This window comes from Eschrichtius robustus, chromosome 9 (genome assembly GCF_028021215.1).
Source record: "Eschrichtius robustus isolate mEscRob2 chromosome 9, mEscRob2.pri, whole genome shotgun sequence".
Classification (NCBI taxonomy): Eukaryota; Metazoa; Chordata; class Mammalia; order Artiodactyla; family Eschrichtiidae; genus Eschrichtius; species Eschrichtius robustus.
The window spans coordinates 119,014,796-119,151,719 of record NC_090832.1 but is presented as its reverse complement, the minus strand read 5'-3'; the positions used below and the strand labels follow the sequence as shown (position 1 = coordinate 119,151,719).

Sequence of the window (136,924 nt, the reverse complement as noted above, 5' to 3'; positions counted from 1 at the left end):
AGCTGAAAATTTTTCGCATTTTCTTGCCCAGTTTTCAGTGACATTCTTGGAAATGAAAGCCTGAATTTATAAAAAGAAAGCCAATTCTCTTTGATATATTGACATGCAAATTTGGGAAAGGCCTTCAATGGCTACCAGATAACTGGAAAAGGCAACTGTAATTTTTTTTTTTTTTTGTGGCCCCCTTGCTGTGTTGGGAGTGCAGAGTCTCAATCACTGGACCAACAGGGAAGTCCCTCAGTTTTGTTTTGTTACCAAGAATGTAGCCAATTAATTAGCAAATGTGCCTGATTATAATAAATTAATAATTAGAAAATATATATAAGAAGAACTTTTTTTTTAAAAAAGGGAACAAACTGTTTTTTAAAAAAATTCATTTATTTATTATTTATTTATTTAGGCCGCGCGGGTCTTAGTTGCAGCATGCATGCAGAATCTACAGAATCTCGTTCCCCGACCAGGGATCGAACCTGGGCCCCCTGCATTGGGAGCGCAGAGTCTTACCCACCGGACCACCAGGGAAGTCCCAAGAAGAACTTTTTATTTGGAGAGTTTTGGCACTATCTTGTACAGGAATACAAATTTTAACCTTTGCAAGTGCAGTAAGAATTCACACACAAAGTTGCAGTTGACAGAGGCAGAACTAACCAGGTGTATCTGACAACCAACCTGCCATGGAAGCTTTAAGGAAGGCCTATGAGGTGGAATTTAATGGAAAATAAAATATTTTTAAAGGAAAACACAACTCTGCAAAAGACATTTTTCTCATTTTATAAATACATTATTAAGTGCTATTTGCTTTCGTGGAGCACTGTTCTACCAAATCCGCCTCTTTTTTTTAAACTAGGTTACCAGGACTGTATGCGAACATCTGCGTGAGGGGTGAGGGAGGGGAGAGGATTAGGCTAAATTCTCTCTTTTGCGGCTATAAGATTCTATGACCTCCTGACCGAGAGACCATGGCTGTAACAGCTAATATTTGCCTAGCACCTACTCTGTGCCAGGCACTGTCCTTAGAGCTTCATAAAGTAATCTGTGAAGCTTCAGGGTAATACTAGGTGAAAAAACAGATAGCTCCCAATCAGAAGAAAATTTTGACAATTAAATTGTAGAGTTCATGTTTTAACTAGAAAATGCATTATCTTGAAGACCCCAGTATTCTGAGGGATAAAGGGAATCTCATCTTTGATCCAGGGACTACTGGTTATCCTACACTACCCGTCCTTTCCATTACTAGCAGCTGGCTCACGACTTCTTGGAATAAAGACTACATTTCCCGTCATCCCTTCCCGCTAGGCATGGCCATGTGACTAAGTTCTGGCCAATGGAATAGATACGGAAGTATTGTGGGGTAACACGCAGTAACCTGCTTTATGAGACTATGTATATGCTTTACTTAGATCATCAGATTGTACTGTTTTTGTTGCCTCTTTGGGAAGGGACTTTCGTACCATGAAGTAACACACCATGCTAAATGATTCCTGGATGTCCCACAGTGATGCAGTATGACAGTCAACCAGATTTTCTGTGCGCTTAACTTCTTTTTAAAGGTGAAAACAATAGGAAGAAGAAAGTTGAAGTCAAGCTATTAAATCAACGAATTGAAGTAAACAGGACACGAAGTAGTAAAATAGTAGATATGAGAAATGGAAGGATCAGTAAAGCCTGTGTTGATCCTTGAGTCACTGAGGAATTGACAGATCATGATGCTAAAGCCAAGGATTCTTGTTCTTACTATGTAACAGTCCTGTTTATTTATGAACTTTGTTTTCTGGGTTCTCAAGATCATCTACCACTTCCTTGGAAAGAACAAGTCACATTTTAGTATGTCTCACTGACATGCTCTGCGTGTCTCCACCAATGCACTTGTTACTCAGTGTCATGGTTTGCTCCCCTCTTTTCTCCATTGGATTATAAACTCCTTAAAGTCATGGACCAGGTCTTTCATCTCTGTATTCCTAGATCCCAGCAAAGTGCATGACTTATGGCAAATATGCAATAAATTCTTTTTTTAAACATATTTTTCTCAGATCTGAGATTCAAAAAATCTCAAACACCACACCACCATTATGATATAGAGCATTTCCTTCACCCCCCAAAAGATCCATTTGCTCCTTTGCAGTCAATCCCCCACCCCTACCCCCAGCCCCTGGAAATCACTGTTCTGATTTCTGTCTCTATAGTTTGCTAGCTATACTGTCATATAAATGAAATCATATGTAGTTTGTATCCCTTTGTGTCTGACTTTTTTTCACTGGGTCTAATCTAATGAGTTTGAGATCCACCCATGTTACCAGTTTCAGTAGTTTATTCGTTTTTGTATCTAAGTAATATCCCTTGTATGCATGGTCTAAATGTGTTTATCCACTAGATGATATTATCGTTGTTTTCCGTTTTTTACTGTTATGGGTAAGGCTGCTGTAAACATTCACACATAGGTCTTTATGTGGACATATATTTTCATTTCTCTTGGCTAAATACATAGGATAGGGATTTCTGGGTCATACAGTAAGTGTGTGTTTATAATAATAAAAGGCTAACTTTCCCCAAGGCAACTGTACCAATTTACATTTCTACTGGCAGTGTATGCAGTTTTCAGTTCACTAGGGCTTTGAAAATAAATATCATAACCATACCTGTACTAGATTTTCGGTTTTATAGTTGTAAGATATTACTAAGTTATGGGGGGAAAAAAAAAAAAAAAACAATGTGTCAAAATAGATGGATAGATGTGCTGAGGTCTAGCTTTTTTGGTTGCCAGAGTAGAAAGATATTGAATCAGACCGATTCCTCCCCAAATAATTCCTCCACTGTTTTAGTGAGCAATACTTGAAATTCCTTCTTTGCAGTGTCATGTTTCCTGCCAAATTCGTTCGAATTCAGAGTCCCCAGGAAGCTGATCTGACAGGATCACTCCATCAGGGTTTATCAGGATCATTTTCCAAAGGCCTAGCTAAGAGTTGGGTGGTGAGAGCCATTCCGAGAATGGAGAGTCTGAGTCCACGGACGAGGCAAAGACGGGAAGTGGGATGCCACCATGAGGGAGAGACAGGACAGACCACCAACAACCAGAGCAACAACCAGGCAGGAAGGAGGCTGGGGCAGGAACGGGCAGTAGAACTGGGTTTGAGAATGAGCGGTGCCACTTCCTAGTCATGTGGCTTTAAGCAAATCATGCAGCCTGTAGCCTCCTATTTAAACATCACATTTCTTTGTTTTCATCTGGGGTGCTGAGGAAATAACATTAGCTCCATCTGCACTGAATGACTGTTGTTGTGGACATTGCATGGAGATGCACGGGAAGCCTAACCCTAAGTGCACTTTCTGCTTCATGAGTGTCTTTTATTTGGTCAGATTTTTAAACAGCTTTCCCTCCGTTAATTCTCTTCTGTTGAACCTTCTTTTGACTTTTACCCCCTACCTACCATATCAATGGTGTCTCCTCGCAGCAGATTAATCTCTTTTCCTGCCCCTTTGAAACATCCTACACACTTTATAGTAGGCAGTTGGTGGCACTTTCATAAATTTCTTTCCACTCCAGCCCATCTCAGACCCAGAAAACAAAACCGTGAGGTCTGAGATACGACTGGGCCATGCCCTTCAGTTTCGGGTTCTGTGATCCGTCAGAGAACACTCAAATTACACTTCAATCAACCTGCAGTGGGATGCAGACTGATCTGAGATGCTAGAAGGAGCCTTCTTAATTTCTGAGGGATACAGGCGTCCTTCTGTGCCTTTTCTCTTGTCTCTAAGACAAACACAGCACCTTTTTACAGGAGAAGCTAAGTCATAGTCATTTATAAAATGCCTACATTTTCCTGGAAAATTTCCTATATTCCCTTTCTATTTATAACTGCATTTTGTTTTGCCTTTTTTCGTGTTCCAGAATAATGTTTGTAAAAACGATGTCATGTAATCCTTTCAATGCCCTCTATGAGAGGAAGGATGAAATGAAGTTTTAATGGAGTAAATGATTCGCTGGGGAAAACACATGTCTGTGCAGTGATGTCACCAATGATGATTCCATGGCCTCATTGTTCTCTGGGGACCTGCTGTTTCCACAGACTGTCTAGCTCACAGGATAGTTTTGCTTTCAAGTAAAGCCAATCTCCAAATTATACTAAGTGTGCGGGCCAGGACTTAGCAGGAGTTAAGGAATTTCTGAAGACAATAGTGCAAAGGGGATTCCTCTGTACTTTGCAGCTAGTTCTCCAGACTGAGTAGCATGAGTCCAAAATTTGAATATGGTCTTGTTAAATCTGATATCAGTAACCAGGACTTTATGACGCCTTGGCTAGGGCTTGGCCTAGCTTACTTATTAGCTACCAAGTGCCCACTTTCTATGGACATCAAAATGTCCACAGAAAGTGGACATTTACCACTGGATTGCTATCTATCAGTGGCCACCCCCCGTTCTCTCCTCTCCTTCTTCCATAATAATAGAACCTTAGAGTTTTAGATGGGCACCTGGACGGCCAGAATAGACTACATTGTCAAGCTCCTTTGCAGCTAGATGTGACCACGTGACTAAGTTCTGGCCAATGAGATATAATCGCAGTCGTCAAAGAGCAGCTTGTGGGAAGCTTCCTCAGAAGACCACACAGATCACCATGTGACCACCCCACACCTTATTTTGCCCTTTGCTTTTTCCTTCTTGCTAAAATTGTACGTCATGTCTTGTATGTGTATACCTTGAAACAGAGAACTCATCCGTGGAGTCACAAGATGGAAGGAGCCCGGGTATCTGAAGAGTTCCTGGAGCAAATCCACTGTATCAGCTGTGGACTGCCTCCCTCTTGCTTTCATGAGTGCTTTAGTCTCTGCTTTTTCCGTTTTCTGCTGCCAGCCGTGGAACCCTTCTGATGCAATAGAATGCCAGTTGTAAAGAGACTCACAGACATAGAAAACAAACTTATGGTTACCAAAGGGGAAAGGGGTGTGGAGGGAGGGATAAATGAGGAGGTTGGGATTAACATATACAGACGATTATACATAAAATACAGACTACTATACATAAAATAGATAAGCAACAAGGACCTACTGTAGAGCATGGGGAACTATACTCAATATTTTGTAATAATCTATAAGGGAAGAGAGTCTGAAGAATAATATATATATACACATATATATAAAAAGAATCGCTGTGCTGTACACCTGAAACTAACATGATATTGTAAATCAACCATACATCATTAAAAACTTTTTTTTAAAAAGTGGGTGCAGCAAAGTTCTCACGGGTTCCCAGAGGAGAATCTTTCTCGGGAAGAAAGCAGACATTGTCTGTCACAGGACACGAGTCACTGCGCTGGTCTGTATCTTCACCTGCCCTCAGAACACACGCAGGCTGCTCGGGTGCTGCTTTAGTGTCTGCATCAAGGAGGGAGCTACCGCCCCTTCTTGCTCTGGGAGCAGAACTCATGGCCCCAGGCGTCTGGTCTCCTTCTTAGCAGCTCTGTCCGCTGTACTGCTAAGCGTTGAGTGGGCCAGGCGCATCTCGTTCGTTGCATATGTCACTGCCTATTTGTGGCAAGTTTTGTTTTGCTTTAACTTTAAAGGATTGCAGATGCAGATATGTCGTGATAGGTGGCAGGGAGCCTTCCACTGCTCTAGTCCAGCCCATCCTTGAGACAGTGAGGCGATGAGTCCCAACATGTTTTGCAAAATCAATGACATGCCCAGGAATAGGGTACCCAGAAGAGTGGAAAGAAGACCAACCAGGCATTTGGCACCTGGATTCTAGTCCTGGCACCACTGAGAAGCTGATACAAACATGACCTTGAGCCGGCTACTCAGCTGCTCTTGTTCCCAGGTTTTGCAAATGTGAAATGAGGGAGCGGGTTGCATGATTTCTAAGATCCCTTTGCTCCCATCACTCTGTGATAATCCCGTCATCATTAGCTGAGGCCCACCCACCACACTGTTTCATGTCTTTCTCTAAAATTACTCAACTAATCTGTTGAGTACAAATATTTACTTTTTTTAAACTGAAATACAGTTGATTTACAATGTTGTATTAATTTCTGCTGTACAGCAGAGTGACTCAATTATACATCTATATACATTCTTTTTCATATTCTCTTCCATTGTGGTTTATCACAGGACATTGAATATAGTTCCCTGTGCTGTACAGTAGGACTGCGTTGTTTATCCATTCTAGATATACCGGTTTGCTTCTGCTAACCCTAACCTCCCAATCCCTCCCTCTCCCACACCCCTCCCTCTTGGCAACCACAAGTCTATTCTCTATGTCCCTGATTCTGTTTCTGTTTGATAGATAGGTTTATTTTGTGCCATAGTTTAGATTGTTGAGTACAGATGCAGTAAAAAAACATTACCAGTATTTTCATCAGAAGAAACAAAACAGAAATTTCTCACCTTGGGACATCTACTTTAACATCAGCATCAGTAAGAGCAAGAGACAAATAGCATCTTGAATCTCGGCTGTCCTTCGGCAAATGACACTGGACCTTGTTTTTGTCTGATTTAGACTTCTGAGCCACTGACAGCAATGAGCCAGGGTCCCTGCAGGTGTGACGTGGAGGCGGGCATTGTGGAGACTTGGGAAGCTGGCGGGGCTGGGTCTGATTCGCTGGCCCACTTGCCAGCTCTGGCCAATACACTTTCCCTCAGTTTGCTGGTTTTCTCATAATACTTTCCCTAACTGCTGCTGCCAACACTGAACCCAAACTTAAACACCCCCTTGGACCACGGATTTGGGGACCAGCCCTGCGGGTGGTTGGTCCTCCTTACCTGCCGGTTCTAGGTGAGGACCCTCCATCTTCCACTGGCAGCTGGGTTCCCAGCATTTCCTTAACACAAAGGGGGCTTGGCTTAGACGGGCACGTGTCAACCCTCACTGGCCGTCAGAATTATCCAGGCAGCTTCAAAGGCATACAGATGCCCGCGCCAGCCTGGATCAGGTTTAACGGGTGCAAGGGCGGTGCTCAGGCATCAGGACAGAAATCGACAGAAATTGGTCAGTCTCGCCAAGTGACTTTTTGTGCAGGCAGGCTTGGGACCTATTGGCTTAGACCCTCCAGGGCCACCTCAAGCCACATGGTGACCTTGCAGTAGGACAGCAGTGGGAGGAATATGGCTGAGCCAGGCCCACACCGTGACCACACTGTGAAAGCCCATTATTGACTTGCTGAGACCCTCACCTCAGCTCCAGTGTAAAAATCGGAAACAGTATCAGGCACTGCTGGAAAATGCAATACCAGACGTTGCAACTTCATTTTCATAGGTCATAATCAAAATAGTAAGGGCCTAGGACTTCGTGGTAATAAAAAGATAAACGTGATCCGCAACCCTTGGTTTTCTAATTACGTCCCTGTTACGAACACAGCCTTCAGTGTTCCTAACACCGGAGATCATAATCTTTTATTTTGGAAGCAGTTTGTGGTTTTGTTCCAAAGCTGTTGCTACCAGAAAAAAAAACCCAAAATTGCAAGAAAAGAAGCCATTCAATAAACAAAACCATCCTTTTTTTTTTAAAAAGGAAAAACTAGGCCATATGCGAGAGTTTGAGGTGATTATTTTCTCAACTTAAGCAATGAATGAGAACTTTGTGTACTTCATCTAGACGAGTCCAACACTCGGGCAGCAGATAGACAGGGGGAGGATGGAGAAATTGTTCAAGCATTTTCCAGATGCTTTTGTATTACATGCAGTGTTATGTATTTAGCCACCCATGAATAAGCTTGCAGGACGCCAAGGCCAAACAACGCCATCGTTTTCCCTTTGAATAACTGCCTGTCTCAGAGAGTGCAAATGTGACTCTAGTACTTTTTCACGGTTTGCAAAATCCTGAAAAAAAGAGACACGAATACACCTCTGTCTTAAAAAAATAAATCCATGTTTGAATCTGAGGTCATTTGTAGAGATGTAGATGGACCTGGAGACTGTCATACAGAGTGAAGTAAGTCAGGAAGAGAAAAACAAATATCGTATATTAACGCATATATGTGGAATCTGAAAAAATTGGTATAGACAATCTTATTTACAAAGCAGAAATAGAGACACAGATGTAGAGAACAAACGTATGGATACCAAAGGGGAAGGGGGGGGTGGGATGAATTGGGAGATTGGGATTGACATATATACACTATTGATACTATTTATAAAATAGACAACTAATGAGAACCTACTGTATAGCACAGGGAACTCTACTCAATGCTCTGTGGTGACCTAAATGGGAAGGAAATCCAAAAAAGGGGATATACGTACACGTAGAGCTGATTCACTTTGCTGTACAGCAGAACCTAACACAACATTGTAAAGCAATTATACTCCAATAAATATTAAAAAAAAGAATCTGAGATACTATTTTTAATATATTAAAAATTATAATAATTTATTAATATAATAGAAATTATATAATAGTTATTAATATAATAGAAAGCTACCAATAAACTTTATTAGGAAAAAACCCACAAGGATTTTGATCATATAGAAGGCACATCTAAAGCTGTGTGTCGGGCTTCCCTGGTGGTGCAGTGGTTGAGAATCTGCCTGCTAATGCGGGGGACACGGGTTCGAGCCCTGGTCTGGGAAGATCCCACATGCCGCGGAGCAGCTGGGCCCGTGAGCCACAACTACTGAGCCTGCGCGTCTGGAACCTGTGCTCCGCAACAAGAGAGGCCGCGGTAATGAGAGGCCCGCGCACCGCCATGAAGAGTGGCCCCCGCTTGCCGCAACTAGAGAAAGCCCTAGCACAGAAACAAAGACCCAACATAGCAGTCAATCAATCAATAAAAAAATAAAAAAATAAAAAAAATAAAGCTGTGTGTCCTGTCCTCCTAAAGCTAGCTTGCCTGCCTCGCTTCCCTAATTTTCTCCATGGTATCATCATTCTTGCAGTCGTCTGACTTTGCTTGGTCATCTTAAGATATCTTCCCATCCTTACTTCCTACAGCCAGTCATCTTCCTCTTTGCCGGCCACCGCTGTGACCACCTTGATACGGACCCTCTGCATCTTCTGCCTGGACTTCGGCGTGCCCCCTCCCCCAGTCTCCTGGCTTGAGGCTGTCTTCCCAGCAGGTTACTATGAGCTCCGTTGCCAGATTAGGCTTTTCTACAACGAGATTTTTTCAATCATTCTTTTAGCAAGCACTTATTCTAATATAATAGAAAGACCATAGGCTTAGATGTCAGAGAGCTGAATTCAGATCCTGGTTCCAAAATTGACTAGCAAATCACTAGACTCCTCTGAGCCTCAATTTCTCCCCTGTAGCACAGAGAGAAAAATCAGATTCCGTGAACTAATAAGTAGAAAATGTTTTGTGCAGGGTCTGGAATACACTCTGTAAATGATTATATTTAAAGGATTAAATTCCAGAATCACAGCTACTTCCACGCTTCACTGCTATTCCAGTTGTGTTCACAAACTTTCTGCTGAAACAACTCGGCTTTGTTTATTGCCCAAGATATTTCCTGTCCTTTGCTAATTTTTCAGCTTCTCATTCTGAATCTGGTGTTTGGAATGCTTAGTTCTAGTCCTTTCAAGTCTCCCTCCTCCAGAAATGCTTCAGGGGCCATCTCGACACAGGGCTTTCTCCCTTCCGAGAACTCCCAACCGTTCTTACTGCTGAGACGTTTCTCTGTGGGTCTCTCCTGTGTCTGTGTGTCTTTTGAGCAGAGACACAGGCTGCTTTTGTTCCAGATGAGCTCCTCTAGGGTGTTTGTACACTAGCAGCCTTGGAAGAGCAAAGGGCAAGTTTGTTTACTGTCCAATATAACAAATATAATGTCTCTTTTCAAGGCAAAAGTCAGGCAAGCTTACTGCCCTTGTGAAAGACTTGGGTTCCCCACGCTCAGATTTGGGTCCTGTGATGCAGCCACTGTGAATGCAAGGTCGCTGGTCCCCTCTGCATCACCCTGTGGGAACTGGGGCTTAGGGAACTGTGCAAAGCACGATACTCTGGCTGCTGCTGCTGCTGTGAGTAATATAGTCCTTTGTCTCTGGTTCCTTGGGTTGTCTGCCAGCAGCCGTGAAACTGCAGCAGGGTAGGTTGTTAGCCTGCAAGTAGGATAAAATTCCAGACCCTTCACATTTCTTGGTGACTATTATTATCATTGTTACTGTTATTATTTGGTTGTAGTAGCTCCTAAATACTTTTTCATAACAATCTACTCTTTCCCTCCTCTTTTGTCATTGGTTTGTGGAAAGACTGGTTTACAGAGAGATTGGTTTTTGCAAAAAAATCTTTTTTCTTGTGGAATGTTCTGAATCGTGGATTGAGCTGATTGCTTCCTGCGATGTCATTTATCTTGTTCCTCTATACCATGTTTTTCCACCCAAATTATTTTTTATATTGGTTTTTCAGCTTCCAACTACACAGTCTCCAGACCTCTCTTGAAACATTTGACTCTTGCTTATGCTTATTTCTAGTCTCTGTTACTACATTGAAGTTTTTATGGACAGGACTTATTTTGATTTGTCCTTAGGAAAAAACTCTCCCACCTTTCCTAGTGAACATCATGACTAGAATAACAGCAATTGCTGAATGAAAGCTCAAGGTAAAATGATTAAACCCTGAGTCTGATCAGACGATGGCCACCCTTCTCCTCCTCTCCACCAGAGGGCGCATTCCACATTCAGGAGCACCCCAAATCTGAGCTCTTGTTTGCTTTGACTACCTGGGTGTCTGTGCACCATAAACGTAGCTGAATGAATTAGTAAGTGTATAAAATGCATTATCAAGTGGAGCCTTGGTCTGGTTACACTTCATCCTACACAGGAGCTCCAACTGAGACCAATGAAACCTCTCTTTTGACTATGGTTTCATCATCACTGCGTTTCAGTCTACTATGCTGTGAGTTTGAAGGCCAAGACCAAATCTTGAAGAATGGGTTCCTATGATTTTTCACATTTTCCACCAGCCTGAAAGTGTATGTCAAGCACACAATCCCCAGGGTCAGTGTACACAAACCCACTGCTGACACACAGCGCAGTGGCCTGGCTAGAAATTCTGGACCTTCTGCTACTTTGATAGTTACAAACTAAATAGATTCCCAGTGCCCTGCGGTGTAAGGATGACTTGAACAGTGTTGAATCTTACGGAAATGAAAGAGGAAGTGGCAGAGGGTTGCTTTCTGAACTCTTAAGTGAATTTATTTTCTTCTATCTTTTTCACTTTGCTTAAGGAGTTCAGAGCTCACTGAATAATCCACTCCCAGCAGCACTTGACTTTCATTAAATCTAAAGGGTTCATCCTAAGCAGATATTGTATTCGGATGCACTGTGTTTGCAGCTTCCTAGCTTCCCATGCAACCACAACTTTTTGAGGTCACGCGAGGCTGAGTCACCTTGTGTAGTAGGATGAACACGGTGCATTACCATTTTCTGCTCCAGAGTTGCTCACACTCTGATTGGGGAGGGTGTGTCAGTGCAATTGAGAGGTCTGGGTGAAGTGACACCAAGCCTGTGGGCTTCCCTGAAATAGACCTTTGTGAGGAAGCAGAAGCTTTCAGGAAGGCAGGAGGGCACGGCTTCCCTCTCCCCTCCTGCAGGGATTCCTTTGGTCTCCGATTCCTCAGCTTTGCTAGTGCAGAGCGGGTAGTGGTCTGCTGCTTCTCACTTTTCACGGTAAACCATTTTGGAGGCAGAATCTCTTGGGAGATTTGAGTGGGCCCAACGTGAAGTTGCTTCAGGTGCCCCAGGTGTTGTGAGATAGAGTTCTGAGGGCGAGGCCTCTGTGTAGTTATCTTTATATCCACCGCTCTGAGCTTGGCTCTGTACAGACACATGGAAGGTTCTGGGAAGTGTGATTTAACTTGCCTAGAGAATGGGGACCTGAAGAACAGGATACCAGATACCTTGTCCCTCACTCCTGCTGTCACTGCCTCTCTGCCTCCTCCTTCACACCCTTATCTCAAAGGAATTGTGAGGGCTTTCTTCACCAAGACCCTTAAAGCTCACTCTGGGGGCGGCCCGCGCACAGCCCTAAGAGCTGGACCATCCGTACTCGCTGAGCCCAGGTTTCTCTTTCCCACAAAGGGAATCAGCAAGAACTTGCGATGGAAACAATACTATCCTGTCGCCAGGAACGCTGGCTGTCCTAACGCCAAGCAAATCAACGAAGAGGCCGCTTTTGCCCTTTGAGAAGTTAAGGGCGGTGCTGTAAGCTGCACTTCTTCCTGAAATTAGCACCTCTTCCTTTGTCTACCCCTAACCAGAACCTCGCAGCAGCCTTGGGGCAAGCATATCTATGGGCGGCTAATTGATGGGCACACAGGAAGCTTATGTCACCTCCACACTCGTTCCTCCATCCTGTCGCTTCTCAGTCAATGCTGGGAGTCAGATACATGGATGACACGTTTTCCCAAAACTCAACCTCAACCCGTCAACTTCAGCCTCTAAGTTTCGGTAACTTTGACCTCCGACGCCAGGGACCGCGCTGACCGCTAGATCGCGCTGTCGGACAAGAAATCCTGACGCTCCGGACCCGCCGGGAACCCAGGAGTCGGAGGGAGAAGAGGTGGGAGCAGTGGACCGGGAGAGGGAGGTGAGGGAGATCCCGGGATGTAGCCTGAGGAGTAAAAGCCACAGAAAAAAAACCCCAAACTGAATAAATCCAACCAGCTCTTCTGCCTCAGTCGATAAATATCATCAATTTGTTGCAAATACTAACGGGTTCCAAGGGGTATGAAGAGTTGGACGCACTGCGGAAGGGCACAGATTGGAAGACGGTTTACACTTTAAAAAAAAAATCTTTTTCTATGTATTTTTTATACAGCAGGTTCTTATTAGTTATCTATTTTATACATATTAGTGCCTTTTTACTCGTTTGTCCGCGTACCAAACTGGGAGCCCAGCGGAAGGGCCCCCTGAGGTCAAACAGTGCAGACCGCACGCTGGGAGGAACCCCGCCCACGCCGGCGCACCTTTGGATACGTTTGAATTGCACTCGTGTCCCCTGGGATGTGGATGTGCGAGTGTTTGTGGACGTGCGTGTGTTTGTGGACGTGCGTCCGTGTACTTCCCGACGGCGGTGTGCCCTCCCTTCTCCCCTCGTCATACTCTGCAAGTTTTCCGTATGATCTTTTTTCCGAGTGAGGGAGTGCTTTGGCGGTCGGTGGTTTAACGTTACCTACACTTCTTCGCAGCAACTATTTTCGAATGCATGAAATCTAAGCATGCGGACGGGAATGCTTTGAGCAGAAGAGGCTGGGTCCCCGCCCACGCGGGTCCCCGGCCGCCGCGCGGGGCTGGAGAGCGGCGCAGTGCGCGGCCTCTGGGGGCGGACGCCTCTCCCACCCAGCCTGCGGCCTCCAGCCTCGGGGAGGGGAAGCCCGCCTCTGCCCTCTGCTCCCCGGAGGGTGGCCGACTGCTGGACTCCCGCCCGGGCTGACAGATGCATTTGCGGCTCTGAATCAAATCAGCAGGGGAGAACTCTTTTTTTTAACCAAGAATATCAACACCCAGAGTTAAGGTGCTTCCTAGTCAACACCGCCATCACAATTTTTTTTTTTTTAAGTACATAAAGAAAAAGCGCGCGCGCGCGCACGCACACACACACACACGCCCACCTGGGCGAAATGCAAACTCCAGCCAGCCTGGGCTGACGTGCAAGCAGTTTTCCTTTTCTAGACGGGAGTGTGGATTTCCCTGGGGAGTCCGTATTTCCCAGGGGAGTCCGTGGCGGTTCCAGGCCGCGGCGCAGCCCTGCTGGGTGCCCGGACGGCGGCCGCCGGGACTTGTTTGCTCCACGCTCTGTCCCCGAGGCTGCCACCCGCCTACGTGCGTCCGTGAGAGGGGAGTGGAGTGGGAGTGCAGGTGAAGGGCTGCTACCCCGGTGATCACCGCGCGCTGGGGTGTGCCCGTCGTGTTATTCACGCCCGGGGCGCCGGGGGGTGAGTTTGAAGGGGAAGAGGCCTATGCATCGTGCGTGTGTGGGCTCTTTGTGTGAGCTCCCAGCTAGACTTCGAGTGGGCCGTGTGTACTCGGGGAATGTGCAGAGGTGGCGATTCCCATGTTCCTCCATTCTCTCCCTGCAGTCTTCTCCCAGGCTTCCTCCGGCTTTCGCTGGAGCAGCCTGTGCGTGGGGCGGAGTGCAGGGGACCGTCGGCCCTGCAAGTTCTTGTCATCATTCTAAAGGCAAGTTCGTAGGCTATCGCGCCTGGTGAAGGGAAGGCCAGGTTAGCAGATGTCAGATCAAATAGGGAAAAGAAGTTTACACTGGCCACACGACCTCCTCCTCTGTTGCGGGCGGTGAATTCCAGGGACGCCGCTCCTGCGTTCCCCTCCGGCCCCCTCCTCCATCCCCAGTAGCTTAAACTTGTGGGAGTAACCCCTGGGCTCCAAGAGGCCAAAAGGTGCAGGACTTGTGCTGAGCGCACAGACGTGTGTAATCCGAACCTTTCCCAAAGCGCTTTTCTGATGCCACAGTGTAAGGTCCCCGCGCTTCCCCCCCGTGCGTCAAGTACGATTTGGCAACCCTTAGTGTCAGGCTCTGCTCTCAGGGCCAAGAGGTGGGGCAGAGCGAGGAGGGGCGGCAAGACCTCGAGAAGGTGCTGGCAGAACGTCAGCCCCGCGTTTGGCCTCCAGCCCCCAGCAGTGCGGGGCGGGGGGAAGCTGACACCCCTTAGTCGCCTTGACCCCGGGGCGTTTTAAGGGCAGAGCTTTCCTTCCGAAGCCTCGACTCGCGACCAAGCTTTGCTCTGGCCCAAGTGAGAAATTTCTACGGTGGATGTAACTCCTGAGCGGCTTCCAATTCTGAGGATCCCTAGGTTTCCTAGCGTTCCTTGCCCTCTCTCTTGGCTCCAGTTAAGCTTCCCAGTTCCGTCCCGAAGCCCCAGGGGAGAAAGACAGGACTGGGAAAGCCATCCCCTCTCTGAGCCCCGCGCAGGCGACCATCCGGGTTTCCAATCGCCGGAGACTGAAAAAGACAGAAGGCGTGCCGCGTGCGCAGACAGTTAGTTAATGGAAACCCTGTAAATCGGTTTTAAGTGCACCCAGGACGGAAGGGGAGGAAGGTGTAGGTGGTGATGATGGGGGATGGGGCTATGACGGGGTGGGGTCAGTCACATCCTTGCATTTCTGAAAACGAGAGTCGCTGACTTCCCTCCCATCGTTCTTAATTTAGAAAAATAAATTTATTAAAGAAAATCGCACGGATAGGGAAACCCGAGCTCCCCAGCCCGCCCCAAGCGGAGGACTGAGCGGATTCCCTTGGCAGTGAACCCGGCTGCGGCTGTCCTCCTCTCCGCTTCCTCCTCCCCCTGCCCTGCCCCCCTCCCTCCTCCCCGGCGGGGCACTGCTACTACGGCGATCGCCACCTCACGCAGAAGGAATGCTCGAAGTATGCACACGTTCCCAAAAGTAGACCTCCTTCACCGCCGGAGGAGCATACATCACCCCGTGGCAGCCGTCCACCTTCTCAGGCGTTTCGTAACCGAGTCAACTGAGAGCTGGGAACAGCCCTCTATTAAGTAGCCCGCGGCGCGGAGCCTCTTTGCACTCGACGAAGGCGAGCCGCCCCAGACGCGTCCGCGCGCCGGCAGCTGCGGTCCCGGGCCGTCTCCGCCTGTCCCGCGGCGCCCGCCTCTCCGCCCGGGATCCCCCTTCTCCTCCTCCGCCCCGGTGGCCCTGCCGCTGCCCGCCTCCGGGCAGCCGCCAGGTGCGCCCGGAGCGCAGCGCCCGACTGCCCGGGCGTGCGCGGGCCACACCGAGGGGCCGGCCTCTACGACGCCGGGAAGCCACTATCGCCGCCGCTACCTCGGTCACCACCGCCTCAGGTCGGTCCGGCCCCGGCACCTCGCCCCTGCCAAAGATAACTCGGGAAACTTGCTTCTAGCCTCTTCCTTGCTCGGTCCTAAGCCACTAAGGAGCCCGAGCGGGGACCGTTTGGTCTTGTGCCTGAGATCTGCCGGGTATTCTGAGCTTTTTGTGATTCGTTTGAGTCATTGAGGGGGAGAGAACTGTGGGTTTTCTGAAGAGCTGATGCAGGGAGGCTGTGCGCGCGTAAAGCACCCCGTTCGATGTTCCAGAGTGTGGAGGGATTTCGTCTGTAGAGGCTTCGTTGAAAATTGACGCAGGGCGCGCCGGCTCCTGGGGTCCCTCAGGGCCTCGCGGCTGCCGCGGGGCCGCACGCGCGCGGGGAAGGTGTTTCAGCGATGCACGGTGCGGAGTTCTTTGCAGGGCCGGCGGAGGGCTCTGCCCCTCGTCGAGGCTGCGTCGGTGCGTGTGGCATCCGGAGACAGACTCCCGGGCGAGTGATCTGCCTCCTTCCTCTGCTTTTCAAAGCATCCCACATGGTGGGTCAGTTCAGCTCTGGGGGACTCAGCCTAGGCCGACTTTATCCAGCTTCTGGAGACGGCTCCCTCCCCCGACCTCTCCCCCCTCAGTGCATAGGTGGACGCCCTACTCAGGGTCGTGGAACCTCTGGGGGGGAGTTTCCATCCCACATCCAAAGAGGGTAGGGATCAGAGAGTTATTTACGGAGCGGGGGCTGTAGCCAGGGAGCAGAAGAGGTACACCAAATCAGGCACCCGCAGGGACCCGCCGGTGGTCCTTTCGGGGCTTTCCGGGACCCCTTTCCCCCCAACTCACCCCGGATTACGTGGTGGAACGCTGAAGTGTGCTGGAACGCCGGGGAGGGACGGGGCAAGAAAGGAAATGAGCGCTAAACTCGGTCCTTGGGTAACGAATGTCAAGGTCGCTGTGGGTGACGCGCAGGAGATCTGGAGGCACCCCGCGGGGTAGGGGTGAGGGTATAATTTCCTTTTTTAACTTGACAAGGGAGTTAAAGGAATTGGCCTTTTCCAGCGGGGAGGGGGGAGGGGACGAGTTGGCAGGAGGAGATGAATCCCGTAAGGCTCCTACCCCTTTCCCCACCCCCGCAATTGACTCATATTCATTCATGAGGGTGAAGTGAGGGAATCCTCGCTGCCACGTAGGGGCGATTTTATGTCTGGGCGTGCTCAATGAAGTGCTGCTAAACATTCATATAAATATTTTGGCTAAAAGGAGAGAAAACTTTTTTTTTTTTTTTTTTTAACATATGGGTGGAATGCCTGGCTGCCTGGCTGAACTGATTCTATGTTCAGATAACCCCGAGACGTGATTCCTTGTGCCGCTGAGTCAGGTAGCCGATAGGTGGCGCTCTAGACCCAGGCGATAGCCCTTCCACTACTCAGGTTTTTGTAGCTAGTGCAGAGGTTAAAAAAAAAAAAAAAAGCGGCACACGGTTTTTTGGTGGGTCGACTGTCAGCCTTTAACTTTTCTCGAGCATGACTGCCAACTGAGTTGGAAATTATTAAAGTTAAGGCCAGATGACGGGACAATGGGCCAGTCCCACCTCTTGCTTTTCACTGATGTAGAAAAGGGTTAGAAATGTCAAACAGTTGTTAATTGGGAAGAAAGAAACTGCTAGAGTTCTTGGATCCCCAGAGCAGCGACAAAAGTTTAATCTTGGCTTCATAAAAAGGTGCTGCGGGCAATTTGGTACGCCTGTTCATCAGACATTTAAAATGCAATTTACACTCAGGCCCAGGAAAGCTGCCCTGATACATTGTGCCAATAATTTGGAAAGACATGTTTGGAGGTTGTCAGTTTCTTTTCTCAAAGAGGGCTCGACCTTTGGCTCATTTTTGGATTCCCAAGCATGACTTCGTTTTTCACGAGGTCTGGTGTGTTGCCTTACAATCATTTATGTACCTCAGAATCGATTCTCTTTTTATGTTTTGCTTCTGGCAGCCTCCCACTTTTAAGTTCGTTGCTAGTAGCTTTTGTCTCTGAATTGGACCTTAGAATATTTTGGAAGATTTCCTTCTACCGACATGGGTTAGGCACCTACAGTGTGCCGGGAACCACAAAAGACGAATAAGACTATTTGTCTTTAAAGAATTAATAACCTAGTTACAGAATCAGGAAAAATCAGTGTAGAATGTATTCTCCTCCTGAGCATACAAACCTGTAATCTTCTGGAACAAATGAACAGTTAAATGAGAAGATTAATTATTACTGAGAATTTTATTTAAAAATGTCTTGGGAAAACAGGAAAGAGTGCTTTGCTTTCTTCTATTGCCTTTCCCTTTTTATTATGTATTTTAGAGTTGTTTTTTTTCCTCCTCCTGAGTAAAAGATTTATCAGCTGTGAAGACAACATAGCTAGCAGGGGGGTCAAGTTTCTCTTGGTCTGTACCTATTTCTGTATAATCCATGTCAGACCTTCAAGAGCCGCATATTTGTAGGCAGAACAAAATGAGGCAAAAAGAGAGTAAAAGAGGTTTATTATACTTTTCCAAATTACCCTGAGACCACTAAAGTACCGTTACCTAAAGAGTTCAGCAGCTAGGATAAAACGGCTGGCCAAATAAAAACCCCAGCTGGAAGAGGCATTTGGTTGAGTCAGGGAAAAGATGACCTCTGAATTAGCCATCACCCAGGGGGATGGAGTTATGTGGGGCGTGGTAAGGCCTTCACCCCGGATGTTAAGCAGGACCAGCCTCCAGGAAAACAGGACCTTCTTTAAACTTGAACTCCCTCTTAGTGCCGTGATTAAACTGCTGCAGATGAACTTGACTTACACTGCTTCACAATAGGCCCATTATATGCTGGTCTGGGCCCTATGGTCATTACGGCAGATCTGGTCGGGTCCTGGCCCGGGTCCAGGCTCCAGTTCTAACCTGGCCCCCGGCCTGCCCGGACCCGGTTCTGATGCCGTCACTGCTTCCTCCCGCAGATCCCTTCATGCGGCTGTGAGCCCCGAGGCCGAGCATGCGGACCAGGCTTCCCCCAGCGCTCGCCGCCCTGGGCGCGGCCCTGCTCCTGTCTTCCATTGAGGCAGAAGGTAAAAGGCTCTTCCCTCCTTCTCCCCCGTGACCATGCAGAAGTCTAGAAAGGAAGGAAGCAGATCTTTCTTGTCTCTGTTGCTTGCTCTGTTTCTCCCTGCGCTTCGTGTTTTCTCCCGGGGTTTCTCTCCTTCGGAGAAACGCCCCCTTCTCTGAGGTCTGTCCACCTCCCAGCTCTCAGGTCCCGCTCTTTCGTATTCTGCTTCAGCCGTTCCGTACAGTGCTGTGTGCCCTCCTCGCTCTGGTCTCTGCGGTGTGCTGTCCGCACTGCCACCGACACGGCCGCCTTCCGGGAGGACCAGCCGTCCGGGAGGGGGCGACGGCTGCACCCAGCGCTGCGGAACGAACACCTCCGGGGGGTCCCCGGGAGCCCCGGAGCGCGGGCGCGCTCGCCCGTGCGCGTGGCTGGTTAGCGCCTGGCTCGGCACGGCGACCTCGGTGACGGCACGCAATAAAAGACTCCAACAGCGCCGGCTCCGCGCCTCTGTGTGTTTTGTGGGGAGTCCAGTCGGCCAGGCGGGCGGTGCAGGCAAATGAGGTAGCAGCCCAGCCGCCCCGGGGCTGGCGGGCCAGCAGGGATCCGGGACGCGGCGTGTGTTCTCGCGGCCCGAGGTCGCCGCTGTCTCTGTCTGGTTCGCTGGGCCACGAGACCCGTGGCCCAAGCCCAGGCCCAGCCCCACGCGAACAGGTTGGGTCCGGGCCAAGGTTCTCAAGCTAGGAAGCTAGCGGGCGCCTGGCAAGCCGGGCACCACCTACCCCTCCCTCCTTCCCTCAGCTCCAGACCTGAGTGCGGAGTCGGTCGGAGGCTCGGAGATGGGTCTCGGGGCCTCAGGGTCTGCAAAACGGCTCAGTACGCTCCAGCCCTTGGAAAACGAAAGACTTCTGCTAGAGTTTTAACCTTGTTTTAGGCTTGCTGCGGTGTGCACGTGATGCCTTCCTTTCTCAGCATTCGCGGAACAAGCCCTTTCTGTATATTGACCCAAGAGGGGCTTCTGTGTCCTCTCAGTTATCGTTGGAGACCTGATAAACTAGATTTATTGTTCTGCAAGGTAAATGGGGGTAATACCATAAAAGACATCTTAAAAATGTATACTTTTATCCAATGCAGAAATGCCCCCGATGAAATTAAGGGAGAAGAGCAATACTTCTGTGTGGGTCAGTGTGGAAGGGGGGTAAGGTGGGGGGGTTTGTGTTTCTTAGAGGCTGTGGGGAAGTAGAGCTGTTTCATGACCACACTGAGATTTTCAAAAACTTTTCTATTGTGTTTGATTCTCTAGTTCGAGACTGCAGATACAAAAAACTAAGACTGGGCAAAGCAGAGAGTCTTCAAAATGTACGACTTGTTCAGAAAAGTGAGGGAAACTTGCTGGCTCTTCTTATCTGATTAATACTTTATGAATGTAGAGGCTTTTCAAAGTGGCCTCTGTGAAGTAATATTCAGATGAGATTGCCTTTAATGTTCCTTTCTATGTCGTTGTTAGGAAGGAATTTCACTTGAGGAACTTCTGGAAGCCCTACTGAAGATATTTTTAGATAATTCACTAAAGTGGCATATTTATTGCTCATTAAGAGAATAGTTATTTGAAAAGCAGAAAAGGTTGAGAATTCTTAGGACCAGAATTGGGTTGGAAATGATGTAAATGGAAAAAAATCAGTTCTGAATTGGATAATGGCTGGTTAGCAAAGTGCAGTTGAAAAGAACATTTTACTCTCTACATTACTGATTGTTTCCGTATTTCTCATAATTTATCTTTTAGATTTGTATTTATTTCCACATCATACAGCTCTTTCTTTTGCTTTCTTAAGCTGTTTCTCTTCTTGTCTGTCACCCCCTTAGGCCAGCGTTTAATAATGATCTTTTTGTAAGATGTATTATTTGGAGGGGGCCTTATTCTAGTTTGGCCCTGTCAAATAGAAATAGATTGTGAGCCACAAATGCAAGCTACATTTGTAACTTAAAATCTTCTGGTTGTGACATTAAAAAAGGAAAAAGTAGCAGGAGAAATTAATCTTTATAACATATTTCACTTAACCTAATATATCCATAATATTACCATTTTAACGTGTAATCAATATAAAAATTATTAGTAAGATATTTTGCATTCTTTGTAACTAAGTCTGAAATGGGGTATGTAGGTTATGCTTGCAGCGCATTTCATCTGGACTGGCCACATTTCAAGCACTTGACAGCCACGTGGGGCTCGTGGCTCCAGTACTGGACCGCAAAGCTCGGGTGTTAATTACTAAGTGGCCCCAGGAGCCTGGGAAGGGCTAACAAAGTTTGTGGCCAAGGCCCTTCTGGGGACGATGGGCTGCAAACAGAATTTCTCTGAAGTATTTCTGATGGCACATTTCAAAAATTCAACTCGCAGCCCTGCTTTTTGATATGTTATTTTGATTTTAGTTCAAAAGTAGCCATCGCGGAGGGTGGGAGGGAGACGCAGGAGGGAGGAGATATGGGGATGTATGTATATGTATAGCTGATTCACTTTCTTATAAAGCAGAAACTAACACACCATTGTAAAGCAATTATACTCCGATAAAGATGTTAAAAAAAAAAAAGAGTACATTAAAAAAAAAAAAAAGTGCCATTGCTACTTTTCTTTCCCTTTTGCAACTCATACTTGTACTCTTGTATTCATACTATTTTCCAGTCAATTTCTACTTACTTTTTTTTATATGTTGAAGCTCAGTACCTTTAATTAAAAGGTTTTGGCATTCGCTTTTTGCATTGCTCCTTTTTTATAGGGGTACCACCTTTGTCATATTGTTTTCTTCTACCTACTTATACAAGGAACTTTATTTTTCATAATACAGTATTTGTTCCATAGAAATAAGAGTGAAAATGATTTTTTTTTGCTTTTAATATTTGTAATTTTTAGCTACAGCATAGACTTTATTAACCTTATAACCTGGCCAGTGCTCTGTAAGATCTAGAATGTGTGACTTATTTTTGGTTCCTGTATCATATAATATGTAAATTGCCATTTAGAAAGTTTAACACTTTGCATTTAAAGGTTAATGGCCAGTGTTCCCTGAGAATTAGACACCTTTCTAGTTAATCTAGAATTTGAGATGAACATATGTTTTGTAAAAAACAGAGTTGTAATTTTAGTAAGTCTGATTTGTAGTTCATAATATATAATGAATGACTGGATATTTTTAATTCATCAGTGAGTTGAAGTCATAAGCTTTAATTATCTTACGTCTAGGTTAAGAGGCTAATTAATGTATATTTCTATAATCCTGTGTCTAACTTATGTTCTAACAGAAATTTCAAACTCGACGGGAACTTATAGATCATCTATTCTAATTCTCTCATTTTCCAAATGAGAAAATGAGGACCAGAGAAGCTGAATAACTCAGTCAACTAACCTGATTGCCTAGGGACAAGGCATAGACAAGACCCAGGTCTTCTAGTCCTGGTTTCGTGCTAGTTTGCCCACACTGTGCTGCTTTCTTGCTTGAAGACGGGTCAACCCAGTCAGTTTCATGAAAGGATGCATTTTGTAATCTGTACAGAATAATTTATTACTTGTCTAAAATATGAACTTTTCAACTGCTTATTTTTGGTATCTTATAAACACAGACGAAATGAGTATCTGTATCATGGCAGAGATCATTAAATTTATACTAGCTTTGGACGGAAAATATAAATTAATGCATACTGAATATAGTAAAACCACACTTTGTGCACTTCTCAAGGTTTCTGCCATTAAGGTAGTACCCTTCTCAGTGTTGCTATCACAGAGATTAGACTAAAGGTCTTACTAGTTCATCAAGATGATATTTCAGTAGTGTGTTCTCACTTTTCCTTTACCTTTAATACATTTTATACACTTGCCAGATCTTACTAGACTTATCTCCTCCCACCTGTCTGTCCGTCCATCCATCCATCCATCCATCCATCCATCCATCCATCCATCCATCTCTGGGTAAACTTTTATGTCTTCCTCTTGGGTGCCATAATTAAAAACAATGTTTTGTAAAAAAAATTATATATCAAGATAGATACTTTGGTTTCAAAATTGCTTGAACAAGTTGTAAAGTTAATATACCAAATTCTATCTGTATCTGAATTAGAGATGTCTAAATAGCACATATTTATTGTTGACCAGGCATCAAATAAAGGTTTTTTGTAGAGTAGAGAAATACTTATGTATATTTTAATAGGCAAATACATATCAATATTGGTTTCTAAAGTTAATCTTTCACTCAAATATTTCTTAGTTTTTACATTTAAGCCAGTATGGTAGGAAACTGTATGCTCTGGAGTCAGACTATGGGATCAAAATTTTGCTGCTTATTAGCTGTGTTAAACCTTCCGAATTTCACTGACTCATCCGTGAATCAGGGATAATTAGGCCACTCTTCTGGGTGATCATGAGAAAAGAAGGAGACGATATATAAAGTGACTAGCTCTCTGCCTGTCACAGAAGAGACACTCAGCAAATGCTAGCTATAATTATTCCTAAAAAGTCCTAAGTCCTGCCAATTTATGTAAGGAAGATATTAGCAGAATGCAGCTTTCCTAGCATAGCTTTTTGATAACAAAAAGCATTATTCATAAACATGAACTTAAGCTGCTAGTGTTATGAATACTTAAAATTTTAGTTTCTTCACTCTCAGTATTCAGTTTTGTGAATATCTATCTGATTGCTATCTTATTTATTTATAATTTTACTTCTATTTGTCTTCGTTCAGATTCTTACTCTACACAACTATGACTCTTTACAATCATAATCCCTATGTAGATTGTTCATTTTAGAAATATTCTGGCATCTGCGTAGACGCCGCTTGTAACAATGCAAGGGCAGTTGTGAATTATTTTTATATAAAATAGAAGATTTTCAAAGTTAATGAAAATACATTTCGCATTGATTCAAGTTGACAGGGGTCCACACTCACACCTGCTTCATTATCTTTTTTCATGAAACAAACAAGCAAAATATATAAACAGAATGGCAAGCCCAAAAGGTTTCACAAGTGATAAAAGTGGCAAGAAGAAAAGTGGAAAGGGCTCTCTGTTGTACACATTGCTGGTCGACCATTCTTCCCTACTTTTGATCCCCAAGTACCACATCTGAGTTTCTATAAACACCTTAAAATCCTCTGAAATGTTAAAGACTTTTCCCAACAGTCAATTTTTCAGTTTTTCTGGAATCCTGGTCATTTGGAAATCAACAAGGTGGGCTGCTGCTGCCCTTCAGCAGTTTTAACCTAATGTCTGCTGCTTCAGGTCAATTTCCTTGCAAGGTTGGTGGTACTGTTTTTCCATGTACTGATATTTTTTAAAAGCATGCTCAGGCCAGTTGCGTCTGCCTTTGCATTAAATTTGTCCTGAGCCATTGCTACTGGAACAATATTTTATAATGATATTCTTAATACCTACTGTCCTATTAACATCTGTTGCATGCTTGTTCTACTAAGTGATGACTACCAGTAAACCTCGCAAAACGGTTACAGACAGCAGAATGTTGAATAATTAAACTATGCATGTAGATTAATAGTCTAATCTCACTGCCTGTGTATGGATAGTAAGAAAATAACATGCATTCCATTAGTAGCGTATCCGATAAAAATAAAAAGCCATCTCCTACAGTTGGAAGCAGCAGTTCATTAAAGCAAATGTTTGCTTAATTTGTATAATTTCCATTAAAATGTGCTATTAATATTACATAAAATCCCTAACCCCAGTTAAATTCTATGACTCATGTCTCAAAGCTACTGCTATAGTTCAATTGACCTTTAGGAAAACCTAAAAGGAGACTGTAATCTCTCAAAACAGAGACAAAAATTCTGACTCACAAGGAATACTTTCAATCTGAAACACTTTAAGAAGAGTATGGCGGAAAGTCATCTTATTGTGTTGACCTGCTTCAAGAGTAATAATTTTTAATGCATCGACCATGCACTGACAGTGAGTCAGTACAGTGCTGCATGATGAGGCATGAACACTGCAGAGAGAATATCATTATAAAATATTTCTGGAATGTCTTTGTGTAATGACTATTGTACATGGAGGCTTTCGTTCATTGTGGGAAACTAAAAACAAGTCAACATTTCATTGACACATGCATGATGCTGTACAGTTTTGTATGCAAACTATTGCTCTCTGTACTTTTCAATTATTCCTGTCATTGACTTCTCCAAGATTTATGCACAGTCATGTCTTCAGATTGCTGATCCTTCCTCACTATTTTCTTTAAGTTCTGTAAATAAATGTCCATAAATATACATTGATGTTGTCTTTTCATAATTAACCATTGTTTTGTAAAGGACCATACTGGCATTTTAATTTAAAATGCCACTTCTAGTATGGAGTATACCTGCTGCAAAGGAAAATAACAGTGTTGGTTTACACCTTGCAAACGTACAGCAAATTGGTGTAAACAGGCAGAATGTTTGTTAGTTTTATAAACATCTGTGTATCACTCTTTATATACTTATAAATGATTGACATCCCTTATTACTATTTTTGGATATTGGTCTATATGAATACAAATATACATTTAAATGTATATTTCCTTGTGAGACATAACGGTGCTAAATTTCCCATGATTCCTCCTTTTTATTAAAACACATTTTTCATCTCTGCCACAGATTGAGAATTATCAAACAAAAATTAATAACAAGGCAATGATGCAGAGAATGAACCAAAATATCATTGATTCTTTTCCACATCATGGAAAAAATGTATTATGTCAGTGTTCTCACTTAACCTCTGTGGTTGTAAGCAGGTTGTGATTTGGCATGCTTATTCAAAATGCACTCAGCATGTATCGAAAATTCCTTAAATGTTATGTGAATTGTTTGCATATGTGGTTATTATATGTGATTTCATTGTACCTGTATGTACTTGTATCCAAATATGTTTCTATTTTGCTTGATTTTGCTGGCCATTCTTGGATGACCTAGCAACTCAAGAATCCAAAGTGTTTTGTGCTGTCTTCTGTAATATGTATACTCTCTGATGTTTTGTCACATCTTGTCAGCTTTTAATTTTATTCTTGTCCAACAAGATATCTTTTATATTTGTTGGAAACAAATTTATGCAAAGACAATTTTAGTAAGCTTTGCTCAACACAATTCTTTATTAATTAAATTGACCGTTTTGTGACGTTGGAAAATGTAACTGATATCAACTCTCTCTCTTGCAGTTGACCCACCTTCAGACTTGAATTTTAAAATTATAGATGAAAATACTGTTCATATGTCATGGGCAAGACCACCTGATCCAATTGTGGGTTTCAAAATAACAGTGGACTCCACAACGGGTAAGTTTTGAGATGTTGGGATTTTAGGACAGAGACATCAAAGGTGATATAATCTGATCTTTTGCCCTCCTTCCATTTCATTATGAGGAAGCCAGGATTTAGAAAACCTGAGGGGTTTACCTAATGTCGCAAGATATTTGGTGGACTCAGATCTCCAGATTTCCAGCCCAGTACCCATTATTATATTTTTATAGTGTTAGCTTTATTAACTTGGCTTGCTGTGCTAAGCTGTTGTTACTAAAAATAGACTTTTTTCCCCCCTGATCAGAATATTGCTGGTAATCTTTGATTTTATAAAATAGAATGATCACTTCTTGACATTCTTCTTGAATCACTTGATCTGTCCAACACTTCAAGTGACAAGTGATGAAGTGAGTTGTTACGCCTTGCCCAGTGTCCTGCACACTTCGGTACTCAGGATACAGATTCTGGGATGGTGGTGAGCTGCCATGATGGAAGACAAGGATTTACTAGATAGATTCTGTAGATCCTAAGGCTAAGAGTCTTTGAAAGAAGAAAACTTGTTTGCTTGTTCTCAAAAGTTTTCTTTAGCATTCATGATGTTGCCCAAGTGTGGAGAACCCATTTCTGTTGATTAACTTTTATTTCTAATGTGGAATGGGAAAATAACCATTTTTACTAGCACTGGCCAAGTGGTAGGAAGAGGTCTGTATTGGCTGACAGAAGCGATAGATGATGTCAACATGACTTAGCACCAGAGCTGTGTTTACATACTTATGGCCTTTAAAAAATACCACTGATTTTAAATGCTGATTTATCAGGGGATGGGGAAGCTGTATTTTTCTCCCATATGATCCAAGAACTTAAAAAGTGATCAAGAATTTACTTTTTATTCCTTGAATAGTTTCTTCCCAAATATATTTGCCGTTAACTATTTCATTTATTCCAAAGCAGAAAAACAGTTGAAAAAGAGTTCATCTGGTTTCCAGATGTTGGAAATGACTGACTCCTATACCTTAAAAACTGACACTGGGACCATCCAACCTAGCAGAGCCCTGGTGTCTTGTTTTCCCATGGGGGCCCTGGTGGGTTCTGCAATGCTCCACACGTAAACCTGGAGCATTTCTCAGGGTTCTTTTACACTCGTTACCTTTTTTGATTATTTATGTTTTGATGAAAATTTAATATGTCTAAGAATTTTAAAAGTCACTTAGTCCCTAAGAACTACTGTGTTTCCTGATTGAATTGAGCATTATCATAATCCAGAAGGAAGTACATAATCGTCAATATATAAGGAAACGCTCAGTACACTGTACCTTGAAATGTTTGATACCTAGTTAAGTCAATTCAGAGGACCATGGTTACCCATTAGAGTATGCTCCCATCCCCCGCTGGAGTATGGAAGATGCACTTCTTCTGTAGAAGAGGATGCTGTCTCCCAGTAGATGTTCCTTTTAGCCTATGGGGTTTGTTGTCTTTGAGTTGATTTTCAGCCCTTCTTTTTCTTTCAGTGCTCTCCTCCAGTGCATCATTTAATGTTAAATTATTTTCTGCTTTATATCTCATTTGTAAAAAAATTTGTTATCTACCATTAATATTCAAAAATAATGAGAGATTTTTGTTTGATATTCTGGTATATCTTTAATCTAGAGGAAGGCTTGAGTCCTCAAACAAATATGGAATACGATTGTAACAAGTAAAGGCAATGCCAGTCCATTTATTGAATTTCTAGAATTCAAAATGTTTGTTTTGGAAGGCAGTAAAAAATAACGTTTGGGTATTCTAAAAAAAATGTATATTTTGAATCTTCAGATTTTGAGTATATGTTATGTTATATGTGAAAAAAGTTTTGTTGCATTGATGTTTTTCTTTCTATGTTTGCAGATGGGCCCACTAAAGAATTTACCCTTGCAGCTAGTACCACTGAAACTTTATTAACAGAGCTTATACCTGAAATAGAGTATGTGGTGACAATCACTTCATATGATGAAGTAGAAGAAAGTGTACCAGTTATAGGCCAATTAACAAGTAAGCACACATATAAAGTACTTTTATACCTTATATTTTGCCTTATATTCTCCAACTTATATTTTATACCTTATATTCTCCAACTTTCAAATTTAAGTTGTTATTATGCAGAGTTAATTTATATCCATATTAACTCTTCTTTCAATGATCCTAGATGTTAGTAGCTGTGAGTAATTCATTCCTGATTTATAATCCTGGTCTCTGGAAACAGCAGGAATATTATGAATGAAAACTGTTAAAAACATTAGGCTTTGCCAGACAACAATGTTAATATCCATTTTGAAATATATCTAAAATCTCACTAAAAATAATTTATTTGCCAGGAAATGCTTATTTGGCTGTATTCTCTGACCAGCTGGGAATGGACCATACATTTGAAAGACAACGTACTTATTTTCTTCTTAGGAAGTATTTGTATGGGTCCATTTCTTTTTGTAATAATCAAGTTTTGATTCAGTTCAAACAGGTGGCCCGATAAAGCCAGGGGAGAAGAAACCTGGAAAAACAGAGATACAAAGTAAGCATTTCCCTTAATATTTGTGCTTGGCTTTGCAGAAGTTATAAATGTAATATAAAGGAGGTGTTCCAACTAGGTGCATAGTTTGATCTCACTCCTATATTAATTTCTTTTTTTTTTTTTAATGTGGGCAAATATAAGACTTTATTTCTTAATTTCTTTAATAAATGTAAGATTGTTTAAAGCAGTAATTGTAACATTGTATTGTTGAGTTTATAGCATACATAGATACAATATATATGATGATAATAGCCAAAAAGAAGTGGGGGCAGGTAGAATGAAGTTCTTCTGGAGCGCAGTTACTATATTTTACTGGAATTAAATCAGTAGTAACCTGAAGAATACTGTGATACATTGAAGATGCATACTGCAATTCCAAGAACAACCACTAAGAATAAATAAGTAATCAAAAATACAGCTAAAAATAAAATAAAATGGTACACCTAAAAATATTTGTTTAACACAAAAGAAGAAAGTAAAAGGGAACAGATGCTTTGTACTATCTTTGTAACTTTTCTGTAAATCTGAAACTATTCTAACATAAAATTTTTTTTTTCTGAGATATACATTTTAAAGTAATAACTAGAATTATGACTTATAACATTATATGATTAATGATATATTAATTTCTGTAAGCTTTATCTACAAGAAGTACAGGCAATGTAATAGTAATGTATGACTAAGTGGTTATAACACCTACGTTCTGACTTTCTAACCATTCATTCTGTGTACTAAATATTCTTTTTACTGGGAGTGTTTTCAATTTGTGTGTGTCCAGGTTCCCCTGCAGGATTTTGGCAGTAGGTGAAAAACAAAGCTCATCATTGGACTTAACTCCTTTCTCAAAGACAAACTATAGAAATAGGTGGTAGCTCAGGGATACATGGGAACTATAAGGCTGGACCACAAGGGAGATGCCCTCACAGTGTTTTCAGCAATTCCATTGCCATGAAAATGTATTTCTAGGTCTCTGTATGTGTTATGCTTATTTCTAGGGTGTTTACATGGGCTGAGTTGGTGCAGTTGTAACCGTTTCCAGAGTCTCTGTAAGACGTCTCTGATAAGTCGATGCATTTGTAATCAAATGAAAACAATTTTATTGTCTGGTTTTGTGGCTTCTAGCCCCTTTTGGTCTTACACTGCTTTGTGTGACTTGCTGGGATGGAGCCTTGAAGGGTTTCTTGGACTTCTAATTTTGCCACCTTGTAAATTGGATTTATGACTCAGGATAACAATAAAAAGATTGTGAACATGAAGTTCCCTTTATCCTGAATTTTTCCCTCCAGATCACTGTTTATAATTCTTTTTGAGGTCTAATCATCTGAAGCGAAGTTTATAGTATGCAGTTACAATGCAAATATTTTCCCTGAATCATCAATATTTATTCTAAATCAAAGCATTATTCTAAATATTGACTTTCAGTAGGCTTCAATTGGCCCATTAAATAGTATGCAAAAATTATTTAGGCATGCAACTTGTAGTGGCTTGCAAATTTCCCAGGACCTTTCCTCCTCTTCCTAGCCAAATACTTCTCTTATTATCTACCAGCTGACTGCAGGGACAAAAATATCTTCAGAAAATTCACTCAGCTTTGCCTTATGAATACAGATTTTCGTAAAAACCAACCTGTTTCCCCCTCCCCACCTGACCACAGAGAGAGGGAATAATATGTTTGGTTATAAAGGCCAATTGTTGTATTTTTAGTGATTTAAGGGCACTACATATATTTTTACTTTTGAATGAAAATGTTTTCCCCCTGTTTTGTTTAGTACAAGAAGGTTTTAGTTGTCAAATTTAAATACATTGTTAATTAGGACAAGGTATTATGGCTATTTTGCATCACATTTATGCTTGTTGGTACTTCTGTTAAGACTCCATTAACCCTCTAGACTAACCAGCTGCAAACTTTAGACAATTATATTATAAAATGCAGGAGAATGTTAAAAAAGATTTGCTCTTTTCTTCAACCCTACCGCATTTGCTTAAATGGTACAGCAATTGTTTTGTATTTATTGATCTCAGAATACCAAGAATGAAAACACTTTGCTTACATTTCTTTTGTATGTCTCCTAGATATTTTATATAGTTTTTACTTGGAGAAAAGAGTGAGGATATAGTTATAAAAACAGACAAATCAATAGCAACAATACTTGGGTCACAGGCTCTTGGAGAATAGGTCATATACGTATCTAGTCTTGCACAATGTCTTATACAACAGTTTAAAGACATATAGTTGCAGAAATGCATGTTCACGAAGGTACTGAAAATGCTTCTATGTGTGCCAGTAAAGTTTTACACTCTTTTGTGCATGTCAGTTGCGGGTAAAGAACAATGTGAAAAGTTCTAATGAACAAAACGATTTTAGGAGCCAACCTTTTTGCCATGTTAGTTTGTATTCCTTAATGCTAGATAGATTTATTAGTGTGTCATTTAAAAACTATATCACATGTATTTCAGAATGCTCTGTCAGTGCCTGGACTGATTTAGTGTTCCTTGTGGATGGCTCATGGAGTGTGGGAAGAAATAATTTCAAGTACATTTTAGACTTCATTGCTGCTCTTGTGTCTGCGTTTGACGTTGGGGAAGAGAAGACAAGGGTTGGAGTTGTTCAGTACAGCTCTGACACCAGGACGGAATTTAACTTAAATCAGTACTACCAACGGGACGAGCTGCTTGCTGCAATTAAAAAAATCCCATACAAAGGTGGCAACACAATGACAGGTATGTTTTTACAAATTGTGGTATTGTGTTTTTTTCTTTTTTTAAATTAATTAATTAATTTATTTATTTTTGGCTGTGTTGGGTCTTCGTTTCTGTGCGAGGGCTTCCTCTAGTTGCGGTGAGCAGGGGCCACTCTTCCTCGCGGTGCGCGGGCCTCTCACTATCGCGGCCTCTCTTGTTGCGGGGCACAGGCTCCAGACGCGCAGGCTCAGTAGGTGTGGCTCACGGGCCCAGTTGCTCCGTGGCATGTGGGATCTTCCCAGACCAGGGCTCGAACCCGTGTTCCCTGCATTGGCAGGCGGATTCTCAACCACTGCACCACCAGGGAAGCCCCTGTGGTATTGTTTAAGATAAATGAAATGTCTGTTTGGGAAAGAAATGATGCATTGCACAAACTATCATATGTTAAATAATTTTGAAATTAATCCCATAGCTTTTTTTTTTTTAACATCTTTATTGGAGTATAATTGCTTTACAATGGTGTGTTAGTTTCTGCTTTATAACAAAGTGAATCAGTTATACATATACATATGTTCCCATATCTCTTCCCTCTTGCATCTCCCTCCCTCCCACCCTCCCTATCCCACCCCTCTAGGTGGTCACAAAGCACCGAGCTGATCTCCCTGTGCTATGCGGCTGCTTCCCACTAGTTATCTATTTTACATTTGGTAGTGTATATATGTCCATGCCACTCTCTCACTTTGTCACATCTTACCCTTCCCCCTCCCCATATCCTCAAGTCCATCCTCTAGTAGGTCTGTGTCTTTGTTCCCGTCTTGCCACTAGGTTCTTCATGACCATTTTTTTTTTCCCCTTAGATTCCATATATATGTGTTAGCATATTGTATTTGTTTTTCTCCTTCTGACTTACTTCACTCTGTATGACAGACTCTAACTCCATCCACCTCACTACAAATAACTCCATTTCGTTTCTTTTTATGGCTGAGTAATGTTCCATTGTATATATGTGCCACATCTTCGTTATCCATTCATCCGATGATGGACACTTAGGTTGCTTCCATGTCCTGGCTATTGTAAATAGAGCTGCAATGAACATTTTGGTACATGACTCTTTTTGAATTATGGTTTTCTCAGGGTATATGCCCAGTAGAATCCCATAGCTTTTGAGTTTGGTAAAATTGTGTCACGTGGAACTGAACATATTTCTTTTTCATTTCAGGGGAAGCCATTGATTACTTAATTAAAAATACTTTCACGGAATCTGCTGGAGCAAGAGTTGGCTTTCCCAAAGTGGCAATTATTATTACAGATGGCAAATCCCAGGACGAAGTGGAAATTCCAGCAAGAGAGCTTCGAAGTATTGGGGTTGAAGTTTTCTCTTTGGGTAGGTCAAGTTTGGTTAAGTATTTTCATTTTAGAACGACTTTAATACTTAATGGCCAGGAAGATGAAGGGTTGATTCCTCAAAGAAGGATTCTTTCTCAAGGAAGGAAAGCAGTTTTTACTGCGTTTGATAGTGTAGTGTTAATCCAAATCATTTTTGAGTAGAAGTTCTGCTTATCTATTTCTCTCACGTAACTCCTTTAGCGTATGCATTAAGTAAGGCGGTATTCACATTCTTTGTCAACACTCTGCTTTTCAGTGAATGCTGCGCCAGTGATTCTAATAAAGATCCTCCTTGTATTATCATTAAGTGTTTTTTATGTTTCGTCTCTTACGTAACACTTGAAGAATTCAGAGGGTTCCAGCTCATTCAGGACTCTGGAAGAAAAACGTATTATCTTTACAGATGGCAGGGACAAATGATGGCATGGTTGGCATGAGAGCCCACTCTGTTTTACCAACCAGTCTTTTGCCTCTTTGGCCATGTTACGTGAAATGGGAAAGTGCTTTTGTCATTTCAACAGTTGCGCATTCATTAGGACGCAAAACAATTCCAGTTTATGACTGAATAGGACTTGAAAATGTCTTTACTTCCCACATTTCCCTTCCCATATCCTTGTCCTTTTTTTTTTTTTTTTTCAGGCATTAAAGCTGCAGATGCAAAAGAACTCAAACAAATCGCCTCCACACCTTCACTAAATCACGTTTTCAACGTGGCCAACTTCGATGCGATTGTGGATATTCAGAATGAGATCATCTCCCAGGTGTGCTCAGGTGTGGATGACCAGCTTGGTGAATTGGTTAGTGGAGAAGAAGGTGAGTGAATTGTTGGGTGTTCCCATGTGTCCCCCTTTTCCATTACTTGAGAGCAGTTATGGCTTCACAGGCAGGGGGACATTTAGTTTAGCATTCTGTTTCTATTAAATGGCAGAGGAAAAGAGTTTCCATCACCATAATCTGCATAGCGTTTTCAGGGCTCTTAAGAATATTTCAAAGATCAGTCAATTTGATCCTCCCACATTTGGAAAATGCTTCCATTTTATCAGTCATTGCTTTTAAATACATGGGAGAGAGAAAAGACATTTCATAAGCATCCTTTGGAGTATTAAAAAGTCACAGTTTCCATAATTGTTCGCCTCTTAGCCTAAGAATTCACAACTGCTTAAAGATAAGTTCCAAATAGCTACATCTTCAATCATATAAACTCTTTAATCTACAAACCCCAAGTATTTTGGCAATGTTCATTGGCTCTAATTTGTCTCAGAACTCCTTCTTATTACTTCATGGGCTCTGAATCTCTTTCTTTGTTTTACTGCCTAATGTCTGATTTTTTGCTCTGCTTTATTACAAAATCCACCCCCGCCCAACTTTCCCCTGGTCAACCTCTCTTTACTCAGTCTTTTAAAACATTCAAGTTTTTCACCTTCGCCAGGGTGTGTGTGCGAGGTTAGGCCAAAGTTTCGTTCTGCCCCCGTTTGAACTCTCCCTGGAGGGGGTGTGGGCTGCGTTGCAGGCGTTCGCAGTCTTTTTTGGGGCCTTCTCTCTGTTGCGGGCGATCGCCTGCGACTTCTGCCCCCCAGCACTGTCTCCGCATCACTCCAGAGTTTTGCCTAAACTTCCGGTTGGCACATCCACTGCTTTCCTCCCACTGCTTCTCACTTCTTTAGGCATCGTTTGTATGCACTACATCTGACTGCCTTTTTGAGAAGACAGTGAGTAACCTTGTACATATTTTGTCATCCACTGTTGCAGCCTGACTTATAATAAAAACTTAGAACTATATCCTCTGGGAAACTGATTCCACTGGCAAATCTAAAACCTTGAAGATTTGGTCCGAAATAGCTTAAAATACTTTGTTATCTGCTAAGTATTGGACTGGCTGAAAAGTTCGTTCGGAACACGTTAACGGGAAAACCCGAATGAACTTTTTGGCCAGCCCAATACACGACTAGGTTCTACACTGAGTAAGGATAGAACATTTTTAGATTATCAGTATTTGCTTGTCAATATGCATGTTGTAAACCATTGTTTCACCCCTGTTTGGTGGCATTATGAACATAGCTGAACTTTTTTTCTTGTCTTGAATAAGTGGAAATACAATTGCTTAAGATGGTAAGAACCTGTCATTTAAGAACTGCTGAATTCTTTATCTTTCTTGGCATATTATAAAGTATCTTAAATATTACATTATTATGCTTATATTACTATTAAAAGAGAAAAACTTTCTAAAGCATTGAGTAAGTCATTGATTTAACAAATATTCATCAAGTGCCTCCTTTGGTACCTGAATAAATGCAATGAGTGTAATACCAAAACCAGAATGGAAAATCTTGGTCCCAGAGAATGAATTAGGCATCAGATGTCCTATTATTAATTTCTCCAAGGACTTCTTTTTCCCTAAACTTCTCATCTCCCTGATTAAAATTCAGGCACTGAGTCTCTTTCGGTTTGATGGGTACAGGTGGAAGTGGGGGACTGGGATTGGGGAACTTTTCCTGATGCATTCACAATTAATTCGAATAAGGAAAATTGAGGTGCGAACAGGAAGACCTCACTAATAGGGTTGCATCACACGGTTTTTAATCACTCTTCTGCTTGTTATTTTGTAGTTGTTGAACCTCCTTCAAATTTGATTGCCACGGAAGTCTCATCAAAATACGTTAAGCTAAGTTGGAATCCGTCTCCTAGCCCAGTGACTGGCTATAAAGTTCTCCTTACACCCATGACCACAGGAAGCCGACAGCATGCCCTGAGTGTGGGTCCTCAGACGACCACACTCAGTGTTCGTGACCTCTCAGCAGACACAGAATACCAGATCAGCGTTTCTGCCATGAAGGGACTGACATCCAGTGAACCGGTTTCAATAATGGAGAAGACTCAGCCAGTGAAAATTCAAGTGGGTGAGTTAATGGGTGTATCACTGAGTTTGGAATACCTGAAGGTCCATTTGATAGTATGCCTTCCTGGTTCAGGTTTACTTTTAAACAAAATGTTTGCAATAATTTTCTTTTAAAGCAGGCTGCTTACTAAGAAAACCGGATACCATAGACCTTCCACATGTGAGGTTCCGTATCCACAGATTCAACCACTGTGTGGTCTGACGTTGGTTGAATCTGCAGATGCGGAATCCATGGATCCGGAGGGCTTACTTCCCTGTGCCATTTTATAGAATGGACTTGAGCATCCCTGGAGTTTGGTGTGGGGAAGGAGGTCCTGGAACCAATCCCCCAAGGATGCAGAGGGACAGCTGTATCTATATTTTATTGATTAATTTGTATTTGTTGAACTTTAATGGGCTTTCTTTCTTTTTACAGAATGCTCACGTGGTGTGGATATAAAAGCCGATATTGTGTTTTTGGTTGATGGTTCCTATAGCATTGGGATTGCAAATTTCGTTAAAGTTAGAGCCTTTTTGGAAGTTCTCGTAAAAAGTTTTGAGATTTCACCAAATAGGGTACAGATAAGTCTTGTCCAGTACAGCCGGGATCCTCATACTGAGTTCACATTGAAAAAATTCACCAAAGTTGAAGATATACTTGAAGCAATAAACACCTTCCCCTACAGAGGAGGATCTACCAACACTGGGAAAGCAATGACTTACGTTAGAGAGAAAATATTTGTGCCGAGCAAGGGTTCAAGAAGCAACGTCCCAAAGGTCATGATTCTTATCACGGATGGAAAATCTTCCGATGCTTTCAGAGACCCAGCTGTAAAACTAAGGAATTCAGATGTTGAAATCTTTGCGGTTGGTGTGAAGGATGCTGTTCGCTCAGAATTAGAAGCCATTGCCTCTCCTCCTGCTGAGACCCATGTGTTCACAGTGGAAGATTTTGATGCTTTTCAGAGGATATCTTTTGAACTCACACAGTCTATCTGTCTTAGAATTGAGCAAGAATTGGCAGCTATAAAGAAAAAAGGTCAGTAGACTTTGTAAAGTAAAAGTTATCTCTTCATGAACAAAGCATTTTTGGTTCTAAAATTGTGGATAATATGCTTTGTCAATTCTTTTTATCTATAGGAAAAAGTAACTTTCCTATGTTATCGAAAACTACTGAACTTAGCTCATTTAGCTCTGAGATATGACTTTCTCCTGGGTATGGGTCAGGAAGTTATTGGTGAAAAAGCTGTTTATCCTAAGAGTCATGAGCTGTTTTTGATCTTAGATCCTCAGTCAGGGCGGGGAACCAGCTTTATCAAACCCATTTGTCGCATCCAATTCAATAACCACGAATTGAGTGTCTACCATGTGTTAGATGCGGAGCTAGTTGCTTTGAATCAAAGGCGACTGGAACATAGTCCTGGATCTTTGAATCTTTCTTATGCATTCTCTTTTCTGGACCATTTTTGGGCATCCTTCCTCACATCTGGAATTCCCTATCCTTTTTTCTTCATTTGTCCAAATTCTGTTTTTCAACATTTGATTAAAAGTCCCATCTCTTTCATCAAGCTTCTTAACTGTTATAGGGCTATAACACTTATCACTTGTAGTCATTTGGCATTCAAATATACTACTTTGTTTTGTTAATAACTTTACACTCTCTTGTCTCTCCAATTTGATTGTATGTCCCCTAAGGATAGTGAGTGTGCCTTAAACATTGCGCCTTCCTATGATTTAGTTTAATAAATATTCTTTTGTTAGGAAAAAAATGTTAAATTATTACTTTGAAATATCTGTCTACCACCAAAGGTTAATATCTGATTGCCCGGCATGAATGGGAACATTTTGATGGTTCATTTTAGGTCTGTTACTGTTTAAGTATTCCAGTTGTGGGCAGGACCATTCCATTAGCGCTTTGTCTTAAGAAGCTCAAAACTCTAATTCAGTTTTAACTGGTTATTTAAACACATAACTTAGTATTATGAATGGTCAAGACAAATGATCAGGACCTCTTTGCGGGGCTGTGAGTGAGAGGCTTTCTCTCAGTGGTCTTGTGTGCAACGTTTACTCAGTGCATTGGTCTCAATGACCACTCTCCCAAATGAATGTAAGGCATTTGAAAATGTATGTAGTCATTAGGTCCATTTTTGCTTTATAGATTTAAAAATTTTAGCTATGTCCTTTTTTTTTTTCCTTAACAGCTTACGTGCCTCCAAAGGATCTTAGTTTTTCTGAGGTGACTTCCTACAATTTGAAAACCAGTTGGTCTCCTGCTGGAGAAAATGTTTTTTCATACCACATCACCTACAAGGAGGCTACTGGGGATGGTGAGGTGACAGTGGTGGAGCCAGCCTCGAGCACCAGTGTCGTTCTCGGCAACTTGAAGCCAGAGACCCTGTACCTGGTCAACGTGACCGCGGAATACGAGGATGGCTTCAGTACACCCTTAGCTGGAGAGGAGACCACCGCAGAAGGTGTGAGAGGGTTCTCCACTGTTTTCCCCAAACTAACAGTTTATTGTAGAACAAAGTTACCATTTGAAATAACCATCTGCTTTATAGTCCAACACTGTGAATGCCTTCGTAAGATTCAGTACCTTTAAAACACAGCTACTCATAAATCTTTATTTATTTATTATTTATTATTTATTTTTGGCTGTGTTGGGTCTTTGTTTCTGTGCGAGGGCTTTCTCTAGTTGTGGCAAGCGGGGGCCACTCTTCATCGCGGTGCGAGGGCCTCTCACCATCGCGGCCTCTCTTGTTGCGGAGCACAGGCTCCAGACGCGCAGGCTCAGTAGTTGTGGCTCACGGGCCTAGTTGCTCCGCGGCATGTGGGATCTTCCCAGACCAGGGCTCGAACCCGTGTCCCCTGCATTGGCAGGCAGATTCTCAACCACTGCGCCACCAGGGAAGCCCTCATAAATCTTTTTAAAAAGAGAAAAACTCTTAAGTAAAAGACCCTAGATTTATTGTGATGAATTTGAGGTTGAGACATAGAGAACTGTTAATAATTATGGAACTAACTCTGGAAATACTGCTTATCTAGCATTTTCTGTCCCATGTACCAACAGTGTCTTGTTCAGATACTTCTGAAACTACCAAACTTCTGATGGCGAATATATATTACCAAAATTTTTTTCTTTTTTAAAATTGTGGTAAAATATACATGTATATACGTAAAACATAAAATTGACCATTTTAACCATTTCAAGTGTACATTTCAGTGGCAATTAACACATTCAATGGTTGTGCTAACATCACCACATTCATCTCCAAAACTTTTTCATCTTGCAAAACTGAAACTCTCTACCTGTTAAACAATAACTCTCCATTCCTGCTACCCTCTGTCCCCCCGACCATGGCAACAAACATTCTGCTTTCTGTTTCTATGAATTTGATGACTCTAGGTTTCCATATGAGTGGAATCATACAGTATTTGTCCTTTGGTGACTGACTTATTTCACTTAGCCTAGTGTCCTCAGGGTTCATCAGTGCTTGTAGCATGTGTCAGAATGTTCTTTCTTCTATGGCTGAATGATATTCTGTTGTATGTATGTACCAACATCGGTGGACACTTGGGTTGCTTCCACCCTTTAGCTATTGTGGATAATGCTGCTAAGAACATGGGTGTACAAAGTTTACCAGATATTTTAAGCAATATTTGTTTAGATGTGTCCACTTTACTGGATAGATTTGAGTACTTTCTGATACATTTCTCTACATTTGACATTTAAAGGATTCCAGTGAACCTGGTTAGAAGGCCAGCACCAGACAATTACTCTTGATGTATACAGTGAATATTACAAGAGATATCAGTCATTCTCCTCCATTTTTATTCGGTACAGAAGAGGCTGAAACAGCAGCGTGAGCAATTTTAGTTACAAAGAAGTACTGGCTGACAGGGAGGGCATAGGTTGGTCTACTTGCTGATAAAAGCTAGAGAATCTTTTCTCTGAAAAAATTTTCAAGTAAGATTGATTTTTCTTTTGTGCATGGTTTAGGTATATTTCTGCCCGAAGGCTAGTAGATAAACTAAATGGCCTAAGATGTCTTCTTGTCTTATGATTTTTGTGATAGTATAACCTAGCAGTCCACACTTAGATATTTATGACTTTCTGATGATTTCTCTGTAATGCCCACGTTGCGGCTTCATGAGCCTGGCCCTCTTTCTTCAGCACTTTGGGATGGGGATGGAACTATGCCTCAAGAAGAAATTGAAGTCTAAAGGGTTTTTGAACAGAGCCAACTATATTAGTTTACACTCTAGTTTTTGGTCATTGGGCTACTACAATAGAATTTGGTAATACCTTTCCAATTCTGCCGTCTGTACTGAAATCTGAGATTTAGATTTTCTTTTGTCAGTAAGGAAGTGTCTGATTCAATACCTTTATTAGACTAGCAATTATTGAGCTTCTGCCATGTGTCAGGTACTATGATAATCGTTTCCATGGATTGTCTCATTTAACCGCCTCAGTAACCCTACAGATAGTCACATTTTTACTGTTGGGTAATCTGAGACTCAAAATTACACATTAATTAAATTTCAGAGCCAGTATTCAAATCCATCAGTTTTGTTTTGACTCATTTAGTCTTTTTCCTTGCCATATTGAATGAATCATGGATGTAAGTCTGCCACCTGCCATTTCTTTCTTTTCTTGAGGTATACAACTCCTTTTTCCCTGGAGTGGTCTATTGGTGTGTTGGACATTTAGATAAACTTCTAATTGTATGTGAGGTGCATGCAGATATATTGCACTGTGGTCTTACCCCAGTAGATTTAGTTCATCTTTCCTGACTGTGTTGTCCATATGAACAATTTGCTTCTTAAACAAAAAGGTCATTAAACCACAAAATCAAATGATGTTCTCATTTGGGCTTAACGAAGATTTCATTTAAGACTGTCAGTGTGTGGGTGTTACTTACATTGCAGTTTAACCTCGGGATTTAGATTCAAGTAGCATTCATTAGGTACCTACAATGTATTTGGTCTAACACATATATGGTCTAATTATTCTCACGGCAAATGACTGTGCAGATAAAAAAATGAGTTGTGGGACTGATTGGATAAGAGAGTTTGTTCAAGTGGGTAAATGTGGTAGACCTGGGTGTTTAGGTATTATTCTCCTACTTTTCTGAGAAAATCTAGTAAGAGTGAAAGCCTTGTTACTTACGTTTGAAGAAACAGATTGTTTTTATTTTTGAATTTTATGTCAACATTAATTTACAATTTCATAGAGTACTTATGATATTAAAAGTTTACTGTTATATACCTCTTTATCTGATTAAAAAGTCGACAGTACTTCTTTTCTTTCTGGGTATTGTGGAGTGTTTGCTCTTTCAGAATCTAGTAAATATCTGGCTAAATGCATGCAAGAACCAGGATGTTTGTCAAAAAACTGCTCATGGATTTGCTGAGAGAAATGCTGTAATTTAGTGATCAAAAACTAGTGTTTTATTTGTCACATAAAATGAGTCAACTTATTATTTTTTAAATTTCAGTAAAAGGAGCACCTCGAAACCTAAAGGTGACGGATGAGACTACAGATAGCTTTAAAATTACCTGGACTCAGGCTCCGGGGAGAGTCTTAAGGTATCGAATTATCTATAGACCAGTTGCTGGTGGAGAAAGCAAAGAGGTTACCACCCCAGCCAATCAGAGGAGGAGAACGCTGGAGAACCTGACTCCAGACACAAAATATGAAGTATCTGTAATTCCTGAATATTTCTCAGGATCTGGCTCTCCGTTGACTGGAAATGCAGCCACTGAAGAAGGTAGAGGAAATATGCTCATCATTTGGTAACAACCGAAATCTTAGACTGTAGGAGCAGCTTTGGACAACTATCCAGATGCTGTGGGCCATGAGACACTTTGTCTCAATTATCTGAGTACCTTCGATGGTAGTCCTATTAGACTTGACTTACTCAAATATTTGACTTACTCATGACAGCATTTATTGGTGTCAAAAGAACCTGAATGCTATGAGATGGTCCAAATATTCTTTCAAAATAATATTATTAAATATTCTAATATAAACTGAAGGATGACTAGGGATTAAAACTCAAATCGTTATGTACCATTGAGACAGATTACATATTGTTTCTTCAGGAAAGATTTAAGAATATTAACATGTTTTTATTTAAATGGAATGGTTAGGCTCCTAGGATAGATTCTGATATTAGTTGCAAATTATTAACATTTAATGTGTGGTTTCATTGAGGAAAATTAAGACACTCTTAATTTTCATTTCATTCCTTATCTTTAAAGTTTTTAAAAAATAATAATAACTACATATTAGCAATAATGAAGTTATTAAGCAACTATTTGTATCAGGTTCCGTGCAAAGAGCTTTTCATATATTATCTCATTTAATCCCTGCATAGAATCTATGAAGTTGTTACTTTTTTATCCCAGTTTTACAAAAAAAATTGAGGCTAAGGGAACTAAATAATAGCTCAGAGTCATGTTGCTCATAAGCAGTGAATCTGAGTTTGTGGACTTTCTTGCCCTTGTGCAGACACTCATGTTCTAGCTGGGCCTGCGTCACTACTTCCCTCCTGGTACAGCCTAGCTAATTAGCCTCTCCTGCAGAGACACTTTCTCCTTCCACCTGCTCTCTTCCTCCTCTCTTTCCTCTGAGAAGTCACTTCTCTTTCACTCTTTCCAGTTGGGGACCCAGGGCTCTTTGTGCCAGGCACCAGAAGAAGACCCAGTGACGCTTCATCTTTCTGTTTTCTGGAGTTAAAGTGGCTGGCGATGTGTGCCTGCTGGGGAGAGTCATAGACTTGGGTGCCTTGAGACCCTTCAGAGACCACATGGCCACACTACCAGGAAAGGCATGAAAAGCCAAACATAGTTGCAAAGAGATGGGCAGCCCAGCCCTTGAGTTTTATCCAAGACTCGACCTCACTTGGGCTGTTTCCTCTCATATATTTTTTTCTAGGGACGGCATTATTTTTTATCATTTATCATTTTTATCACATTGGTGTGTTTCCTGGCCATCACATTTAGATCATAGCATTATGCTAACAAACCCTTTTTATTGATGATTTCTTAGCAGAGTTAAAATCTCCATTGTGATACTAATCAACACGTATACACTTTATAGTGCTTTGTTCCACTTTTAGAGAAAACGCTGAAGTTTTTTACATGAAAGATTCTAACATGAAAGACTTTAGCATGTGTAAATACAGAAGAGGAATTAGATGGCTTTTGCTTTGTTTCTACTGACACATAGGGCCCAATTTAGAGATGCTTAAACTCTTCTGGCTAGTCAATAGTTACAATAGCCATAATCTCACCTAGGATATAAATTTGATTTCATATATATATATATATATATATATATATATATATATATATATATATATATATACATAATATATATATATAAATATATAAAGCAACAAAGTGTATTTTAAGTCATTTTATTAAATAATGAGTTTTGATGTTGTTGTTATTTTTTAATGAAGTTAGAGGGAACCCAAGAGATTTAAGAGTTTCTGACCCTACGACATCAACTATGAAATTATCGTGGACTGGAGCACCAGGAAAAGTGAAACAGTATCTCGTCACATACACCCCCGTGGCAGGAGGCGAGACTCAAGAGGTCACTGTGAGGGGAGACACAACCAATACTGTCCTGAGAGGATTAAACGAAGGGACACAGTATGCCTTATCTGTGACAGCCTTGTATGCGTCTGGGGCTGGAGATGCCCTTTTTGGAGAAGGGGCAACGCTTGAAGGTAATTACTGTCATATTTTATAGAAATCCCTGAGCTTGCCTGTGATCGCATTTAGGGAGCTTAAAATGTATTCAGAGAATGAAATCTGGGAATGTACGATCCTTTCTCTTAAAAGGAATTTGTACTGAAAAATAAGTAGTCATAAAACTGCCTCTTATTCAGAGACGTAGAATGTAAGCTACTGAAAAAATTAAATTTGATTGGGGAGAAGTGTACTGGGGAGCTGAGTGCATGGTAAAGCCGTAGAAATGCGTCTGCAATGCCATGGGCTGGTTAAATGGAGAATAGGTGTGTGACACTTGTGTGGGCAGGGGCCTTGGGAAACGTTTGCGGAGGAAGAGGGTTTGGATTGTCCAAGGTAACACAACTGCTGTCATCACCCAGGAGCAGGTAGAAACCTTTTTTGACTCTCAGCCTCTTTTCATGCACCATGCATATAAGCATTCATAATAGCTTGAAAAATGTGAGAATCCAAGTTACTGTTGATTTGTTTTCTAAATGATCTCTAAAATGCAGTTCAGGGTTAGAAGTTCAAAGTTAATGGAGTACTTAGTAAGAACCATCAAGACCGGAGCTGTTTCCTTGGTTCTCTGGAGTTCATTGTCAGAGGGCTTCATATTTCTTAGGCTCTTATGAACTATAATGGCAGCTTCGATTTGACTCACCACAATCACAAAGTAAGTCCTGTGTGAGAGAAAATACAAATTTAACTTAACCACAATGAGAATGGATTGTAGTGTTAAAAAGAATTATCCGTGGATGGTTCCAATGATGACTCAGTTCCATAGTTGGGGGTCTAAATGGGAGATCAGGTATAGCTTTCCTTTTGTTATCACCATCTTTTCTATGACTTATTTAAAACAATTGTAGGAAGAAAATAAATCTGAAGTATCTTTTGTAAAGTGAGAGCACAGTGATATTAGGCAAAATATCCCTCAAATTTAGTGGATCCAAGAGCTTGGAGGACTGTATATGTTATGATTAACAGGGACGAAGCCTACAAGAGGCAGTTTTGATTAAAGCGTCAAGACTTAGTTAAGAAATAAAAACAAATAGACAAAAACATTCTAATCAAAATTCTATCTCTAATAGTCACCAAGAGTTGAAGTCCAATACTCTGTGAGATTTATTATTAGAAGAGGATTTAAACGAAAGATTAAATATCAGTGTGTAAAGTACTGATTATCAGAAGAGTCCTGGTTTGGCTACCTTGCCATGTGACCTTGAAATAATCCCTTAACCCTGCTGAGCCTCAGTTTACCCATCTATAAAGAGGGGATGACCACTGTTCCCCCTTCCTCCCAGACTTACCGTGGAGATCAAATGGGAGAATGTAAGTGAAACGCTTTGGGAACTCTAAAATACCCCATGTGTATGAAATTTATCAAGGGGAAACAACATTCACTTTAGAACTGATATCTAAGAATACAGCTTTTGTAAGTATTTCAAAGATATTGATTGGTTACTCTAAAGTTTTGAAAATAATGAGAGAAATGGAAATTGCCTTAATTATGGAGACATAATCCAAACAACAAAAGCATGTGATCTTCATATCTGGAGCAACATTCAGAATTTCTGAGAAGATTGTCCTTTTCTTTTGACCTTTGAAGTTCTCTTTCTCATGTACTTTCTACAGGCTTTCAACATAGATTATTCACAGGATTTTTTAAGGATCAACTTTTGAGCTTTTATTTTTATAGAATAGTTGTAGATTATTTATATTTGCGAACATTTCTCCCTTATAAAGGATATCTTAGAAATAATTTAATAGTTTTACTTCTGCTTGTACCTTTTAACCTGCTGATATTCTTCTACATTTCTTACTTTAAAAATATATTTATATTCAGTCAAAAATCTTGATTCTAAAGATTAAGGCACCTTTACTAAGAATAATGTATTACCAATTTTGAGAAAATAAAATGCACATTTTAACTTAACAGCAAACATATACTACTGGGTGATGATTTATTTTTCTAGGCCAAGTGTATAGCTAAATTGTTTATAATCTTATGCCTTTGCACATGTGGTATAGAAAATCTACCAACTTGTATGCATGTGTGAGTGTGCACACACGTGTATCTGATCAGAAATAATCTCGATGGGAGATACACAGGTAGTAAAATAAATTAAAAAATTACTGTTTCCCATTCCCTGAGAAGGAAGAAAGCTAGATGATTTGCAAGTTCCCTTTAAAAATATAGTTAATTCATAACTAAATTGTAAGAGTAGATTTTTTTCCATTGACACCAAAGCTCTTTACTATAGTGAAGGATTAGAGAAATTGCTGCCAGCCTGATTTTATTAACATATTTATCTCATTGCATGATGTGTGGTAAACTTGAGGAATATGTGAAAGCATAGTTGTGACTAAGTGAAAATAATAGAAGATTTGTGCCCCTGGTTATTCTATTTCATTTTATTATATTAACCTAGCCAAATCCACATACCATATACAGGAATAGGATATGATGGTAAATGCAGGGAATGGAAAGCCCAGAATCAGAGCCAGGCAACTGCTTTTGAGGGTTGCTGTTTTTCTAATCTGTTTTTCTCTTGGGAGAGGAGGTGGTTAGAGCAGACCTCGAAGGAATGTTTCTTCCATCCAGAAGCATGGCTTAGCCAGCAAGGGCATTCTGTGGGTTGAAAATTTTATAGATTGACTGAAGTGCATTCTATTCAATTAAAAAAGAATTAAAAAACATAATTAGTGTGGTCTACAACCATCCCTAACTTGAATCTGTTTCCTAGTGCTTTCTTGAAATGCCGCCAATGATCAGAAAATTCCCCTGTCCCTGGAAGGGAGATTTATTAGCATTGGCGTTGGGGAAGTTCATGGTTGGCCCCAGTACTGTATGAAACAGATTCAGAAAGCCAGAGTTTATTACCATTTCAGATCCAAACTTCAGAGGAATCTGAGCACAAACTATTAGGTTTGATTTACATTGTTTCTTACTCCTGTTGTTGGTAAAGTGGGTTTAATGTAATTACTAAAACACCGCTGTACATGTAAATGAACTTTAAGTCTTGAAAGAACTTTTGGTTGTCACTGTTAGTGTTTACAGAGAGGGAAACCTGCTCTTGTAAACCTCGAAATGAATAATGCCCATTTTAATTCAGAGATTACCACAAGTGAATGAAAATTTCAGTTTTGGAATAATACAGTTCTTTTATTTTTGAGTGTGTTTTTTGGCCATGGAAAAGATGATTTTTTCAGAATTTCCTTTGTTTCAGTTGCCATAGCAACTCTCCAGTGTCCTACACATGAATGGCTTCCTATACATCAAAGCAAGCTAACTCAGCTGACATTTTGTTACAATGAGGTTTTTAGCACATTACAGGAATTCTTCTGCAAGATGTTGAATGACATGGGGCCCCTCCAAGATGGACTAAATAAGGCCTCTATGTTTTCCTAGATTTACTGCTGTCTCATAATTTGAAAAATCATACATTCTGCGTATAACAACTCTGATGTTTCCAGGGAACTTTAGCACAATCACCAAACAGTAATTCATATTTTCTTTTCTGCAAATCAATGGCTTATCAGAGAAAAATCTATATTACATCAGAGAGGTGACACTTATGGAAGAAATCTCACCCGGGCTTTGAGGTTGAAGGTCCATTTAATTGTTTAGGGGTCTTATAGAACTATGTGCTGCTTAAAGTAATTAAGTTAACTGATCAATAGTGAACTTTGTCCTTTGGAATGGTGACTCCAAGTCGTTGGTTGTAAATCAAGTGTGTTTCCACATGAACGTTATCCAGAGCAGGTCTTCTGTATTCTGCTGTGGAAAGTTGGATGACTTTGAGCTGAGCTCTAACGGAAAAGACAAATTGATTCAGAAGAGGGTTTACATTACATTTTCAATTTAACTTCTATTTTTGAAAGTGGTATGTGAAACTCAATGGAAGCCGGCTGGAACCATCTATAAGGTGAAAATAGAGTTTCATTTCATAATGATTAATATTTCCGTTATCATCATTGGCTAATTTGTGTATAATTATATTTGAATTGGATGACGATTTGCTTTTTAGAAAGCAAATGGAAAAGAGCTAAGGAAATGTAGGAAAGTTACTTAAATGAGGCCTTAGTTCTTTGGCCTCATCTGTGGAAAAAGTAGAATCAACCCTCTGTGGATGTTCAGATCATGAGAAATGCACCTGTCTAATTACTTGCCCCAGCAGCACAGAGATGCATGCACGCAGGCACCAGAAATGATGCCTTTTGAATATATGTGAGTATGTCCTGTGATCAGATCAGAAATACTGAGTATCAAAATTTCAAAAACTGATGAATTTTGTTTGTTTAAATTTATGACAGAAAAGCATGGTTATTCCTTACATCTATCCTGGTACTATACTGGGCAGAACAGAGTAGAAGGGAGAACTATTGAGATGGAATCAAAGGAATAGAGATGAAGGCATGCCGTCATTGCAGAAGATGACTTGTTTGAAACGATTGCCGGACATTCTATTCCCAGAGGTAAAAGTAATATGCAAAGTGCAGGCATATGGTTCAGAACAGCAGAAAACAAGTACCATGAGATTAAATTATTGAGAACAATGTCACTTAGGTAAAAAACGTGAACAAACCCAAACATCATAAAACATATATTTGTAAGTCTTGGGGCAAAGGGAGAGGAGGAGCTCAAAACAGGGGAGCCTTTGCTGGTGCAGAAGTGGGTCCACGTTTGGGGAAAGGTTGAGACAAAGTGGCAAAAAGTCTCCTGGAGTTGGTTTCTGCTCGCTGCCGCTGTTTCTATGTCTTCCCCTTTTGAAGAATGGCAACCTTTGCTGGGCAGAGGCTATATACTGGTCTTCTTACATCTTTCTTATTCCTCTCTCTTTCCTCTTCCTTCCCAGGTACACTAAAAAGAGACTCTCTCGCAAACCCAATCCAAGCCAAATAATCTCTTTCTGTAGCTACTGATGTCTGAAGTTCCATAGTTTGAGGACAAAACCTACAATTCAATATATTAAGCCAAAGCAAATGCCTGGCTAGGTAACACTTGGGTCAAACCTCATTCACAGGAAAATGTGGTCAACACTTGAAGAAGAAACATGCATTGAGAGCCATTTCCTTCTGACGCAGGATGGAGGGGAGGAGACAGTGGTGAAATCCCACTCATGTTATGGGATGGAAAGGGTGTGATGAGAGGCTTCAGTCAACTTCTCCGTTCTCCGAGGGTCAGCCTTGGGCACGTGCCACTACCTAAGGAGTGACTTGTTGTGTGTGGCCATAGACCCATGCGATATAGAAACCATCACGCCGTCCTACACAGCGTCCCTGTGTCCGCCGATTTTGACCAGCTTTGCTTTAATCACACTGGCCTTTATTTCACCACACCTGTCTCTCATTTCAGAGTGAAAGCGAGTGTGAGGGTTCCTTCCCACACTGACCAAACAACTTCCAAATAAATGCCCCCAAATGAGAAAAGAGTAGAGAATCGTGGAGGAATTAGGATCACAGAGGAGACTGAAAAGATTTTTAGGAAGCATCAGGGCTCAGGCACATCTCCAGATACTCCAATTTAATTGATCTGGGCATGGCCGAGTCTTTAGCTCTCTGGGTGATTCTGTGTATCTGATCGGGTCCAGTCCAATTATTGCATTGCTGAGGGTCCCAGGGCCCCAGGAGGTGATGGCCTGCTCACCAGGTCCCCAGACCAGCTTGGCCATTTGGCAGCCTGACAGTCAGATCACAGGGTGAATTCAACTGCTGCTTTTTTTGTAAGTTAATATTTGGCCAAGCCAAGTTTCCATGTTTTAAAATTTCAAGGGTTATAGGTCTGATAAAATAGACTTGTCACGAGTACATCATATTCTCAAGATTCGTGGGTGTAATGCAACAGCTTGAAAACCCAACTCCCCCGCTTTTTGGAGAAAAAAGGTTTTTCAATGCATTTGACAACAGTATAAACTTAATATTTAGGATTATTATTATTATTTTTTTAATTAGTTAATTAATTAATTTATGGCTGTGTTGGGTCTTCGTTTCTGTGCAAGGGCTTTCTCCAGTTGCGGCGAGCGGGGGCCACTCTTCATCGCGGTGCGCGGGCCTCTCACTGTCGCGGCCTCTCTTGTTGCGGAGCACAGGCTCCAGACGCGCAGGCTCAGTAGTTGTGGCTCACGGGCCCAGCTGCTCCGCGGCATGTGGGATCTTCCCAGACCAGGGCTCGAACCCGTGTCCCCTGCATTGGCAGGCAGATTCTCAACCACTGCGCCACCAGGGAAGCCCTAGGATTATTTTTATCAAATTGACTGATTGACATAACAAGAAACCCATTGAAGCAGCTTATCTTTTCAATCTTGGCTTCTGATTTGAGGTGTCTTTTTTCTTTCTTCGGATTCCACATTTCTTTGTCATGAACGTGCAGTGTTGCAGTGCCAGTGCCTGCCAGTAACGCCTTTATGCGCGAGGCAGAAACTATAATTTTTTGAGGATTTTTTTCTGTGACTGAGAATTTACTTAGTGTTCACTTGAATTAGTGTTGTCATGCCATTAACTGGAACTCAGGAATATTTTTCAGCTAATATTTTATTTGAATCTTAAAAAGTGGTTTTACAGATTCTTTCCAGGACGTTGACAAACCTTGCAAAGGCCTTTACTGCAGTTTTACTAATATTTTGTTCTAGCTTTCCAGGTCTTGAGAGTGTTAACATAGTTGATTAAAATCCATGGGAATACATGCCTCGTGAGCTAGGCTCCTTTTGTTTGTAGCCCAGAAGTATCTTTGTGAATGTATTTTTGCTTCAACCACAGTTCCCTTCCTATTATTTTCTCACAGCGAAATCATTAGCCTGTGTTTGTGAGATTGATGTCGTGTTGCCATGGAAATAAACAATGTCACAAATTCGGTGCTATAGAAAGTAGGGAGAAAAACAGGCTGAGAAGCATAACCTTTGGGAAAACTAGAAACTAAAATTATTGTTTGTAAATGACTCCAGTGTTAATTTGGAAGATAATTCCCATGTTCTAAGCTAACTTTGTCTTATACTTTTCGGGAATGTTATTAATGCAGCTCGTTAGCTCACTTAAATTCAGAATCACTTTCAAGTACTTTCAAGTATGATTTCACAACAGTTGTTGCTAACTGCAACTTAGGAAATTTAAGTGAAGAGGCACATATGAAAAAAGGATGTAGTGTATATCAAGCAAAGGACACATGCTGCAGATTTAAAACTTAGAGACCAGTAGTTGGGCTATCAATGATCAAAACAAAATAAAAAGCAAAAAAAAAACCAACAACCAAGTCAAACCCAACCCAACCCAACCCAACCAAAGAAACAGTTTGTTTATATTCCTGTAAATAGAGAAGATGTAAAGATGTGTGACCATTTAAGTAGCAAATACGATTAGAAAAGACCTTCAAATGAAGATTAGCCTCAAGTACTGGGGGAAAGAAGTCAGTATGTTCTTGAAAATAAATATTCTAGGTTGCAGTGAAATATGTAACTAATTTCCCTCCAGAGATGAGATGTCCTGTCAGCAGCTGAAGTTATTTATAATAGAATTAGAATTTTCCATTTCATCTTGGGGTCTGGTAGGATGCCCAGCTCCCATTTTATTTATTTTTCCCTCTGTAATCTACCATATATGATAGGTTTTTGTCCACTAAGATTTCTTTTTCATTTACTGTTATCTTTATGTACTGAAATTTAAATAATTATGAGTATTTTAAAGATACTCATTTTTACTCTGATTCAAGTGAAATAACAGTCTTCAACATTCTTGTAGCAGCATTATATATCATTTTCTTGAATACACAACAATTACTGGTAATACGTATGCTGTAGAAGCAGATAGTTTTATATTTATGTCATACTGTGGCATAAACCCTAGTAAAGGTAGCCAATATAAAGTGACCTGTATATTTATTGTACATTTAAATTACGGAAAGTTAGGGTTTTATTGGTAGACATCTGTGTCTCCTATTAAGTCAAGGTTGCCGTGTTTTTCCATTTGGGTTGTACTTTTTTTTTTTTAAATGAGAGAGCCAAAATTTAGCAGCAAGCATTTTTGATTGGCTAGAACAAGTGGTGTGTTTTATTTTGATGACTAATTGCTTTTAGATTTTCTGGAAGAATTGGTGGTTTTTAGTTTCCTTAGGGTTAAGCTATAATTGAAAATTTGCATTTCTGCTTTTTTTAGCTTTGTGAACAAATAGAGTTTCCCCCCAAAAAAGATTGTTGGAATTAAGATTTGCAAGTGATATGAGATTGTTGGAGTTATTGGAAGTGGTATGTTGAAACTGAGCTTATTTAAATAAGATAAGAGAGGAAAAGATGATGGTGAAGAAATAAAGATCTTTGTGCACAATAAGGAGAACTGAACTGTAAAATTTGGGGATTTAGATGCTTTTTTTTCCTTTGCACTTTTTTTTTTAGGCACGTACTTCTTCATATTTCGATGCCATTCTTGTCCTGAAGGACATTTCAATCTGATTGGACATATGGGGGCCAGGGTGATAGGCAGGAATCAGGTATAATTCTAAAGTTTAATCCCATCTTCTGTTCCACTGACAGAATAGGACAGACAGCTTAGAAGGAAGAAATGGGCAACATTAGACAAATTGACTCCAGCAAATCAGGATGTCTATTAGGATGAAGGAGTATTTACATGTATAGTAGACATTAAAAAATGATCCCCCTTTCACTTCTATTCTAGAGCGTGGTTCACCCCAGGATTTGATTACTAAAGATATCACCGACACATCGATTGGTGCTTATTGGACGTCTGCTCCGGGAATGGTTCGCGGTTACAGGGTCTCGTGGAAATCGCTGTATGATGATATTGAGGCTGGAGAGAAGAGTCTTCCTAGAGATGCAATTCATACTGTGATAGAAAATCTGCAGCCAGAGACCAAATACAGAGTTTCAGTATTTGCAATTTACAGTAGCGGAGAAGGAGAACCTTTGAGTGGAGAAGCCACAACTGAATGTAGGTAACAGTCCGAGGGGGTTTGAGTGTGTTGACGCTACCTAATAGCTATCAGCTCATGATAACCACTTGCATTTTTTTTCCTCATATGACAAATGGGGACTAAAAAATTAGCACCTTTAATGAATGTGGTTTAAATTCAGGTTTGTTTTGTATCTAAAATTATATCAAAGTCTGCAATACTGAATCCCTTCCAACTACCTACACAGTTGACCCTTGAACAATGTGAGGGTTAATGTGAGTATAATTTATAGTCGGCTCTGCTTATCTGAGGTTCCTCTGCATCTCAGGAAAAAACCAACCTCAGATCATGTAGTCCTGTAGCATTTGCTAGTGAAAAAAATCCGTGTATAAGTGGACCCTCGAAGTTCAAACCTTCATTGTTCAAAAGTGAACTGTGTTTGTCTCTCTCTCAGTCTCTCTCTCTCTCTTTTTTTTTTTTCTGGTGGAAAGATCAACTAGATAAGAAGCTCGGCTAGTAAAAAGATCAGAAGCTATGGAGACAAAGAAAATTCAGGCACATTTATAACTATATTACCTTGGGCAAGTTCTTGAACCTTCTTTGAGCCTCAGTTTCCTAATGTGTAGAATGCAGCCTCAGATTGTCTTGAGGATTAAATGAAATAACAGTGGGCAAAGCACCAAGCATAGTGCCTAGCTACTTAGAGAAGGTTGAGGAATGATCTGGCTATTGAGACTATGATTGTTATACACCCAAGACTAATCCTAGATTATTTTTACTATGTTTGGGGAGGCTAAGTCAAGTCTACTCAGGTTTCTGGGGGCAAAAATTTACCTTCATCTCATTAATATTCTTTCTTGTGAAAAATTTTGAATCACCCTCTCATCATTTATTATCAGGTGGCTAGTGAGAGGCGTGTTGGTATTTCTTAATTGTCTTTCCTAAAAAGTAATTTGTTAAGGATGGGCATTTCTAAGTATTTATAGGAGAAAAGTTTATTCCCATTGTTTGGGAGGATTTTAGGAAAAGGGGAAAGATTGGGACATTCTTGCATTTCCTTTTATTAGAAAGAATTGGAGGAAAGGGGTGGTTTTTCTGCCAAAGGAGGAGAGAGGGAAACGCCACGAGCAATTTCAATGAAGTCCTGTATCCTGATTTTAGGTTGTCCTTAAATGAAAATCTTTTGGTCTGAGTTCTCTGAGGAATTCATCTTTTTTTTTTTTTTTTTTTAAATCACTGGCAAACTCAGTTGGATATGTCTAAGCTTAAATCTGTGTCAAAATTAACCAGATTAAAAAAATCAAACTCCTTATAGGAGATTTAAATACAACAAAAGGCATATTTCTCAGATAGTCACATGATCGGTTTCCATGGTAGTGATTGAAATCTTGCGTCTGAACATATTGGCTGATATAGTTCGAGAAGCTGGCCCAAATTCATCTCTATTTCTGGTAAATGTTCACTTGTTGTAAAGAGAAACCGTGTTGTAAACTTAGGCCACATATGACACATCTAGCTAAATTTATTTGTAGGAGTGAAGATACAATTCACGTGGCTGAGAAATTATCAAAATTTATGTATTTAGAGGGAAACTTTTTCCAAAGATTCTCCTCCATCATTTCTTCTTGTGAAAAGATTGAATCCTCAGATATTTATTTGGGATTTAAAATCTCCCCAAGGATATGTTTTCGTCCAAAGCAAGTATGTTAGCAGAAATCCTAGATAGACTTTCATCTCTAAGAAGCTGAGCATCTAAGAAATTTTCACTATTTCTTGGCTAATTGATTGATTTAAAGGTGAGTGAACAGAAAAGCCTCTTTTGAACTATGGACAGACTAGGCAGCAATGAAAGTACATTTTTTAGAGATGATGCCAGCTGCTCAAGCAGCTAGGCAAGTACGATGGAAGACAGGAACCTTTCTTTGTTCTACTACCGTTTTGTCGTTGTGTTTTGCTTTGCTCTCTTTGTGGAAAGTGAGGTAGTTTAGAAAGTACTTGGAGAAATCTGAGTCAGATGCAGTATATTCAGGTGGTGGATGAGTCCTAAATGGTGCAGATAAGTGGGTCGAGTCACTGGGTCATGCTCTTCGAGTTTCTTCTAAACTTCCAAGGAGACATTTTGGAAGTATTTTCAGGAAATATTTTCTGTTTTCACCTGACACTCAGAGACATGGTATGCAGACTGTTGATACAATGAAAACCATGAATTGTGGCTAGAAAGCCAGCAGATGGGAAACTTTCTACTGGCCCTCCAATTATGGCAGCTGGTTTAGCAGAGGTACAGTGGGTGTTGGAAAGCATCTTGTGAGAGTTACTAAAACATGAAAAGAACTTAGAGTGGGAGTATTAACAGCATTTTATAGCGTGCGGCATACCTGTGAATGGAGTGAAAAATCTTGCTTTTTCCTTATGGGAAGCCAGCAAGGATTTTTTTTCTCTCCTTAAAATCCAAAGTTTCCCATTAAATCTAAGATGAGATATGTTGGACTTTATTTAGCTTCAATTCCTCTATTTTAAAGAATTAATTAAAAGTCAGGAATACAATTGAGATCCTTGAAGCATTTCAAGGTATGAAGTACAATATTTGACTATTATTAACATGTTTAAATTTGGGAATATTTTAAAGTTTGGGATCCCACTCTTTTGGGGACATAGGTTTCTTTTTAGACCAATACTCATAAGATTTAAATGTCCATTTTTCTCAATTCTGAGTTGTATGAAATTGGTTTGAGAAATGTGTGTAAGGGAGAGATGTCCTTTTCCACTGAACAAACGTTGAAGAGATGGAAACAAGAGGTCAGAAAACATATTTTAGCAGAACTCTTTATAGAAAAGTGTTAGACACACATTGATTTATTCAACATTTGTAACAGATAGACTGTTCTGTGTACTATTCTTTCCCATACTCTTTCCAAAATCCTATGTAAGGTCTTTACATTTTTTGTTTGAAAATATATATTTTTTTCTTTTAATAGTTCACTTACCTGGAGAATAGTAATGGAGAATTGAGGATTAACTAAATAAATTTTAATATTTCCAGAAAGTAATGGAATTGGCTGAGAATTCTCTTACTTTCTTTAAACCCTAAAATTAAAAAATTGCAACCAATATACTCTTAGTTGAAATTATACGTGCATCTTTCAGGAAACTAACTCATAACCATATATTGAATTTCTTTACCTATTTTGTCATTCTTACCTTTGCCCTCTGTACATAATATATCTTTTGCTTTTATGGCTGCTGTCAAGATTTTCTTTTTATACTGATTTTAAGTAATTTGCTTATGATGTGCCTTGGTGTAGTTTTTTCATGTTTCTTGTGCTTAGGGTTCATTGAGATTGTTGGATCTGTGGGTTTATAGTTTTATAAAATTTGAAAATATTCAGACCATTATTTCTTCAAATATTTTATTTATTGCCACCCACTTTCTTCAGATACTCCGGTTCTACATGTACTCGTCTGCTTGAAGTTATCACAAAGCTCACTGCTGTGCTGTTCAGTTTGTCCATCTTTTCTCTTTTCTTGTGTTTCATTTTATTTTTATTTATTTATTTTAAAACATAGTTATTTATTTAATTAATTTATTTGGTTGCACCAGGTCTTAGTTGCAGCATGTGGGCTCCTTAGATGTGGCACGCGAACTCTTAGTTGCGGCACGCGTGTGGGATCTAGTTTCCTGACCGGGGATCAAAGCCAGGCCCCCTGCATTGGGAGCGCGGAGTCTTATCCACTGCACCACCGGGGAAGTCCCTTGTGTTTCATTTTAGATAGTTTCTATTATCATGTCGTCAAGTTCGCTAGTTTTTTTCCTGCAATTTCTAATCTGCTCTTAATGTCACCCTGTGCGTGTTTCATCTTAGACATTGTACTTTTCACCTCTAGAAGTTTGGTTTGAGTCTTTCTTATTTGTTCTATGTGTTTACTTAACATGCTTAACATTTCTTCTACCATCATCAGCATATGGAATATAGTTATAATAGCTGTTTTAAAGTCCCTTTTGAATAATTCTGTCATATGCATTATTTGTAGTGCTGTTTCTATTAGCAGAATTTGGTTTCTGGTGAGAGCTCTCTTCCTGGCTTGCAGATGGACATCTTCTATGTCCTCACATGGCCTCAGTCTATGCATATTGCAGGGGAGCGGGGGAGACGAGAGAGAGAGAGAGAGAGAGAGAGAGAGAGAGACAGAGAGAGAGAGAGACAGAGAGAGAGAGAGAAGGAAATCGAGCTCTCCGGTGTCTCCTCGTTCTCTTATAAGGATTCCAATTCATCAGATTAGGGCCCTACCTTTAGAACCTCATTTAACCCTAATTACCTCCCTAAAGGTCCACATTGGAGGTTAAGGCTTTAACACATGAATTTTGGGGAGACACAGTCATTCAGTCCATAACATGGGTAATTTATTTTTCTTTCTTTGCATTCCTGGTAATTTTTATTAGAAGCCAAACATTATGAATTTAACTTTGTTGGGTGTCAGATATTTTTATGTTCTTATAAATATCCTTAAGCCTTGCAGCTAACTCACTTGGAAACAGTTTGATATTTTTGAAGCTTTCTTTAAAACTCTGTTAGAGCTAGACCAGAGAAACCTCTAGTTGAGGGCTAATTTTGCTCCACTACTGGGGCAATGACCTCCTTAGTGTTCTACAAGATGTTCTGAGAATTTTGAGGTTTTTTTATTCTGGCGAGGGGGTACATTTCTGGCCCTGCATAAACTTCGGGAATTGTTCCCCCTGCTGTTTTTAGGTGCTTCTTCCTCTGGTTTTGGGTAGTTTCCTCATTCATATGCACTGAGTAGTACTAGGTCGAAGACTCAAGGAGGAACTTTTGCTGATTTGGGGAGCTCTTTCTCTGTAGCACCATTTCTACAGGACTTTGCTCTGCCAGCTCTAAGTGCCTTGGACTCTCCAGACTCACAAAACTACCTCCTCAATTAAGGGTGCTTCATCTGGGTGCCCCCTTCCTGTACTGGGGCTGGAAAGTCTCTCCAAGCAATAAGTCAGGGCAACGATCAAGCACCTTCTCATTTGTTTCTCTTCTCTCAGGGACCATGGTCCTGTGCTGCCTGATGTTCAATGTCTGAAAAATGTTGATATATATGTATACATATACATTTTAAAGTTCTTCAGGTTTTTTTTAGTTGTTTCAAGTGGTTCTTGCCTGTTTGAGCATGAAAATTTCTTTTAGAATCAAAAACGATTCTTTGCAGTGTTTCCTTCAGCTTAGTCTCTCTCTCTAGAAGATACTTACGACCTTTGAATGCTGAGAATACTGAACTGAATGAAATGATCCTGCTTATAAGCTCAATTATGTATAAGAAGAGGGATGTATGGGCTCTTTGTGGATGCTGGGTGACCTGTTTCTGATACAGTTATTAATAAAAGATAATTTAATAAATAATGTTTATTGTATATTAATCGAAACCTTCTTACATACAGTGCTTTCTAAAGCTACTCAGTGTATACTAATTTATCTCCAGAGCCCTTGAGATATTTTTATGTGTCAGTTTCTTGTTCCTTTGTGCTGATAGTCTTACGTGTTCACGGCAGTCACAAAGGATGGTGTTAACTGCAGTCGCTCTGGCTAGTCATTTATGCATTGTTCTTTTTTCTGAAAAGACTCAAGGAATATTTCTGACCCTGTATTTGTGATTTTTAGTATTCTGCACACTGTAATTTCTACAGGAATTCTTTACAGATGGAAATATAATAAAAATTCTAAAAGCTCATCTCCAGAAATGGGTGTTTTCTTTCCTAAAGTCCCTGGAATGCAAATACGAAATCCTTGCAATATGAATTTCCATTTTTTAGTTATTAGCCAGATAAAGAGAAAACATCTCACTGTGACCTCACTGAGATTAGGCTCACATGCCATCTTGAACTTAGGAGAGCTCACAGTGCTAAGTAAAGGAATAGTGTACGTATTTAAGAAACCACACGTAGCGTCTTGTCACATAAATGGGGAGGTGGACATAATAAACCTTTTCTTTCAGCACAGTATACATTGTAATCTTCCTTTCATCTCACAGTATCCGATGATTCGAAAACCTTGAAAGTGGATGAAGAAACAGAAAACACAATGAGAGTTACCTGGAAACCAGCACCTGGGAAAGTTGTCAACTACCGTGTTGTGTATCGCCCCCGTGTGGGCGGGAGACAGATGGTTGCCAAGGTGTCACCCACCGTCACCTCAACAATGTTAAAGCGACTTCAGCCCCAGACCACGTATGACATCACAGTTCTCCCAGTTTACAAGACAGGAGAAGGAAAGGTTAGGCAAGGATCAGGAACAACAGGTATAAAACCATAATAATTTTTTTGGGAAAGTGTGTAATATTTTAAAGGGAGATTTTAATACATCTACTTCGTTTGTAAATGTCTAAAATGGAGTCTGTAATAAATTATATCATAAATAGTTAGGTAGGATGCCTAATTAGCATATGATTTTTACCAATCTAGTTCCTGGTAAAATGATTCTCCATATTAATGTTCTAATGCTAATCTAATCTTCTGAATTGTGGGTACTATTTATACTTCCATTTGGGTAGCACTCTACTCTATTATTCTGATTTTTATCGGGTATTATAGCTTGTGCTTTCTGACTTTTCCTTTTTATAAATGTATATTTTGAAGTCTTTTGTTTGTGATAATTGCCATGTATATCACTTAGATATTTTGGATTCAACTTATTACTGTAGGGGCTAAAAAAAACCCCCAAAGCCTAGGCTTATGGATAATATTTTAACATCTATTATCTTTACAGCTTCTCGATTTAAATCACCCAGAAACCTCAAAACATCTGACCCAACCATGTCAAGCTTCCGGGTGACTTGGGAGCCTGCGCCTGGGGAGGTCAAGGGTTACAAGGTCACATTTCACCCCACGGGAGATGACAGAAGACTGGGGGAGTTAGTGGTTGGACCATATGACAACACAGTTGTTTTGGAGGAACTTAGGTAGGAATGAACTCTATTCCGTTTTTGTTAACAGATTGTGCCTTCCACACATGGTCACTTATGTGTCTGTTTGCCGGCAGAGTATTTAAAATCAGCCAAAGTTGCTTTCTCACTCTTGGTGCTGCTGAAGTTGAGGTTAGGGTTCAGAGACTCAAATTTAGGCCTGAGCAGTTGTACTCTTTTAATGACTTTTGTTATTAAGTGATCAGGAATGGTGTTTTTTTCAGTAACACCCTGCTTTTTAAAAATTAACATCCACATTGCACGATTTCACCAAAAGCAGTTTATCACCAGCCAGCCTTATGGAAATGTAGGGGTCCCCATGCCTTCTGGAAAGGCCCAGGTGAATGACACTGAGATGCGAGCGTGCATCCTCTCCCAGGGTGGGCTGCAGGAGTCAGGGGGCAGGCCTTTGCTCTTGGGCTCAGCTGGGAGGATTGGGGAAGGGGGGCTGATGCAAGCTCTTGCTGCAGGCTGTGTGGTGGGAAAGAAGGAGGTTTGAGTTGGAACAGCAGCATTCTTCACAGTAAAAAGAACAGGCTGCTGTGCATTGCCTGGTGGAAAGTTGGTTTGTTTCAACGATTCATTCAACAATATTGAAATCTGTATAAATGCTTGATATTTACTTTTATCAGAATAGGAAGGATGAAATTTATTGAGCCTCCTACGTGCCAGGCACTGTGCTAGGTGCTGTATGTTCCCTTGCAAGTACAGCATTTAAATTGTTTTCTTAAAGCGCATCACTTAGAAGCAATAAGAGTGAAAGCCCGATCCTTCCCTGACTTGCTCAGTGGGAAGGTGGGGATTCTACATCTAGTGGAAAGGCAAGGTGGAAGCTGGTGCCATGAACCCCTAGTATTCTCTAGAATGCTGGCAGGCTAGTTTCCCTTGATACCTCATAGTGTGGGCTTAAACTAGAATGTGATGGAAATTAGTTTCCTTCTCCTGCAATGTTATGTATTATAAGTTCCTCTGAGTAAAAGTTTGTAGATCAAGATGAATGTTTATAACAAAGCAAAAAAAAAAAAAAAAAAAGCTACCACTTGAGGTTATTATGCATACAGACTATATATTTTAACATTTCAGGGCAGGTACCACCTATAAAGTAAATGTTTTTGGAATGTTTGATGGAGGAGAAAGTTCACCACTTGTTGGACAAGAAATGACAACTCTCTCTGACACAACTGTAATGCCAGTTTTATCCTCCGGTAAGAAACTGAGTTACATTCCCCTAGGAAAAGTCAGTATTTTGCAACTTTTTTCAAATATGAATTGTTAGGTGAATCATACTGTGAAAATTGACTATTAAATTTTACACTATTACATTTTTAAAAAAATTTTAAATTTTAAAATTTATTTCAGTAACATATACTTAAAAAATTCTTCGAAGATCCAGCTAAGCACACTTTTGCCAACGTGTTTTAAGGCTTTCTTGTCAGTATTGCATTAGTTACATAGTCCTGGATTATTTAAAGTTGAGATTTTACAATGATAATATACATTTTCTCTCTTTTTAATGATTAAAATGCAGTTTTATTTTGTTCAAGTAATCGTAAAAATGATTTATCTGGGCTGAGCAAGCAGCACTGTGTTCCGTAAATAGGTGGGCAACTAAGACTTGGGAAGCAAAGTGGTAACATAAAGCCCTCATACTTTTCTGCTCCTGCCACGACTACAACTTTGATACGCGTGAAGCTAGTTTTGAACATTCTTCCAGGTGAGGGTGGCGGGTAGAGTTTGCTTCTAAATATTTTAATCATTTGCTAACAAAGAGTAGGTCTTGGCAGATCAGGAGCAGACTTGCAAAGGCTTAGGTGCTTGGAATAGTACTTGGGAATCCTAATTCCTGATGGAGCGTCCAATACGCAGTGACGCCTTTGTAGCGTGATGGGCATCACTGAATCTTTCTCAGTGAGTTTTTTTTTGTTATTGTTGTTGTTTTTTTGTAATGTAAAGATCAGATGCTAACATGGCAGGAAGTTGAAAAATTTGTAGCTGGTAACATAAGCTCCTGGAAAAGAGAGCATTTGAAAACATGGATGTGGATAAAAGAAGTGAAAGGGTCAACTCTTGCTGTTTTGCATTAATGTTCAATTGTTTCTCTTATGATGATGTTAACTGACTTATGTTTTTATTTTGTAGCTTGTGCACTGAGGATATTGGGATAATTCTCTCTTTCCAAAGCACCCTAGCTTTGTATCAGTGTTTGTGCGTGTGGTCTCTGTAGCTCTCAGTCTGTATACTTGTTGTATCTTTTTTCTAGATTGTCTTCCTTCTCTCTTGATTTTTTAAATGTGCAGACCTCACCAGCTGTATTTACCTGATTGTTATACATAGTAGATGATTGAGTTAAATAATTAAAAACTAAATAATAGCTATCAGGTTTTTAAACACTATATCTTTACTTCAAAAAGTTCTAATTTTAAGAGTTATGTGCCTAATCCTTCATAATATATGTAATACTGGGGGCTTTAATTAATTTAAAAGATATTTTTGGCTCACTAAAACCTTTTCTAGCTTACACATTTTAACAGTTCATCTCATATTTGTCTGCTAATGACCGTTGAATATTTAGAAAAATGCAACAACATCCAATCTAGATCACATTAAAAGTTTTCTTAAAATCATTATTGCCTTATAGTTAGATGGCTGTACCTTCCCACTTATATATTTTACCTGTTGGGTTTGTGAGCTCATTCAAATTTACGATGACGGTTTAAGTCTCCGTGTTCTATGATTGCGGCCAGAAATATAGTCAAAGATGAAGGAAAGATTTTCCACTGAAATAATTATTGGAGGGATGGATGGTTCCTATGACTCTTATTTGAGGTTAAGAAATCATAGGGACATGTTCTCAAAGCCTTCAACTCCAAATTACATCGCTGAGCCACAGAACTGAGACAGTTAGTTAGGCGACACTGAGCCCCCAGGGGGTGGCAGAGGCGTGGCTAGGAAGTAACCCGACAAAGGACATGCTCCTTACTCTGTGCTGTCTCACGATTGCCGTGTCAGGGATGGAGTGTCTCACCAGGGCTGAAGCAGACATCGTGTTGCTGGTGGATGGATCGTGGAGCATTGGCCGGGCGAACTTTAGAACTGTGAGAAACTTCATCTCTCGTATCGTGGAAGTCTTTGAGATTGGCCCCAAAAGAGTACAGATTGGTAGGTGTGACAACATTGAAGGCATTTAGACGTCTTCGTCATGCTCTTTTATACATGCTAATGCCAATGGTGTCCTTTTAGCCCTTGCTCAGTATAGCGGGGACCCCAGAACAGAGTGGCAGTTAAACGCTCACAAAGACAAGAAGAGCTTGTTGCAGGCTGTGGCAAACCTACCTTACAAAGGAGGCAATACCCTCACAGGTGAGTCAGGTGCTCCAGCGCGCTGTCAGCTCCTGCTTTCGGTCAGAGCTTGTGGCTGAATAATGATGTGACCGATTCTCTTTTAACAATCCCACTAGGCATGGCTTTGAATTTCATTCGCCAGCAGAGCTTCAAGCCCCAAGCTGGCATGAGACCTCGAGCTCGAAAAATTGGCGTTCTCATCACTGACGGAAAATCGCAAGATGACGTTGAGGCACCTTCAAAAAAACTCAAGGATGAAGGCGTGGAGCTGTTTGCTGTTGGTACGCATGGACGGGAATTGCCACGCCCCCAGGGGTGACAAATGTGCCGAGGATATTTCTGTAAAGATATTTTCTGAGGCATGAAGAAACAAACAGACACACTTGCCCTATCACGTTATTTATCAAAATAATGTACCAGGAAGTTCGCTCGTGTTTCTCTTTTCTCCTTGTAATGGGACGAAACTACATGGCTTCTTGGAAGGGAGTAATGAATCAAGAGGACAAATGTACTACTAATAGGATTCAGGAAATTCTTGTTTGGTTTTCCACAGCACCATGTTTATTTTTGATATCCGTTATTTCACTTTCCAGAAACACCACTGAAGGGACACTTTTTGGTGGGGAATCAGTGCTAGACGCATTTAGAAGAAGCTAAACAAAATAGCCTTTAGTTTATATTATTTTTTGTTTCTATTTTATATATGTAATCATTTTATTATTCAGGAAAATCATATATACATTCTAGTTAACATTGAATATATAAGGGTAGCCCATGAAATATTTGCTTTGTTCCATTAATTTTTTTCTGAGACATGCTTTTAATTTGTGTACATCCATTTTCCCCAAGGTATTAAAAATGCTGATGAAGTTGAGTTAAAGATGATCGCAACAGATCCCGATGATACCCATGCATACAATGTGGCGGATTTTGAGTCCCTCTCCAGGATCGTGGATGACCTCGTCGTCAACTTGTGTAACAGCGTCAAAGGTCCAGGTAAGGTTAGCCCAGGGTTTCTCACCCTCAGCACTATTGGTATTTTGGTCCAGATAATTCTTTTCAGGATGGAGGAAGTGGATTCTTTTGTGCCTTGTGAGAAATTTTGCAGCATCCCTGGACTCTTCCCGCTGGAATACCAGTAACATCCCCTGAGTCATGACAACTAAATATATCTTCAGAATTTGCCAGATGTCTGCTGCGGAGAATACTGCCTCCAGCTGAGAATCATTGATTTAGTCCCTGATTCTTTTCTGATGGCATCAAACTGTACATGACTTCTAGCTTATTTGAGGATACATTTAGTTTATATGTGCCTGCACCACACACACACACACACACACACACACACACACACACACACACAAGTGAGATTGGGGAAGAAAGAGAGATGCTTTCTTTCCTGGTTTATATCTATTCTCTGGTAAAGCATCTTCACTCTATATAACTATTAAATGGTTGTTCTCAGACTTTTATTTTCTAAAGTTTGCTGCCTTTTGTTTTTGATTAGAAATGGAAGAGGGGTCTTATATATGATTCGCTTTGCCCCAACTACAGATGATCACATTTGATACTTTGCACTTGTAACCTCTAAATATAAAGACAAATTACAATTTTAGAATTTGGACTTTTAGAAAGGATATCATCTCTCTTTACCACTGAAGAAACAGATTTAGAGAAGTTCAATTACTTACTCAAGGCCAAATGGGTAAAGACATTTTGAGAGGTCCTTGAAAAAAGGTAGCTATTGATAAGGAATTAAGATTTAGAAATAAAATTATGGAAGTGAATTTTTAGTGACAAGGAGTGGCATAAAATGATTACTATTTGTGTAAATCATAAGGCAAAAAACATGGTAAGCACCAAATTGAAGGTTTTTGGAAAACTAATGATAAAAACTATGGTGCTTATTACATGAGAAAAATTTCTTTTAAATACATGTAGATTCTGGTAAAGATTGTCTTTCACTAATTTATTCTGGTTTTGGAAAGTTGGAATGAGTTTAATACATAAAGTGGTAGAAATGTTTCACATGCTTTGGATACTGAGGATACATTTATTTGAATGTTCCTTCTTGAATTTCTCTCTCCAAAAGTTTGCAGATATTCTTTTTGGATTTTGAACAATAGACTGACCTTTTCCCAGGAGAAACAGACCCGCCAGGAATCCAGAATTTGTAGGCATCTGGCTCTGGATTAGCTGAGAGAGTTGCGGTTTTATTCAGTTGGAGAGAATTTTGAGTGGGGATGAAAACATCTTTTATCTCTTTTTCTTTATTTTTTTTTACATCAGCTACGTAATAGTTGCATTCATTTAGTTTCCCAGACAGTAAAATTGCTTGATAATTTTGTAGGCTTGATTATGACCCAAGTACAGTAAAGGTTAGGATACTAAGAATGGAAATTCTTTTTCTCAGCTTTGGCTTCCAAAGAAAGTAGAAAGAGTTTACATGAGAATGATTTGCCATGCTCACAGAGTCACTGCATTTGTTCTCGTATAATTATTATTTGGAACATCTTTCTAACAGTCCTAATGAGCCTAATATTTCTATTTTCATTGACATTTATTCCAACTATTTTTCTGTATCAGTCATTTCACCTATACTTATGAACAGAGAAAACAATCACAGGCAGTAGGATATTCCCAAATTTTAGAAGACTTGGTGGTTTCTCCTGTCTCCTGAGTGAGAAAATGGTTAGCTTCTCGTACCACTGAATTAGATCTTGTAAAGGAACTAAACATGAATAGGAAGCCAATTCTGTCTTCACAGAGTATAACTTATAGTTATGGAGATAAGACACGAATATAAATAGTCAATAAGATAATGAGGGCAGTGAACTTGGATGGTGCCAAGAGTGATAAAGGCAGTGGAGCTGTCAGGACTCATGGTGTCATTGACTAGTATATGTACAAGGTTAGAGACCAGAGCAAGTATCCAAGGCTAAGTCAGAGGTTTTGAGTCTAGGTGACTGATAAACTGTGGTGCTTTCAGGAAGAGGGGGAGCAACTTTTCATGAAAGATAATGAGCTCAGGTTTGAATTTCCTGAGGCTGAAGAACCCTTTGGCCACCCATTCAGAGAGGACTTATGAGTATTGGGCCTCTAAGCTGATTTACCATAACTTCTTAGTATGTGAAAGAATACATGTAAAAGCTTGAAATATGGAGAGGAATACCATTTCAACCAAATTTAAATGTCATCGCCTTGCTATAATAATGAAAAAAGTGTATGTACTTCATTTCCACGTGTAGGTGACTTGGAAGCACCTTCCAACCTAGTTATTTCTGAGCAGACCCATCGTTCTATGAGAGTGAGCTGGACACCTCCTTCTGACAGTGTGGATAGATACAAGGTGGAATACTACCCAGTTTCTGGAGGGAAACGGCAAGAAGTGAGTAGACAACAGCTACAACCCGCTCCTTCCTGGTCCTGAGATTGGGTCCTCCTCCTTAGGGCTCTGAGAGGAATGCTGGGGGGATGCAGGGGGCAGAACTGAGTCCAAGATGGCGCTCTCCGTTTCTTGCTAGGCAAGCACTTCCGTTGGGGCTTAATTAGAGGGAAAGAGCTTTGCTTAATTTCTTATGGTTTTTTAATTAAGTATTTTTAATTGAGGATTAAGAGGATGCTTAATTTATTCATGAGTTTATATTAGAATCACCGAGTAGGAAGAGAACATCGAAGACCTTCTAGTTTTACCCACTAATTTTACAAATAAGGAAACAACAGCTGGGAGAATAAACTGTATGAATTGTCCAAGATCTCATTGTAAGCTGGTGGTTTCCAAAAACAAAAGGCAATGGTCTCATTAAAACATAATTTCTAAGCTCATTGTAGTTAACTACTTCACAATTATAGGAGAAAAGAGGGAAGTGATTATAACATAAGTTATAAGTTACTCTTTTTAAAATTTTTCCCCTAGTTTTACGTGAGCCGATTGGAAAGTAGCACAGTACTGAAAGATCTGAAGCCTGAAACTGAGTATGTTGTTAATGTGTATTCTGTGGTAGAAGATGAATACAGTGAGCCTCTGAAGGGCACAGAAAAAACCTGTAAGTCAGATTTTTAAAAAAATCTTCTCATTGTTTTATTTTTTAAGATAAAGAGGTGAGAGCCCTTGTGGGATTTTTTTTGTGTTCTTTTTTAAAAAATTTTTATCGAAATGTAGTTGATTTACAGTGTTGTGTTAGTTTCAGGTGCACAGCAAAGTGATTCAGTTATACGTATACATTCTTTTTTAGATTCTTTTCCCTTCTAGGTTATTACAAGATATTGAGTAGAGTTCCCTGTGCTATACAGTAGGTCCTTGTTGGTTATCTATTTTATATATAGTAGTGTGTATATGTTAACCCCAAACTCCTAATTTCTCTGTCCCCCCTACCCCGATCCTCTTTGGTAACCATAAGTTTGTTTTCTATGTCTGTGAGTCTATTTGTGTTTTGTTAAATAAGTTCATTTGTACCGTGTGGGACTTTTGTCAGCCTTCCAAATCATTCCTTTATTCGATGTCCATTCAACACATATTTACTGAATGCGTACTTTGTGCAGGTCCTCAATAAATACTCTGTGGTTTTCTGCTTTTACTGGCTGCTCCTGCCATCATGGGACCTGGCTGGGTAGTCATGGTCTGAGATATCTTAGAGGGAAAAGTACCTTTAACAGTTATCCACTTCTTAAGGGAAGATACCATGTGGGGAGTGGGACTCAGATTACCTGGAAGAGCAGCTTGCAGGAGTGACCCAGCTCAGTTCTTCCTGTGGGCAGTGAGAGCTCCCCCTTTTTTTTACTGACTCTTTACTGGAGAAGCTCTAATGGCTTTGGCTTTGAGTAGAGCTTTGGGGAACGATGTTCCTCACTCCTATTCCTGGTAGGGTTTCTGAAGCCATATGAAAATACTCTTTCCTTCTCCCATCTTCGTGGCTGGGCTCCAGGAAGAAGGGAGGCCTCTTACGAGAGGGAGGAGTGGGCGTCACTGCATCGCCTCTACTTACTGCTCAGTCCCTTAGGTCTTTATCTCTTCTCTTAGTTCCCTTTATGTTAGACCGTCAGAGGTGGGAGATAATGTATTTCATAATGCAGGATTAATCTGCTAATTCCTTAAAACTTTAAACTCAATCTTAGGACAAAAAATAGAAAGCTGTGTAGGTGTTAAGTGGAGAGAAGGCAGTAAGCCTTTTACTCTGCCTCGTGGGCTAATCTTCTTTCTGAAGAATCCCCTAAGCTCCACTTATTAATAGATGGCACCCTCATTTAAAATTTTTTAAAAAGAAAATTGAAATGAAATATGATGTTGGCTTTTTATGTATGAAATTTTATGGTTGAAGAATGAAAATGGTCAACTTACAGATGTTCCAGAAAAAGAGACTGAAATCTCAGGAAGTTGGTCTCTGTTTTGGCTTCCACGTGAACTCACTAGAATGCCATTTTACACTTAAACTTCTTTGCTCTATGAAATAGTTATCACATGCAGTCCTAGTATGAGGTGGCGATAAACAATGAGATCGAGCTTTCGCGGGGAGAGGAAAGGGTTTTATTAACTCTCATTGATTTCTCACAGCAACCTATTTTCTATTTAGCATATACAAATATCAATAACTAAGTAGGAAACGACTGAAAAATGGGTAGACTGACAAGAACTAGACTGGTGTCTTCTTTTCCATTCCAACAGTGCCGGTGCCCGTGGTCAGCCTGAACATTTATGACATTGGCTCGACCACCATGCACGTGCAGTGGCAGCCAGTGGGGGGCGCTACTGGCTACACCTTGTCCTACGAACCCATCAACGCCACAGAGCCGACCAAACCCAAAGAGGTGGGAGGCGTTTGTTTCTTTATTGTTGGGTCTTCCTGGGACTTCAGGGTTGCAGAGTCCCCATTAAGGGGCAGTTACTCACGAACTCATTTATAACTTTATACCCAAAGCAGAAAAACACAAGATTAGATTTGTGACCTGTGACGAATCTTAAAAAAACATCAGCGTGAGAAAGGAAATGCAGGGCAGAGAAAAGAAAAATCAAAGTTGTGTGAAAATCTAGCAGTCACCGATTGGTGTAATTGTCCATCCCCTGTTAGTGGAAACGTTTAATTTGAATGTGTTGTCTCCCCTCGGCATGTCCTTCGGCAGATGCGCTTGGAGCCGACAGTGACCAACGTGCAGCTGAGTGACCTCTTCCCCAACACTGAGTACGCGGTCACGGTCCAGGCGTCCCTTCACGACCTCACCAGCGACCCCTTCACTGCGAGGGAGGTCACCTGTAAGACGTCGCCAGTTCTCCTTCTTCCCTTACTGCTGTGAATACAACACGTTCCTTAGGCTTCTTCTTTCACCCGATCGTGCTAACGATAATTTTGATAATCTGTGTGTCAGTTGTAGGGTTATTACTTATGGCAATCTAACTTGAGAATTAAGGTTATTTCTGGACTTATGGCAGCATCTTAAATTGATTGTAAGATTCACATTTATTTTCCCATATTTTGAGATGTATCTTACAGTCAGTGGTGTCTTACAATTGCTCTTGGCGAGGTGTCAGTCAGGGAATAGAACATAAAATAACGGTGCATCTTACAATCCCTATTGTTGTAGATCCATGAAATCTACATGTTGTTGTAGATCCATGGCATTGGTGAGAAGGGAATGTCGGGTGAGTGTAGTTTTGGAGGAAGATACTAGGTTTAAGATCAAGATATTCCAAGTTCTCGTTGAAGTAGAAACTATGGCACACATGAATAAGTCTGTTTCTGTTAAGTAAATTAACTCAATCCCCAAACATACTGATCATCTACGACACTCCAGTCCTGCGCTTAGGTGTTGGGAATGTACTGATAAAAATGTAGAGCAGCGTGGAGGACCTGGACCCTTTCGTGGTTTGCACTTCGCTTGTGTGTATTGTTCAGCCCCTTTTGTGTTTCTGGGCTGCTTCACTAGCATTTAGGTGCTTTTCCTTGAAAAGTGACAGTGATTGTTCTTAGGCTCCTGGCCTTACCCAGCCGGTAGTTTTGTTTCATGCTTCTCGAGGTGGGCATGCTGGGATTCTAAGTATGTCTTGGCTTAAATTTTGTGAGTCTCAGACCACATTTCGAAGGAAATTAAGAAGTTGGAAGAAATGTTCAAGGGGGAACGGCGTTGAGACAGAAGCATGATGAGGCAGAAAAGAGAAACCCCACAAGGCGGAGCAGGATACAGTCACTGACAACAAATAATCGTCTGTCACGTGTCGGATCCTATCTGGAGCTGGTGGTTTGCGGCAGTGGGTTGACGGCAGGTGGAGAGAGTGGGGAGCCAGCCAGGCTTGGAAACGTGTTCTGGGAGTGCTGGGCGAGGGGACCCGAGTCATAGTGGGGTGAAAGATGAATGCGGCTATGGATTTGGATGTGGGGCTAGACTGCAGCAGTAGGGCAGGCGAGGGCACAGAGAGGCGCTGAGAGGCGAAAACATTGAAGGGATGGAGGTGCAGAAACATGGAAGTGGAGACAGAGATTCAGGAAGAGAGAGGTACAGACTTGAAAGGAGAGACAAAGGAGGTTGGTGAAAGAGGCAGCTCGCGAGAGTGAGATACGTCTCAAATAACAAGAGAAAATCTCTCCATTAGTTCTCCTCCTCCTTGTCCTTTTTAAGGTAGAGCTTTGTTCGACTCGGTGAAAATTTATCATTTGGATTTTCTTCTAACCGTTTGGGCTCCTGTGGGTTTTCTCGTAAGCTTATTGGTTGCTTAATTTCGGCTCATCTTCATGCTTCACTCTTGTAACCATTTGTTTTTCTATCACGTTCTTCAGGAAGCATGAATCATGTTTTTTTTTAAATTAATTAATTTATTTATTTATTTTTGGCTGTGTTGGGTCTTCATTTCTGTGCGAGGGCTTTCTCTAGTTGCAGCAAGCGGGGGCCACTCTTCATCGCGGTGCGCGGGCCTCTCACTGTCGCGGCCTCTCCCGTTGTGAAGCACAGGCTCCAGACGCGCAGGCTCAGTAGTTGTGGCTCACGGGCCTAGTTGCTCCGCGGCATGTGGGATCTTCCCAGACCAGGGCTCGAACCCGTGTCCCCTGCATTGGCAGGCAGATTCTCAACCACTGCACCACCAGGGAAGCCCAGCATGACTCATTTTGATTTCTATCTTAACCAATTTAAATATCTGATAAAGACACGTGAGCTGTACATTTATGATTAATTATGATCTATTATAGCTGAGCAACAAGTAAGAGCTTACTTAAATAGAATGGGAGAAAGTTAACATATAAATGAGAAGTTAGAGTTGTGATAAAAATTTAAATTTATCCTGTTTTTAAAAAGCCTCCTTAAGAAGAATTCAGCTGTACCTGGTAGAATCAAAGTGCTTTTATCATCATAGCCAGTTTGTTTAGTTACTTTGCTGCACACCTTTAAGTTTTCTCCAAACAACTTCTTGAAAGCTTGTGTGGATGCTTTAGAGCTCTGTGGCTGAGAACCACATCTGGCCCTAATTTCTCATGCATTTCCAGTGCCTTTGCCCAGTCCTCGAGACCTGAAACTCAGAGATGTGACTCACAGCACCATGAACGTCTTATGGGAACCTGCACCTGGAAAAGTGCGTAAATACATTGTTCGCTACAAAACACCAGAAGAGGATGCCAAAGAGGTAGGTTGAGATTAGAAGGGGTGTAGAAATATTTGTTTAGTCCTAGTAGGTTTAACAGAAGAATCTAAACAAGTATAGCGTGTTTTGAATACTTGTCACTTTATGAACATAGTGTTGGAAACGTTATATATTTACAGAGCACTATTTGAATGTTGATAATATATTGGACTGTCTTGCATTTAGTTTAGAAATGTTCTGCTGTGTGACATTAATCCTGAAAACATCACCCTTTGTAGATAAAGAGTTATAGAATCTAGATGGCATTTCGCTCTCCTCCAGATGCTTAATATGGTGCTCTGCATTCTACGAATTACTAAAAAATGGCATAATAATGTTTCTAAAAATGAAAGCTAGCTAGGGGATGCAGGAAAGAAGAGGGGGAGTTTGTCAGGGAATGGGAAGATAGGCCACTTGAGCAGGACAGAGAGAAAGTCGGAACATAATGTCAGAGGATTGTCCCTTTGGCTTTGAGCATTTTTGAGATGACGCTGAGATGGGGAGTTATTTCCATGACAACCCGCTTCAAAGTGGAAGCAAACTGAGGAGCTTCCCCGGCGAATGGGTTTAAAACTTACGTTTGCCTGAAGGGGCATTAGTGTGAGAATCCCAGAGGCATTTTTGGAAGCTAGAAATCGTTTCTCTAAGCACCCGGTTACAGACTGTGCTGGTCATTTGCATTGCACACAAGCTAATTTATACCTGTGCACACATTCATTTCATTCTGGGTTTCAATGTCAAAAGCAGTACAGTGACCAGTGGGTCTAATCAGCTAAGGCACAGGAGAATTTTTCTGAAAGAAATTGCACAATGATACAAAGGGAGATGGGGAAGTGGGGGAAACGATTAGGTTGTTTGAATTCCTAGGCAGTCATCATTTACCAGACACTAGTGCCAGATACAGCTCAGTACATACATTTTTTCCACTTTGGAAACATTTTAAATGATCTCCAGTTCCTGGACTCTTATGCAAATTGGAAAACACTGCTGTTTTTTGTACTACAATTCTTATGCTCTTGTGCTGAGAGATATAGCCAACAACAGAGGGATGTCAAAATTAAACTTTGTAAAAATAGTTCCACTGCTCTATTGTAGGTAGAGGTGGACAGGTCACGGGCCAGCACACCTCTTAAAGACCTCATCTCACAAACCCGGTACACAGTCAGCGTGTCTGCGGTATATGATGAGGGGGAGTCTCCCCCAGTGACTGCCCAAGAAACCACCCGTGAGTTGTGCTTACGCTTTATTGATAATTGGAAAACAACACTGCATGCACGTGTCACTGAACTAACTGGGCTATTTCGTTTCTTTAAAAAAACTTTTTTTTTATTGGTGTAGAGTCGATTTGCAATGTTGTGTTAGTTTCAGGTGTACAGCAAAGTGATTCAGTTATCCACACACACGCACATGTGTATACGTATTCCTTTTCAGATTCTTTTCCCTTATAGGTTATTACAAAATACTGAGTATAGTTCTCTGTTATTTTTGCCAGAATTTAATACTGTTTGGGTTCATAGATTGTTTTTCACTTATTTTCTTCCCATCTTCTATCTTTATGTCCATTCCTTTTATGATCATTTCTTTCCTATTATTCTATCAGCCACTGTCACTAATTCATCTTCCAGATACTTAACCAGGGTGTGTGTGTGTGTGTGTGTGTGTGTGTGTGTGTAAGGGGGTGGGGAGAAAGCATATGGGACGTTTTCTCTGGAAAGTTATCAATTTTTTTTGAGATCTTACTATATGTAAAGTGCTATCCGGGCCAACAAAATATAAGCATCTTTGCTCTCAGTAGTATTCCATTGTGAAGATAAAAAGTAACGATACATGGGATCACGTAAGGAAGGGGAGGTACATGGCACTCAGAGGAAGGGGAGATTCCACAGCGGGAAGGTGGAAGGATACAGGGCACCTGCAGGGGCCCCATCTTCCCTGCTCCATTCTGGGCCACCTCAAGGGATGTCGCTTTCTCTCCTTCTCATGCTGCTTCCGTAGTATTTAACCCAATTATTATTGCCTGTTGGTCTTTTCCTATCTATTCTACTTCCCCCTCGCTCCTTCCTCATGAAGGCACAAACATATTTATTTTGCTCAATTTTGAATCTCCAGTTTCTGACTCGGTGCTCAGCCCATCATTTCCTAATTAAATGGTGGTTAAGAAATTGAGGTCTAGAGCCAGCAGGGTCCCCGAGAAATATAATGGGAGCCACAGAGGTAACTGAAAATTTTCTAGAAAATAGAAAAGGTAAGGAGAAAAATGAATTTTAATAATGTGTTTCATTCAGCCCAGTGTATCTAAAATGTTAGCATTTCAACAGTTATCCGTATACTAATTATTTATATTTCACATTTCTTTTTGGTAGCAATGTTTTTGCAATCCGGTGTGTCTTAATTTACGCCTTTAGCACATCTCAATTCAGATGCCACATTTCCTATGCTCAATAGCTACGTGTGGCTGGTGCCTCCCGTGGTGGACAGCACAGGGAGTCTAGAGAATTTAAATGACTTGCCCAGCCTCGTCCAGGAAGCTTGTGGTGAGGGATCAGTGCTATAGTCCAGAACTTTACCTCCTATCCAGCAACTCCCTCACCAGGGGCTCAGAAGCTTCTCCTTCAGTGCCCAGCTGTCTATACATGATCAAGGCATCTTGCCAAATTTCACAGCCTCCTCCTTAACTCCAGACAGTATCCACTTCTGCTGTTTTCTTACCACGTGAAATCTCTTAGCAACTTTAATAACCTTCTTGGCACCAGTCTAAATTAATACTTGTTTTTAATCCTTAAGATTTCCAAAGGACTTTTAGATACATCCAAAGTGCACCCTTAATGGTTGGTTTGTTTTGCAGTTGTGCGTGTGAAAGTGGTATTATCTCAATGGGCCTTTTCATTGTAACTCTTAGAAACAAATTTTTGGTGGCTCTGGCTTTTGTGTAGTTGGCTTTGGTTACCAGGAGATGATAGAGAAATAATTGACAATGAAAGCTCAGAACTGGTGTCAGACATTCCAAATTGCTTGTGCCGCAAACCAGCTGCAGTGCCTGGTCAACAGAAGGGCTCTTAGTTGGGATTTCAGCCATCATCAGCACTGCAGGGCTAGTCCTGCCTCTGAATAGAGCTGATACAGTCAGCTTCACATTGTGTGTAAGGTTAGTGACCTGCCGGAAAAGCTTATGCGTGGATTACTTAGATCATAAGATTTCATGGACCATGAAGGTCCATGAACCCTCTGATATTATGGGCTAAAGTCTGTGCTTCTGTACTGCTGTGCAAAAGAGTCCAGGGTTTTCCGTAGATTCTCAAAAAGCGTGAGGGACAAAACGATGAAGAACCACCGTGTTAGAACAGTATGACTAAATGGTACCTTTTAAAAAAAAAAATCACCATTTTAATGGACGGGAAGTAATCTATTATAGCCATAAAATGCTTGCAGTTTTCGGGGCTCTCTCTCATACTTACTTTCAAATGAACTGAATTGGTAAGATACTTGGTTCTAAGCAATGTTGTCAACCAGTTTTCCCATGTCCATTAAAATAGAACAAGGCAGTTTTATTATATTAAGTTTGGGGATCACATCGAAAAACAGTCCTGCCTTTTCTCATGACAGGCACTGTGCCAGCCCCAGCAAACCTACAGATTACTGAAGTAACACCAGAGAGTTTCAGAGGGACTTGGGATCACGGAGCTTCTGATGTGTCTCTCTACAGAATCACCTGGGCACCTTCTGGAAGCACAGATAAGATGGAGGTAGTGTTAACTCTTTTTTTCTCTCTCTCTCTTTTTTTTAGATCGCATTTCATTATAGGGACTCTTGTTTGAAATATGTATTACCTCTGTTGCCTGAAAAGCATCCTTTCCTACTAGTGACTTTTGAGCTCATGGCATGCCTCAAAGCAGGAGGAATATCTGGCTAAATGATGTCAACCAACTGCCAAGGAGTTCATGATGCACCTGTGACTTAACCTTGTGTGGGTTTGTTGTTTCTTCCTCTTCCCCTAAGACCATCCTAAATGGAGATGAGAATACTTTGCTGTTTGAAAACCTGAACCCGAACACTCTCTATGAAGTTTCTGTTACTGCCATCTATCCTGATGAGTCAGAAAGCGAAGACCTGACCGGCAGCGAGCGCACGTGTAGGTGTTCAGCCTTCAGTAGGATGTTGTTATCTTAAAATGAACAGAATAGAGCTATGCCTATATTCGTAATATTTCCCCATATTCTGTTTTTTGTAGTGCGTTTGATACCCTTAACAACACAAGGTAAGAATTTAATTTGCTGATTGTACGGATGACCAAATAATGAATGAATGAATGAAAAATAACACAAAATCCATTGCAAACAGGCCTTCTGCTTTTAAATCGTAAGGTGTCGATTGGGACCTCTTTTAAACAGGTCTTTCTCGAAAAACGTTGCTCTTTGCTACTATGCGTTGAGGAGTCATTTGAGAGTCAATGACCATCATTGACCGTCGGGTCAAATTTAGTTCTAAACCTAGGGGCAAGACGGGAATAAAGACACAGACCTACTAGAGAATGGACTTGAGGATATGGGGAGGGGGAAGGGTAAGCTGGGACAAAGTGAGAGAGTGGCATGGACACATATACACTACCAGATGTAAAATGGATAGCTAGTGGGAAGCAGCCGCATAGCACAGGGAGATCAGCTCGGTGGTTTGTGACCACCTAGAGGGGTGGGCGAGGGAGGGTGGGCGGGAGAGAAACGCAAGAGGGAGGAGATATGGGGACATATGTATATGTATAACTGACTCACTTTGTTATACAGCAGAAACTAACACACCCTTGTAAAGCAATTATACTCCAATAAAGATGTTTAAAAAAAAAAATTTAGTTCTAAGCCTAGAAGTATACAGCTCTCTTGATTTCCTTGGGAACAGTGCATATTTGTGGGAGAGGCATTCTCCAGTTTGTTTACTCTGTTTCTCAACAATCCTTTTTCAGCTCCGAAAAGTGGCCCACGAAACCTTCAGGTGTACAATGCAACATCTAACAGCTTGACTGTTAAGTGGGATCCTGCTAGTGGTCGTGTGCAGAAATACAGAATCACCTATCAGCCTTCAGCAGGGGAAGGCAGTGAACAGACGGTAATTCATTTGGGAAAAAACGTGACTTTTAGATAAATTCTACCCTCTCCTTCTCAGACTCCTCTCACTCCCAGTGTTTAGTTAGTCACACTTACTGTTTTGAGAGTTGCAAGATTTGCCGTATTGGATGGAATTTTTTGGCTTCATCCCTGACGGAGCCTCCAAGCATCAGGCATGTGCCTCAATGCATTCATGTTTTCCTTAAAAACTATTAGGGTTGGGTCATCCACGGAGATAGCTGGATTTGTGACTCTATTTGTATTTTCATTTCTTACATCTCTAACTTGATCAAGTGTTGAGAGTCTGCTAAACTTCCATTATTCTAATTTTCCTGTGTTTTGCATGTCATAAGGTATCTTCTAGATCTGATGTTTCTAGATCTGGGTATCTGTTCAACCTAACTTATACTATTTATCACTTTTATATTTATCCAAGTGGAGGTTCCTGAGAAGGACTGTGGGACTCTAAACTCGGCCTTCATCTTCGTTTTCTTCCCAGCCTTCCCGTATTTAACAGACCCCTTGTCCATTTACCTTGCTTACTTTAGTTGTCTGTCTTTGAATCTTCTTCAGCTTTGTTTTATGAAATGTGTGACCAGAACTGCACACATTACCCTGGGTCAGGAAGCAGCACGATTTTTACACAGATAGGGCGATGCTTTCTGATTTATTTCAAATACCTCTTTTGGTGAGGTCTAACATTTTGTTGACTGTTGGGGGCTGTGATTTTTCCTCATGTTGCCTTAGAGAGAGTGAGTTATTAACTTTTAATTGTCTGACTCTCTGAGCTCCAGCAAATGGGTCATACCTCTTCCCAGTTGAGAGGCGTTAGCAGAGGTAGATGCTGGCAGTGGTTAAAGGTCTCTGAACCTGCGCAGTAAGTGGGTTTAGCTGAACCAGTGCTCTTGTGAGCTGCTCTGTTGAGGTTTCCATAGATCTAGACTTAGGTAGTGGGATACATTTGGATTAAGAATTTCTTATAGTTTATCAGTAGTAAACTAAATACCAAGTGTCATCAACTGGCTTTTATATAAAATGAGACACATCTGATGGACTGATATTTTAATGGCAGAAACAGAACTTTCATCTGTGCCAGGCCAGATTTAGGCAAAGCTTGTCCTTAGCATTTCTGTTCTTGGTGGTACTGACCATCCAAATGCTGCCCTGGGTCTCTCTTTCCTGTCTCTCAGCTGTTTGTTATAATTAGAAGGAGTCTTATAAATTTATCCTCTGTACAGTATTAGCTGATAATCCCTTAAGGTCTGTTATTCTTAAGGATATTTGCATTTTAATGCTAGTCTGCGAAATAATCAAAGTAATGAATCACTGATGCTGGCATATTTTGGAGAGCTGGATGGGGGAAGCAGGCACACACCATTCCGCTTCCTCATGAGGCTAGTTCTACTAAGTGGATGCTTTCAGATTTGTTAAGTATCAAATACGTCGATACTTTGTTCTCATAACCTCAAATACTAAATCTGTTAGAATTAGCCACTGTGGTCCAATTTGCCCATATTGAGGAGGAGTACAGCGATTCACTGAGGTTTTCTCTGAAACGCAGACTGCTTGAGTGGATGCGTGCTAAGTGGGAAACATCTGGACCAGCCATCCACATGTGGATTCGCGGGCCGCATGCCATTTTCATGCGATTTTAATTAGTATGGCATAAACATCTGAATTTGGTAGACCGTTAACAAATCATACAAATTTCCTTTCAGCAAGATAACTAGATGGCCTTAAGCAATGAATTAAAACCTTCAAACTCTGTAATCAGAGGATATTGAAAAAGCTTCATACCACAAGTCTGGAATCCTGAGTGTGGCCTGGCAGAGGGTCCCGTCACGTAGTTTACACAGCTCATGCTGTTAGAGGGGCAGTTTTTGAGGGGGAAAACCAAAAGCTTTAGATCTTTTGCTGAATCATTTTAATATGTTTCTTAAGCAAATAAAAAACATCTGTAAAAAGGTAAGAATAGCACTTAATGGTGCAGAGCCTCTACTATCGTGCAATTCTTTGCTATCTTAAAGTTCCTTTGCAGCTCACTTATGATTAATGCCTTTTTGGGGAAGAGATCTGTGAAATGTGTTTTGGATGAAATTTCACAGTGCTGGCGGCCAGCAAGTTGAAATATCTTTTTTAAGGTCACCAGTTTAAGGCTTAAAATCCTTTTTTATGATTGAAAGTGCATATTTTACATTTAAAATTATACCCTAAGATATATTTTCAGCTTTCACTGTGGGACCTGTTTCCAGATCTTGGCAAAGGTCTCAAATAGCTCCCCTGTAGAAAGAGCTTTTTCTAACAGATCAGTGAGATGGAGAGAGCAAGGCTCACACTTATCCCTGTTTTACTCAAGACCACGATAGGAGGACGGCAAAACAGCGTGCTCCTGCAGAAGCTGAAGCCTGACACTCCTTACACCATCACTGTGTCCTCCCTGTATCCAGATGGTGAAGGCGGTCGCATGACAGGAAGGGGCAAGACCAGTAAGTGAACCCAGACTCCCACGGCTCTTTACATAACGTTCGCGGGGATGGAATCACATCTTCCTCTGGAAACCCTGGGGTGACACAGCCTTTTGCTAATCTTTTAAAAGCCGTGTTAATAATGATCTTAATTGTTTTCAATATCCTTACTTGGAGTCATCTGTCTCTGTTCAAGGAGAAAGACGTTTATTACTTTCTAGGATAAGACAAACAAAAACCGCTCAGGGGCCAAAATCTCTCTGGAGAGATGAGACATGTGTCAGATGATCACAGACGTTCTTTCACTTATTCAGGACTTCAACAAATGTTTGTGGGGTGGGGAGGCATCAGGGAACCTGTGTTCTGTGAGTGCTGGGTTGTTAGGACCGCACTGTGATGGGCTTTCCGTGCATTTCAGAGCCTTTGAATACTGTAAGGAACCTCAGAGTGTACGACCCTTCCACCAGCACTTTGAACGTTCGCTGGGACCATGCAGAGGGCAATCCTCGCCAGTACAAGCTCTTCTACGCACCCACAGCAGGCGGTCCGGAGGAACTGGTACTTACTTCCTGTAGGGAAAAAAGCATGTTTGTTTTAGCTGTAGCCGAATGATTGCAAAGTGGAGCTAAAGAGATAACCAATTTACCTTAGTGCTGAGGAAGTTCATATTCATTTAGTAGGACTTGACAGAGGGCGGTAGGTTGGTGTCTTGTGCCTGGGTGATCAGGGAGTTTTTGCGGGGGATTGGGGCTGGGGGAAGTAATCCTTCCAGGGAGTTCTGAGAGGGAGCCTGGGGTGAGTGTAGAGAAGTCTTTCTTCAGAGACTCTTATAACAGTTCGTCTGGGGGCACGTCGTTACATCCCGATATTACAGAACTTGCTTCTTGACTTGGTCTTGAGTTAATATTTTGAGTATTATATTATTTGCAGTATTATTTCTTTGACAGGCTTTTCAAATCAGATACTTTACATTTTATTAAAATCTTTAGGTACCAATCCCTGGGAATACCAATTATGCCATTCTTAGGAATCTGCAGCCAGATACCTCATACACTGTTACAGTCATTCCCGTTTATTCTGAAGGTGATGGAGGACGCATATCAGATACTGGAAGGACATGTAAGTAAGAAGGCAGAAAAATATAGCTTTTTCGTGATACGCTTTGCTTTTCCGTGTAAAGGCCATATAGGCCCACTGAAGAAAATTTGGAAAATTCATGATAGAACAAAAACATAAAAATTACCCATAGTTTACCATCCAAACACCACCAACTGTTAATATTTTAGTGTATGAAATAAAAAGTTATAATGGCATTCTTCTTCTGAAATGATAATTTCAGGATTTATAAATGTGTATGTAATCACCAGTATTCTGTTTCACTCACAAAAGTTCATGAGCTTTGCTTTGTGCCTTATAAATTTGTGTGAAGCAGTGTTTTGTAATTGGCTTGCGTAGCGTCGATTGTTGAAATCTGTTCATCACATTACTTGATCGCACATTTCTCTGGTTTGCTGATGAAGTGCTTTTTGGCGTTGAAAATCCGTGTGCTTTCATTTGCCATTAACATCTTGAGAAAGCAGCGTATAGTGGTTTTACAATTCTTTCTAGTACTGCTTAAAGGCTTTGGGGCATACCTATAAATATTTCTTTGGCTTTAAAAATACACTTGCTGATGGCTAAAAGAGAGCAAATACAGATGACTTCTTTTGGCAAAAGATTAGCGGTCTGGAAAGATGATTTTATTGGCTAAACTAGAGTTTGGGGTTAATACATGGATTTAATTTGCATGTTTTCTAAGTCCCTATTGGGGCAGGTAACTGAGAACTGAGTGTATCTTTTCTCCCTCCTTTTGCCTTTTCTTTTAATCACAGAAGACATTCAGTATCTATTTGTTGAATGAGAAGGAATGAATGGGTGAATGTAGCTGATGGAATTAGATGGCTTCATCGGTGTTGTCAGTTTTTACCTAGAAGGCAGAGCTATAAAATCCTCTGTCTCTCCATTACCTGTGTTGGAAAACTGAAGCATCTTGTCCCTTGCCCCTTGTTCTTTCGTGGCCAACCCAGTGCTATCATTGTGCTTTTACTAGCTTGTTTTTATTGGCAACCACTTTGCTTCCATATAGACCAAGGACATAGTTGGCTAATTTTGACTACATTTGGATTTGGAGAATTTTAATCTGCTTTTGTGTGTAGATAATTAGAAGTTTAAGGAGGACAGTATTTTATCCTGTTACAGAGTAGAAGTTTTGGAGAAGTGATAGCAAAAGCTTGACATATGTAAACAGATGTAAGAAATATGTGTTGGCTTTTCTTTCCTCAGTGGTGAGAGGGCTGGCAAGAAACGTCCAAGTGTACAATCCAACGCCAAACAGCCTGGACGTTCGCTGGGACTCGGCGCCTGGGCCGGTGCAGCAGTACCGCGTCGTGTATTCGCCCCTGGCTGGCCCGAGACCCTCGGAATCTGTAAGTCATGCTGTCGTCGTAGAGCTCGACAGAAGAATGCTGTAGATTTTACTGTGCCTCCTGCTCTAGTTGCTGGCCAGCAACAATAAGTCAGTTGGTGTGGCACCGGGTGTCCTGGAAACTTCCTTTCCTGATGAGCTTAGTCTCAAGTTTGTGTCCTGTTTGGTTGCCTGTGAGGATGCAAGCCACGGCCATGCCCATGTGTAAGGCTTAAATGATTGCTTTTGATGAATTAAAGTAGGTGTATTAACGATAGGGTTAGTTAGCAAAAATGAATTTTGGAAAAATGCAAATTAGCTATATAAGTTAAAAGCCCCAGTAGTGAATGCAAATCATTGCTAGACCTCGTCAGTATGGGCTTTTGTTGTAACATACACGTCTTTGTTATGAAAATACCTTAAAGTTTGCGTTCATTGGCTCTTAACAGGTTGCCCAATCTATCTTCAATTCATAGTACTATGCAGTTTTCTAAGTAGATTAATAATTTTGAGATCAGAAATTACTAATTTGACAAGGGATAGAACACCTGTGGGAAAGTAAATTTATAGACTAATTTAATTTACAAGTCTTTACCAAAATAAAAAATGACGACGAACAAAGGTAAACAAATGAGGAGAGATAGATGTGCTCTGTAAGAATATTGATTTGTATGTCCCTGTGTATGGTAGGACACATTCAGACAGTACTGCCCTTATCCATTGCATGGAGTAGCTCTCTGTTTTACCAGTGTGTGTGTGTGTGTGTGTGTGTGTGTGTGTGTGTGTGTGTGGTCCCTTTTATGTGTATCTAACATTCGGGATGCTTTTGGGTAACTGTCATTGAGCCCTGGATGTTGTATTTGAGAACCTTTATAATGAACACAAATGGGAGATAGTTGAAGTCACTAAGGGTCAAGTATGAACTAACATTTTGGAGAGGAAATTTCTGAGGATAAATTGCATTTAACAGTGTGGCTTGGGCAGGTCTCATGAGGTAGCACAGAAGCTGGTTTCTGCTGTGCTGGGCTCAGCCTTTTACTGTAAACATTATCATGCCGACTAATAAAAGACTCAGTAAGCATTTGGGTTGTGGTCAAGCAGAATCTGGCGTGTCCTCCCCTCCAGATCGTGGTGCCAGGAAACACCCGCACGGTGCACTTGGAGCGGCTGATTCCGGACACACCCTATTCCGTGAACATCGTTGCCCTCTACCCGGACGCAGAGGGGAATCCCAGCCCTGCCCAGGGCCGCACGCGTGAGGCGGAAATCCTTTCTCCACCGGGTTCCCTTGTGACTTGGGGCGGGAGGCCTGGGGGGGGGTGGGTGGTGAGTGAGGGGTGTGGGGAATCGCCTCTACCTTGCTCAGGTGAGGGGAGCGCTGGGTTGCCCACAGTCACGTTCAGCCTGGAGCCTTGGGCCCATGACTGCCCTCCCAGCTGAGTGATGTCGTTTGGCCGTTTTCTCATCTGGGACCCCAGTTAAGGAGGGGTTTCTTCCCTTCTGCCTGCGGTGGGTCTTCTCACCAACTGGGCACTTTGGAAGTGTTAGGGCACGGCCTCTCTGTTTCGTTAAACAGGAGGTGGTTATAGCAGTTAAAATAATCCCTTTCTCTCCCAGTCTGTACTTTCAGGTTCAAACCTAGCTCTCTGTCACTGGAAGCTCTCTGTCTCTGTCACATGTAATCGTAGCTCTGAATGCAGCACTTTCTACTGTTTATGGTTTCACATTAGAGCCGTAGATGTGTATTTCATCATAAGGGAGTAAGCAACCCAGAGAGTGGGGAGGTACCAGGGTACAGTTACTCTGCCCTGGGTTCCATTCTTTCATACCCCTCCCTCCACCCCTGTGTCCACTATGGTCAGAGACAGGAAACCAACTCTGTTGTATTTATTTATTTAGTACCACGAAGTGGACCAAGAAATCTGAGAGTCTTTGGGGAGACAACCAACAGCCTCTCGGTAGCCTGGGACCACGCTGATGGGCCGGTTCAGCAATACAGGATCATTTATTCTCCCACCGTTGGTGACCCAATCGATGAATACGTGAGTCTGTCACTCTTTCATCTGAGCATTTTGTAATCTCTCACCAGGTTGGAGGGTGAAAGGAAGCTTTCTTCTTTAGGAAGTGCTGTGATTACAGTTGAATCTTTCTCTGATGTGATCTTGGGGCCACCTGCACAATCAGTATCTTTGGGCTCATTTCTCTTCTACGCACAGGTTGAAAAATTATCTTATCTCATAAAAATGTGTATTTCTAACTATCTAATTATACCATAGGAACTGAGTCGGTGAAACATGGTACCTATTATTCTGAGCTACCTAACTTAATGTTCGAGTTATGTGACTCTCTAAATCTTAACCTTTCTTGAAATACAATTCCTCCACAAGGTCTCCCTTCAATACTCCAGGGCTAATCAAGCTCTCTTTGGTCTGAATTTAACATTTTTTGGGTACACTTTGGTTTTGGAGTATACATACTCTCATATTAGCTTTAAACTTTTTGAGTGTCATATTTTGTCACTCCAGAACCAGATTCAAGTTTCTTCTAACTTCCTCCTAGCCCTCAGTATGTACATCCATCCGTTATGGATGGAAGAACTCACGACTTTCTTTAAAGTCTAGTGATTCATTGATGTGATAGTTTAGTAGACTCTTACACAGAATGTTGATTGTAAGGCAGTGAGGTCTGTGGTTTGCAGCCATTTTGCCACATACATCCTCTCTGATGGTTCTCCCTTCACTATCCCCATGTTATAAAATATGATATCTACTTGAACTTGATATATTAGGCTTTAATTCAAGCTCCTATTTTTATTAACCAGAAACCCATGTAACGGCCATTTAAGAGTTTCTGATCAGGATGGGGTAAGCGGTGTTACCACACTTAGTTTGCCAAAGCAGAGAAGCTCCTGCTTTAGTGTTTATTCAGCCTTGCCATGGACAAATACGCAATTTCCCGTCACTTTCTGAAAACATTAAAAATGTAATTTCCCTCCCAATTCACCATTTGGAATTAGGGGACTCCATGCTGGAATTCATGGTTTAAGTGATCCCTGTTTTTTGTAGAAGCAAAGCATAGAGTTGGAAGAGAGACTGAGAGGCCTGTCTGGTTCACTTGCTCTTCGTGGGGGCAGCTGAATGTATTTTCCATTTCCTCTTTTTCCCCTAATTAATATTAGCAAAACTGATACTTTTTTTAATATAAATTTATTTATTTTATGTTTGGCTGCGCTGGGTCTTTGTTGCTGCACGCGGGCTTTCTCTAGTTGCAGCGAGCAGGGACTACTCTTCGTTGCGGTGCGCGGGCTTCTCATTGTGGTGACTTCTCGTTGTGGAGCGCAGGCTCAGTAGTTGTGGCTCGCAGGGTCAGTAGTTGTGGCACACGGGCTTAGTTGCTCCGCGGCACATGGGATCTTCCCGGACCAGGGCTCGAACCCGTGTCCCCTGCATTGGCAGGCAGATTCTCAACCACTGCGCCACCAGGGAAGCCAAAACTGATGCTCTTGAAGACAGAAACTGAGTCCGCTTTTGCTCCCCAGTGGGCTCCCAGCGGCTGGTACCACACCTGGCCCACGGTGGGCGCAGGGTGCATATTTGTGGGAGGAGCACCACGAAACTGACACACATGGCGGAGCGGGGAAGGAGGGGAGCACAGTCACGTGTGTGGAGGTGCTGTACGAGATACTGCCTTTCATCCTCACGGCTTCCATCCTTCTGAGACGCTGAGCCACAGGACTGGGAGGTGGCTGATGCGGGATTTGAGCTGAGACCTGCCTGACTCTAAAACCATTTCCCGTGCCGCACAGTGGTAGACAGTTTGCCTCGCCTTGAGCATTGTGCAAGAAAAAGAAACCATGAGGAAAACATTACCGTTTATGGGGATGCATACAAAAGTATTGATCTGGAAGTCCTCTAGCCGATGATAACTTCATAATTTAACTTCCCCTGCAGACCACTGTCCCAGGCAGAAGAAACAATGTAATGCTACAGCCCCTGCAATCTGATACCCCATATAAAATTACTGTTATTGCTGTTTATGAAGATGGAGATGGTACCCATTTGACAGGAAATGGAAGAACTGGTAAATGTCTTAAACCTTTTATAATCTTTAAATTTGGTAGTATTTGAGTATATACATCTCAGACACTCCATTGATACTGCATTAACATTTGTATTAGATATTGAATTTTGTCAGAATGATATGACAACGGAATGTGTTATTAACTTTTTAAAGGTCCACTGAAAGAAGGAAAACGAGACACAAATCTGCATATTTTGCTTTGCTTGAGATAGTTTTATTCTTTGGAAAACCACTGGCTAGTCACTGAATAATGTTTTAGTTTGTGTGGTATCAGTTAAGGCTGTAGCTGTTAACTCAGTCAATTAAGTGTCAGCAAAAAAGACCCCATCACCATAGAATCTTAAGTCATGAAAAAGAAGCAAGATGATTAGTAATCATCTTCTGTCTTTACAAATTTAGCTTTTTTTAAAAAAAATTTTTTTTCTATTGTACTAATGGATTACCAGGATTCAGGCCCCTTTTCTAGCCTGTGTGGATGGCAGTTTCTTATGGTTTAGATCAAAAGTCCTCTAATTTGGTTGCTGGAATCATCTGAAGACCTTTAAAAAGGCTTACGCCTGGACGCCACCCCGAGAGATACTGATGTTAAGGGTCTAGACGTGGTCCAGACCTGCCGAAGTTCTAGTGTGCAGGCAAAGTTGAGAGTCCCTGGCTGAGCGTGAAGGTGGGCTGGGCCATGGGTCCGCTGGGTTCCGTTACTGGGAGACGTGGGTAAGACACTTTTCCACTTCGTTCAGCCAAAATCCACTTAAGTCACATGATTTCAGGCTCCTTGCTACACTTAATTGCCCAAACTCTTTTTCTACTTAAATGATCTTGACAACATTACAGGATTTGGGAGAGGTAACATCTGAAAACTCCTGAGAGAAAAGCAGGACCAGAGTGTTTCAGCTCAGTCTTTGGAGGCCAGGAGTTTGTATATTTATTGACACCTGTTGTCTACAGGACTGAGTCAACAGAGACTCCATGTAGCGACTCAAGATGATTTTAATTTAACAGCTTCCCATTGTCACTCTTCCCTTAGGTTTCAGAACGTATTTTGGTATTTTTCTGGAGGAAATGCCGTATTTCAGAATTCTATGCATAATCAAGAACATAAACAAATCTCTACTAGATCTTTAGTTTTCTAGGAAGGGCCAAAGCCACTTCTGGTTTCTCTTGTAAAAAAGTTTTTGAAGTTGAGTCCTTATTTGTGTAACGCTGTGAATAATAACTCAGGGGCTGACTAACAGCCTACCTCACAGCATTGATCTAATAGGGGGTAGAGTTGGGTAGTGCTCTGGAGGTGTGAGCATTTACTCTAGGTTATGTTGGTAGAGGTTATAGTGGTGCTGGGGAAGAACCTCGTTTTGGTCACTAGCTAGCTGTGTGGTCTTGGGCAAATCATATCTTATTTTTGTGATAAGATGGTTGGATTAAATTCATTTTTTTGGCTCTAACAATCTGTGATCTATAACGTTCAAAAAAATGGTATGAGATCTCTTTTACTTTTTATAATTCTGAATCCAGTTCTAGAAATCACCAGTTCCTGAGTCCATTTGATTTGCTGTTTGAATTTGGAAAACTACTAAGTTTCTGTTGAACATTTCAATACGTTTTAATTGTTTTCTGGAGCGGGACAATATGGGATATTATTAATTTGCTCTCATGAGGCTGCACCGTCAATATTCATGGTCAATACTCATAAAGTTCTGTGCTCTCTCCTCGTTTGTCAATAAAAGGTCAGTAACGTGTGCCAATATTTGTTTCCAGTGGGATTACTTCCTCCTCAGAACATACACATCTCAGATGAATGGTATACGAGATTCAGAGTGTCCTGGGATCCTTCACCATCTCCCGTTCTCGGATATAAAATTGTGTATAAGCCAGTGGGTAAGGAAGCACCTTTATCATCTTAGAAATGCACTGGAGGGTTATTTGTGCGTGAGGGTGTTCTTTGTTGCATCCCCCATGATTAGATTCTCCTGATAGTTCAGTTATCACATCAAGTCCTCTCCTACCAGAGGTAACGTTTCTGGAAATAGTATTTAAGCCAGTGGTCTAAAGTATCATTGTTACTATGGGTTTAGATGCCACTCCCGTTAATCTGCATGACTAAAACGTCTGATCTGGTTCATAAAATTGCACAAATTGAAGCTGTGTTCAGACAACCTATATGTTATTATGATTGTGAAATAATGAGTATGTAATTAGTATAAACTTGTGTATTTTTCCCATCAGGTCAAGGTGTTATTCCATTCGGGGCATGTGCATTTTAGTTTAGTCACGGCAGGCTTGCTTTCAGCTTCCCACTGACACTTTCACCTAAATGGATGTCCCCTCTATTAAGTTATTCGCCATCTATGTTTCCACCTTCTGTCTATATGTTTAGCAAAATGGAAGCAAAATCCTTTTATAGTAAATTTGCATCTTCCATGCACCCAGGAAGGATGTGAACTAGAAAAAAATAAAGGAGAGAAGGCAAGTGTAAGGATATGTGAGCCTGTGCAAGAAATGGAGAGGGAACTTCAAGGTGGAGGACTTTCAGTAACCACATTGCATGGAACGGGGTGGGAGATAGACGTTCTTAAATTATCTCTACAGCAGAAAAATGTTAATTGAGCACCCAGTATGTACAAAGCACTGTGCTGGCAAACTGGAGCGTAAAGAAGAGGCTTGAGAGTCTAGAGTAGTTGACGGTGTGATGATTTATTCGTTAAAGGGACATTAATTACAGACATGCTACATTCATTAGTACACGTGCTAGCTAGTGTGCTATGCTTTGAGAATAACAAGGAAAAGGCTTCGGTCTCTGCTTACAGTTTTGTATTCACTACGTAATGCAGCGTGTATTACGGGGAGCATGTGCATAAGGGCTATGGAATTAATGGTGTTCATACTATCATTTGAGTATAAGTTATTTGATTTTAAGAAAAATTTGAGACTAGGGATGGCATATTTCTATGTATTTTTGTGATTGTTATTAAAGGTTCCAATGAGCCCATGGAGGTCTTTGTTGGAGAAGTGACATCATACACGTTACACAATCTCAACCCCAGCACCACCTATGACGTGAATGTTTATGCTCAGTATGATTCTGGACTCAGTGTCCCTCTGACGGACCAAGGCACTACATGTGAGTCACGTAGTTTTTTGTGGTTGTAAGAAAAAGTGTAGTATAAATGACCAGGTCAGTCTGTTTTAATTTTCTTTCTTTTTCTTACGCATGTTTCCTCAGCATTGAGTAGGTAACTCTTTTGTGTCCAGCTAAACAAATACTTACGTCATATAATCAAGTATACAAAATGTATAATGATATGTTTGTTTTATAGAAAATACATTTTGAATTCTAAAAGATAAAAATTATAAAAATTATGATTTTATCCATGTGGGATGCTATGTGGTTTTTCCTGACATTTGATGTTAAACGTATATTACCTAAATGTATTGATCTAATTGAAAGTTTTCACATAAATGCCATGATGACTGATTCAGCTTACAGATAGATTTTGTTGTCATCAAGTGCTTTAATGGCTATTTGAGGACTTAGCAGATAGCCTTTCAGAAAATTTGTTTTATTATTTTTCATGAGGTGTCACTGACATTCATTGTGTTGAGAGGGGCTATAGACAGACCTCGTTTCATTGCACTTGGCTGTATTGTGCTTGGCGGATGCGGTGTTTTTTTATAAATTGAAGGTTTGCGGCCACCCGGCATGGAGCAAGTCTACTGGTGCCATTTTTCCATCAGTATTTGCTCACTTCATGTCTCTGTGTCACATTTGGTAGTTCTTGCAATATTTCGAACTTTTTCACTGTTATTATGTTTGTTATGGTGATCGGAGATCCGTAATCTTTGATGTTACTATTGCAAAAAGATTACAATTTGTTGAAGGCTCAAATGATGGTTAACATTTTTTAGCAATAAAGTGTTTTTAATGAAGGTATGAACATTATTTTTTTAGACATAACACTATTGCACACTTAATAAACTATGGTATAGTGTAAACATAAAACTTTTATGCACTGGGAAATCAAAATATTTGTGTCACTCGCTTTATTGTACCAATATTTGCTTTATTCTGGTGGTCTGAAACTGAACCTGCAGTATCTCAGAGGTACGCCTGAATGTGGATTTTCCTTCCCTTGAAAATCAGTCATAGGAAGGGAGGTCGGTTTTGACAATACCATGTTTTCGTGTTTGCTTCATGTATGTTTCTCATGAAGAAACAATGTGAGACTTTAGACATTATTTTTTTCAGCCACAGTGGAAGTTTTAAAATTGTGTTGTGATTAAAAGTATGCTTTTTGCCTTTATTTATGAAGTAAATCTATTTCTTTCTGTCCTTCTCTTGTAGTATATTTGAATGTGACAGATCTGAAAACTTACCAGGTCGGGTGGGATACATTCTGTGTTAGATGGTCAGCTCACCGGGCAGCCACTTCCTACAGGCTGAAACTGAGCCCTGCAGATGGTACGTGTGCAAAAATATGACCTGGAGCACATAGTAGCCACATTTAAAACTTCCGTAAAGGTGTCGTTCTATTTATAAAATGATGTATCAAAAGGTCTTTAAATATAATTACTGGTGACACTGGCATTTTTCCTCTGCTGTCCTCATCAGGAACAAGAGGACAGGAGATTACCGTGCGTGGGTCAGAAACCAGTCACTGTTTCACCGGCCTGTCACCAGACGTTGATTATGGCGTCACTGTCTTTGTGCAGACACCAAATCTTGAGGGACCAGGTGTCTCTGTCAAAGAACATACTAGTAAGTGTTTGAGTAATCTGGGGGGTCTCTGTAAGGCTTCAGAGTAGGATGCTCTGGGTGTGGGAGACCTAAGTGACTCCTGTGTGGCACTTCTCCTTACGAGCAGCAATAGTGACATGATGGCAGGTCCTTGAAGTGGCGTCTGTGGCTGGTGCAGCACCTTTATCTGCAGCAAATCCGTGCTGCCCCTGTTAGAGTTGGCGTAATTGTAAGGAAAGACCTAAAGGAGGGAGAGCTGGCTCTAGCTGACAGTGAGAAGGTGAACATGTATCCGTATTAGTGACCTTTGCTCATCTGACTGTATCTGAAGGTCTTACGTTCTCCCTTTGCATCTGGGCTCCGCTTCGCGCTGCTGTAGTCAATGTTGAGTGACTACCGATGGTACCAATTTTGGATAAGATAGGATTCCCAGTATGTCAGTGCCCATGACACTTGCTTTGTTATCGAGGACCTAAATGGCTCTTAAAATTTACTTTCTGAGATATGAAATGTGCACATGTTCCGTTTTTCTAATTATTACTTTTAATTCTAGCTGTAAAACCAACAGAAGCTCCTACAGAGCCACCTACACCTCCTCCCCCTCCCACGATTCCACCAGCCCGGGAAGGTAAGCACTGCTATTAGGCAATGCATCCAGCTGATAGGGATTGATAGCCTTCTTACCGATGCAGTTGATACAGAACATTTCTGACCTATTATTCCTGCTCAAGAGTTTTTCAATTAAAGGCAAAGATTACCAGTCATTTGCTCTTCTGCTCCAGGCCCATTTTAGTGTGAATAAAACCAATCATAAACCACTCCGCCTCTTCAGCTGGAACTCTGTTGCCTCGATTTTGCAGATGAAGGTCTAGGGGTGCCTTAAATGATCCATTGTCACATGGCGGGCATTTCTTTCTTGTGGCTGCTGGCATCAACAGGCACTGGGAACCTTTTGGGCTAAATTTGCAGGGGCCTTTGGCTTTGAAATTCCTGGCTTCTGACCTGAGAAGGGCCCTGGATTACACAAAGCTAGAAAATTTCTGTTCACCAAAGTTGGAGACATAATTGTCCCTTGTAGTGAACTGGTAAAAAGACATAGACTGAGCTATTAAGATTGGTCTCTCAGTAATTTGGGGCAATGCTCAGTGCTTCATCAAATTAAGTTTTAGCTAATTAACGACTGGTTTATTCTTTTCCCACATTCTGTTTCCAACATTTAATTGAAAGTATTTTTCTTTTCTCTTAGAAGGCTCTAGAGTGTTATGGCTTTATTAAGCCTATTAAAGAAGTAAAATTAAAAATTAAAGGTGTATTATTATAGGATAAAATAGTAATGTGTTTCTCTAGACTGTTGAAAGGAATTCAGTAAATATTTTTGGCTTAAAGACATGTTAAGCAAGACGAAAAGACAACCCTCAGAATGGGAGAAAATATTTGCAAACGAAGCAACTGACAAAGGATTAATCTCCAAAATATACAAGCAGCTCATGCAGCTCAATATCAAAAAAAACAAACAACCCAATCCAAAAATGGGCAGAAGACCTAAATAGACATTTCTCCAAAGAAGACGTGCAGATGGCCAAGAGGCACATGAAAAGATGCTCAACATCACTAGTTATTGGAGAAATGCAAAACAAAACTACAATGAGGTATCACCTCACACTGGTCAGAATGGCCATCATCCAAAAATCTACAAACAGTAAATGCTGGAGTGGGTGTGGAGAAAAGGGAACCCTCTTGCACTGTTGGTGGGCATGTAAATTGATACAGCCACTATGAAGACCAGTATGGAGGTTCCTTAAAAAACTAAAAATAGAACTACCATATGATCCAGCAATGCCACTCCTGGGCATATACCCAGAGAAAACCATAATTCCAAAAGAGACATGTACCACAATGTTCATTGCAGCACTATTTACAATAGCCAGGACATGGAAGCAACCTAAATGTCCATCAACAGAGGAATGGATAAAGAAGATGTGGTACGTATACACAATGGAATGTTACTCAGCCATAAAAAGGAAATTGTGCCATTTGCAGAGGCGTGGATGGACCTAGAGACTGTCATACAGAGTGAAGTAAGTCAGAAAGAGAAAAACAAATATCATATATTAACGCGTATATGTGGAATCTAGAAAAATAGTACAGATGAACATATTTACAGAGCAGAAATAGAGACACAGACGTAGAGAACAAACATGTGGACACCAAGGGGGGGGAAAGGGGGTGGGATAAATTGGGAGATTGGGATTCAACATATATACACTACTATGTATACAATAGATAACTAATTGAGAACCTACTGTATAGCACAGGGGAAAAAAAAAAAGAAGGTACAATCTGTTTGTAGGGCATATATTAAATTTACCTTAAAAATGCATTCCAGTATACGGTAGGTGCAGACAAATACTGTTTGATTCCACTTAAATGAAGTACCTAGAAGAGTCAAATTCATAGAGTCAGAAAGTACGTTGGTAGATGCCAGGGGCAGGAGGGCAAGGGGTGTGGGGAGGGGGAATGGGGAGTTAGTGTTTAGTGGGGACAGAGTTTCAGTTTAGGAAGGTAGAAAATTAGGGCGATGGATGATGGTGAGAGTTGCACAGCAATGTGAAGGTATTTAGTGCCACTGAACTGTATAGTTAAATGTGGTTAAAATAGTATGTTTTATATTATGTGGCTTTTACCACGATAAAAAAACATTTAAAAAAATGGATCATAAGCCCACATATAATAATTAATCTATAAACCTTTGTGTCTTTGTGACCTGAAATTAGGCCAAGATTTCTTCAATATCACACCAAAAATGTGAGCAAAGAAATAATTGATAAATTGTACTTCATCCAAATTAAGAACTTCTCTTTGAACAACATTGTTAAGAGAATGAGAAGACAAGTCGCAGATTAGGAGAAAATATTTACAAATCACATAATCTGCTAAAATACTTATACCCATGTTACATAAGTAATTCTCAAATCACAGGAATAAAAATACAAACAACCCAATTTTAATAAGTGAGCAAAAAATTTGAAAAGACATTTTACCAAAGAAGATATATGAACGCTCAATATCAGTCATTAGAGACATGCAAGCCAAAACCACAATGAGATACTACTACACCTATTAGAATGTCTAAACTTAAAATGACCATGTGTTGGCAAAGACGTAGAGTAACTAGAACCCTCATACACTGCTGGTGGGAGTGTAAAATGTATAACTGCACTGGAAACAGCTTGGCAGTTTCTTCAAGTTGAACATAAACCTACGGTACCACTCAGTCATTTCATTATGAGGTGCTAAACCAAGAGAAATGAAAGCATATGTTCACACAAAGACTTCTACATGAATATTCATAGCAGTTTTATTTGTAAGAAAAAAAAAACCGGGTAATTGGAAAAAAACAGGAAATGACCCAAATGTTCATCAAAAAGTGAAATAATAAGCAATAATGGAATAAATGGAATTCTTCTCAGCAAGAGAAAGGAACAAGCTATTGTTAAACGCAACAACGTAGATGAATCTCCAAATAATGCTGCTGGGTTCACGATGCCCGAGGAAAAAAGAAAGATACTGTCTGATTCCATTTATATAAAATTCTGGAGAACGCAAATTAATCTATCATGTCAAAAGGAGATCAGTGATTTTCTGGGGATGGGAAGGGGTGTGGAGAGGACTGACAGGGAGAGACTATTATAAAAGGACACCAGTGAACTTTTGGGGGTGATGGATATGTTTGTTACCTTTTTGGTGGTAATGACTTACTTCTCTGGTGTATTCGTATTCCACAACATATAAGAGTGTGAATTTTGAAAAAAAAAAAGACATGTTAAGGTTTTTTTCTTAATAGGCTTTATTTTTTAGAGCAGTTTTAGGTTCACAGCAAATTTGAGCTGAAAGTACACAGAAGTCCCGACATGCCCTGCCCCCTCCCATGCACAGCTTCCCTCCACTCTCAACATGCCCCCTACCAACCCGGAGTGGGACGTTTGATACGTTCTATGAACCTATATTGGCACATCTTTATCACCCAAAGTCCATATTTACATTAGGGCTCATTCTTGGTGTTATACATTCTACACGGTAAGTTTTTATCACTAAAATGTTAAATTTTTACTTTCAGAATTTTTAGCTTTCAAGTCTGAAGATTCTAATTAAAGGTGTTTCTTTATTTTATTCCATCCCTTCCCTCCCTCCATAAAATTCTAGTGGCCTAATTTAAAATGAAAAGACACCTCATCTACACCAAGTCTTTGATAATTATATACAAAAATCTCCAAACCCACTGAGGACTCTTCTTAAGTTCTGAGCATGGTTGTTTTTTCACTTGATTTCCGCCTTAGTTATTGTTTGAAGCTACTTGAAGAATCCCATGAGGAGGGAGCATATGCGTGTAGAGTGAGGAGATGGAGTAATTCCAGAGCAGAAATTGGGGGCCAGTTAGACTAGCGCTTTTCAGACTTCACTGTGCACGTGAATCATCTGGCACCTTGCTACCGTTGATTCGGATGCAGGAAGTCTGGGGTGGGCCCCAGGACTCTGCATTTCTATCAGGCTCCCAGGCAATGCCGTTGCTGCTGAACCGCACTTGGAGGAGTAGCAGGGTGTTAGATTACGTTTCTCAGTTGTGTAACTTCACTGAAATGAAAGAATTCATGAGATTTGGGGCTTCCTCTGTGTTTTTCCCCCAGTGTGCAAAGGGGCCAAGGCAGATATTGTATTCTTGACGGACGCCTCCTGGAGTATCGGGGATGATAATTTTAACAAAGTTGTAAAATTCATCTTCAATACTGTGGGAGCCTTTGATGAAATCAGTCCTGCTGGAATTCAGGTGGGTGTCGTTTCAAAGGTTATTCATGTGTAATGTCTTGCTATTTCCTTCAACCTTTTAAGTAGAAAGACTTTTCAGTATAAACTCCATTTTGACTTTGTTATTTTCTCTTTTCTTTACACATAGACATTTGGGAAGGACTTGGGTGCAAATGATAAATAAATAGAAAAATAAATATTCCTCTAGGTATTCTCTTGGCTAGATGATATTCCTGTTGCAGAATTTAGGGGAGTCTAATAACTTCCTGCTTAAATCTTCTGACAATGGTACATTTTCCTAAAAGGTCATTTTACGTTCTGGAAGTTAAGTGCATTGTGGTTGTTGTACCCCGTTAAGTCAGAAGATTCAGTGATAGATAGTGACTGGAGGCGGGTGTGTGGAACCCTACTGCCCCCTCTATCATGACATTGCAGATATTACCTGAACCAGAAGAAGAAAGGCCATTGTTAACTCAAAGGGAAATTAATTTGTTTTCCTACAATGATAGCTACCAATTATCTTGCTTTGGAATCACTCCAAATTTATTGCTTTTACTAGAGTGGGAACTTAGAAAAATTAATCCTTCCATGGCACACCTCAAAGAATAATTCCTCACTTAGCTCTGACCCACCAGTAAAGCTGAGAATCTCCTCCACTCCCAACATACCCCTGGACTCAGGGCCAGTGGCTCTGTTACTTACTACCTGGGTTCTGTAACCTTGAAGACCCACTTCAATTCCACCCTTTCTGGAGAGGCTGCCTTGATAGTTTTAGGCATTTCAGACTCCTGAAGGGTTTTGTCTGTGTTGCTGTTACGGCAAGTATCTCTTTATATTGTCATTATTTGTGTGATTCTCTTCTGTCTAAATCATTGACTGCTTAAGGCAAGAGACTGTATTGTATTATTATTTTTCTGAATTCTCTTTCCCTTCCCATTTCTCTTGGTGAATTTTCTTCTTTATTTAGACAGGTACATCTTAGAGATGTTATGAAAATAAGAGATTTCTGACATAAACCACAAATAATTTCATAAACAAATCATGTCTTCTTTTATGGAATAATGCTTTGTGGAATGTATTAAATTTCAAATCCCCAAATAATCCTGTAGATGTTATTCCAACCCAAGAAGAGTAAAATGTCAGGCTAGTTATAGTCTTAATTTAAAGTGTGAGCAAGTAAGCCTTTTTTGAAATCCTTTTAGAAATTAAGATTTCTGATAAAAAATAAGAAAAAAAGCTACCATATTTTATTAACTTCTATGTGCCAGCTACTTTGTATACATGATTCTCATTCCTTAAACTGGCCATAGAAGTAAGTATAATTATCTCCATTTTACTGATAAAAAACGAAGGCCCAGAGATGTTGGGAACCTACCCAATGTCACAAAGCTATTAACTGGCAGCGCTAAGATTTGAGCCCATTGAATCCTGACTATAAAGCTTTTATTCTTTCCACTAAATCACACTGTCACTGAGTTTGTGATGAGTGCTGATTATTATCACACACGTGCCATTTTTATATTACCATGAAGAATAGATATGGTCAGTGCAGAGGGTCAGTTGTCTGAGAAGCAATTGCTTAGCCAACATTTGAGCTCAGGATGGTATGTTCTCATTTCTAATCTTGGAATCTCATTGCTCTCCAGTTTTATCCATCCCTTCTTACATCCTAGAGAATAAATACAGTGCATGTACATTATTAATTTCAATTACTGACACTTTCACTGAAGATCAGAAATTAGAGAATTTAGTGAGACAGCAGTAGTTGTATTAGCTATAAAGAGCGTACCATATTCCGTCAGGCCTAATACACTTCTTTTTCGCATTATGCAGCTAGAAGAATCACTTGACAATTGAAACGTTGAAAGAGGTGACTTACCCTCACCACCAAACCGCCTTTCCTTTCAGGTCTCATTCGTGCAGTACAGCGACGAGGTCAAGTCTGAGTTTAAGCTGAACACGTACAACGACAAGGCCCTGGCCCTCGGGGCCCTCCAGAATATCCGGTACAGAGGAGGAAACACGAGAACAGGTGCAGTTCATCAGCGTGTACACAGACCTTTACTCTCCAAAGCCTTTGGAGTGATAGGCAGAGTGTAACTCTAACATTCAATTGCTTATCAGTTGGGCGTGGCTAAGGGCACTTGGATAGTCTTCCCTGAGATGACACTAAAGTGTTCCATGCCACATTCTATAGGCAAAGCTCTCACGTTTATCAAGGAGAAGGTCTTGACCTGGGAGAGTGGTATGAGGAAGAATGTCCCCAAGGTGCTGGTTGTGGTCACAGACGGTCGGTCACAGGACGAGGTCAAGAAGGCGGCTTTCGTCATCCAGCAGTCAGGTAAGCACAAGCATACATTAAAAAAAATTTTTTATTAGGGTATAGTTGATTTACAATGTTGTGTTAGTTTCAGGTGTACAGCGAAGTGATTCAGTGATACATGTACATATATCCACTCTTTATTAGATTCTTTCCCCATATAGGCCATTACAGAGTATTGAGTAGAGTTCCCTGTGCTATACAGCAGGTTCTTATTCATTACCTGTTTTATATATAGTAGTGTGTATATGTCAATCCCAATCTCCCAGTTTGTCCCCCCCCTCCTTACCCCCTGGTAACCGTAAGTTTGTTTTCCACATGGCACAAGCATAAGTTTGATGCCTAGTGATTGCACTCATTATTTTCACAGTTTCAAACGTCCGGGAATGATTGCAAAAGACCAAAATTACTGATGTTACTTTAGTTTCTGTTTTACTCTGTATTCCGTACCCTTCTAATGTTAGTTTACATTTCATCATGGAATGGTTTGATAATTGCTCAGAAATGACATGGTGTGTTCTTTGTATACGACGTGCCTCAGGGTCTGTCCCGCATAGTGGCTGGAAGCCTACACAACAGCAGTAATGGGATGATCCTCGAGCAGGCTTCCTGCCGTAGCATAAATGAGTCTTGACGCTGGTTCAGTCCTATGCAAGGAGAGACATAGGTTTCGCACGTCCTGGCAGATGCAGACCCCAAACAGATTGCTGGAAGGTTCACTGCAAAGGAGCAGAGAGACCTCAGGGAGATATTGCTGGTGTAGATCTTGTCAATCAAACATGCTGAAAGCCTCCTTGTTACACTGCCCTTTGGATTAGTCATTCAGGATGATTAGAGATGACACTAAGTCTTTATAGTTGCATTAACACCCGCAATCCTTCAGGCAGCGTCCAACGTGGACATATTTTAGAGAGAATTCTATGCTATGCATGCTTTATTGTGGTGTAAATTGTAAAGTACTTCGTTACATGGAATTTGTCGTCTGCACATACATGGGTCTTTGGCTAAAAGTATGAGTCATGATTAGTGCTAAGTCATGCTGTCTTCTTACAACAGAGATTGTTCTATGCACTGATCTTTTTATCAGTTGTTGCCGTTATGTTATGCACTTTGAGCAGATTCCTGTATATTTTAGGCTCCTTTGTGATGTAACTTTGGGGTTATGAATGTTTGCTTCTCAAGTTACCTTATTTATATCTAATTATGTAACTAATTCTTTATATAGTCTATTTTTTCTACTGTTGAATTAAGCTTTTGGAGTGAAAACTTTGTTTATTTGTATTAGCCTAAATAAGTGAAAGTTTATTGCCAGTGGGAGTTGTAGATTCCATTTTGAAAGTGGTCAAAGTGCTGACTCTGAGCCTGAGTTTACTGAGTAAATCAGTTTCAGGAATTCGGAGTTTAAAATGAGCCCATTGTTGATTTCTGAGGCACATGAGCTTGAAATGTTAATGTTGCCTAAGACAGCTGCAGAATTAATGGGTATATTAAGACTGTGGATGTGTGGAAGGAAATGAGTACCACATTAAGTCATTCCGCTCTTAAAGTGTTCATCTTTTAATTGTTAAGACTTTAGGAAATCCAGTTAATTGAATTTTATAAGCCAGAAAATAGGAAGACCTGGAAAAAGTACCTATTCATTAAAGAGAGTTTATGTCAATTAAAAGAACTTGTTGCCTTAGCTGAGAAAATATGGCATCATTTCTGATAAGATTGTATTTTGAATTGTTTAAACCATAAAGGATGGAAAAAAGGATATGTAATTCTCTCTATAAACACTGCTCTGCAGGGTTCAGTGTCTTTGTAGTCGGCGTGGCTGACGTCGACTACAATGAACTTGCCAACATAGCCAGCAAACCAAGCGAACGGCACGTGTTCATTGTGGATGACTTTGAATCTTTTGAGAAGATAGAGGACAACCTCATCACATTTGTCTGTGAAACTGCCACTTCAAGTAAGTCATGGTCCACACGGATCCATAGTCTCAGTTGTTTTGAAAAAGTAACTACTGAGTAGACCAGGGGTCCCCAACCCCTGGGCCGCGGACCGGTCCTGGTCGGCAGCCTGTTAGGAACCGGACCGCACAGCAGGAGGTGGGCGGTGGAGTGAGTGAGCGAAGCTTCATCTGCCGCTCCCCATCGCCCGCATCACCGCCTGAACCGCCACCGCCCGCCGTCCGTGGAAAAACTGTCTTCCACGAAACCGATCCCTGGTACCAAAAAGGTTGGGGACCGCTGGAGTAGACCGTTCCCTATCCTATACGAGATCGTGTCTGTGCATAAATAGATCCTGGGAAACCACTTGAGAACCTGATGAATCACTGTTCTATTGAGATCACGCTAACTGTATGCTTGTCAGAGGTTCATTTTTAGCCTTGAAGATGCAATGTTCCTTGTATGGAAATAAAGTGTTTGAACAGATCCTTTTCCCACCATCCCAATGCCTGTGACATTTGAGAAGATTAATCTTCAACTTAGAAATGCATTTATAGAAGCATTTCCGTGAGATGAAAGTTTTCCCCTGTTAGTAATCAATTGGTATTTGTTCCGTCAACATCCGTGCTTCAAGAGAGCCACGAGAAAACTGACTTGTGTGAGTGTGCACTGTAGAAATACACTTGGTTCCCACTTGTTTCCTTGGGTGTAGATTTTTCATATTATACCGAGACCTCAAGCTCAACTCTTAAAACACAGTGAAGGACAAAAGGTTGATTATTTAAGTTGATTTGTTCTTCCTTTCCATCCATGAACTCTGATTCTTGGGGGGTCTTAGATTATGGAGACAGTTGCGTGGCTGGTCCAGACCCCTGATCCCAGGCAGGGCTATGCTTTTTAAGTGTTCTGTTTTCCCCTATTAGACATTATGTTGAGATCTCAGAACTCGGGTTAGAGGCGGCAGTAGTGAACAAACGTCAGTGGTTTACGGTAAAACTTACACGCTGAAGCTCAGAATGGAGTCGCACTAGTGCACGCGAGCAGGGAGCACCAGCTGCCCCTTCCATTTCACGAGGTCCTGGATGCAGCCCTCTGCTGCCCCAGCTCCAGGGCCCGGGGTGGGACCCCCTGCACTCCTGCCACCGTGAGGTTTGGTGGCCAGCGTGAGCCTCCGTGGCTTGGCAGAGAAGAGGACTGAGTGACGGCAAACTCCTCCTGCCCTTGCACAGATCTGAAGTTTCCTGGGAGAAAAGTTCTTTTTTCTTTTTTTTTTTTCAGATTTCTTTTTTTTTTTTTTCCACAACGTGCACACACACACACTGTATTTTATTTTTACAAGAGGTAAATAGACTGACACCAAGCATTTGTACATGGATGACCACAACAAAAGCAACAATGATTGCAATTACCAAACACGAAACACACTCATACTATGTCGTAATATTGACATTCGGTCCAGTAATCCTCCACTGTAACAGCTCCTTTACTTTGCGGTGAAAATTGATTGGTATATTTTTTGCCTCTGAGTCCTTGTGGGATTTTTTTTTTTTTTATTCAAACAGAAAGTCACAAAAATTATAATCATCCTCATCAGTAAAAGTTCTTTAATCTATTGAAAAATATCTAAAAATTTCCCCCCTTTAATTCAATCTTACCATTCTTTTTTTTTTTTTTTTTTTAATTTATTTCTGGCAACGTTGGGTCTTCGTTGCTGTGTGCGGGCTTTCTCTAGTTGTGGCGAGCCGGGGCCACTCCTCGTTGTGATGCGCGGCTTCTCATTGCGGTGGCTTCTCTTGTTGCGGAGCACGGGCCCTAGGGCGCATGGGCTTCGGTAGTTGTAGTACGCGAGCTCAGTAGTTGTGGCTCGCAGGCTCAGCAGTTGCGGCGTACGGGCCCAGTTGCTCCACGGCATGTGGGATCTTCCCGGACCAGGGCTCGAACCCGTGTCCCCCACATTGGCAGGCGGATTCTTAACCACTGTGCCACCAGGGAAGCCCCCGTCTTACCATTCTTAAGAACATTCTAAAATTCCAGCTGGACTGGAGAATGTCCAGAAAACATGGTCACACTGGTCAGTAGTATAATTTCACGTACACATGGAAAGTCTACACAAAATAACTTAGAAAAGGTTAGATTGATATGCTTTATAAATGAATGAGCAGTTCTGTTACTTGATGTATGTACGCAGGTGCTTTCTGTGCATGTATAATGTTTGTATACCTTGTTGGTGAATCGTACTTAAAGAACACTGTACTTTGCAGGTTGCCCTCTCATTTATTTGGATGGCTACACGTCACCAGGTAAGCGTTCATACTCGGCCTAATTTATTTCAGGATTTAAGCAATCAGATAATTAAAATGACCTCATTTCAATATTTGTTTTTTTCTGATGTAAAGGTTTTAAGATGCTTGAAGCCTACAACCTGACAGAAAAGAATTTTGCTTTTGTGCAAGGAGTCTCTTTGGAGTCAGGGTCTTTTCCCAGCTACTCATCTTACAGGCTTCAGAAGAACGCCTTTGTGCATCAGCCTACAGCGTGAGTGTGACAACAGGAGTTCTCTTTCTTACCACGGGCCAGATGCTTTTTTGAGGCTTGGAATCTTTGCTGATGTCTTAGAACCCTGGTATTTTAGAATTGTCGGAAGAGTCCTATGGATGACCTGGTTTAGTTTCCTTAAGTACAGTTGGGTTAACTGTGTTCCACTGGGTCACATGGGAGACTAGGACTCAAGCTTGCTACTCTGAGACCCAAGAATCTCATCCTGTGTCTGCCATATGATGGATTACTGATCCTTTTGAATTTAAGTCTAGGATTATAGTTATGCTTCTTAAGAGAGGTTGTTTAAACAGGGAGGCAACTTCTTCTTTTGAACATTTCTGCCTTGGTGCAGAGGGCCTGGATGGAATCAGTGCAGAATGAGAAGAGGCATTCTTCCTAGTGTTTCCGACTCCAGAGGATGAAAGACTGCAGTGGTCTTGCTTGTCCATGATCTGTGATCTGACAGGCAGCACTTAGTTTTTATTGGCTGGTGCTCTGGCAATCTGTTGGGTAGCTCTAGATGTTGTTATTTTACGGGATGAAAGTTTGTACCTGGGTCCAATAACCAAAATATGTACTTTTTATTTATTAGAATGAAAACACTTGAATGTTGAAAAATATGTGTTTGGCATCTTATGGAGGGAAAAGAACAAGAAGAAATAGAGTTTTCCGAAACTTAGGACAGGGTCAGACAATGATGCCTGAAATTTGAAATGCTCTGAGAAAGCTGACGGAAAATTCAGAGTAAAACCAAAGCTCGTTTCTTTTAAGGAAGCAGATGTTATTGTTGTAGTGTGACCACACTGTGAGTTCCTAACTCTTTTATGGCTAACCACACTGGTTCACAGTTTTAGGTTTACCAGTGAACCTAAGTACCCAGCATTTAACTCTGTCACCTCAAGATGTGATTCCTACATTTTAACTTATGACAGCCTGCTGTCCTCTTAAGATTCAGAACTTGTGGCTGAAAGAGGCATAAATGCAATTAAATAATTTTTTTCCTAATCACTCATTAACTAAAAAAGGGGAAAAATGGGCTAGGTGAGAAATGAATTAATATGGAGAAATTATTTTTAATGTGGAATATTATGAAGATGGTCAGTTTTTGGACATACAAAAGGCATCGTGTCAGCTTGCCCAGAACATATGCTTTAAGAAGTAGGGCATTACAGAGTACTGAGTAGAGTTCCCTGTGCTATACATATGGGAAAAGAATCTAAAAAAGAGTGGATGTGTATATGTATAACTGAGGCACTTTGCTGTACAGCAGAAAGTAGCACAACATTGTAAATCAACTATACTCCAATAAAAATTAAAAAAAAAAAACAGTAGGGCAGCGTTATATTCCAGAAGTACTAGCAGTGTGGTACTAGGACATGAAACCTCAAGAGACATTCTGTGCCCTCCGTCAAAATCCATGGAGGAGTTGCTTCTCTTCTGTTCAAGAGCTGATTTTTTTTTTTAACATCTTTATTGGAGTATAATTGCTTTACAATGGTGCGTTCGTTTCTGCTTTATAACGTAGTGAATCAGCTATACATATACATATATCCCCATATCTCCTCCCTCTTGCGTCTCGCTCCCACCCTCCCTATCCCACCCCTCTAGGTGGTCACAAAGCACCGAGCTGATCTCCCTGTGCTATGCGGCTGCTTCCCACTAGCTATCTATTTTACATTTGGTAGTATATGTAAGTCCATGCCACTCTTTCACTTCGTCCCAGCTTACCCTTCCCCCTCCCCGTGTCCTCAAGTCCATTCCAAGAGCTGATTATTAAGCCCCTTTTCCTACCTTCAGGAAGAACGTGCTATTAAATGGTCTCAGACAGAAAACCATTAATTCTGCTTCAGAGATTCCCCCAGAACAACGACTGACTCAACTCTAGAAGGGGGCCACATTTTACGTCTAACAGCCCTAGAGCCAAGAAACATTTCCTTTTAATTGAATCACACCCCTTTATCAGCACTAAATGTTTGCACATGTACGTGGCCGTAAAATCTATTATTGGTTTTGTTTCGGGGAACATGTGACCTTCTGGAGATTATTTGATTTACTTGATTTTAAGGGAGGACTTGGGAAGTGTAAAAACTATTAGATATAGGGAGGGAGCAATTAAAGCCTTAAGCCATCTTGCTTATGATCTCATACCCCTGATGTTGGAAATTGAATATATTTAGTAAGATTTACTCTCTTTAAATTACACCCCTAGATACAAGTTTTATCACCCTAAAATCACTATATAGTTTTATAATCATCTATGTGCTTAGAAAAAATGATTTATTAACAGTAGGATGAAAGACCATTTGGCAATTTCCCAGATTTTTGTGACTTTATCAGATTATAAATCATCTATTACTGCTTACATAATGGGTCTTTAGTGTTTGCTATTTTGAGGTCATTCTTAAATTTTTCCCCTTCTAATATGTAGCCAGATTATTATAAATGGCGTCTAATACTACTCATGATGAGACTCTAGCCCAAAGATTTAAAATATCCTCTATTTCTGATGAGAAATCCTTATTAATTAATTAATTTTGTTTCATCCAACAGAGATCTACATCCCAATGGCCTCCCGCCTTCATATACGATTATATTACTATTCAGACTTCTCCCAGAAACTCCCAATGACCCCTTTGCAATTTGGCAGATCACAGACAGAGACCACAAACCACAAGTTGGGGTGATTGCAGATCGTAAGGATTATAATTTATCTTATTTTAAGGCACATGCATGCATACTTTTGATTATGTTTTTCCTTTTTCTTTAAGAACCTTCTGGATATATATATATATATATATATATATATATATATATATATTTACTTGATTATGCTTTTATGTTTAAAGTTTAAAAAATATATCAGTAAATATTTGAATTACATTTTATCTTAACTGAAATTATTAATTTTTTTAGAGAATTCTCCAACAAGAATTATTTGTTAATACTTTCAATATAGAGTGTCCAGGCATTTGATTTAATAACAATTATGTGTTGATTACAGCTTCTAGCAAGACATTATCATTCTTTAACAAGGATACAAGGGGTGAGGTACAAACTGTTACGTTTGACACAGATGAAGTGAAGACATTATTCTATGGAAGTTTTCATAAGGTAAAAATGTAAGATTATAGAAAAATAAATATTGATAGAAAAAAGTTGTTTGTAGAAAAAAGTATATGACTTAAAATTTAAACTAATTTATTTTATTATTTATTAAAATGTCATGTTAAACTGGTGGAAACATAGCCATGTCTTTTAAAAACAATACCTTATTTCAAAGAATTTGATTAATTCAAAGAAGGAAATTTAAAACGATAATTCTACTAACCATGAGATAACTACTATGAGCCTTTCAATGTATTTTCAATGCTAATGTCTTTTCAGAATATGAGTCGTGTAGTATATACAATACTGTGTGCCCATTTTTCTACCTACCATTTTATTTTGAACCTTTATGTCATTTTGTTTCAAAAGCTTAATTTTTGTGGATTGTATTTAATTGATCAAATTATTTATCCTTTTATAGAGAATAGTAAGCTGCTTCTGCCTGCTTGTTTGTTGAAAAGTTACAAACATGCCAGTCCAAAAGTTATCATCAACTATCAAAATAATTAAGATAACTGTTTACTAAATTAACTTCTGCATGAACACATTTACAACTTCTCTAAAAAAATCTTATTAAAAGCTCTAAGATAAATTCTTAGGGGATTATCTATTCTTGATGATCTTAATTTTTTTTATCTCAACATCGAGGATAAATAGAAACTTGCTGTCAGGACAATTAACTTACAGATAAGAGTGCTGAAGTTGGCAGCATTAGAAATGAAAAGAACAGTTGAGGTTAGGAGTGGACTTTTTAATGGAATTTCTTCATCCACTGGATCAAGTTAACAGGAGGAAGACTACTTGTTGTGCAAGTGGTCTAAAATTTCCCCAGTATAGCGCTCAGAAAGTTAGTCCCCATACACAGAAGGCAAATATTTCTACTGATTCTATTCCTGAGAATCTTGGCTTCTTTCCAGAATGTTTTTCTTATTCATGAATCAGATTCTTGGTGAGGATGGCAAGGGACTCTCTTCATGGGGCTTGGAGAGGCCTCAGCGTGCACATTAGTGAAAAGCAAAAAACAATGATGGAAAGACAGAGATCTCTGAGAATAAAGGCATATTTGCTTAACAGTTTACAGACTGTCCTGGTAAAGTGCAGCAAAATAAATGCCTTATTGGGAAAGCAGATTCTAGACAAATATTACTGGCTTCAACTGCTCCTTGTCCGATAATAGATGTTGAATCTGGCAAAGTTCTTATGAACTTTTTTTTTGGCTCATTGATACACCTATTAAACTTACACTTGAGTAACTTGCCCAAAAAGACTATTTTATTTTTCTTCCATACCCACTGAAGATATTAGAAATTCAGCCCTCTATTAACCAACTGATAACCATTTAGGAACTATGATTAATAATATAACTATTAAAAAAAAATAATATAACTATTATCAATTTCCAACTTTCATTGAATGCTTCATTTTACTTGAGCAAAATAAGGCAGTATTTTGAAGAGGTCAAGAGGGACATTCATTAATTGTTGCAAATCAAGATAATTATTTTTTGACATTCCCTTCTTAATTTGCCTTTATAGAGAGAGGTATTTGTATTCTTAGGTTTTACATAATGCCTCTTCTTTCCTGTTCTCACAAGCATTCTTTTCTCCTCAAATTCTCTACCTTCTTTTTTCATAATGTCTTTCTTTGTTTTTAGTTCCTCCTCTACTTTTTCATTATGCTGTTTTCCCTCCTTCATTCCCCCACACCGTTCTTCTAACCTACTCTCATTTATCCTATCTATTCAAGTACCAAGTGCGATCACTACTGGCTACTTACATTCCACTGATCCAAGGATTCGAACACTCCTCTCTCATTTTCCATGTAATTCGGGCACTGAAGTTCTTCAGTCCTTGAGATAAGAACAAGTAGTTCTCTGATAGCAGCAAATTAGTGAGAATAACATACAGGGGGCTCTTGGGAGAGAGGGGATAGCTTAAGTAAGGAATGGCAGACAACTACTGCTTCAGGAGAATTCTCTTGAAGCGTTTTCTATGTCTCCATCCTGCTGTAACAGATGACATAGATTCAAGAGAGAGATTTCTAATGAGACAAAGAAGTGGAATAGATGACAAATAAGGTTTTAGGGAATGGGAGACCTTGGGAAGGGTGATGAGTTTACAAGGGTGCTCCTATTTCTTTCTACTGGTCTGTGACCAACAATCCTTCCCAGTTGGGAAAGAGTCCCTAAATACTTGGGACAATGGTCTCCAGATAAAAGCCGCTCTGAAATGTAATTATGCATGTGTTTAAAATGCAATGAAACACACTGAAGAGATTGTAGCAAAATATATTTTTAGCATGTGTTTCTTTCTGGTTAGCATTGATGACAAGTGTATTTGGAATAATGTTGTTTCAAAAATTGAAACTTTTGATTTTGAAATAATTTTTCTGGATACTATGATTTTTCAAATAGTTTGTGAATGTTTGCTTCTGAGATTGTTCATATAAGAGCCAACAAATAAGTTTTAGTTCTTATTAGATAATAAATATCTTGGGAATGTTTGTATGGTGTTCTTCTTGAATTCAGGATTAGATGATTGCCCTAGGGGTATTTAAAATTATTTTTAGTAAGCCATATATCACTTTTATATAAAAGCAATATATAATTCATACTTACCACTTACAGATGCACTAAATTAGTGTTTTGGTGGTGATTCTATGTGGAAAAAATATTTAGTGTTTAAAAAAATCTCTAGAGATTGTCCTTATGCTTATTTACTCAAAGCATTTAAGGGAATTTCTGTTCCTTAACTTGGAGCCAAACTTTTCAAAGTAATCGTCATGGGCTTACTTGAGTATTTGGGCTGTGATAAGTGGAAACTATGAGCATAACTATAAAGTCAAAGATTACCCGCAGCCATTCTTTACATGACTGAAATACAGATGTTTTCTTAATTATCTGTACTCGTAGATTTTTTAAGATTCTGAGTGTCTTCAATATCAGATAAAAAATAAATCAACAAGATTATTTTCTGATAAGGAAATTGAATCTTGAATCTATTGATTTCTAGAGCTGAATCTCTGTAAAAGACACGTGCTAGCTCTTTCCTATGTTCGGTATCTACATGGTGTGTAAGATCTTTTTGGCAGGGATTAGGGATAACGGATTAAAAATTGAATTTAGCAAAATCAGTGGAAGACATTCGAGGCTCCTTTGTCCTGAGTATAATAATATATTAATGATTTATTAACTTATATTTGAATAGTTCATTTTTTGTAATTTATTCTTAAATACTTACTATAAAGTATTGGCTCTGTTCCCTGTGTTGTACAATATATCCTTGTAGCTTATTTTATACATAATAGTTTATACCTCTTAGTCCCCTACCCCTATTTTGCTGCATCCCTCCCTGCCCCTCTGCTTCCCTCTCCCCACTGGTAACCACTAGTTCATTCTCTATATCTGTGAGTCTGCTTCTTTTCTGAATAGCTCTCTATAGTTTCCAGAAGCATCTCATCTACTACAATATCTCTGGCCATCTCAGGAAGAGTACAGAGTGGGGAAAATAAGAAATCATGCAAGTGTATAATAGCTGAAGGAAACTGGGACCCAGAAAGGTTAAGTGGTTCATTTAATTTGATGCTGTTAATAAATGACATTGACACTGCAACCTCGTGCTTGGATTTTTAGTTCAAGCCTCTTGACTTGGGACGAGAATAGCTTTAAGAACACATTTTCTTAAAACTGTGATCTGAAATTTGTAGAAGCCAGATTGTTCTGGGTAGAAATTTTGTAATGGAAACAAATGATCTTTTTAGGTTCATATCGTAGTGACCTCAAAAAGTGTTAAGATTTACATTGACTGCTATGAAATTATAGAGAAGGACATCAAGGAAGCTGGAAATATCACAACTGATGGTTATGAAATTCTTGGAAAACTACTTAAAGGGGAGCGGAAATCAGCCACAGTAAGTAACACATTTTTATTTTTCTTGGTATCTTGTATTAAGATTGAAATGACATTTAAAAAAGTAATCAGTGAGATTTTTTTCCTCAGTGAGTTTTAAATTGTTTTATTTCTTGGTTAGATTGAAACGCTGGAAAAGTTACACTGAGAAAATATGCTACTGACAAAACATGATAATGTGCTTTACTGCTAGGAACAAATTAAATTGTCAAGGCACCAGACAGCATCATGTAGTCGACTTGAAACTGAATCAAACTGGAGAGTACAACACAAATAGTTGCCAGGATCATCAGTGAAATCTAAACTAATTCATTTTTTGTTCCTCAAAGGTAGTGACCGTTAATAAAAATTTGTGCACTCAGGACACTACGCATTTGTGGACACTGGCTGTGACCGTTACAGACTTGCTCTCCCCTCACTGGGGGGTCACATCCGCTTCAGAAGGAAGATGAGTGTAGTCGGTCGGCCACCTCACTCACAAGTGTCACTGGCTCAAGTTGGAGGCGGGGGCTTGCCAACCCTTTTACAACGCTATTTAGTAGTAAAAGTTTAAACATACGGTTTTCACTGTACCAGGCTAATTAAGTTCATATTAGATGTCGACCAATAATAACATTGTTCTAAAAGCAAGACTAATATCCCTGGCTTCTGTTATTTTTAAAATTGCATTTACTGAATGTAGCTTTCTTCCACGGACAGGATTTTCTTCTTCTTGATTCAAGAGTGAAATTTTTATTCCACAATGTAGAACCGAAGAGTGCAAATTTAATATAATTGGGATTAAAATCATTTACTGAATGTTGGATTTGATATTTAAATAGAACAATTACACTAGGTTTATAAAAGAATGGCTGTAGCTAAACAATCTTTTCTATCAAAAGAGCTCTATTTCTATCTAAGAAAGATAGAAAATATATATTATATTGAAATAGTTAAGCTGAAGGTAATCATAAAATTATCAGTTAGCCCCTAGGTAAGAATTTATGAAAAGAAGGGCATCAATTTTAGAATAAATGAGGAATATTTTTTTTAATGTTACTTTTCTCCAAGGGTGGACTCTTAAAAGTTGATTTAAATGTGTGTAGTCTTCAAATTCTGAATTAAATACATTCTTTTTTTTTTAATTAATAGACTTTTACTTTTTTTTTTTTTAAGTATTTGTTTGTTTATTTATTTATTTATGGCTGTGTTGGGTCTTCGTTTCTGTGCGAGGGCTTTCTCTAGTTGCGGCAAGCGGGGGCCACTCTTCATCACGGCGCGCGGGCCTCTCACTGTTGCGGCCTCTCTTGTTGCGGACGGAGCACAGGCTCCAGACGCGCAGGCTCAGTAGTTGTGGCTCACGGGCCCAGCTGCTCCGCGGCACGTGGGACCTTCCCAGACCAGGGCTCGAGCCCGTGTCCCCTGCATTGGCAGGCAGACTCTCAACCACTGCGCCACCAGGGAAGCCCTAAATACATTCTTAATTTTTAAGTAAATAAAGAAATTAATGTTTTTTTAAAAAACCCAAAACTCAATCAAACATTTCATTTTAGCCAAGGAAGTGGATCAAAAGTGGGAAAATCACGTATGCATTTTGCTTTACTGTCGCTCTCTCTCAGGCATAGGTTTTTCTGTTCTTATGAAGTAAGGATCACATTGCTTTCATTGCCTGTTCCCTCAAGAGAGTCTCTGTGAGAAGTTGGCAGGGGTTAAAATGTGGAAATGTTAATATGAAATGTTTTCACGCATCTTTAGCTCATGTTGCTGTTGGTTGTTTGCAGTTCCAAATCCAGGATTTTGATATTGTCTGCAGTCCAGTGTGGACCAGTAGAGACAGATGCTGTGATATTCCTTCCAGGGTAAGTAAAACAGAATGGAATTCTGTGGCGGTGTTAATAGTCCCCGAGGAATAAGGGATGTGGGCGTGGATGGCTTGGGAGAGGAAGTAGCCCTCTGCGGCTGCATCTCCAGGATGGAACCAGGGACACGCAAGTTGTGTGTGCTCATCAGTGATCACAGCTCAGGCTGGGGACCTCTCCCTCGAAAGTCCAGAATGTAGAGAACCACATCTGGAAATTCTCCCTGCCAGCCAAGGTGGTTATGCATAGTCAGAAAAGTCCAGCTTAATCAGTGTGTTTGGTAAACCCACTTATTGCAGAGTCCTTCCTATTGCTTGTAAAATACCAGCATGTTACAGGATAAGCCATCACCTCTCTGGATATCTAAGTAGAAATAACCATATTTCTTTTCGAGATGATGGCTTTCACCCACAGTATCTGTGTAGGTTGTAATAATTACAAAGGTGAATGCTGATGATGGATTTGAAGCTTTAGGCGAACAGTGAGCTACACGTACCCACAGGATGTGTGCATTATTTATTCAACAGATACTTACTGAGCACCTGTTGTAAGCCAGGCGCTATCCTATGTGCCGGGGTTACAGCAGTGAGAGGGAATATTCTAGTGAAAGGCAGGGGGAGAGGAGGAATGAGCAAGTAGGTATACACTACGTTACAGAGTGAAAAGTCCTTGCCTGAAAACACACCAGGGTACAGGGGGAGAGAGCCAGGTGAGTGCCCTCAGCCGTCAGTGATAAGGGGAGATTTAAGCAGAGACCTGAGTGAAGTGAGAGGACAAACAATGTGGATAACGGAGAGAGAGCCTTCCAGCCAGAGGGGACTGTAAGTGCAAAGGCCCTGAGGCAGCAAGGTGCCCTAAACATCTGAGAAGTGTGAAGTGGATGGGGGGGTGGTGCTGGGGCAGAGTGAAGGGCAGTGGGAGGGGCGTGGCAGCACATGTAAGCCCCTGTAGGCCTGGAAAGGATTTCAGATTTTGTTCTGAAGGGAATGGGCCTCCATATCTGAGATACTCAGCCTTTCTCTAACACCAGACTAGAGAAAATTGGATTAAATTACCAATGGTCTTGATGATAGTTTTGTAAACCTATTTTTGTTGTGTGAGGTTTCCTAAAGCAAAACATAAAATAAAGACATTAAGGAGCAAAGCAAGATTCAACATAAGACTGTTTGTAATCATAGCTAAAAATTATTTCTTCAAGTTGGGAAATAGATTCCCTGTTTATGTAAGATAAGTGGGCGTGGGGGATGGGAAGCTGTTTTTACCATCAATTCATAGATAAATATTCTTTTCAAAATTTCAGAGAGATGAAGCCAAATGCCCCAGTCTTCCAAATGCTTGCACATGTACGCAGGACAGCATTGGACCTCCAGGACCACCAGGCCCTGCGGTAAGGAAACAAATAGTTCCTCTAGTTTTTCCTGTTAAATCTTGGGCATGATCACCCTTTGGCCGGTATGTCATGCATAAGAAGCTTCCAGCCACTGGTGTGTTCTAGGACAGAACAAGCTGCATTGCACACCATTTTTGTAGCATGTTTTGAGATCTGAAATGGAGTAAATCAAGAAGAAAATTTGAACACATTTGAACACATTTCTCTAGCCACACAAGAACGAATGCTATCGGCTAGCATTCAAAAGCTTTTCTCTTAAAGATATGAATTTGGGTTTCTCTCTGTAATCACCTGATTTTGAAAATTCCTTCATTTCCTGACGCTTCTCGTACGTATGTTATGGAGCCATGGTTGAGAGGCTGGCCCAACAACAACTTGTTTAGAACCTAGGATATGTGTTATGTTATTAGCAAACATATCATAGAATAACATAGAGGATAATTTACATATGTGATGATATCATAAACTCTGGGTGAAAGTGTGGGTGTTAGGAATAACTTGAGTGAGAAGACTGACCAGGTCTATTCATGGGTGGAGGGGAGACCAAGAAAATGCAATGCAAAACACTGAAGAGTACACTGATATGTCTCATTAATCAATGTGGACTCCCCGATTTAGTCAGTCTAACATCTGACCTGGGCTGGTTTTTCAGAAGGTAAGTGATTACCTTTAAGCTCTATTGAACTCTTTTAAGAAAATGGTTAATTAACATACGAACAGTTCAGAGAGCCTCAGAACACCAGATTTTACTATACATGGGTCATAGCAAATAATGTAAATTGATTTTAAGTTAATTACAAACCAGCTCCTTGTATACGGAATCAAAATGTCTCTGGAATTACCAGTGGTCCTGATGATGGTTTTGTAAACATAGTTTTGTGATGTGAGTTTTCCTAAAGCAAAACATAAAATAAAGATACCAAAGAGCAAAGCAAGATTCAACATAAGACTATTTGCAATTAACAGTGACTTACCTGATTTATATTTGTAATCATAAAATTGTATGCTGGATGTGACTCGGATGTTCTTGAGAAGTAGGGAATTTTTCTCCTCTAATTGTATAACATTGTTGGCTATCACTATCATGTTTATTTTGTCTTTGTTCAGTGGTCTCTGAATTCCTGTTACTAAACTACACGTTCTGAGATTTTGAGAGATTCTTCTTTTTGCATATTATTTTCCCTGAAGAATGCATTCATATGATTCCAAAACAGATTTTTCTCCTTAAAAATACTTAACTATAGTATTTAAGTAATGCTTGTTTTTTTCCCAGTAAACCTCAAATTTTCAAATAAACTTCAAAATTTGCTAACAATTAAGAAACGTTCAGAACGTAAAAATGAGAGCCTTAGAATGTACAAAGTTTTGAAATTCTCTTTCCCCACACGTTTGTAGGATATAAAGTATTTACTTCCATATTTCATAAATAACTGTATTGTCTGGAGAATGCACTGCTTCTCGAAGCAATTTTTATATATCAACTTCTTCCTACTTTCCTGTGTTCACTCTAAAATGTGCTCTTACTGTGTATTTTAGGGAGGACCTGGTGCTAAAGGTCCCAGAGGTGAAAGAGGTATCAGTGGGGCAATTGTAAGTAAATTTTAGAGTGCATTTTTATTTTCACCTGTATGTTAAAGTCTGGTTATTCAAATTTCCACTAATGGGGTATGTGACCTTGAGCAAGTTGCTTCAAGTTTAGTGTGCCTTAGGCAATATAATTATCTCTGTCTTGTCTCTGGGTGTCAAAATGATGGATTAGGCTAGCCAGATAAAGAATGTACCGGGCATCTCACTGATGTAGGGAATCGCACATGGGAAATCCGCAGAAGCACCTGAGGGCTCTGCTGTCACATGGGGAAGCAGAGGGGGCGACCTGGCCATCAGTTGGAAGACCCCCACAGGGAGCAGAGTCCTGCTGGGACGGTTCACCTGTCTCAGAGAAATAGCTGAGCAGCCACATGTGTGTTCATGGCAGGTCACCAGCCCCTTCTACCGGTTCCATACTGGTCTCCATAAGACAACTGAAGCTTCTTAGGGGAATATATTATGAAGATGATGTGTAGTTTTTGTCATGCTATCACTAATGATAAGCTAACCCAGTTAGGAAAGTGAGGCTGGGGTGCTGACCCAGGTCTGTCTGACTCCAAGTTTGTGCCTTTTCTACCTAGACACACTGCAAAGAAGGTCCAGCATAGAGTGAACCTATCTGCTCTTTCCTCGCTTGATTTATACATACGTTAGTCCCGGAAATAAGCCCAAGTCTAAGAGAAATCAGGACGAGCTGAAAATAAATCAAATCCAGTGAATTTTGAGCTTTGATCTCTGAATGAATCTAGGACTATAAATATATGAATATATTATATTCAATGTATTTTACTTCTTTTAGAAACCTACTTTTAATAGGAATTTTGGAAATATAAGTGCTCCTGTGAATTTACTGTACCTTCCAGTTGTTCTTTTAATGAGTAGCAAAGGGAAGAAAGGAATGGCATTAAATGTTTTTATAGATGGATAGATTTGTAAAATGTTTGCAAAGATTATACGATTGGTGTCTTAGAGTTATGCAGACAGGCACTGGAAGGGCATTCCATGACTCTGTGCCTGTTTCTCTCCTGTGTATTTAGGGTCCCCCTGGTGCTCGTGGAGATACAGGTCCTCCCGGTCCCCAGGGTCCTCCAGGCCCCCAGGGACCCAACGGCCTCTCTATTCCAGGAGAACAAGTAAGCACAAAGGCTTTCTGTATGAAATGAGGATGGTGGATTAACGTTGAGTTTAATGGGAACATTTTTTTATTCTATTTTGCCAAACTCAAATGTTTTCTCAGAGAACTCAACAGATTTTAGTCACTGAGGTGACTTCCTATGACTGTAATTTCAGATATGTAAGTAGTGTATGTAATAATATGTAACTGTGTAGGAAAACTTGTTGCTAATTATTTGACCTTTAAAAAATTTTTTTACTAAGTAATGCAAATATCCTTCAACATCCTGAAAGCTTTGATACTGCTTTGAGTCTGTGGCAGCCCCGGGGGTCCTTTTCTAATGTTTATGACTTCAAGGCAAGCTTGCATTATTTATCTACGTCATTACTTCTATAAAAATTTTTAATAAAATGTTTACCTTTTGTTCCAAATGCTAATCTGAACTCATAAAGAGGTGTTTTATCTTTAAAGGCTCATATTTTATTTAACTACTTTTTTCTATACTTTAAAACATACAGTAAATGAATAAGAATACAGATAATTTCATAGTTTTAAGTTTACTTCTAAACTCCTTTTTAAAGACGCCATAATAGAAGACGCATACATTTTTTTGGCATTTAGAGAAAAAACAATCTGTATCAGATATCACTAGAAATGAAACATTTGAAGGACTAAGACTTTTTCACTCAAAAGGGTTGAATGCATCTACTTTTAGCTTCTTATGTCCAAAAGGGAGTTTTAGGGGCTTTTACCTTTTCTTATTATTACTACTAAATGAAGTGTATCAGCTTTAATTAATTCAGATTTGCCTGTGTAACAAGCGTCTTCTAGCATGTAGTTACAAAGACCAAAATTATGTTACAATGTTTCATTGAATATCAAAATTAGCACCAAATGAAATATATTAAATAAAAAACAGTTTTCCCTTCAACTTTTATTTCTATGAAAATCCCTATGTTAAATTAGGTTCTTTCAAAGGAGACATATTATCCCATGATTATATACAATTATCCCATAACATGGTAAGTGGAAATTATAACAGCATTTGTAGTTTAAAAAGTGAACATCAGTCCCCCAAATAATTTATTCACCTCCCTTCACAAATATGCTTCATTGGATTTATGAAGTGACAAGAGATTTCAGGAATGGCTCACGTCTTTCCTTTTCACTTAATTTCTGTAAAACACCTGAGACCTGTTTTCCCGCTGCTTGCTCCAGGGTCGCCAGGGCGTGAAGGGAGATGCTGGAGAGCCGGGACTTCCAGGCCGGACGGTGAGTTCTTCTTCACGCTGCCTTTTCTTTTCTTGTCGAGTGTTATTTGCAAAGTTGCCCTTGTAGTGCCTCAAAAGGTGAACCAAGGTTAAGCAGCAAAGCAGGAGCCTGGCCATGCGCTGCACATCATTTCCATTCCGTTGCCTGGTCTTAGTCTTCAAGCTTGCACTGTTCAGTCAGGTCTGGGCTTGTTGACTGAGCGAGCATCTTGCTCTTGGGCTGGCACTGGGCTTGGTTCTGAGTTTCTGTTTCCTTTCAGAGCCCCCTGCATTTTTTTTTTTCCAAACATCTTAGAGAATAACACAAATTCCTTTTCTCACACAAGAAGTTAATTACAGTGTTTCACTTGTTTGTTTCCTTTTGTGTAGGGAACCCCAGGATTACCTGGCCCACCAGGACCAATGGGCCCTCCGGGAGACAGAGTAAGTTTTCTTGGGCAGGCTGTAATGATGTTGGAAATGATATCACATTGTTGCCTATTAATTAAGAACCCCCCCCATAATTCAATTTGCATGGCTGGAAATGCAGAGTTCACATATCTCATGGGAGGCAGAAAAGCTAATATCAGTGGACCAAACGATACCAGGTCCATCTCGAGGTCTATGGAACAAAATGGTGGGACTTCAAATGAGTTGTCAGAATTTTAATTTTGGAAACATTTTTTATTTTATCATATTTGGAGAAACAAGTCCCTAAAAGGAATTTTGGTTCATTGGAAAGAGATTCAAGAATCCTAGCAAATTGCTTTGAACCCTAAAATTAAAATCTTTGAAAAAAAAAAAAAAATCTTTGTTATGAGGCATCTTTTACGTAACTCTAAGAATAGTCTTGATTTCCGTGGCACTTTCTATGCAGTCAGGGACATCTTTTCTACACCTTTAGAACTCAGATACCCCCTGTAGGCCTCTGTGATGGAAAGCCGACTGGAACTTAGTAGGGATTTTGCTCATTTGTGGCAGATTTCAGGTTTGCTCTTGACTTATGATGAAATCAGTGCAGGAGACCCAGTTTTTTCTGGGACAAGTAAATGAGAAGCACAGTGAACATGGCTTCTGTGCTGTAATCCAATGTTACAGAAACATTTGGTTTCATAGGAGACGACGAATGCTTTAATAAAATATTTTAGAGTTGCTCAGAACCAAGGCACTAATGACTTTTCAGCATCTTCTGGTTCAGACCACAGTCTGAGAGTTTTCTGTATTCTGACTAATCAAGTTAAAACACAGGACCAGCATCAGGATCTGAGAGGGCCAGGGCTGTAATAGCTGCCACTAAAGGCATTGCTTTGTTACTCTTAACACCTCCGAGACATCATGGGGCAGGAGAGTTGGGCCAGTCAGATGGAGCAAAGATTTGCCCAGACAATACCAAATTTGGCTGATTTGCCAGTGAAAGTTATTTGCTCCAATGCCTACTCTTGAGTTTATGAGAGAGTGAGGTCAAAGAGAAAACTGTATTCTCTGGGAGTCTGGGACCCAGTGGTACTTCTATATACATATTCTTCTGACTCTTTTGAGACTGGCACTTTAGTTTTTTGGAATTCTTATTTCACAATAAAGGACAATAGTGAGATCGCAAAGGTGACAAGTCAGTCTATTCAGTTAGTCAACAAAACCCAAAATACCGCAATCAGGAAGTAATGATGCATACTGAATATAGTTCAATATCCTGTGACAAACCATAATGGGAAAGAATATGAAAAAGAATATATATATATGTGTATGTGTGTATGTATGTATAAGTGAGTCACTTTGCTATACAGCAGAAATTAAACACCATGTTGTAAATCAACAATAGTTCAATAAAAAGAAGTAATGATGGGCCGCCTCTCTTGCTGCCGCCACTACTGAAGCCCTGTTGGGCCCATCACACTGATGCAGCGCGGGCTTTGTGCAGACCCGCTGGGTGGCCAGTGCCGTCCCATCAAGATGCTCCTCTGGAACTGGCAGTCAGGCAACCACTGCTGCCACCGCTGTGTCCCTGGAAAGTGAGGGAGTGGGAAGGACTGCGTTCGTCTAGTTCTAACCTGTGACTCCAGTCCTGGTGAGGCCACCCAGGACTCTCGTGTTGAGGGTGAGGAAAGTCTTCAGGAAATCACTTGCCTTTTTCCATCACAGTCTCGTACACCGACCTCCCACTTAGTTTCCTACTGCTAATGCTGAGGGTAGAAGGCACAGCTGAGGGAACATAAACAGTTTTGGAAAGTTAGACTTTGGGTGCAGGCATCTCCACTGAAACATGAAAGAAAGGAAGAAAGTTGAACCCTGTGGTAGAAGAGAAGAGAAGAAAGCTCAGGAGAGCAAGCCCGAGGACCATGGTGAGGAAGACAGGTTGCCGAGGTGGAGCTGGTAGGAGCAGGAGGCCTGGGTTGCCTTCAGCACAGATGATTTTCAAATGAGGCACAGCTTTGGGGACTGTCAGAAAGTAGCAAGAGAACCACAGGTGCAGGCGTGGCATGCAGTGTATCTGTGAAAGCAGCCATAGGTCCTCTCAGCCACCCTCCCGCGGAGGGAAGCAGCAATAACTGCTACAGTTTTGAAAATGGAGAATAAAAAAAAATTAGTACAAAGTTCTACAGATGGCTCAGTGGTAGCCCTCCTGAGGCCATCAGAATAAAATCCGCTTCACCCCAACTTAGATATGTATTTCTTCTAAAAGAAGATGGTTGGTTATACCAAAGTGTCCATCCATGGATGAATGGATTAAACAGTGTGATATATATATCATGTATATAATGGAATATTACTCTGTCTTAAAGAAGAGGGAAATCCTGTCATTTGCAACAACATGGATGAACCTTGAACTTGGAGGACATGCCAGCTGAAATAAGCCAAGCACAGAAAGATAAATACTGCATGATCTCACTTAATGTATGGAATCCTTAAAAAGTTGAGCTCATGGAAACAGAGTACAGTGGTGGTTGCCAGGGGCAGGGGAAGAGGGAGAAATGGGGAGATATTAGACAAAGGATACAAAGTTTCATGGAGATTGACATATATACACTACTGATACTATGTGTAAAATAGATAACTAATGAGAACCTACTGTATAGCACAGGGAACTCTACTCAGTGCTCTGTGGTGACCTAAATGGGAAGGAAATCCAAAAAAGAGAGGATATATGTATGCGTATAGCGGATACACTTTGCTGTACAGTAGAAACTAACACAACATTGTAAAGCAACTACACCCCAATAAAAATTTTTTTAAAAAGGATACAGGGGCTTCCCTGGTGGCGCAGTGGTTAGGAATCCGCCTGCCAACGCAGGGGACACGGGTTCGAGCCCTGGTCTGGGAAGATCCCACATGCCATGGAACAACTAAGTCCGTGTGCCACAACTACTGAGCCTGTGCTCTAGAGCCCGTGCTCCACAACAAGGGAGGCCACCGCAATGAGAGGCCAGTGCACTGCAGCAAAAAGTAGCCCCCGCTCACCTCAACTAGAGAAAAGCCCGGGTGCAGCAACAGAGACCCAGTGCAGCCAAAAATAAAAAATAAATAAATAACAAAACAAAAAAACCCAGAGCCTTTAAAAAAAAAAAAAGGATACAAAGTTTCAGTTATGCAAGATAAGTTCTGGAGATCTAATGTACAGTGTGATGACTATAGTTAATACCATATTGTGTATTTGAAATTTGCCAATAGAGTACATCTTAAATATTCTCCTACATAAGAAAATGATAACTGTGTGAGGTGATGCATGTGTTAATTATCTTGATTGCGGTAATCATTTCACAACGTATACATACATCAAAACACCACATGTACGCCATAAATACATACAATTTTTATTTGTCAATTATACCCCAATAAAGCTAGGAAAAAAAGAGAAAATGGTTGATCAGGAAGTTCTTAGGATGACTGAAGGAGGATTATTCAGAGATACGATACTTACCCAAAAAAAGTGAAAAAAAAGTGTATCTTCTACAGCAGCTGGAGGAAATTTAGATGGTAGAAATGCCATTTGAACTGTCCAAGCAATACTCCGAGCATTTCTGCTTCTTAAGTGGCTCTCAGAAGCAGTGTTGATGTTATATGAGATGAACTTGTAGTCTGTTTTTTGTTAAGCAGGCCTAGATATTCCAGAAAACAGTCTGAAATGTTTATCTCTATAAGTTTCTGAAAAAAAATTTCTTTTTTGCAGGGGGTGGAATATTTCTAACACAATTTTTTAAAGAAATAATTTAAACTTCCTCTTTTGTAAAATCAATGGGAGTGTGGGTACTTAATGGAGGTATTGATCCAAATGTTCTTGATTTGTGCTAGAATCCAAGAATATGCATAAAATTAACACTTATTCTCAAAGGAGACAAAAATCTCCTTTGACAGCGGAATGCAGCAACACAAAAAACGACCTGACTCAGAAATCCTTGGCTGGATTTCAGAGATCTGTACTTGGGATGAACGCTAACTGGGTAGCGAGTGACTCATTCCAGGCAGAGGTCGTTTGGCACCATGCAAGCTGCGCAGAGATGCCCGGCGCTTCTGTACAGATCTCTCCTCCCAGTGCAACCCTGACTGGGTCTGGCGTTTCTGTGAGATGAGGAGAGACGGACCGATAAAAAAAATTGAGTGAGGATTGAGGTTTTCCTTTCTTCTGAGTGGAGGAGTTAAGATAGTTTTGCCTCTTTCTTGGAGGGGAGGAGAGAAATCCCTCAGGAGTGAAGCGTCAGTGGCCCTGCCCTGGCTGTCTGGTGTTGCTTAGGAAACAAGGAAGGGAGTTTTCTAACCGGGTGGTTGGCCCCTCCTGCATCTTCTGTGATGCAACACTCCCTGCATCTTACTTTGATCATTCCTGGGCCAGTTAGTCGACATTGACTTTCTGGTAGAAAGGGCTAGTCTTCCTTTTAGACTTCTTTACACTCTTATAAAAGTAAAAGTGAGTATCTTCGTAAAAGGAATCTGCTTTCTTCAGAGAAGACTGGATTGATTCTTAAAATGATTTTATCTATAACTATATAAATGACTGAGTATAGAAATGAAGTATTCAATAAAACGCATAACTTAAATGGAAAACATTTTTTGGCATATTTGTCTTTATATTGAAAGGTTACCTGCAGTTGGGTTAAATCCCTCACCTGTCACTCTTATCAACCTGTCTAGTGTCTTTCCATTTCACTCGGTCATTATTTCACTAATCTGTAATTAATTTCATTTTTACAATAGGGCTTTACTGGAAAAGATGGAGCAATGGGACCTAGGGGCCCCCCTGGGCCACCGGTAAGAATGGAATAGGTGACACTCTTGTCTCCCCACCCTAAACCCCTAGCCCCACTTGCTAGGGAAGAGCCTGGTAACCTGACCTTTGAGGCATGTTCCATCTGTGCTGGGGGGCACACCGTCGAGGGAGCTACTTGTTTTTATTCTCCTTAATCAAAATGGGCTAGAGAAAACAGAGGTGTTAAAATAGAGAATCTTTCTGTTTAATCAAGTTATATTTGAAAAACAACAACAACAAAAATACCCCTCACCAACCAGTTCCTTCCATGCCCACATTAAGTGGTAGGTTTTATGACCTTACTGGTTAACTTCCTGTTCTAGCATTTTAAGAGTCTGTAGCCTATGATATTTGAATATTAAGGACATTAATGACCGAACAGCTTTAAGTCATTCAGAGGAAGTAAGTTTTACCCGAGTAGGTTTTCTAATTAAGATCTTTGGGGAAAATACTGAAGCCAACGATTTTGAAAGAAGCATCTGTACACCTGCATCCAGGTGAGATCACAATGACATTGTTTGAGTTGACGGATGCTCTTCATGGCTTCTGGCTGGATATGAAGACTGGAGAGCATATGTTAAAATAATTTTATTATTTATGTTTAATATATATGTTCTCAAGTAGAGTTGAAAATGTATAATAAACTTTGATTTAAAGTATTTACTACAGAGATTAAAATGTACATAATTGATGAATAAAGGATTGTTTTACAAAAATCTGATGATTCTATTTTAAGGATATTTTAGCTTTAGAACATAATGTATTGACTAGCGATATTATAAATAGTTTACTAAAAATGTTGCTAAAATGTCTTAAAGCTGTGCTAAAAGGAACAGGGAGAAATTCTTATGGTTTTGATGGGATGGAGGGTGCTGATATGATAGAAGAGGAGGCACCCTTTATTTGAATGCACCAAAGAAAAAGTGAGTTTCTAGGCTGAGATACAACTCCCAAGAGACAAGGGGAAACTCCACCACGTGGTGCCCAGTTACCTTCTCAATTTCTTCCCCAGCCAGAGTTCACTCCTGTCTTTTGATGAGTTTTCTGGTTTGGTAATAGAAACAAACTAATAGGAATTGCTTTCTGCAAATTCACTTAGCAGCCAATTTACTAGGATCACAGTCTGTGAATAGTGAAACTGATGAAATATAGTCCATAAAGATTGAATGGGAATTTTCAAGAATTTTTTTCCTCCATGTTATCTTAAAATTTGATTTTGCTCTTCCTTAGTATGTGATTATGTGCTAAAAGCTTTTAAAACCAGCCATGCTTTGTTAGTTTACTTTAGATGAAATTCTTCTTTAATGGTAAGCTTCCCTGTGTTGTAGGGAAGCCCAGGCTCTCCAGGAGTCACAGGACCGAGTGGGAAACCAGGAAAACCCGGAGACCACGGCAGACCAGTAAGTGGACGGCTTGCATGCCTAGTGATTCCACTGTGGCCATGAATGAGGAGACGGCAAGGCTGTGGCATGTTTATGTTATCTCTGCTGTAATGTGTGTGAAGCATTTGTTGCAGCTATGCTAAACCCATGGATTTAACTTGGTACTAGTTCTAAAAATTTTCTCTCTAAGTTATAACATTCTGGGATGAAAATCGTGGTCATAGGGTTTCTTTAAAAGGAGAATGGGATTATGAGCCAAGACACATATTTCTGCACTAAATAAACACTCAGAGCTGGGTCAGCAAAATCATTCTTTTTATTTAGGAGCGGTATGCAGCTTAAGATAGAAAAATACATGATGGTGCATGGCGCCTCCATGGGTGCTTCTGCAGAAGTTAACCCTTTGTCAGTATCCTGTAGCCACACCGCTACAGGCTCTTTTCTCTTGTGCTGAGGTTGCTAGAACATTCGTCCCAGAATTAAAAGGATTTATCTCACCCACCATTATACTTTTTTATACTGCCCTGCTCCAATTTACATCCAGTTTAATTTTCTTTTCATCAAATGTTTTGATTAAAATAATAGTTGAGATGGTATGATGCATATCTTCTATTTTCAAATCAGTATCTCCAAAACTGAATTCATAGTTTCTAAAATATCCAGAAGTATTTGTAATGACTGTTGGGCTCCATATTCTTCGTTACAAGCTCTTCCTTATTTGTATGTGTGAGGAATGAATTTATTTTAAGCAGGTTTTTTTTGTCTGAATAGAATTCTGAAATATAAAAATTTATCTCAAAGATCAACAAGTCCAATTATTAGTAATGACACATCTATCAGGGCTGTTCTCTGAACAGAACTTCTCTCTTCTGAAGTATTGTCCAAAGTTATATAAACCCAAGCTTAAAATTTTTTTTAATGTCAAACTAACTTAGAATCTTTATGTGATATGGCCTGCCTTCTATGTTTACATAAAATTAAGCAAGCAGCATAAAGATGAAAGGACTCCTGATGTACTTCATACTCTGTGTGTACTCTAGCATATGACTTTATTACTTTCTTTTCCTCAATGAATCATGACAGAAACTTCACAAGAGCACTTAAAACTACACAGAACTTGTTAACCCTTTCAGAATTCTATTTCGTTTTACTATGACTGAAAGAGAGTCTAATGTAAGAATATCACTGATGTAATTGATGGCTGAAGTTAGAAACCTGAAAGAAACTTCTACTTCCTTTACTTGAAATGAGAGCTCTAGATACTGGCAATAAAGATGAGTTCTAAATCATATATCCTAGAACAATCTCAGAGTGGCAGTAAATTAAAAAAGAACACATGGGAACAAAGTAGCAGTAAATGTAAAAAAAAAAATTTCCTGAAATTTACAAAAGGCTCCAAACTAAATAATGTTTCCATAAGAGTCCAGTACTTTTAGCAAAGGGCAGTCAAACTCCAGTTTTTCTTATGACTATAATTTGGTAACATTTATTTGGACCTTATCTACCCCCTTTTCCCCCTTTATCTTCCTCATCCTTCTAAGGTAGCAAATTACCTCTCCTTTTCTTCTCTTTTCTGTCTTACCTTTAGTTTCTAAAACCAAAACTAGTAGATGGGAGTATAAAGGTCTTAGCAGAGAGCTTAGCTCAGTCACTGTTAGCTTATGTCATTAGCTCTTGGAACCAGTGGTGTCTTCTTGCTAACTTGTGACACCTGATGTTGTGTAGTGGATGTTTCCAGGAACTGCTGCTGGAATATTTTTATTCATTTACTCAACACGCATTTGTTTGGTGCCTAAATGTGCTCGTCGGTGTTTTAAGGTCTGGGGATATAAACGTAAACAAGACAAAGTCCTTGCCCTCATGGAGATTCTAGTGGAGGATATAGACCCCAAAATGTAAATAAACAATATGGTTTCTGGTGATGATGAGTGATAACAAAGAAAAGAAACACAGAGTAAGGGGTTAGGGGGTAACTGTGGTGGTGGAAGGGGGCTATTTCAGATACAGCAGTCAGGGAGCCCGTCTGAGGAGGTGGAATGAAACAAGGGAGCAGCAGTGGGAACAGCATGAACAAAGGCCGAGGGAGGGTGAAGGTGGCACGTGGAAGGAACAGCAGAGAGGCCCGGGCGCCGCAAGTAAAGGGAGTGAGGGGAGAGGGATGGAAGATGAGGTCAGCTAGCTGGGCAGAGGTGAGCGTGTGGACCCCCCAGCCCATGGTGAGGATCTCTTATCTTATTCTTAGTGTGATGGGAAGCCCTTGGAGCCAAAGAGTGACACGGGCCAATTTTCTTTTTAAAAATATCAGTCTGGTTTCTCTGTGGAGAACAGACTCAAAAGGGGCCAAACGGGATGCAGGAGGACCAGTTAGGAGGATATTGGAGCCGTTCAGGCAAGAGTCTTAGGGACGGTAAGAGGCAGTTTGGTTTGGGATGTTATCTGACCATCAGATTTGTCAACGGTTTGGGTGTTCCTTTCAGCTGGCAGCCTGGAGATATATTGAAAGACAAAAACTTCTTGCCCTAGAAGGAAGACTTGTTCCAAGATCCTCTCATGGCCAGTGAGAGGCCTCACAGAATAGGGACAAATGTTCTGTGGTTGCGTTTGGATGTGGGAACCACCATTTGGATTGAGCCCTTTAATAAGGGAGGCACGTGGTTCCTTTCATGCCCAGTGCACAAAAAATCACTGGAAGAGGTTACAGATATATATTTAGTTAGGGAATTGACAGAAAGCTCTTACTAGAACAGGTTCTTATGGGTTCTAACTGAACCAAGATTAACCTCATGCACAACCTAAAATAACCACCTGAGCTCCCCAGCCATGGTGATGTAAAGGAAAGTAGAATGGTAGCAAGGGCCATTGTACATGTGTTTCAGTTCCAGACCTATATTGCAAATGGCATCATAAAATGTACGCACAGTGCATAACTTCTAAATTGGTGATCATAAAATTCACATCTCAGCACTATATTGGAGGACACGTGCTTCTGAGAGAGGGAGAGAGAGAGACAGGGAGACAGATTAGATTCCTTTTGACAGACAAGCAAAATGTGAGTAACATGGATGTAAATGTGATGTGTCATTTTGCTAATTTGTTAGAAAGCAGACCTTGCCCTCTTTCATCATCCTGTCCATTCATGAGTCATTTTAGACCATGTTTGTCAGTTTCTAATATCTGAAATTCCTATATTTCAGGGTCCATCGGGATTGAAAGGAGAGAAAGGTGATAGAGTATGTATTTCTTAAAATCTGACTTAACAAATTTATATCGTGTGTTAAACATTGAACTCTGAAACTATGGAAATAATATGCTGATCCTACCTATTGATTTAATTAACTAGGGAGACATTGCTTCCCAGAACATGATGCGAGCAGTTGCAAGACAAGTCTGTGAACAACTGATAAGTGGTAAAATTTCTTTTCCTTTTAATGTATGAGTGTGTGTGTGTGTTTTTTTTTTAGTTAATTGCAGGAAAATGCAGTTTATGTCATAAACTTTCAAAGATATATGTTTCTATTTCATTTTCGTGAGCTCTTATTTTTATACATTGTCAGTTTTGTATCCTGTTAGATAAAGCCAATGATATTTTGATGACTATCATTAAGATAAAACAATAACCCAAGGTAAAATAATAGCCTGTTATCGTTACATTCAGTCTGATACAAAATTGTATTTTAAAAGGGCCTTTCAGTTTCAGTATTAGGATTTTTAGTGATCTTCACCTCATTGTACACTGAAGCAGCAAACATTGGCTCTTTTAAGTTATGACCTTTGAGTTTTCCTGGAGGACCACTGAGATTAATTTGATCCTAGAAAGTCCCTGTTGATGGGGAACTTTTTCTTGCCTCATTATTTTGCACAGACTCTTTCTCCTTATTCCATGAGACCTATTAAGTGACAAGGCTCAGTGCCTGCAAACTGAGTGTGGCCTCAAACGCAGGGCCCCCCCTTTTCAGAAACCTTAGTCCAGGTGTCTCCCAGTGTGGTCCTGAGGGGCACCTGCGTTACACTCACCTATGCTGCGTGCGAGAAATAAGACTCCTGGGCCACGCCCTAAACCTGGTCACTCACCGTCTTTGGAGATGAGGCCCAGAAATTTGTAGTTTTCAATGTATCCCACAGGTGATTCCAGTTTACACGAAAGCCTCATTATCACTGCCATAGGCACACACACGAAAATGCTATAATTCATTAATTTAAAAAAGGTTCTCTTTTGAGTGACATCATTGGGCAAACCTCGGGGCTTTATATCAGAGCCCTGTTAAACTTTCACAACTCCTTGATGTTTATAGTAATGCTGTTGGCTTACTGGTCAGTATTTTGTGGAGACGGTTGTTTAACAGGGATCATTTTGTCCAGGATGACTGGAGTGTTTTATTTCAGTTTTAGGATTCTAATTAGAATGTTTGCTGGAGGGTGCAGGAACAGAGGTGGATTTCACCAGACACTAAGAGAAAACCATTTCATCCTCTCATCCCTCCCTTGTTGGGTTTCTTACTAATAAGTCTTACTTATTTTTTTAGGTCAGATGAGTAGATTCAATCAGATGCTGAATCAGATTCCAAACGACTACCACTCTAGTCGCAACCAACCAGGCCCACCGGGTCCTCCAGGGCCCCCTGGCAGCGCGGGAGCCAGAGGAGAACCAGGACCTGGGGGGCGGCCAGGCTTCCCGGGCACACCAGGGATGCAGGGACCCCCGGGTGAACGAGGTAGGCATTCCTGACTGCTGCATAGGGATAAAGGAAGGAATCTGCAAGTGTAGGAGCCAGGTCCGGTTGAAAAGCATGTAGAAGACTGGACTTAGCAAACTACACTGGTCTTGTTTGGACAGCCCCAGAAGAGCCGTGCATCTGTGAACCTGTCTTTCTTTCTAGGCAGCTGCGGGCTGTAGAGATCCCTGTCTTAGAAAACAGGAAGATTTTGTCATGAGCTCTCAGTAAAGACAATGCTATTTTCTGATTGTTGTTGTCGTTAATGGGAAAAACTGTATCCTGGCAAAGTGAATCAGGCATAAAATCTTATTAATTGTTTTGACTGGCAAGAGCTGGGCAGCAACTGAATGTAAGCAGCCCTAAGATTTTAGATCTAAATTCTTCTGGTTCCTTTATTCAGGGCCTGGAAACTGGTCTTATGTGTTTATTTGGCTTTAATTTCATGGTAGATAAGTGTAACAGAAGGAAAAGAAGAAAAACAGGATTATCTGATTCCAGATGTTTCAGGATGCTGGGTACTCACTTTTGTCAAAGTGATGGTTAACATTCTGTGGAAATCTTAGATATGTCTATAATTCTGATTATTTAGATGCGGTACTGATAGGGCTACTAAAGATAAGATACCTTTAAGATGTCTTCAGTGAGTTGTTAACTATTTATTCAAGATTTCTGTTCTTAATTGCTGTTTCTAAAATAATATATTAGATGTGTTTGTTTTCTTCAAATAATTTTTCCCCTGACTTGTAGCCAGATTTGTTTCTTGGCCATGAATCTGGAATTACACAAATGTCTAGAAAGAATTTGGCTTAAAGAGTGGACTTCTGTGAAAAATTGGGTTCTGCTTTCACTAAGGGAAATGAATTACTTGAATCAAGTACTATCAGTTCCGATGAAGACTACATATTTCCGGATAATTTTCCCTCTGTGTTTTCCCATTTTGTGCTTGCTTAGGTTTGCCGGGAGAGAAAGGCGAAAGGGGTATTGGATCTCCAGGACCTCGAGGGCTGCCTGGCCCCTCAGGTAGGTTTGCTAGTACATCAAACAAGTGAACATGTCATTACTGAGAGAGCATACGACCCCACGAGATGCACAAACTCATCCTGTTAGCTTCAGGCATACTGACCATCACGGAATATATTTTAGCAAGAAGTCCCACTTGTATAACCTCCTCATTTTTATGTTCTCTTTGTTCAAAAAATGTTTCAGCGCGTTCTATTTAAGCATTCACTCTAACTTTAATATATGAGGGTTTGAGTTTTAGTGACACAGAGGGCTGTTGTTTTCCTTTTATGGGATTCCTATTTGTTTTGTTTGGCCTCATAGCCTTTAAGGATGGTGTCATTTCCTGTTCCTTCTGGTATTCTTTAAGATGTCGCTAGTAGACTGAGGAAATATACTCTCATTAGAAATCCTGACACATTGCAAGATTTCATTCACAGTTTCTTTGTTAATGTTTTGGAAGGAAATAATAGTTGTTCTGTGCATTTTGTTTACTAGATTGAAAATGAATTTTTTTCTTCGTTATAAGGTCCGTGAGACCCTTGCAACCATGGTCCGTCCTAGAGGTTAAATCTTTACATTTATGTTAACCATGAGTAAGTGTCACTTGATCCAGAGATAACACTGCTTCACACAGTCTGGAGGCGTGGAGCAGGCATCCCGACTGTCTGCCTTGGCTACCACAGCCATTTCCTGCAGCGAGTCTTATCTCTAAGACAGCGGGAGCAAACCAGAGAACTCATTGATATCTTTAGTTTGGCTCAATTCTTGCTAAGTCAGTTTTCTTTGAATAAAATCATTAACATAGTTGGATTTTTGGCATTAATTCTTGAATCACTGGTAAGAAAGTTCTACACTGGGTCATACTGGTGATTTCTTAAGGAAATATTTTCTTACCATACACTAGTGAATCGTCTAGTCTTGAAGTAGCGGAGGTGCCAAAGTATTGTTGACTGCCTCAGGAGATGTGTTTGACAAGAGGGGAAATATTTGTTTTCAACCCATAATAGGTCCACAAGGAGAATCCAGAACGGGTCCACCAGGGTCCACAGGTTCAAGAGGTCCTCCAGGTCCCCCTGGTCGTCCTGGAAACTCAGGTATCCGAGGCCCCCCAGGTCCTCCTGGATACTGTGACTCTTCCCAGTGTGCCAGCATCCCATACAATGGACAAGGCTATCCAGGTATGTTGTTGCCATTATAGGGGCCCAAATTCACCTGAATTAAAAAACCTTTATGGAAATGAAGTTCCCTAGGACTGAAGGAAAGTTGATTTGAGGATTTCTTCAAGATATCAACTCTTTCAGTTGTATGTTTCGTTATTCTCTCTCAAAAGAATTAATGTTAATTTTATCACATTATTTCACTGTTAGGAGTTGAATAATTATTTCCTCCTCCTTTCTATACTTCTGCACTTACCAAATCACATCATAAACCTCTCTTTATTTCTCTTGGGAGTTCAAAGAATGCTACCAATTGACTGTTTGTTGTTTTTTTTTTTAACCCTAAAGGCTGGGAAGAGGGATTTGTTGAATACAAGAATATATCTAAAAAATTGTTTTGAGACTCTAATGTGTAGGCAGACTATTTGATCACATGGTGCAGACAACTGAAAATATTTCACTATTTCACATTGTCCGTGGAATTAATATTTATAAACTCTGGGACTTAATGTTTTTAGAGTCAGTCATGAAATCCTAGGACTTGACAATTACAGGAGGCAGAAGTCTCTTAAGCCTGATTTTGGGGACTGTGGGGATAAAGGCGATATGCTGATCTGAAAATAAATATATTAATGCTGTGGGCAGCGGTCAGCGGTGACCTTTTCATCAGCACACCCTCAAGCATCTTGCAAGTTTTAAAAATGATACTGCTGTTTGATATGGTTGGCTACTAGCAAGTAGTGCATGAGTAGTTGAATATCTAAATATCTATATATCTATATATTTATGTGCATACTTACATATGACCAAAAAGTAATCATGAATTGTCAGTTTCTCAAGCAACCCATTCACAAAATTACAATTTCACTCTTTATAAAAGGAATTTGAATTACCTCTGCCTTCCGGTATGTGTGAATAACTTGAAATATATGGATATATACATATATACTTTAACCATTACATACTTAGATGAATGTGTATAGATGTTTTTTTTTGCATAGTAATTCAACTTTTAAAAACTATCATCTTTGACCTGTTTCAGGTTCCGGCTAACAAATTTTCTAAGTCGCCAGTGCTGCTTACAGTTTGAATACATGAAAATCCTGTTTCTGAGATGTTTGCGCACGTGCTTATTAGGAAATGAGTCTGTATGGAAATCTCACCACAGATGTGGTTAATGAACCGGGTGGACATCATAACGGAGGGTGGAGACTCTTTATTACTAACTTGAATGAGACAAAAGCAGTGGTGTTAGTTTATAAGCCTGATGCATTTCAGTAATAATGTAGAAAAATATTATTTAAAAAAAAAAGTTCAAACACACAGCTCATGAGGGGCCTCAGCTTTGAAAGAGGCGCATAATAAAACTACTAACCGCAGAGATGATGCCATTTTGAGAAAAACAATTAACCTGGTTAAAGAGAAATATCCTATGTAAATAATAAACTAATTATGGCTTGTAAATGATTTGTATGTGATCCTGTCCACTAAAATCACTTAACAGTCCTGTGCAATCAGCTTCTGCCTGCTGCTTGCTCTCTGCCGGAATAACACCAAACAGAATCTCCTCATCTCTAGCTTGTTAGCGATGTGTCTGATTCAGGGCCTGTGTCTTACTATGATTACCTTTTGTACCTGTACTTTCATTTGGACTTTGTAATTGCAATTTTCAAACCACAGTTTGAGAGTCACTTCTCCTCTTCCTGTTTCGCTGTAGTCACTGGTGGTCCTCACCCACCGGCTGTAACTCAGGCCGTGGGGGAGAGAGCCACAGAAAATGTCATGTACTGTATATTACCTGGTGATAGTTGATTTTCACCTCCAGAGTTCAGTTTCTAGGAGCCAATGTAACTTCCCCTCACCTCCTCATCTTTCCAAATGGTTCTTTGAACTGAGGAGTTTGAAGTCACGAACAGTCACTTGGGGGATTTGCAAATATCCTACCTAGGTTGGTTTACAGTCCTCCTTGGCCCAGTCTCTGAGCCTTCCCAGGTATTTGTGCAATGATTGTACTTACTGCTGGATCTTTGAAGGTTAAAAACGAGTGCCATTTCATTATTGATCACCAAATTCTCTCTGCAAATGGAAGCAATCAGAACATTGTAATTTATCTATTTATAGTTATGAGATTAAGACTGGAGTGCCATCCCCTCGGGTGATGATTTAGCTTTTGCTGTGTGTGTGTGTGTGTGTGTGTGTGTGTGTGTATGTGTGTGTGTGTGCCTTCCAAATCATGCCATAACTGTAATGTTGAATCGGACAGAGCCCTACGTGCCCGAGGGCGGGGCCTACCTGCCTGAGCGCGAGCCCTTCATCGTGCCGGTGGAGCCCGAGCGGACGGCGGACGAGTACGAGGACTATGGCGCCGACGAGCCCGCCGAGGAGCGCCCTCCGCATGCGCGCCGGCGGCGCGCCCTGCTCCGCGGCCCCCGGCAGTGAACCTGACACCGCGCGCGCGCGCGCGCGCGCGCGCGCAGCACGGCCAGGCTGGGGGCGGGGTGGGAGGTGTTGGGATTCTCATTTCCAGGTCAGACGGAGCGGTGCACGTGTTATCTGTCACGTTTCTTCCGGCGTTGCTTCATCCGAGAGTACCCTTTCTGGCTGTAGAGAGCCTTGTTTCTGCAGGAAGCCTAGCTCGCCGCACGCAGTCTGTAGAAGTCTTTGCCTTTGCCCTTGAAGCGCTTGCAAAATACTTTGTTCACAAAAGCTGCAGGGAGAGAAGGCGCCTTGTGCCTTTAGGTAGCACAGCGGGAAGCCTCAGTGAAACTCTTAGGTTAAGCAGTAAGTCCTGGAACCCAGAACGACTGTGTATTTCGAGAGGGCAGTTTATCTCTTCCAATGCTTATTTGCAGTTCAATTACATCCCGATCCAAGCAGTTCGCCTACTAAAACCAAAAAAGAGGGAAAAGTCAACTCTGTTGCAACTATTTATCTTCCTCTTCTATCTTCTGTTATACATTAGGGCATAGTATGCTCTTATACATCTCCTTTAACAACCGCAAACCTTAAGCCATGTAGCTGAAATTATTGTATCAACTGGATACAGTTCCATATTGCCTTAAACCTCCTTGTTTTAGACACGCTAACATTTATACCAAATTGCAGATTATTCTGCAGAGATGGAATTGCATGTTTGTGTTGTACATTTAGTATGAACTTTTTTTTCCTCCCAGAACATAATGTTTCTTAGTTATCAAAAGCAGTTGGAAAATGTTTGCAAGACTATGCACATAGAATTGCTGCTTTTATATTTTAACTGCAGATTGTGAATTTCACTGCCTTATATTATTTATTTCTGAAACAAAAGAGGCATTTTTCAATAAAACTACTGAAAATTTGACATGGTATGTTTTTTCTTTAATGGCCTTTTGGACTGTCCAGGCGGTTGTTAAAACAAACAAGTTCATATCCTTGGATACAGTTACAAATCTTGCTAATACTATTAAATTATGCTAAATAACTTTAGATTTTTAATGATGTGGTGAAGTCATAGAAGGAGAGTAGTGAGAGAGCCTTAAAAAGCCCAGCAGATTCCAAAGGCTTTATTAGGAATGTAGAGGAAGTGCGGGTTGGTGGAAAAACAACTAAGTATCCTAGGAGACCCCAAACAACCAAACAACCTTTAGCAAGCCACAAGATTTCATATGCATTCAGTCAATTTCCTATACCATACTTTACCCAGTAGCATGTTTAACTGCAAAAAGGATAATCCTTAATGGAAATGTTTACATTTAGTGATAACCTTCTTTTTTTTTTTACTTTTATGAATACAATAACATCATTTTAAATATCAAAGAAAACAATGTAAATGTTTGTTTGAAAGAACTGACATCAATTGAAGAGAGAAGTACTGAAAGAACATTTTCCAGAGCAAAACATCTTGAGTTAAATACTTCCTGGAGACCCCGATCAAAAGGACTAGATAATAAATGTATTGTGATCAAGAGGTTTTAAGCAGATTGCCAAATTCATAGCATTCGTCTGTAATTTCTGATACATACATTTTAAAGTTGAAGGAGACCACTGAGATCATCCCAGTCTAATTCTTTGCTTCCTGTTAGGAAGAAACAGACTCGGCTAATCAGTATCAGAGCAAGACTAAGACTCTAGGCCTTGTGCTTCTCACCTGGTTTTATCATCAAATACTCTCCTCTCTCTTCCTGGGAGCCCTTACTTTCTGGGCAGGATCTTTCATCTTTCAAGGTTCTATGAATTTATCTTCATTAATTTCTGATTCATTTGGGTTTCTGATACTCCTTGATAATGAGCCTCTGTCTCAGGGGCCTGAAGATGGGTTCAGTTCCTTGTCACTCACCCAGCTGGGCCCCAGGGCCACATGGATTTGAGGCGCAAAGGAATTCCACCTTCCCTCACCGGCTGGACGTGGGTTCAATTCTTGATGTTGGCGATGCAGATTTGCTACCTTCTGGTCTGTGCTGGGAGAGGGGGGGGGAAGGCGCCAAGGCAGTCCTAAGCACAAATTAATAAATAACTGAGATATATGTTGGGATTTTTACTTTCATAGTATATTTCCTCCTTGATGAAGTTAAAATTATTTCTGTAATCCCTGAGTGCATACTGACAAGTGATAGGGAGAAGATGGCCAGATAGTCTGGGTTTAAAACCCAGTGGTAACCCACACCCCCCCACATCAAACCTGTAGGTGCTGGCTTATTTATTCACACTTCCTTTGAGGGAATACAGAACAACTTGAAACACATTTCCTAGTTCTTTAAATCTGGAAGTATTATAAGAAATTCATTGTAACTTTTATTTGAAGCTAGGGCTCTTATTTTTAAGAAATTAGACAGACATAACTGTGGGAAGAGGTGGTAGCTTCTAATGAGGTCTACAGTGGGAAAGTTTTCAAACTTTAAAAACAGCGCTTACATAGATCCTAATTGCTGAGTATTTTTTTTTATAGAATATTTGTACAATGGGATTAGCAATTTAGCAAGTTGAATAGGTGGCTGCATGTATATTTTCTCATATTTGTGAACATCTGTTTTTGAATCTGTAAAGAATTATGCTGCCTATTCACTTGGTCAAACTTACACTTTATTTTTTCTACAAATCACATCAATGTAATTGTTCTTAAGTATTTATTATTATATCCATTGCACTGTATTTGGCACATAAGATTATTCATCATTTGGGTTTAGTCATAATTACTCTATACTAAAAGGGGGCTTGACTGTACTATCCTCATGGGGTCTGAGTGCCTTATAAAAAGCAGCCAATTATACAAGAACAGCTGTGGTAAATCTTTCATTTTCAAAGGCAATCTTTTAGATGCAAATTAATATTGATCCCTAATTCACCTTATACTTGTGGTTAGAAAATGAATTTAGATGTGAATGTCTAAGTGAACATTTATTAACTTTTTCATCTTAAAACGAGGCTGCTGAAGGCTATAGGGAAAAATCACATGGATTTGCTTTCAGGAAATGACCTGAGTGCTGGTCACTTAAGGATTTTGTCTCCAACTCATCTCTTGCCTGCTTCCATATCAGTATATCCAACTGTATATCCTTCCTTGAAGTCCCGCAGATACTTCAAGATTAACACATGTGATATGTATTAGGATTAGATTCAGCTGTGACTAACAGAAAGTCACAAAATAACAGTGGTTTAAACAAGCAGAAATTTATTTTTCACGTTTACGAAGTCAAAGCCCAGGCCCCTTCTGTTTTTCTGCTATGCTTTTTGTGGCTTCTGTGGCCAAGTTACACTTCTAGACCAAGATGGTTAGTAGACCTCTAGCTATTATGTCCATAGTCCCCTGCCGGAAGGAGGAAGGAGTGAAGAAAAACTCACCCCTCCTTTTAAGGATGCTTCTGGAAGTTGCAAACACAGCTTACAACACCAAACTTACATTACATGCCAAATGCCAATTGCCAGAACTTTGTCACGTGGCTACATGCAGCTATGGGTGTGAAATGCTGTCATTATTTTGGGCGGCCATGTACCAAACTAAAATCAGCTACCTATAACAATATGAGGGGAAATGCATACTGGGCGTCAACTCAAGACTTTAGTCTTTGACACAATGTCCAAATCCGAAGTATCTCCTCTTAGTATCTCCTCTTAAATCTGATTTTCCTCCATTGTCGCCACCAACCACCAGTTCCTGAGGCTAGAAATTTGACAGTCATTGTAAACTCTTTCTTCTTTCACTTCTCACTTCCAATTCAGCAAGTCTAGCTGATTGAGCTCTTACATACATATCTTAATCACCCTGTTGTTACTACTCAATTTTAGACCCTTGGGATTTCTTATCAGGAGTATAATTACAGTCTCTTTTTTGTGCGTGTGTGTGTTTGAGTCATTGACAGTTTATTTATACAAATCAACCATTTATCCAATTTCCTTTTAAATGAAACAGGGAGTTGTTGTGCAGACCCAAAGTAATGCTTAGATAATGTCACACAGGTGATTCCAGCTCCCCTTCTCTGGATTATGACTGTTAAGAAGAGCTCAAGTTAGTAAAGAGAGGAGAAATGCAAGAAATTTACCTTCATTTTTCTTACATTTTGACACAAAAACCTTATACGTTGCTACAAGATAAAGGACTTTGGTTCTATTACATTTATAGTCACATCCAGTTCCAAATAAAAGAAGTTGTTTGGGCCACAAACTAGTGTTTAAGAAGGAGATACTGAGCATCTAATAAGTTTGAGGCAGTTTCTAGCCACAAATCACAGTCTCTCAAGTGGTCCTTTTTCCTATAGCCTTGGAGCCCTCAGAGAAGTCTTTCACACATGCCAGTGTGATTTATCTAAAATGCAAACTTGACCATGTCATGTCCTCTGCTCAACATTCTTCAAGAGGTTTACAGATTTCTCTAACAAATCTTGACTCTGCCAACTCCCTATTCCTCCTTTATCATCAGCCTTTCCACTGGAACATCTGGAATTCCCATTCCATTCTCAACACGCTGCCCCCAAAACCTTAGCCTCTTCAGTGAGCAATCCCAGCACCTCCTGGCTTGACCCTGAAGACACCGCAGAGATGGCTGATACCTCCCAGAGTTGGTGGGTGGGGATGTGTCCTCCTGACTCCTTAACACTGTTTCCAGACCAACAATCCTTCCTTCTATAAAACATCTTTATCATTTGAGGCTCATACCCAACGCCCCATAACTGTCATCTAGTTACTTCACGGTCACTCCACCCCATTCAGTAGGGGCTGGTACAGGGCCAGCAGTGCTTTGATCCACCCCGATATCTTCTGGGTGTCTTAAGCCTCCATGTTGGATGACAAATACGTAATTATCTCAGTTATCGTCTTCTCTTTAAAATCATTTTCTCTCACTTAATCTCAGCTACTCAGTCTCTTGAAGGTCTTGGACTTGTATCACACTGCCACTACTTTGAAATCACTGTCTTTTTTTTTTTTTTATTACTTAATTAATTAATTTATTTTTGGCCACGTTGGGTCCTCGTTGCGGCGCGCGGGCTTTCTCTAGTTGTGGCGAGTGGGGGCTACGCTTCGCTGCCGTGCGCGGGCTTCTCATTGCGGTGGCTTCTCTTGTTGTGGAGCACGGGCTCTAGGCGCACGGGCTTCAGTAGTTGTGGCACATGGGCTCAGCAGTTGTGGCTCGCGGGTTCTAGAGTGCAGGCTCAGTAGTTGTGGCGCACGGGCTTAGTGGCTCCGCGGTATGTGGGATCTTCCCGGACCAGGGCTCAAACCGTGTCCCCTGCGTTGGCAGGCGGATTCTTAACCACTGCACCACCAGGGAAGTCCCGTAATCACTGATTTAGAC

At 40.5% G+C, this 136,924-nt stretch overlaps 1 protein-coding gene across 4 annotated transcripts; it reads left to right on the top strand.

The window, feature by feature from the left end:
- The first annotated feature begins 15,394 nt into the window (after positions 1–15,394).
- COL12A1 (collagen type XII alpha 1 chain) lies at positions 15,395–131,641 on the top strand. Of its 4 annotated transcripts, none has more exons than XM_068551625.1 (66): positions 15,395–15,738; positions 18,687–18,794; positions 25,956–26,072; positions 27,918–28,061; positions 28,519–28,578; positions 31,036–31,299; positions 32,480–32,644; positions 33,286–33,459; positions 35,253–35,543; positions 35,958–36,560; positions 37,723–37,995; positions 41,020–41,292; positions 42,991–43,263; positions 51,929–52,201; positions 58,191–58,457; positions 58,925–59,117; positions 60,204–60,325; positions 62,130–62,279; positions 62,361–62,480; positions 62,579–62,743; positions 63,312–63,458; positions 65,711–65,850; positions 66,379–66,508; positions 68,125–68,267; positions 68,580–68,709; positions 70,931–71,071; positions 72,164–72,289; positions 74,668–74,807; positions 75,061–75,193; positions 75,293–75,319; positions 76,019–76,161; positions 78,517–78,646; positions 79,044–79,183; positions 79,615–79,744; positions 80,948–81,090; positions 82,194–82,323; positions 82,968–83,110; positions 85,019–85,148; positions 86,901–87,020; positions 88,117–88,263; positions 89,485–89,601; positions 89,752–89,898; positions 90,431–90,505; positions 94,563–94,702; positions 96,589–96,712; positions 96,878–97,021; positions 98,790–98,954; positions 101,196–101,234; positions 101,331–101,469; positions 104,023–104,165; positions 104,474–104,583; positions 108,337–108,486; positions 110,246–110,323; positions 111,624–111,710; positions 113,250–113,303; positions 114,338–114,433; positions 115,633–115,686; positions 116,055–116,108; positions 120,852–120,905; positions 122,232–122,303; positions 125,480–125,515; positions 125,626–125,692; positions 126,809–126,997; positions 127,952–128,020; positions 129,010–129,180; positions 131,423–131,641. In XM_068551625.1, the coding sequence occupies exons 2-66, from the start codon at positions 18,722–18,724 to the stop codon at positions 131,596–131,598; spliced, it is 9,363 nt and encodes a 3,120-aa protein (XP_068407726.1). In that variant the 5' UTR covers positions 15,395–15,738; positions 18,687–18,721; the 3' UTR covers positions 131,599–131,641. The 4 variants fall into 4 exon arrangements, with proteins under 4 accessions (XP_068407726.1, XP_068407728.1, XP_068407727.1 ...); XM_068551627.1 differs by lacking the exon at positions 131,423–131,641 and adding an exon at positions 130,202–131,381; XM_068551626.1 differs by lacking the exon at positions 75,293–75,319.
- Positions 131,642–136,924: the final 5,283 nt, after the last annotated feature.

Excerpts from the sequence above, each read along its gene's own strand:
- COL12A1 (XM_068551625.1), top strand. The coding sequence starts at position 18,722 with ATGCGGACCAGGCTTCCCCCAGCGCTCGCCGCCCTGGGCGCGGCCCTG. Across the intron at positions 41,293-42,990 it reads AAATGCAGCCACTGAAGAAG|TTAGAGGGAACCCAAGAGAT; the intron begins GTAGAGGAAATA and ends TTTTTAATGAAG. Across the intron at positions 52,202-58,190 it reads TGGAGAAGCCACAACTGAAT|TATCCGATGATTCGAAAACC; the intron begins GTAGGTAACAGT and ends TTCATCTCACAG.